The sequence below is a fragment of the Tenrec ecaudatus genome, chromosome 12 (genome assembly GCF_050624435.1).
Source record: "Tenrec ecaudatus isolate mTenEca1 chromosome 12, mTenEca1.hap1, whole genome shotgun sequence".
NCBI lineage: Eukaryota > Metazoa > Chordata > Mammalia > Afrosoricida > Tenrecidae > Tenrec > Tenrec ecaudatus.
Genome location: NC_134541.1, coordinates 24,487,402 through 24,630,127, shown reverse-complemented (window position 1 = coordinate 24,630,127; position 142,726 = coordinate 24,487,402). Strand labels below are relative to the sequence as shown.

The window sequence follows — 142,726 nt, the reverse complement described above, 5'->3', positions numbered from 1 at the left end:
GGTGGGTGCAGAGTTGTGTGCATCTGAGGTGTGTGGGAGCACGGCAGCTCTCAGGGTCAGTGCAGCAGAGTCCAGGCAGGCAGGAAGGCAGCAGGGCAGAGAGAGAGGGGAAGACTCCAGGCCCCTCGTTCTAAGGCCACACGCCCAAGGCGTTAGCATCAGGCTGAAACCTGGTTGACAGATCAGATTCCACCCCTCTGCTCTTACATCTCTTCAAGTGGACATAAAATCATCTAACTACTAACTACCACACATTCTTTCCGGCTATCGTCTGTGTGCATACGAGGGGTTACAAAAACAAAACAAAACGGAAAAAGCTCTGTGGGGTGGAGCTTTCATAGCACACATTTTTCCCACTAGGCGAGCACTGAGCGACTCTCTGAGTTCGCGCACCCACTGGAGACGCCTGGGAAAGTTCTCTCTTGTCACAGTGAATTTTTTCATAAAAGTTTCGCTCGAACCTCGTTTTGGCGATGGCTGATTTCAGAGAACAGCGTACAGCTGTAACATTTTGTTTCCTGCTTGAGAAAAATGCAGAAACTGTGTGAGGTTGAACACAGCTTCCAAGGACAGCACTATGGGAAAAACTCAAACGTTCAAGTGTTTTTCTCATTTCGAAAAGGGTGAAATGTCAATTAATGACAAACCTCATCCTGGACATCCATCAATCTCTTGAACGGATGAAAATGACAACAAAATGCATGCACTTGTGCTTGGAGACCGATGGCAGACCATTGAAGAGATGGGGATGTTATCTGGACCATCTTGGAGCTCAGTTCAGTGAATTTTAACAGAAGATTTAGGAATGAGAAGGGTTACTGCAAAATTTGGACCTCAGGTTCCGACTGACCAGGAGAAATGATGTTGGGTGGAAACATATCGTGCTTTGGAAAAACAGCTCTGAGGTAACCCAGGCTTTTTTCCCCAATATCATTAGTGGTGACAGGACATGGTGCTTCTCTTGCCCCACGCATCTTACTCACCTGACTTCACTCCGTGCATCGTCTTTTTTGTTTCCTCGAATGCAGAGGGACATGAAAGGACAGCAATTTGATGACGTAGAAGAGGTGAAGAAAAAAAACGAGGGAGGTGCTGTCAGCCATCCAAACAGATGAGTTTGAAAAATGTTTCCAAGAATGGAATCACCGATTTGACAAATGTATTAAGTGTAATGGAGAGTACTCTGAAGGTGATAAGATTGTTTTGTAAAAAAAATTAAAAACATAGCTTTTGGGGGAAATTCCTGGGTTTTTTTTCTTTTGAGGATACCCCCTTATATGTGTAAGTTAGCTAGTATGGGTCGCTCACAGATAGATAGTAGCATGTTACACGCATTGTTCTGCACCTTGCCTTTTCCATCTAACACTAAACTACTCACTTTCCAACTATCTTGTTATCAGACATTTTGAATTTGAGACAATAGTGAAAAATGACTTTCCAACTATTTTGTACATTATGACTTATGTCCGGCAGCAGTGAACATGGAAGTAGTAGGCGAGAGCAACACTGGCTGTGATGGTGAAGGCTATGTGTCAACTTGCTGGGCCATGAGTCTCAGTAGTTTAGCACTGATAGAATGATATAATTTGGGAATTATGCCATGATGTAATTTGGCTGTTATGTAAGGATGTAGTCTTCCTCCTTTTAAAAAATCTGATGCGACCATCTGCCATTTTTGCATGATGTGGATTGACGCAGCCTCTGGTGGCTAACCATGCCAAGGAGTAAGTGGTGCGTGTATCCCGTGGTGGTGAGAAGACGGTGTGTATCTTGGCTATGATTTCATGTTGGCTTTTCAGTACCTGTAGACCAGTGGTTATCAACCTGTGGGTCGCGACTCCTTTGGGGGTTGAATGCCCCTTTCACAGGGGTCGCCTGATTCATAACAGTAGCAGAATTACAGTGATGAAGTAGCAATGAAAATAATTTTATGGTTGAGGGGTCACCACAACATGAGGAACCGTATGAAAGGGTCACGGCATTAGAGAGGTTGAGAACCACTGCTGTAGACTATCCCATTCATTTAGTTTTTTTCTAATCTTGTGCTATTATAAACCACATTGCAGTAAATTTTCTCGATTTTAAATCGATACCAATCTGCTATAAATCATAGAAGCTTCATTCAACAAAAATATCGAAACACAAAACAATTGATTCTTGACACATCCTACACCTAGGTTTATACACTTCTGAAGGCGATGTTTCCCCTCTCTCTCTCTTCCCTGAAGAATTCCACACTCTGTTTTACAGCATGTCCTAAAGGTAGTGTTTGCATCCTTGAAGGGTTGAAATGATATTTCCTTTCCATGTTCTCTGCATTATGGAAGACAAAAGAAGTCTGAAGGGGCCGAGCAGGGCTGGAGGATGGGTGGTGTAAACTTTCCCAAGGAAATTCTCCTAAGACCGCCCTTGCCACCCTCAAGGAAGGAGCAGGTGCATTGCCAGGATGGGGAAAAAAAATACTCAGTGCAATTTTCCTGACCCTCTTTTTTTAACCAATGCAGTTTTCAATTTTCTTAAAATTCTTTCCTAATAACCATCCACGATCATCCTGTGTCCTTTGGGAAACTTCATCAAGATTCCCCCTTGGGAATTACCGAAATAGTTTCCATAACCTTTCGTCCTCCATGCCTTGATTTCATCATTGATTTTCCTGCCTGGGTTTTAACTGGCCCAGCAGATCCCCTTGGAAGAGCTGGGTTTGACTGGATCCTTTTGGAAAGTGCTCCACGGAGACAAAGACAAGCAGTTACTGGCTGTGCTTCCACAGAGACACGCTGAAACGCTTGGAAGTCACCAGGTGTGGAGGACCTGCCCGGGCCCCTAGCAGCCATCCTTTATCACACAGCCCTGTCAGGAGGCCAGTGTGCTGGGAGAAGAAGTGCTTAGAACTTAGAAAGGCTGGATCAAAGAGTCGCCCTTTTTAAATTTTGCCAAATCTCTCTCCACCGATGTTGGGCCAGTGTATGCTCCTATGCGTTGAGTGTGAGAGAGAGAAAGCCCGTCTCCCATTTCCTCCGTTCCCTCCAGAGCCCTTATCAAATGTTTTGAACTTGATCAAGCCACTGGTTAAAATGGGATCTTCTTGCGGTTCCATTTGCATTTTTCTGATGAGTGAGAGAGAGCATCTTTTGGCGAGCTTAGGAATCCTCTTGCCTCCTTTTCCTGCGAGATCTGGCGGCACAGGGGTTATGCGTTAGGCTGCTAACCGTAACAGCCATTGGAAACCACCAGCCACCCCATGGGAGAAAGACAAGACTTTCTACTCCTGTAAGCAGTTCGTCTTGGAAATTCAACAGGGGCAGCTCTACCCTGTCCTACGGGGTGAGTATGAGTCATCATTGACTCAATGGCAGTGAGTTGGGTTTTGGTGTTTGGTTTTTCTGTGACCTAACTTCATAATCATTTCCTGTTTTTCTATTGGCTTACTGGTTAACATGTTGATTTGTCAGAGACCTCTGTCAGAATAAGAGCCCTGGGAGCACAGTGGATTCTACACTGGGCTGCTAACAGGGAAGTCAGCGGTTCAAAACCACTGTGAGGCCTTCTATTCTACCCCGTCCTAAAGGGTCACTCTGAGACAGCATCCCCTCAAAGGCAGTGAGTTATGTTTTGTTTTTTGTAAGAATGCAAATACTTTTCTCAGTCTTGTGTGTGCCTTTGGACTTCGCTTTTTGCTGTTTGATGCCAAATGAAGCCATTATTGTTAAATATATATTTATATATTTACATAACTCAGAGTGACTAGTGTTTTATCTTACAATTTCTGTGTCATATTTCATTTCTGTGAATGGTTTATCCACTGAGATGAAATCTTTATATTCTCTCATGTTCTTTCCTACAACCTGTATAGTTTGGCCCTTTTCACATTTAAATGGTGACTCTGGAAGAACTTAAGTTGCTTTAAGCTCTGAAGTAGGAAAAAATAAATAAAAAGTTCTGGAGTAGGAGTACACTTTTTTCCTTCAATATCTATCTCTTGTCTTAATGTCATTTCTCCCTCTACCCGCCACTGATTTGATATGCCATTATTTTATTTTAAACCTCCACTTACATATGGAAAAGTTATCAACATCCCTTTCTATTCTGTGATTCCATTTATTGGCCCATACCACGCTGATTTAATTATTATAGCTTTACAATATATTTTATCAAATTCTGAGCCAGTTCTCCACTCCTCTCTCCTTTGACCTTTTGTTCCCACAACTTCCTTGAATCTTCTTTACTTTTTTGTATGAATTTTAGAATCACCTTGTCTAGTTTTCTAAAATTCCATTATTTTAGTTGAGATCACATTGAGCTCATAAATTACAATGGTAACAACGTATGTATTTGCGATGATGTCTTATTATCAGAGTTTGGTATACCTTTTAATTTAAGACTTCTTCAGAGTTGTTTTTGAGTGATATAGATGGAAATGGACAGTAGATGAAGCATAAATGAATAGGCAGTTATGGCGTCACTATTGTTAAAGAGTCTGACTCATGGCGCCCTTTGTGCAATGGAGTGAACTGGGTCCTTCTTGCAATCCCCAGGATGAAGGAGCCCATTGTCGCAGCTCTTGTGGCAATTCATCATACAGAGGCTCTTGCTTGGCCTGTGGGTCCTCTAGCTCCCGAAACACGATGCCTTCCTCCAGCAAGTGGCCCCTTCGGGTCACAGAGCCGAAGCCAGCGAGCTGGACGCTGGGCGGCTGCGATGTGTACGGTTTCCGTTGACTAATTTTCCAATGCAGATTATGAAGCTTTTCTTCCTAGTCTGTATGAGTCGGAAAGCTCTGCTGACATCTGTTTACCACAGGTGATCCTACTCGTGTAAAATATCGGTGATAAAGTTACCCCTAACAACACAAAGCTACCACAGTATGACAGACGGACAGATGGGGGGGGGGGCGTTAGATGTGAGGTATAACCGAATGTTGATGGTAGAATCCAGATGGTGAGCACTCTGCTGTTCTCTGTATAATTGTTTTAACTTTTATGTATGGTTTTCAACTTTTGTAATACTATGCTGAAGGAAATGAGAACACTGTAAAATGTTCTTGCATGTTTTTTATTGAATTGATTCCTAAACACTAACTTAGTGATTTTGGAGTTAATTATAAATGTTTTGTTGTTGTTGGTTTTTTTTGTTGCTGTTATATCTTTCAGTGAATGGCTTTTTATATAAATGTGAGATATTGGTTTTAGTATTTTAATTTTTGTATCTAGTCACCTTGTTGAATTCCTATTGCTTGTAATAATTGGGTTTCTTTCCAGGTAAATCATATCTATAAGAAGGATCATCTTCCTCATTTCTGTACAATGTATACTTCTTATATTTCATTCTTTTGTCTAATTGCATTGGCGAGTAGCTCTAGGACAACTGTAAGCAATGCTAGAGCCTCTAAGACCATGTTTGTCTTATTTTTAACTTTAAAATGAATGTATCCAGTGTTAGCAAAACTGACTTTTAAATATATGTCTGAGGCCCTCTGTGAAAGTTTCAGATATTCAAATATCATTATTATTTTGGTCAATTTTAAGATCTTGGCACGCACAGCCTTCAAAAATCCCACGGCGACATTCCACTATCTTTCAATTCCTCACTAACCACAAAGCCAGTGATCCAAACCCACCAGCAACTCCACAGAATTAAAACGAGGCTGTCAGCTCCGGAAGAGATTTACACCACCCAGCATGGAACTACTACACCACCAGGGCTCTAGGTGGTGAAAATGGTGTGTGCTCAACTATTCATCTAAAGGTGGGTGGTTCAAAGCCACCCAGTGGTGCCATGGAAGAAAGGCCTGGCAGTTTGCTTCTGTAAAGATTACATCCAAGAAAACCCTATGGCGCTCAGTTCTGCTCTGTAACCCAAGACATCAGCATGAGTCTGAATCCCCTCCACTACAAAGGGTTTGTTATTTCTTGGTTCAGTCACCCCCAGGTACAGCTCTAGAACCCCACAGGCACAGCCTTTAAAGCATAGGCTTTAGGGTCTGATGGGCATGAGTTCAAATCCCAACTCTGCTATTTTGGGGTAGGAGGTTTTAGGAACACATCCCCTGCTTGAACCTCCAGGCTTCCTCAGAGCGTGGAAGGGCCTCCTGGAGGCTAAGCCTTGGACCCATTCAGGCCCCCTCTCACGTACCAGCAGGGAGCGTGCAGGAGGGCAACCTGGCCTGGGGCTCTGTGTTGCTAACACGTTTTGGAGGGGGTTGTGCATATTGTTTGTGCACAGCAAATTGTCTGAAAAGAACTCCCATCTTCCATCCGGCTAAGAGCGGTGGGCACTCGTGAGGAGTGGGATAAGGAGGGCTATACCCAAATAGGCTGAATGTTTTATAAAGGGCAAGTACTACATATGTACTTAAAACAGATATAAATATTTAAAGAAAGCCAATCAGGAAACAAAAGTAAATAAGACGGGGGAGATGAAGGAGCGCCAAGGTTGGCAGGAGTCCCAGCGGTGCACCATCTGGTGTCTGCATCCCCTTGACAACGGCTCCGTTCGTCCTCCAGGGAGAAGCACCTCCGAAGGAAGCTCTCGGCTGGTCCTGCAGTCCCAGGAGCAGACGCTGCCACCATGCCCACCCCACGCCTCCTCCAGCCCTCGCCCACGTGTCCGCATCCCTTTAATTAAGGGCCCTGGCCTTAAGAACCGCCTTGTGGGCTCGCAGCTGGGCAAGTGAATCTTGATTAGTCTCAGCCAAGTCCAAGGCTCTTAACGCAAAGTCCACATGGCCCCCTGGCCCTTTCCCGTGGAGGCCACGGATGGAAGTCAGGGAATTCACAACCAGGAAGGAGAGGAGCGCCCGCCCATAGCTTTATTTGGAGGAAGCTCTAGTTGAAACGGAGCAGCCCCCGCTCTGAAAGCCGCAGTGGCGTCTCAGGGCTTCTGACTCGCTCCCGACACCTGAGAGCGCACAGATTTCCATCTCCTAAAACAGTCGCTGCTGAGATCTCAGAATGGCATCTCTGCTCATCGCAACCTTGAAATGCTGGTCGTTAGGCCGGCTCCTCGGTTGTGTCATGGAATGCCCCACTAAAGAAGCATCCATTCATCTTTAACACTTTAGAAAATATTTTGAAAACAGCATTTTAACATACTTTCGTTCTTCCTAATCCTACAATACAATCCAGTGTATTGTAGGCAATTAGAAGACCATTGGCTTCCCCAGACTCTCAGGGGGGTCCATGGCACAGATGAGGTTAATTAACCCTAATGTAAGCCAATCCTGGCGATTCCCTGATCTTTGTCAGATATTGGCTTAAGAAGTATCATGGGACCTGGTGGTGGCCAATGAGCTCTGAGAGGCGCTACCTGATGGCGGCAAAGGGCAGTGCCTGGGGAACAAGGTTTCTTACCCTTAAAGGAGACACAAGAAAGACATACACGTCTTCCTCTGCTTCTGGGTGCCTGAATATATAAGGCTTGGATTTTTTTTTTCTTCTTTTTCCCCACCACTGGGCAGCCATGAGGAAGACTGCTGACCCACAGGCCAGGGGAGAAAGGTCTAAGACAGTAAAAGCCAGGGCCTTCGAAGACTCGGTTGATGTGGCGAATTAACTGAACAGAGAATTTCCCTACTGTGGACTTTGGCTAGGAATCCAGAAATGCCTTACTGTTTGGGTGAGTTGAGCCAGTCGTCTGTTAATTGCAGCCAAGACAACCAAGCAGTTTTTAATTTACTCTGCTCACATAGTGAGCTACATGTTGGACTGCTAACCTTGAGGTCAGCAGTTGGAGACCACCTGGCACTCTGTGGCGAGAAAGATGAGGCTTTCTACTCCCACCCGCAGGGACAGGTGCAGAAACCCAGAGGGCAAGTTCTAGTCCATCTGTGGGGTTGCCGGGTGTCAGAACTGACGTGATGGCAGGGCGTTTGGTTTGGGTGACACTAATTTTGTTTCGCTGTGCTTTCTAGGCTTGTTCCTAGCTGTCCTTGGGGAGCCCCAAGGAAACAAACCCACCCCTTGGTCCTCCTGAACCCTCTGTGCGATTGGTCCAACCTTCACTTCTTAAAGGCCGATCACCTTAAGTCCCATAACGGGCCTCAGGAGGCATGGCTCTAAGTCCTTTACCTACCCTCTCGGATTAGTGCCTGGCGGTCGGTCGGTGGTCCTCAGATGTAGCAGGCATCAGAATCTTGCTGATGTTTCCTAGCACCCGCCTGTTAAAATGCAAATGGCTGGGCCTGGTTCAGTAGGACTGGAGCAAGGCCCAATAATTTGGATTTCTAATCAATTCCCAGCTGCTGTTGCTGCAGCTTGTCTTGAGAACCAGCTTGAGAAGCACTGATCTATGAAACGGAAGGCCTCCTCAGGTGGGATCTGACTAGTGCTAAGCGGAGCAGAACTATCTTCTCCTTCAGCAATGACACACGCTCATGCTTCAGTCCACATTGAATTCGACCTAAACCCGGAGATGGCTCCGAAGCGATCTCCCTGCCCTCTAGAATGGCAAGCTCCCCCTTCCTGGAGAGCTGTACTGTGTGCCTACTGCTTTGCATACATTATCTCATGTAATCCCCGCACCGATCCTTGAAACAGACAACTGTCATTTTCTGGGGAGGCAGTTTGAACACAAAACAAGGGCACCTGCCCAAGGTCACCCCGCTGGGAAGCAAAGGAGGGGCCCAGGCTTTGAGCCCGGTTCTAGGGCTTTACAATGAACAGCTCTGCTCCGGCCATTCATCAGCTGCCCTCTGAGGACCAAGACAAATCTACCTGATTGTACCTCATCCAAGCTCATTTCTCTTTCTTGACCAGCACAAGTGACTCTGTCAAGTGCCCCAAACTTCTCAGGCTTCCAAAGCTCCTGCACCTGGAACTCAGCCCCAAAGCAGGAGGAGGCTAGGTGTCTGGAGGTGCATCTGGAGTCCCCTTCCCCCCCCCCGGATCTGATATCTGAAAGTGTTAACTCTGGGCACATTTTTATAAAGGACATTTTCTAGGCTACATCTACATAAATGGTCTAATGTAATATGCAAATGTGCTGCAAATGATTTGGGGTGCGCCGGGCCTTTATTGTACTAGTTGCAGTTATGTTGATTTAGCATATAGCTTTATGGTTAATAATTTAGTAAGCAACCTTATTTTTTAATCTTCCTTTGTCCTCATGTCTCAGCGTTTTCCACATTAAGGGACTTGGGCCTATGGGAAGATTCGGGCTAATGAACAATCCATCCTTGAGTATGTAGCTGTGAAAGGATTTCATCCAAATGCGAGGGACCGCTTTAAGCCCCCGGGTTTTTGCCTTCGTAGAATTCTGGCTTCCGTCAGACGTAGAATAACCTGCTTTAACTCTCGCGGTTCTTGGGGCTGATATTCTGAATTGCCTGATAGTAACTTCTTTAGGCTAGTTTTCTCTCGGTTTCCATTTACCTGGAACCTCTTTTTAAATCTCTCCACATTTCTGTCATTATCTCATTTCATACATTGGATTCTTCAGAAAGCTCATCTGATAGCCATTGTTTTGAATAGATAACTTCAATCCATTCACATTCACTGTGATTACTGATTTATTTAGACTTATTTTACACCCTCCTTTTTGGTATATGTATTTTCTATTACCATGCCCTTTGGAGTGGGGAGAAGGCCTATGGGTTTCCTTTGAAAACTTTTTCTTCTTTTTTCTGACTTTTGACCTTATCACCCACTCCTCTCTTTATCATTGAATTGAAGGCCACAAATCACATTTAGCAGTTTCACTTTCATTTCTAAGGTACTGGACTATGTATTTTCTAGCAGTATAAAGTTATTCAGTACATGTTTCTATTTTCCTCTTGAACAAGACAACCCCTTTAGCATACGGTAGCCACCACTTGTCTGTCTGTCTGTCATCCTGCGGCAGTTTGTAAGTTGCTGTGATGCTGGAAGCTTCCAGGCTAAGCCCAGACTATGAAGAAGGAATTCACTGTCCACATCTGAAGAATTAGCTACTGAAAAGCATATGGATGGCATGAAAACATTTCCAGGTACCAAAAACCTACTGAATAGAGCAGAACATTGTCAGAGATACTGCGGGAAGGTGAGCCCTTCAGGACAGGAAGCACTCGAAATGTGACCAAGAAAGAGCTGCCTTTTCAAAGGTGAGTAAATGGCACGGATGGAGTCTTCGGGAGGCAAGCCTTTGGGACCTTCATTTGCTGAAGGGGCACGGCTCAAATCAAGAACAGCTGCAAACATCAATTAATAACTGGCACTGGGAATGGACAAAATGTTAATCTAGAAAAACTGAAGGTCGTTAGAAATGAAATGGCATGGATAAAGATTTCTCTTCCAGATCTTCGTGAGTTGAAACGGACTGGTATTGGTCACTTTGAACCATAAGAATCTGTGGTTTACTATGCTGGGAATGACATCATCAAGAGGAACAGTGCCGCATTCATGTCAAAAAGGGCATTTCCAGAGCTTTCGTGAAGTACCGGATAATGTCTAACAGCATACGAGGAAATCCAATCAATACAACTACCATTCTAATTTATGCCCCAACCACCAAGCTAGTGATGCAGAGCTTGAAAAATTCTACCAATGTTTCCAGTTTAAAACTGATCAAGCATGCAATCTAGACGCATGAATAACTATCGGCACCGTATATACTCGAGTATAAGCCAACCCGAATATCCACCGAGGCACCTAATTGTACCACAAAAGCTGCATTAAAAATGTGCTGAAAAGCTCGGCTTATGCTCGAGTATATACGGTAATTGGAATATAAAAGTTGGAACCCTAGTTGGAAAAAGTGGTCTTAGTGGTAGAAACGAAGCTGGCGATCACGTGATAGAATTTTGTAAGACCAACAACTTCACCAATTCCTTTTTCCGACAACACGAAAGGAAACTATACATGTGGACTTCTCCAGATGGAATAAACGGGAATCAAATTGACTGTATCTATGGAAAGAAAAGCAGCAGCAGCAGCAGCTAAAACCAGGCCAGGGGCTGCGACTGTGGAACAGACCATTAATTGCTCCTATGTAAATTCAGGTTGAAGTTGAAGTAAATTAAAACAAGTCCACGAGAGCCACAATATGACCTTGAGTCTATCCCAACCGAATTTTGAGAACCTCTCAAGAACAGATTCGCTGCATTAAACACTAATGACAGAAAGACCGAGGAGCTGTGAGATGATGTCAAGAGCATCAAACATGAAGGGGGAAAGGGTCATTAGGAGACAAGAGAGAAAGAAGAGAGCAGAGTGGATGTCAGAGAGACGAGAAATGATGAAGTAAAGGAGCTGAACAGAAAATTGCAAAGCTTGAGAAGACAAAGTAAAATATGATAATGAAATGTGCGAAGAACTAGAGTTTGTAAACCCAAAACGAAGAACACGCTCAGCATAACATGGACACAAAAAACTCAAGAAAATACTGAAACCTTGACTTGCAATATTGAACGTGTCTATGAGCAAAACACCGAATGATGCAGGAAGCTTCGAGAAAAGAAGGCAGTCACTGTACCAAAAGGACCAGCAGACATTCCGTCATGCTAAGAGGCAGTGTATGAGCAAGACCCAATGGTACTGAAGGAAGAAATGCAGGCAGCCAAAAACAAGGCTCCGGGAATTGATGAAATCCCAATCGGAATGTTTCAACAAGGTGATGAAACACTGGAAGCATTCACTCATCTATGCCAAGAAATTTGGAAGACAGCAACATGGCCAACGACAGGAAGAGATTCCTATTTGTCCCCATTGCAAAGAAGGAGACCCAGCAGACTGTGCAAATTATAGAACAAAATTTTTGATGTCACATTCAAGTAAGTTTTTTCGCTGAAGATCACCAACAATGGTTGCGGCAACACACTGATAGGGAGCTGCTAGAATTTCAGGCTGGATTCTAAAGAGGTCGTGGAACAAGGGATATCACTGCTGATGTCAAATGAATCTTGGCTGAAAGTAGAGCCTACAGAAAGCTGTCTACTTGGAGTTCATTGTGCAAAGGCGTAGTCAATGAAAAAGAAGTAAACGTCTGTTAGTCTCTACTCTCAGCCGAGATCCATCTGTGTGGATCAGAGTACACTATGGAGATCCTTAAGAAGAACGTGAATTTCAGAACATGTTGTTGTGCTCATAAGGAATCAGGACATGTGATCAAGAGACAGTTGTGTGAACAGAACAAGAGGATAGTGCATGGTTTAAAATCAGGACAGGTGTGTGTCAAGGGCTGAATCCTCTCATCATACTTATTCAATCTGTATGCTGAGCAAATCATCAGAGACTGGATTATACAAAGAACAACGGAGGAAGGCTTATTAACAACTTATGATATGCAGATGACACAACCTTGCTTGCTAAAATAGAGGAGGACTTGAAGCACTTGCTGATGAAGATCAAGGATCCCAGCCTTCAGTATGTCAATGAAACAGAAGTAATATATCTGTTATTGACCATGGGTCAATGTAAAGATGACCCAAATCCTCACAACTAGACCAGTAGGAAACGGCATGTTAAACAGAGAAAAGGTCGAAGGTGTCAAGGACTTCATCTTGCCTGGATCCACCATCAATACCCATGGAAGCAGCAGTCAAGAGATCAAACGTCACATTGAATTGGGTCAATCTGCTGCCCAAGAACACTCTCAGGTGTTGAGAAGCAAGGATGTGACGTTGAGGGCTAAGGTGCGCCATGCTATTTTCAACTGCCTCATGTGCATGTGAAAGTTGGACATAGAACAGGTAAGACCAACGGAGAACTGATGCATCTGAACTATGGAGTTGGCGAAGAATTTTGAAAACACCATGGACCGCCAAAAGGTCCAACAGATCTGTCTTGGAAGAAGTACAGCCAAAATGCTCATTTGAGGCAAGGATGGCAAGACCTCGTCTCACATAGTTTTTGGACGTGTTAACAGGAGAAACCAGTCTCCGGAGAAGGACATTGTGCTTGGTAAAGGGGAGGGACAGTGAAATAGAGGAAGAGCCCCAACGAGGTGGATTGGCATTAGTGGCTGCAACAATGGGCTCAAACATAGGACCATTGTTAGGACGGCGCAGGTCAGGACAGGGCTCTGTTCTGTTTTACATAAGGCTGCTATGAGTCGGGACCAACTAGATAGCCCCTAACAACAACAACCAACTAAAGTATCCTTTACCTTTTCTTATTGTCTAGGATTTTTATTCTGCATTTTCATCACCAAAAAATGCAATCTTTGGCTTATTTCTGTGCTGCAGGTTTTTCTTCAGGCTCCTTAAATGTTTCAGTGATAGCTGCGGTTGGGTGCCATCAAATTGGTCCCGACTCACAATGACCCTGTGTTCAACAGAGTGAAAGAAACCGTCGGTCAGGGGGCACCTGCGCTCGCTGAAGTGATGGTAGGTGTGGCGAACTCTCTTGGGCTCTGGAAATCGACAGTGGCTCCTCCTGGAATGGTCATCTGGCTGTGCATTGAAGTCCACCGATAGTATTCTTTGCTCGGCATGTTCAGGATCGAATTCCTCCATCTGAAAATCCATTGTGGCTGGAGGGAAGTTTGTGGTCTGTCCAACTGTAATTCTTTTGTTCCCAATTTGTGTTGATTCTCTTGTAACAGCTAAGAGTTTCCTCTTTATCTCCGATGTTCCGTAGTGTCTCTACTAAGCTTCTGATTGGGTCTCATTTCTAATTATCCTGTTTGGCGCTTGGCATGTGTTTTCCATCTGAGCACTACTTGATTCTAAAACAAATCTCAGCCATCATCTCTTAAATATCTAGTCTCTGTTATTTCATCTGTACTATTATAATGTACACATTTGTAAAGGATTTCCCCCATCCTTTTTCTTTCTCTGCTGGTCAGAAACCCTCCATCTTAGGGCCCCGGCTCACAGTGGCTCAGCTTTGGGCAATATCAGGATGTCAGGGACACAGTCTGGATGGCTTGGCTCAGATCCCAGTTTTCAGACCTGGCTCTGCTCCCTCCTCCTGTCTAAGATTCAAGTGCCGAGCCCTGCTTTCAGATCACAGGGCTCGATGGGCACTCCTTGTCCTCTTCAGGACTGGAATCCCGTTTCTAGACCCAGAGCTGGCCGGTCCCATGTTTCAGCCCCTGCTTTCCCTTGGTGTTTCTGTTTCAAGGAGAAGATCTTGCTAGCTAGTGAGTGCGGCTATGTGATTTCATTTCTTTAGGAAACATAATGCATCTATTATGACTGTGTATGCACAGAGGTTATTCCCCCCATGAATTCAGAGACACTGTTGTTTTCTGTTTTACAGCAGTTTTATTGAGGTGTGATTTACATGCCACACAACCACCCAGTGCATAATTTAATGTGTTTTGATCAATATATGCAGTCATGGAACCACATTAAAACCAAGAAGAGAATCTTTTCATCACCCTCCCGGATGAACCTGGCGCCCCCCTGCAGTCAGATGCCCTAGCTAGCAGACAACCTGCTCTCTGTGGACTCATCTCCCCCCCAAGCTTTCCTATCGATGGGCTCACACAGGCTGTAGCTGGTGCCCCGCCTCTTTCTCCGAAGAAGCGCCGTGATGCTGAGAGTCAGACAAGTGGCTGTGTAGACCCTGGGTCATTTGAGCAGTCTCCCTTGGGGTGCACACGCTACCTGTGGTTTATCCAGTCTCCTGGGGATAGGCATTTTGGGATGGTTTCCACTTTGAAGCCATTTGTAAAATCTGAGAATATTGGGCCTTTGTGTGTAGGGGGTGGGGTGGGGTGTTTTCATTTCTCTTGGATACACCCCTAAAAGTGGCAGATGGTGTGGAAAGTGTCCGTTCCATTGTACAAGAAGCTTCCAAACGGTCGCTCAGAGGCTGTGCTCATTTGCGTTCCTGTCTGCAATGTCTGGCTGAGCGTTCTGGCCGAGGGGCAGAAGTTGATTTGCATGCATGAATTCAATGTCATCTCAACTGGAGGTGACTGTTCAAAGACTTTAGACTGTGCACCGAGCTCTAAGAATGCCGGGAGTGCCAACGACGGCCCTGAGAGGGCCAGGCTCGCTTGAGGTGCCCTGCTCCTGGCTACATCCCAGTGCTCAGCGCAGGGCTTGGCTTGTGGCACTCACTCAGTAAGTCAATCAATGACGGAACGATTTGGCTGTGACAGACATTAACAGCCTTGAAGGGTTGGGTCAAAGTTTAGAACGCCTGCATCTTATTTAATCCCAGGAGTTGGGGTAGTGGCTTAGAGTTGGGCTGCTCCTGTGGGATCACAAGGTGTCGAAGGGGGCAGGTATCAGGCATCATCAGAACAAAAACACCTCACCACAGTGAATGAGGGGGAGTGCAGAGTGGAGACCCAAAGCCCATTTGTCAGCCACTGGAGATCCCCTTGCAGAGGGGTCTAGGGGAAGAGATGAGTCAGTCAGGGTACGATGTAGCACGATGCAGAATACAGCTTTCCTCCAGTTCCTAAATGCTTCATTCCCCTGCCCCCACTATCATGATCCAAATTCTGCCTTGCAAGTCTGGATAGAGCAGAGGTTGTACACTGGTGCAGACAGGAGCTGGAAGCACAGGGAATCCAGGGCAGATGATCCCTTCAGGACCAGGGGTGTGAGTGGCTATACTGGGAGGGTAGAGGGTGAGTGGGTTGGAAAGAGGGAACCGATTACAAGGATCTACATGTGACCTCCTCCCTGGGGGAGGGACAACAAAAAAGGGAGTGAAGGGAGACATCGGACAGGGAAAGATATGACAAAATAATAATTTATAAATTATCAAGAGCTCATGAGGGAGTGGAGAGCGGGGAGGGAGGAGGGAAAAAAAGAGGACCTGATGCAAAAGGCTTAAGTGGAGAGCAAATGCTTTGAAAATGATGAGGGCAATGAATGTACAAATGTGCTTTACACAATTGATGTATGTATGGATTGTGATAAGAGTTGTATGAGCCCCTAATAAAACATTTTAAAAAAAGAGTTGGGCTACTAACCACAAGGTCAACAGCTCAAAACCACCAGCTGCTTCTCGAAAGAAGGATGAGGCTTTCTACTATAAAGGAAATACAGACTTGAAAACCCACAGGGGGCAGTTCTACCCTGACCTCTAGGGCGTGCTATGAGTCAGCATCGACCCAATGGCAGGGAGTTTGCAGGTGGAGAATTTCTCCTTACCAGGGGGAGGAGTGGGTAACTACGGAGTGGGGCTGCTAACCACAAGGCCAGCAGTTGAAAAGGCCAGCTGGGGGGGGGGGATGAGGCTTCCTAGTTCTGTGAAGAGTTACCATCTCAGAAAAGCACAGTTCTCATACTGCCTGGAGGGTTGCTATAAGTCAGAATCCACTCAGTGGCGATGAGTTGAATTCTTGGAGTTGGAATTTCTCCTTCCCCAAATTTCACAAAGTCCTCTTGTTTGGAAATTGTTGTCATGGTTTTGCCCTGTTCCTAGAGCTGTTTTATCTTTCGTCCAGGATTCCACTTCACAAAGGATCCCTGGTGGGACAGTGGGTTAGGCATTAGGCTGCTGTCCCAAAGGTCCACAGTTCAAGCCCACCAGCCTCTCTTAATTCCCATCAAGAATTAGAGTCTAGAAAACCCCCCGGAGAACTGCTCTGACTTGCGAGGTAGAATCGGCTGGATGGCAGTAGATCTGCTTTGGCTTTGATCTCTACCTCCCAGCCCAAGAGGGCTGTGGAGCCTGCCTTGCAGCCAGCAGGGAAGAGCAAGTGGAAAGCGGAAGCAGACCTCGCCTCCCTCAGGACACTCGCCTGGGTGCAGGTCCTCATTGCTGCAGCGAAGCCACGCCGCGCTGCTCAGAGGCTGGAGTAAGGGGTCTTCATGCTGAGCAACTGTGGGCCACATGGGTGGGGGTCTCTCGTGTAGAAGAAGGGAGGGGACAGGAGAGATGAGGCCACTTCTCGCAAGCCTTCCTTAGAGCTTGACTTCGTTCTGAACTTTGAGAGCAGGGTGCTAGATTATTTGCAAAACATGTTTCTTCCTCATCTCCCAGGAAAACTCAGTTAATTCTCTGTGCAAGGGAGAGTCATGCTGATGGGTACAAGAGGTGCCTTACCCAGCACCTCCAGTCCCTTCACGCATCCACCCAGGCCAGATCCCCGACTCCTCCCTGAAGGTGGTCTGCCGAGGTGGGAAGACAGCCACCCAGTGTGTATCAAGTAGCCCCTGTAGGCTTACTGCTGGGGGCTTCTGGGAGGCAGGGTAGGGCAGGTGTCTGGGAATTATTAGCCTGTTAGAGAGGGATGGGGGTGCTGATTATTTACAGAAGATTTTATTCATTTTTTTGAAGGAGCCCTGAGATGTAGGTTAGAGCGCTGGGTGCTATCTGAAAGGTTGACAAGTTAAATCTACTAGCGGCTTCACAGGAGAAAAACGAGGAACATTTACAGCCTTGAAACCCTAGTGGGCAATTCTACTCAACTATGGAGTCACTATGAGGCAGGATTGACTTGACAGCAGTGGGGCAACTTGGGGGGCTGCTGAGGGTATGCATAACAGGAGACACATCAATTTAACCGCCCGCACATGTCCAACGTAGTGAGGTTGATAGCCTTCTTCAAGTTGTGCAGCCATTCTCACCCTAAGGGTCTTATCTAACCTTTTGAGTTTCCTTTGTCAATTAGTACCACAGACAGTCCTCAAAAGAGCTCACTGCTTAAGTCAGCCACTTTTTGAAAAAATAATTTTGGGGCTCGTACAATTCTTATCACAATCCATCCATGCACCCATTGTGTCAAGCACATTTGTTGCCATCATCATTCTCAAAACATTTGCTTTCTACTTGAGCCCTTGGTATCAGCTCCTCATTTTTCCCCTTCCTCCCCACTCCCCCCTCCCTCATGAACCCTTGATAATTTATAAATTATGATTATTTTGTCCTATCTTGCACTGTCCGACGTCTCCCTTCACCCACTTTCCTGTTGTCTACCCCACAGGGAGGAGATTATATGTAGATCCTTGTAGTCGGTTCCCACTTTCTACCCCACCTTCCCTCCACCCTCCCAGTATCGCCTCTCTCACTACTGGTCCTGAAGGGATCATCCGCCCTGGATTCCCTGTGTTTCCAGTTTCTATCTGTACCAATGTACAACCTCTGGTCTAGCCAGATTTGTAAGGTAGAATTGGGATCATGATAGTGGGGGGAGGAAGCATTTAAGAAGGAGAGGAAAGTTGTATGTTTCTTTGTTGCTACCCTGCAACAAGTCAGCCAGTTTTTACTAGTTAAGCTCAACTGTTGCTTGATTTAAAGATGTCAGGGGATGTTTTGGGGGGAAGATTAAAAGAGTATCAACGTGGCCTCATCTACCCTGAGACCAGAAAAAACTGGATGTTACTGGCTACCACTAGTGTTCAGAGGCATGGTAACAACTGATTGTGCAATGGTGGTGCAGTGGTTGCGAGTTGGGCTGCTAATGACAAGGTCAGCAGTTCAAAACTACCCGCTGCTCAAAGGGAGAAAGATGGAGCCTTGTACTCCTGTAAAGAGTTACCATCTCGGAAAAGCACAGGGGCAGTTCTACCCTGTCCTGGGGGGTCACTATGAGTTGGTTCGTCCACACTAGATGGAAACTGCTAGAATAGGAGGAGAACAGAGAAGGGAATCTCAGAGTCTTTTGAAAAATCCAGACTTACTGAACCAGCTGAGATCAGAAAACTCCCTGAGACTATTGCCCTAAGACACTCTTTAAGTAAGCCTTGACCCCAAACTATCCTGCGATCACCCTTTAGCTAAAGAGCAGGTTGGCTTACACAAGAATGAATATCAAACCTGATGACTGAACTAAAAAAACAAAAATCTACATGAGACCAAAAGGTCAGAAATTATCCCCAAACAAAGGTGAGACAGTCAAGGCACAAGGGCAGAGGACGGGCTGGAAAGGAACCAGCCAGGATGGCAGCCACGAGAGTGCTCACGCAGCATGAACAAGACCAATGCCACCGACGAGCCCAGTCAAGTCGGGTGGGAGGGGCCCTAACCTGCGATGCCAATTTTCACTACAATCACAGTCAGACACTGTTTTACAAACTATCTCAGGGCAATAGCTTCAGGGCTTTATCCAGGCTGGGTGGTTCCAGAAAGCTCTTTTCTGGAAAGTCTGGGAAATCTGCCTTACATTCCCCTCCGTTTGATCAGGATTCTCCTTTAGACACGTCGGCACAACATCCAGTACCAGCAGGCAGGTTGTGTTGGGCTCTTCTGGTCTCCTGGCTAAGGAAGCAGTTGTGCGTGGCGGTATTGGCCACGCCCTCCATTTCTCCTCTTAGCAAAGTTGCGGATTCTGCTCCAAATCTCTGACACTCCTTCCTTTCCCTTCTTCTCTCACCTAATCCACTCTTACTTATCCTGCAGCTCTTCTCAAAGGCCCTTCTTCTGAGGGGACTGTCCTGATGGGCACCCTCCGTTGTCCAAGGACAAGCTCAAGCCCTCCCGTTGCATACGGTCCTGGCTCCTGGTCCTTCGGATGTGGAACCATTGCCACTGAGTCGTTGGTGGCTCACAGGGACCCTGGGCAGGGTTTCTGGAGGCGGTGTCAATCTTGTGGGAGCAGACAGCCTTATCTTTGCCCTACAGAGTAGCTAATGGGCTTGAATCTTAGACTCTGTGGTGATACTTCCGAGGCGTATGTGACAGCACCCCTGGGCACCTTGTCTGGTTTCTCCGGCCCTCTAATGTGCCCGTATATGTGTGTGAGGTTAGCTGATCCACAGTCTCCCCATCAGATGACCAGGAAGGGATCCTGCTTGTCTTGTTCACGTCTACATGGGTACTGCACATAGTAGGTGCTCAAGATAGGTGTGCGGCACGGGAGCAGATGAAGGGGCAGGAGGAGAGAGTGGAGCACAGCCTGGTCCTGAGTAGAGCAGCCAGTCCACAGAGAGAACAACATGGCTGGCCCTACTATGAGACATGATGCCCCTCAGTGACTAAGGGCGATACAGGGGACAGCACCGGAGACACAGTGTGGGAATTGCACCTGACCTGATCCCACCACACCGAGGCAAATCACTGGGGGAGTGCAGCGGAACAGCAAGGGAATGGAGTGGCAAGGTCCCCAGGGAATGCTGAAAGTGGACTTTGGGGCCAGGGCGTGGTGCCCCAACAGACTGGACTGGAAAACACTCCTAAGGGACAGCAAACGATCCCTGAACTAACTACAAGCTTTTCTCTTGTGAACTGTTTTGTTCTGTTCTTTGTCGGTGGTTTGTTTTTGTTGTTTTGTTGTCTGGTTGTATACTGTTGCTTTGTTTTCCTCTGTCTAGTTTTCGTGCATGTTAGTGACTCTACAGGTCTGTCTGAATAGGACAGGCTGGATGAACTATCTGGAGGAAAAACAACGGAACCGACAGTTCCGGGGGGACTTGGGGTGGGGGGTAGGGGGGGTAAGGAAGTGGTGTTAACAAACCCAGGGACAAGGGAAAAACATGGGACCCCAAATGGTAGAGAAGGGGGAGTGGCAGGCCTGGTGGGAAATGATCAAGGGTAAGGTTGCTTAGAGAAGAGGTATACTCTAGCCCAGGTGGCGATGAAGCATGGTAGTAGGGCAGGAGGAAAGTCAAGGGAGATGGAGGAAAGAGCTAGGAGTCAAAGGGCATTCATGGAGGTCTAGACAAAGACATGTACATGCAAATATATATAGGAGGATGGGGAAATAGATCTATGTGTCTATATTTATAGGTCAAGTATTAAGGTGGCGGAAGGACCTTGGGCCTCTACTCAAACACTCCCTCAATGCATGAATACCTTCTTTTATTAAATTGGAACTCTATGATGCTTACTCTCCCGACACAACGGCTGGAGCCAAAGTGGGTGAACAAGTAAATGTGGTGAAGAAAGCTGATGGTGCCCGGCTATCAAAAGAGATAGTGACGGGGGTCTTAAAGGCTTGAAGATAAACAAGCGGCCATCTAGCTCAGAAGCAACAAAGTCCACATGGAAGAACACACCAGCCTGTGTGATCAAGTGGTCCCAAAGGGATCAGTTACCAGGCATCAAAGAACAAAAAATCATATCATTGACTGCACACATCCATGATAGGATCGCTGAAGACAAATGGGTGCATAAGCAAATGTGGTGAAGAAAGCTGATGGTGCCCGGCTATCAAAAGAGATAGTGTCTGGGGTCTTAAAGGTTTGAAGGTGAACAAGTGGCCATCTAGCTCAGAAGCAAAAAAGCCCACATGGAAGTAGCACACCGGCCAGTGCGATCACGAGGTGCCAAGGGACCAGGTATAAGGCATAATGCAAAAAAAAACAAAACAAAAAACCAACGATATGTGTGTGTGTATGTATGTGTATATATGTGTATATGTATATATATACCATATTAAATGAAGGGGGAAGTGCAGAGTGGAGACCCAAGGCCCAAGTGTCGGCCAATGGAGATCCCCTCATAGAGGCGTTTAGGAGAGGAGATGGGTTAATTAGGGTGCAAGGTAGTACCGATGAAGAACACAGCTTTCCCCCAGATCCTGGATGCTTCCTCCCCCCAACTACCATGATCCGAATTCTACCTTGCAGGCCTGGATAGGACAGAGGCTGTACACTGGTACATATGAGGGCTGGAGGTACAGGGAATCCAGGGTGGATGTTACCTTCAGGACCAAGGGTGTGAGGGATGATGCTGGGAGAGTGGAGGGTGAGTGGGTTGGAAAGGGGGAACTGATTACAAGGATCCACATGTGACCTCTTCCCTGGGAGAGGGACAGCAGAGAAGGGGGGAAGGGAGACTCCGGATAGGGCAAGATATGACAAAATAACGAGGTATAAATTACCAAGGGCACATGAGGGAGGGGGGAAAGGGGAGGGAGGGAAAAAAAAAAAGAGGACCTGATGCAAGGGGCTTAAGTGGAGAGCAAATGCCTTGAGAATGATTGGGGCAGGGAATGTATGGATGTGCTTTATACAATTGATGTATGTATATGTATGGATGGTGATAAGAGTTGTATGAGTCCCTAATAAAATGTAAAAAAAAAAAAAAGCAAGGAGGGTATTAAAATGGTACATATATGCTAAAAAAAAAAAAAGATAGGTGTGGGGAGCGAATGGAGGAATGAATTCTGGTTGTGTTAACAGAAGGCTCCCAGTAGCCAGGGAGGGACAATTTACCAGCTAGAGACCCCAGGAAGAGGAGGAGGCCAATTAGCAATTCATTAGGATCCATTTTCAAGGCTGTAGTCAATGCTAATCACTTGTTTGTTTAAAGCAGGAAGTTGTGCACTCATTAAATACATTAGTAAGTGGAAATGCTTCTGGGGAAGTCTGGCCTCCCACACAGGAATGCAAACTTGGGGGCCATCCCCTTTCTAAACAGGAGCCCCAGGGGACGTCCCAGAGGTCAGCAGGCAGGTGCTCACAGCTGGACATACCCTGAGTTAGAACCTTAGTCCTCTCAGAGCAGAGACCTCTATTCAAGCTCCTGGCTGAATGTGCGGGTTAGTGGAAGCTGCAGAGCAGAGTGTCAGCCCACGCCTTGGTCATTAACCTCTCTGACGTCCTATAGCAGGTCTCGTGAGAATGCAGTTGTCCCCGCCACCACCAGCGACTTGACCAAGGCCTCCTCTCTCTTGGCTAAGCAGCCAGCATTGAAAGGGTGCCCACAGGTCATGCGGCAGCCACCTGACTTTCCATTAGCTTACTTATCTCACAGACAGACCAACCTGTCCCCGGATGCCCTGCCCTTGCATACAGGGAATCTGAGGCTTAGAGAGGAGAGGTTTGTCCACTGGGGCTTCCTCCAGGAAGCCCTCTCTGACTCTCTGGGCAGAAATGCTGTGCTCTGTGTGCCCTCAGGTGTGTCTGCCTTCCTGAGATCGTGTGCATGCTCCCAGGGGCCCGGAGTGCTCACCAGGCCGGAGGCAGCCTCCCTGCTCAGCGTGTCACCTCGGTGGACTCAGTGCTACCTCATCCCATCTCACCCATCAAAGGTCCTGCGGCTGAAAGCTGTGGTTGACGGCAAAGTCAGGGCTCCAACCGGGTAGCCTGTCTTTGGAACCCATGCACTTCGCCTTTGAGAACTGTGGGAAGTGCTTGGCAAGGGAGGATGCCACCCCTCAACCTGAGCAGTGCTCCCTGGGCCACCCTACGCAAGTCTTCCCCGGGCATCCATTGAGTGCTTTGTGGGCCCTGAACTGCCTTTCTGAAGTCCGCTGTCCGCAGCTCCCACCTCCTGCTGAAAGAGCAAATCCTGACGGTGCTACCCAGAGGGCCCGTCCCTTCGTTATCATTAAAGAAACCAAATTGTTATTGTGAAGTAGACTATCAGTTCAGGGCTCCGCAGTTCAAATCACTCATCAACCCCCATCCCCTGTTGTCAAACCCACCCCGCCCCATCTTTCCTTTCACCCAACACCTGTCAACCTGCAAGCCCTTTGCTGCATCTGCCCTGCCTTGCCTTCTCTGCTAGGGAACTCCTGAAGTCTCTTCTCTTTGGTCGGCAAGCCGGTTTGTGTCTTGGTGTTTAGCCTTAGAGTAGTGGTGTTTCACAATATCTGTCCTTTTGTCATGAACTAACTTCACTCAGCACAATGTTCTCCAGGCCCCCCAGGGCCTGAAGGGCTTTGTGGTTTTGCCATTGCTTTGAGGATACAGGTGTACCTGGCCCAGGCCATGATATTTTTACTCATATTCATGCGAAAATGGGACAATTAATTAGGAAAACTGGAGAAAAATCGATGGCTTTGAATTGTGGAGCTGGTGAAGAATACTGAATACACCATGATCTATCGGAAGCACCAGCGAATCTTCCTCGGAAGAAGTAGTTGGAATGCTTCTTAGCAGTGAGGATGTTCAGATTTCAACCTCCATACTTTGGACATGTTATCAGGAGGGACCAGTCCCCAGAGAAGGACATCATGCCCAGTGAAAGCGATGGCTGGTGAAAATGAGGAAGACCCTTCATGAGACGGATGGACACTGTGGCTACAAGAATGGACTCAGACTGAGGGGCCGGCCCCAATCCCAACTATGTGGACAGCCCCCTCTACCCACAGAAGAATTCACTTCAGAGGACAGCACTGAAGCGACAGCTCAGGGAGAGGGAAATGTCTGAGCAGAGCACACAGGAGCAAACGAAGGGGGAGGAAGAGAGACTGGAGCACACCTAGCCCACCAAGACTTGAGGATGATATCCCTGCTCAGAGCAGCCAATCCACAGAGACCATATAGCTGGCCCCACTATGAAACACGATGTCCCTCACTGACCCATAACCCTACAGGGGATAACACTGGAAACACAGTGTGGAAATTGCACCTGATCTGACCCCACCACACCGAGGCAAAACACAAGGACGTGCAAGAGAACAAACAGCAAGGGTAGCAGAGCAAGGAAGCCCCCAGGGAAATACCAAAAGTAGACTATGGGGCCAGGGTGTGGCACCCCTAGAAAACACTCCTAAAGGTCAATAAACAGACCTTGGACTATTTACAGGTTTTTCTTTTTTTGTCATTGTTGTTTTGTTGCTTTGTTTTTCTCTGTTTTTTTTGTGCATATTATTATCTCTGCAGGCCTATCTAGATAAGTGGGATAAACAATCTGGAGGAGAAAACAATGGGACTGATGGTTCCAGGAGGATATTGGAGAGGGGGAGGTGGGGGAAAGGAAGTGAGTGTTAACAAACTCAGGGACAAGGGAACAACAAGTGATCCAAAATTGATGGCGAGGAGGGTGTGGGAGGCGAGGAGGGTGTGGGAGGCGAGGAGGGTGTGGGAGGTCTGGTGGGGCTTGATCATGGACAACATAACTGATAGGAATTACTGAAACCCAAATGAAGGCTGAGCATGATAGTGGGACAAGAGGAAAGTAAAAGGAAATAGAGGAAAGAACTAGGAAGCAAAGGGCATTTATAGAGGTCTAAATACAGGCATGGACATATGTAAATATATTTATATATGACAATGGAGAAATAGACCTATGTGCATATATTTATAGGGTTACTATTAAGGTAGCAGATAGACATTGGGCCTCCACTCAAGTACTCCATCAATGCAAGAACTTTTTGTTCTATTAAACTGTCATTCCATGATGCTCACCTTCCCAACAGTCACTGAAGACAAAGCGGGTGCATAAGCAAATTTGGTGAAGAAAGCTGATGGTGTCTGGCTATCAAAAGATATAGCATCTGGGGTCTTAAAGGCTTGAAGATAAACAAGTGACCATCTAGTTCAGAAGCAACAAAGCCCACATGGAAGAAGCACACCAGCCTGTGTGACCATGAGGTGTTGAAAGGATCAGGTACCAGGCATCATAGAACAAAAAATCATATTGTTGTGAATGAGGGGGCGTGCGGAGTGGGGAACCCAAAGCCTATCTGTAGGCTACTGGACATCCCCTTACAGAATGGTTGAGGGGAGGAGATGAGCCAGTCAGGGTGCAGTGAAGCAATGATGAAACATACAACTTTCCTCTAGTTCTTTAATGCTTCCCCTCCCCGCCCTACTATCATGATCCCAATTTTACCTTACAAATCCAGCTAGATCAGAGGATGGACACTGGTACAGATAAGAACTGGAAACACAGGGAATCCAGGGTGGATGAACCCTTCAGGACCAATAATGAAAGTAGCGATACCAGGAGGGGAAGGGGAAGGTGGGGTAGAAAGGGGGAACCGATCACATATAACCCCCTTCCTGGGGAATGGACAACAGAAAAGTGGTTGAAAGGAGATGTCAGACAGTGTAAGACATGATAAAATAATAATAATTTACAAATTATCAAGGGTTCGTGAGGGAGGGGCAGGGATGGAGGAGAAAAATGAGGAGCTGATATACAGGGCTCAAGTAAAAGAAAATGTTTCGAGAATGCTGACGGCAACAAATGTATACATGTGCTTGACATGATGGATGGATTGTAATAAGAGCTGTACGAGCCCCGATAGCATGATTAATAACATTAATAATTATAATGGCTCTGACCCATCCATGACTGTGCGGATGGTGTCGGGCTGGGCAGGTTCTCAGAAGCAGACCCACCTTGGCAGCCCTTGTCAGTAACAGCTCTGTCCTCAGCCCTGCCTCTCCTTGAGACATAGGAAGCACCGGCTCAGGGCGGGGGATCCAGACTGTGCGAATCCCTTACGCCAAAATGTGAATTGGCCAGAGAATTATCGAGACCCAAATGCTTAATTTTTTTTCAAAACAATAAACGACTCTACAACTTAACAAGAAAAAGATGAATGACCCAACCAAAAAAAAAAGGGCAAAGAACTTGAATAGATACTTCACCAGAGAAGACATACAAGTGTAAGTGCCCACCATGATTAGGCAAACCCGACTGGATTGGAACTCATCGGGATGTACGTCTTTAAGGGACCAGACAGCCTCGCCTTTCTCTGGCAGAACAACTGGTGCGTTTGCAGTGTCGGTCTTGTGATGAGCCGACAAATGCTACCTGACGGCCCCACCAGAGTCCCTTCATTAGAGGCCTTCCAAAAGCTCCACACTCGCTCCCATGAGAGGATTCTGACTCAGAGAGAGACTCTGTAGGGCGGGGAAGGACTGCCGCTGTGGGTTTCTGAGATTAAATCTTCAGGGGAGTAGAAAGCCTCATCTTTCTCCCTCAGAGCAGTTGGTGGTTTCGAACTGCTGACCTTGTTTTGAGCAGCTCACTTCACAACCCACTAGGGTACTGGGGCTCCTCATTAGGCATTAGGGAAATGCAACAACAATGAGCTAGAGTTACTATTCACCCCTACCTGGATAACTAAAATTAAATAAAACAACAAAAACTCAGAAAACAACAAATGTTGATAAGGAGGCAGAGAAACTAAAATCTTCATCCGTGGCTGGTGAGAAAGCAAAATGGCCCAGCCCTGTGGGAAGCAGTTTAGAGCATTCTCCAGAGGACACGTATGCAGGGGGAGAGGGGGACCAAAAAAAAAAAAAAAAGGAATTTTTTTCAAAGCTATGTATTTAATTTTTTTTACCAAACAACCTTATCACCTTCAAAGTAATCCCCATTATACTTAATATATTTGTCAAATCTGCGATTCTATTCTTGGAAACATATTTCAAACGCACCTGTTTGGATGGCTGACAGCACCTCCCTCTTTTTTTTCTTCACCTCTTCTAGGTCATGAAATCACTGTCCTTTCATGTCCCTCTTCATTCAAGGAAACCAAAAGAAGTTGCAGGGAGCGAGGTCAGGTGAGTAAGATTCGTGGGACAAGAGAGGCATGCTGTTTTTGCCCCAAACTGACCCACCAAGATAGATGGCTGCGTGAGCAGGTACATTGTCATGGCGGCAAAACTAGTCCCCCATCTGCCAAAAATCAGGCCTCTTTTGTCACACACTGTTATGAATCTTTTCAGAATTTCTAAATAGAAAGCTTGATTAACAGTCTGACCTGATAGAATGAACTTCAAATGCACTATCCCCATTCACATAAAAAAAAAAAAAGAGTATCTTTTTTTGGAGGGGAGGGTGTGCCCCCTCTTACAGAGTTTTCAAAGGATCCTGCTCTTAGGTATATACCTGAGACTTGCAAACAGACTTGTACAACAATGCTCATTCCAGCACCATTTACAATAGTCAAGAAGTGGAAATCACCTGAATGCCCATCAACTGAGGGATGCATCAGCAAAATCTGATACATCCTGGCAATGGAACAGTGCTTAACCACAGAGAGAAACGATGTATTCTGCCCCCATGCCCAACAGCTTGATTGGCATCTAATTCACATATCACACAATTCAGTGGTTCAGTCACATCAAGAAGAGTTGTACAATCACCACCACAGGCAGTTTTAGAGCATTTTCTTCATGTGGTACTCATCGCTATTAACTTCCCATTTCCCCCCAACCTCCTCTTCCATCTCCGCGAGGAACCTTAATGCGATTACTTTCTCAGTAGAGTTAGCTATCGAGAAACGATGTCTTGATACATGCCGGAACATGAGTGACTCTTGCTTGAAAATCCAGAATGACTGCAGGAAATCAGTCACGAAAGGACACATAGTACAGGATCCCACTTACATGAAATATGTAGATCAGTCAGATAGACAGAGACCGAAGTATTAGTGGTCCCTGTGGTAGGCAGGACGGGCAAAGCGCGGGTTATTGTGTAGGAAGCAGTGCGCGTCTCTATGGTGATGGGAAGTTGGCAATGAGCATGGACATGACTGCCCAGACAACACGGTTACTATAATTGGTGTAGCTGAAGGGTTCATGTAAAATAGATGGACTTGGAAGATAATGTGACATATATGTATATGTTTATACAGTTTGTTTTTTAGAAAGCTGCAAAAGAGAAATGGGGGGAGATGGAGGGTTTTTAAAGAAAGTTATCAGGGGTGGGAGCAGTGGGGAGGGGGCTCATTTCTGGGGTAGCTCTGATTTCCTGTGAGGGGCCGGGGAGCATAATTCACTGCACCGGATTGTACACATACAGACAGTGGTGGTGACAAATGTTTGGCTCTATGTATTTCACCAGCATTCCCCAAAACTTCATGGGAGTGAATAAGTTATACACGTGTGGATAAAGGGGGGTATTGAGGAAAGGCCCGGCCCTTCTGTTCCATTTCCCTCCTGGAAGTACCACGCGGGAAGGTGTCCTGCAAGACTGCGCACAGGAGTGAAGTGCGCCTTCCTGTCCCATCAGTAGCCTGTGTGCATCTTCTTTGTCCAGAAGAGACCTTGCAGGTACTCAGAGTGCACCTCATTCTCTTTCAAAGCTCCGTGGCACCTCACCTGTGGGTGAAGTGTGTGTTTAGTGAGTTCCCCCTTCGTCGTTTACCATCTTTTATGAATGTGATAAACAAGCTTCCACGAGCCCTGGGCTCAGCCTGTGTGCACACCTCGGAGAGCATCCCTCAGGGCAGCAGCGCTGAGTCAAGGGGGGTGTGCATTTCAAACTCGGGTGGCTCTCACTGTTTCAGTCTTTCAAAAGGATGCGGAGAGTTTTTGTTTTATGGATGCCCCAGCCTTCTTGTAAGCAGCACATCCCCTCCCTCCCTCCTCTGACCTTTCCCCTCACCTGTTTTCTTTGTGCCTTTGTTTTTTGGGGGTCAATACATAGGAAACAAACCACTTGCCATTGGAACGTTCTTCACAGGTACAGTTCGGTGACATGAAGTCCACTCATCGTGGTGTGCACATCGCCACCATTGTCCCTTCCCAAGTTCTCCCTCCACCTTTAACAGAAGCTATCTTCTTAGCAATACGCTTACTTTGAGGAGGTCAAGGTCAGGGACATCGCAGGACCACTGAGGCACTACTCCAGCAGAGTTCAGTAGTTTCCGTGTGTGTGTGTGTGTGTGTGTGTGTGTGTGTGTGTGTGTGTGTGTGTGAGAGAGAGAGAGAGAGAGAGAGAGAGAGAGAGAGAGAGAGAGAGAGAGAGAGAGAGAGAGAGACGCCTCCTGAAGGACCTTAAGTCCTACCATTAGGCTAGCCCCTTTCTGTTGTTTCCAGTCCTTTGGAGCACATGTGAGGCATCCCAGATGGGTGTGTTTGGGGGTATCACGTGCGGACACCACTGCAGTGAGTGGCCCACGCTTGTGTGTCTTTGTACATGGTGTGAGGATGAAAAATCCCTGGAGGCTGACTTGCCAGTCCAACAATGTGGACGTTTAAATGCGGTGGGCGCTGACTTCCGGAGGATGGAAGTACATACCCCTCTCCCCCAGACAAGGAGCCCTAGCGTGCTGGCTGTGGGATAAACACTGGGCTGCTAACCCTAAGGTGGGTGGTTCAAGCCCATCAGCGGCTCCCAGGGGACAGATAGAGCTGTGTGCCCTGGGAAAGAGGATCTTCTGTCTGGGAGGCCGACAGGATGGTCAGGGTGGGGGTATTCCCCCCTATATGTGGCCCCTCATATACCAGCAACCCTCTGAGGTTTTCGGAGACAGACTCCTTTCAGGAGGAGGCCCAGGGAGAGACCGGGAGTGTGCCGGGTCCCCTGTGAGCTGTGGCCCCGTGGGATCCCACCTGTCTGCCCTTCTCCTGGGAACTGGGGTGTGTCTGGGAGGGAGGGGGCTGTCAGTGGAGGAGGGGCGCGGAGATGGGGGTGAAGGGGAGGGGTGGGGGTTCACGGAAGTGGACTGGACTCTGCCTTGGGGATTGCAACGTTTCATTTCATGCGAAACTTCTGGCCCCTCACAGCGTCCCCCCCCTCCCCGCCCCCATCCTTTCCCTTGGAAACCGGCCTCACCTGACTGGGAGCCGCCTGTGTGGGAGGAAGCTGCAGACGTGAGGGTACTGATTGAGAGCGCTTGTGCAAAAAGAATGGTGAATTCTATCCGGAGGGGGAACAGAGCGGGGCGGGGAAAGCAGGCAGCCCCAGCCACGGGGATCTGGCGGGGCCAGCCTTGTTCCTAAGTGACTTGTTCAGAAAGGAGGAAGACGGGGCCCCTCCGCGTGCAGACCGGCTTTGGAGGCTGGGTGAAAACTGTCGGAAAAGGTAGAACAGCCCCTAATCGAGGCAATGATTCCTGTGGGAAATCAGGCCGCTTTTCAAGCGCAATTTGAAAAGCCGCTGCCTCCAAACTTCAGTGGCGGGGGTGGGGGGCGGGGGGCTGCGGGCAGAAAAATGCCATTTATCAAGCAATCAACACTTGGTCGGAGTGGGCCATCTCTCGCAATCAGTCCCCGAATAAATCGTGGTCTCCCTTCCCGACTCTGGGGGGCAGGCGGGCGCTGGGCGCCCCTCCAGCCGGAGGAGGGTGGGGAAGTGGGGGAGTCACACAAAGGGAGCTCCTGTCTAGGACGATGCCTCATCAGGGCCCCCATTCATCTCCCTTTTCACTCTTAAACTGTAAAGCACGTATTGATGTGTCTCCGGATGCCGTGAATCCCCTGCACGTCAAACAGTTTTGGGTTGATGCAAGAGGTGCATTCCTGTCCTGGCATGAGTACTCCCTAAAACACTGCTTTCGCGATCCCTCATCCTGGACATCCAGGATCCCAGATCAGCATTAAAGCCCCTCCATGGGGAGTGGGGAAAGGGGTGGGTCGCACACTTGCATGAGCCACAAGCCAGGGTGGTGCCGAAGACCTCCTTTCCTTTAAAACCACTCCACCCATATCTCTCTTTCAATATATTTTTTAAAGATTAAAAAAAAATCAAGAGGAGGGAGAAGGTGGGGGAGAGGGGTGAGAAAGGGGAACCAATGACAATGATCAACATACACCCCCACCCCCAGGGGAACCAACAACAGAAAGGTGAATGAAGGGAGACAGCGGATGGTGTAAGATATAAAAATAATTTATAAAATACCAAGGGGTCACAAGGATGGTAGGGTAGGGGAGGAAGGGGAAAAAAGAGGAACTGATGCCAAGGACTCAAGTAGAAAGAAAATGTTTTGGAAATGATGGCAACGTATGTACAGATGTGCTTGATACAATTGATGTATGGGTTGTTATAAGAGCTGTCAGAGACCCAATTAGATGATTTATTAAACATTTTTAAAAGATCAGAGATGTCATAGAAACTTTATGGCCTGTACAGTCTGATTTTTTTACTGCCTGGTCCTATACAATGTAGGCTGTGCACCTACATTACACCTACAGGAGCCTGGTAGTGTAGTGGTTACACATTTGGGCTGCTAACCAAAAGGTCAGCAGTTCAAAACCACCAACTGCTCCATGGGAGGAAGATGAGGCTGACTGCCCCTGAAGATTTACAGCCTCAGCACTGAGTGCGGTTTGTTTTCTGAGTCTGAGCAGCAGTTTGAAATCTCTGTCTGTGGGAGACCATGCAGGCTTTTTATTCCAGTCTCAGAACCCCCCAGCGGCAAGGGCCACTGTGGGTCAGAATTGACTCCATGACAGCAAGTTTTTTAGGGAGAGATTTACAGTCTTGGAAACCCACAGGGGCAGTTCCACCCTGTCCTTTAAGGTCGCTGTGGGTCCGCATCAACCCCATGGCAGTGCGTTTGGTTTTGGTTTTGCCCAGAATGAAGCTGACACGGGGAGGCAGAATCAAGACAGACGGGCTGTGGGCTCTGCTCATGTAAGACTATGCATTTCCTTCCGCTTAAGTCAGGCCAGCTGGCGTGGGGCTCCTGTCCTAGCAACAGAGGGCTACAGAAGGAACAGCGGAAGGTCGGAGTGTATGCCCGTGGTGGCGCTATTGTCACTGTCTGGAATGCCCGGACCCTTTCTGCTTACCCTGTGGGACCACACCTTCTCCTGGAAGCCTCTCCCTACTGTGGGCCCTTTAGCTCCTGGGTGGCTTCTTCTGAGATTGAACCACGTACTCACTCAGTTTCAACTCTGTGCTGGGTCCCTAACGAAGCCCGGAGCAGGCCAGGACCAAACCACAGAGCAGTGGTTCTCAACCTGTGGGTCGAGACCCCTTTGGGTATCAAATGACCCTTTCATTCATAACAGTAGCAAAATGACAGTTTTGATAGCAACGAAAATAATGTTATGGTTGGAGGATCACGACATGAGGAACTGTATGAAAGGGTCACAGCATTAGGAAGGTTGAGAAGCACTGTCACAGAGGCTTTATAGCACAGTCCCATCTGTCCCTCCTACCCCAACAGACAGAGGTGGGAAAATGAAGCTCTGAAATACAGTGACTTGCCCAAGGCCACACCATGACTAAGCAATAGAGCCAGGAACCAAGCCCGGCTCTCGTGATCTCAAAGCACAGTGAGCTCCAGACTTCCTATATCCTGGCCATGCCCTCCCCGGCACCTTCACTCACTCCCATTGAACCCATTCCCAAACAGAGGGACCTCATCGGACAGAGTAGAACTGCCCTTGTGGGTTTCCAAGACTGTAACTCTTTAGGAGAGTAGAAAGCCTCATCTTTGTCCTGAGGATCGGCTCGTGGTTTCAAACCGCTCATCTTGCGGTTAACAGTTCAACTCATAATGTACTATGCCACCAGGGCTGGGTGCCTCCATATCCAGCCCTACACTTTCCTGCATCCTCCCGGAGCTGTTGTCTGCTAGCAGATCCATTTCCAACCATCCACCTGATTCAAGTTCTTTTAGGAGCTGCCCTTGGATCCTTTACCTACCTCTACATCCATCGACACCAATAGCCCAGGCTCAGGTGCACCCTGAAGGAATGGAGGAGCGCTTGGCCACCAGTGGGCCCTCACAGGAGGAGAGTCACTCTGTGGGGCCTCCGCTAACAAGTGGATTGCGTCAGCTGGACAGGCTACCTGCATAGAATACCTGCAGAGGTGCCCTCATGGTTTTGTTTGTTTTAAACCAAGTGCAACCATCTGCCTTGAGGAATCAGAGCAAGTCTCCACTCTTTGAAGAAGAGGCTGGGTTTGGGGAACATCATACAGAGGCCAGGTCTTAACACAGGCCAGTGAGTGAGAGGTGTGTGTGTGTGTGTGTCCATGCCTGCGGAGCCAGGGCCCCCTGGGAAGGCAGGCCTCTTCAATCTTCCAGTGAGCAGCTATGTAATGCTTAGCAAGTCACACCACCTCTCTGACCTCCTTCCTCATTTGTCAGGACCTAGCGATGGGATTAGCCCATCACTTCATGTCTCCATTGGAATTAGGAGCAAGGCTGTGAATCCTTTTAGTCTTCCCCGGGAGAGGGAACTGGCTCTCCCGCCCCCTTCCCAAAGGGCCTTGGAAGCATCCCAGAATTTTAAGACTGAAAGTCCAGTGAGTATTTATATCGTCCAGGGGTTGTGTGTGTGTGTGTGTGTGTGAAGGTATACTCAGCAAAGGCCACACCAATCCAACAATTTCGATACCGTAATGTGCACTTCAGCCATTTTCCTCCACGCCCTTTTCTGACCTGTTTCACCATCAGAGACAGACACACAATCTACTTGTCAACGGCGTCTCTGGAGTTGCTGCTACCAATTTGGTTGCCTATAGATGATCCTCTAAGATAACACAAGGCTCAGGCAGATACTCTTTTGTAAAAAATCATTTTATTGGGAGCTCTTATGGTTCTCATAACATTCCATAGATAAATTGTATCAAGCATATTTATACATGTTGCCCTCATCATTTTAAAAACATTTTCTACCTGAGCCTTTGGTGTAAGCTCCTCTCCCACCCACCTCGTGAATCCTTGATCAATTATAGTGATTATTTCATATCGCACACTGTCCGTGGTCTCCCTTCATCCACATTTCTGTTATTCGTCCTGTGCAGATACTCTTTTCTAAGTAAGCTAAACTACTGTTTGATTTAAAGTTGGCTGTCAGGAGACATTTCAAGTTCTGGTTCAAGGTTTGAAGATTTCCGCAATCGTTTCTAGGGGATGCGGTCTTCCAGACCCAATGGCTCTCAAGAGTCTGGAACTGGAAGCTCTGTTTCACATCTCTCCCCACCTCTCCCTTTGGACCCTCTGATCAGGAACCTTCTCTGGATCCAGTGAGCCAGTGCTCAGTCATGGGACCTGGGCACCATCCACGTCTTCCTCTCTTGGCTGAGGCAGTTGTGCTTGAAGGCAATTGGCCACATGCCATTTCCGCCTCCAGTTCCAGGGGTTAACTTGGGGTCCCTACAGGGTCACAGGCGAAAGCTCTGGGGTTGTACCCAGAATTTTGTGACATCAGCCCCAGTAGGAAATGAGGTGAGCACCATCTTGGGAGAGATGGGGGGACACACTATACTTCTGGGGGGCGAGCGGAAGCGTAAGGGCCTGTTTCTAGCCAGTAGAGCCCAGACTTCATGGTCCTGAGCGAGGTCAGAACTCCCCCAGACTAAGCACTCTTCTTCTGGCCCAGGTCCACACTGAGGCCCTTGATGGCTAATTGACACAGATGGTCTGCTGTGCCACTCAGACCTGGCTGGACACCTGTCACTGCCCCTGCAGGTGAGAACCTGGAAGGAAAACCGGGGTCCTCTGCGAACTTGAGGTGGGCCCTACCTCCAGTATGCTCCACGCCAACTCCTTTGAGATGTTTACCACTGGGGCTTTCCAAGGTTACGGGAGGAGGCACCTCGGCACGCATCTGGTAGGAAGCATCCTTCATTCCGGGGACCAGTCAGCATGCGTATGCATGTGTGAGTGCATGTGTGCGCGTGTGTAGGGGAGCTGTGCACCTACATGTATATCTCCTGCGTCTGAAATCCTCCAGCGAGGAAAAGCACCAGTGTTTAGTCTGCCCTTCCTATCAGAATGGTAGCTCGAGCTGACCCTCTGGCCGCTGAAGAGCCTGCCTCTTGGAGGGCCTGTCAGCAGGCCGCCATCACACTAGCACTGCTTGGCCATGTCTGATGAGTGCAGGGGCCCCGGTCGGGAATGAGGTGACGAAAACACCCACAGAGCTTGGTGCCGCCCCCTCCCCTCTAAAAGCAAATCAGATCTGGCCATGTCTCCTGTTGGAGGATTCTGGACACAGGACACATGGGGGGTGGGGTGGGGGTGGGGCGGGAGGAGCCCATGAAATGACACCTCCACCCATCACAGGGGGTGCAACCAGTAAACCCAGGCCATGGGAAATATGTGTGTGTGTGAGAGAGAATATAAATGACCTCATTTTTTCCATACTAAAGGGAAAAAAAAGAGGTGGCAGGGGGAACCACAAATTTAAAAATGTATTAAGGGACACACATCTTATTGGACTGATTTGAACACACCGGGGAAATCTCAACACTGATTATTTGATGATATTAAAGGATCATTGCTAATTGTTTTAGGTGCACTAAAGGGATTGTGGTTGTATGTTAAAAAATTTTTTTTTTGCACTTAACATCTGCTCTAAAATCATGCAAGGGATGGGTGAGCGGGGCGTGAGGGGGTGCGTGGTGCCAGCCAGCCTGCGTGATAAAGGAACTCTCGCCCAGCAGGTGGCAGGGATGGGAGCCCAGAGGGCTTCTAGCCTGTTCTGCTCTTTGGACTTTTGCCTCACGGTTCTGTATTATCTATTTCAGAACTCATAAAAACACAATAAAGCCACCCATTTACACCACACACTCCGAGTAAGCTCTTGATGATTCTCCCATCCAAGAAATGCCTTTATTTAATTCCCACCCCCCAAAACAAACAACTAGGCAGTTACAATGAGCCCACTTCATTATTTGGGGAGCAGAGGTGTATGTGGGGGGGACCCACTGTGTGTTTGTAGTGACAGGGCAGTGTTCCTCACCTTCAGAGCTGTGATCCTCAGATGGGGTCCAAGGGAGCTGACAGCCACTGTCCTTAAGCTGGGAGGTGGGGCGTGGGTGAGCACTGGATGTGTGGGTGCCCGTGAGATGGTCAGCTCAGGAGCTGAGCTGCCTGACTGTGCAACTTGAAGACACAAGGTGTGAAATGGAAATAACAGGCCAGCACTTTCTTTCAACCCGATTTCTAAGCAGTTGTGTGATAGGTCAATTTAGAAATCAATGGCTGTCTGATCCCCCTTTGCAGTCGGCAGAGGTGGGGTCAGCCTGACCCCAGAGGAGTCCCTTGGGCAGAGGCATCATGGCAGCTCCTGGAGCAGGTGCAGCACATTGGCGGTGTATGGGCTCTGCTGGCCTGGCGCCCCCGGCAGCCGCACAGGGCAGAGGCTGGGGTGGGGAGGTGTGAGCAGCTCCGGGCAGTGATGCTCACTCAGTACCAGCCAGGTGGAGTCCGGGTCTACCTTCATCAGATGGAGGAACACGCTACAGAGAAACAAATGGAGAAGCGGAAAGGAGTGAGGGGGAGGAGGGCGTGAGGGAGGGCTAGCTTCCCCCAGAGAGGATGTCCTGGGCTGCTGGAAGACACGGCTCATCGTAACAAAGGGCTTCTGGGAGAACTGAGCCACTGAAGGGTCCAGGGCGGGGTGTTAGGCCTGTTCCGACACCAGGCAAAGAGAGAGGTAAACAGTTTCATATCCATTGACACAGAGAAGAAAAGTAATTAGTCTGAGCTTAGCGATATTGACATCAAACAAGCTCTTGGCAAAGAGACAGGCTGATTTCTGGGTGTGAGCCATTTTCGAAAAGAAGAAAATTGTCAAGGTCGGCTCTTCCTGACAGGCCCGGGCAGCGCAGGGTTGCACCCACCTGAGCACAGGTGCCGACCGGGCCTGCCTGGGACCAGGGGCAAGTCTCCCAGCGTCGGAACCTCTAGCCCCTGCCTCTGGGTCCTCTGGCCGCTGACCTCTAGTTCCCTCATTTAGTCTGGACATGTGGACACAGCCCTGCTCCAAGGGATCAGGTAGGGGTCAGATGTGAGGGAACTGGCAGCCCCTGGCAGCTGGGAGAAGACCGATTCCTGCCCCCGGGGCCTCTGGAAGGGCCACAGAGCTGATAGGGCCCCGGTCGCCACGTCTCCATCATGAGTGAGAGTCTTCACCTTTGCTTGAACGTTGGGGTCAACCTTGTTTTCTCCTCATATCCTGTGTCTGAATGATCAAGCCACATGCTCAAGGCCACTGTCTTGGGCAGCCCAGCTGCTAATGCCCTATACCTCCCTGAGAGGCCCACCACTTGGCATCCTCCCTGTGGGCTAGTCCCTCTCCGCACCCTGCATCCCACACATCTCCTCGGGGAGGCTGCCTTCTGACCACTACACTGAGGTCAACCCATGACCACAAGTCCGTGCTGACAGCGGCCCTATGGGGCCGAGTAGAACTGCCCCTGTGGGTTTCCAAGCTGTGAATCTTCATGGATGCAGACTGCCACCCCTTTCCACCCAGGAGAGCCCTATGGGCCTTTTGATGAGGGGCCGAGTGCTCTGCTCCTGAGTGCCTGGGGGAGCGGCCTGTGTCTCTCTCTCTCAGGGCACCGTTCCCAGCAGATCTAGCTAGATTCCTTGTCTACCGACGGCCCCTCCCCGGAGCATGAGCGCCTGGCGGGTGGAGCAGGTGAGTGATGGACCCAGAGAGGCGCAGTGCGTGGGAAGTACTCAGTCCGGGCTGGCTGCTTGTACAGCCTGTTTCCCATGAGGACGCAGTGACTTTGCTCCACGCTGATGGCGCCCCTCCCTGACATAAAAGGATCAGAGGGAGCCACCTGCACCCGCCCACTGGACTCATGTGAGCCCCGGCACTGCCTGATACGAGGCTGAAGGATAGGGCTCACCACCTCTGGCTTCCATTCCTGCGGCTAGACGTGGGTGCTACTCATCCCGGTGTGGCTGCGGGCTGAAATGTGTGATCCCTGCTCACTGATGGCCTTTAAAGTATCCAAGGGCGTGCAAGGCACCCTGCTGGTGTAGTGGCTACAGTCTGGCTGTGATCCACAAGGTCAAATCCAACTGCTGGGGGGCAGGGGGTGGGGGAGGAGAAAGATGGGGCTTTTACTCCTGTAAAGAGTTACTGTCTGGGGAACTCACAGGGCACATCTACCCTGCCCTACAGGGTCACTATGGGTCGGCATCGATACGATGGCCGTTTGTCTGGATGGACCATGCTTCATTCTTAACAGTTTTTCCTAGGGGCCTTGCCCACATTATTGGGCTGCAAGTACGGACTTAAATCCATGCTAAAAGGAAAAATACATTAAGCTCCCCCACCCCCCCCACCCCCCGTTAATCTGAAACACCTGTGCTCTCTGGGATGTGTGTGTGTCACACTTTACCTCTGTGAGCACACTTTCCGCTTTTCTCTGTGTGTTTAATAGGCATATGCTAAAGAGGCAGGCAGTGGGGCACGTTGAAAAATGTTCTGGCCTGTTTTTCGCCTAAACAATTTAAGTTTCCTTTGCTTGGGATAATCTAGTGTTTATAACCTCAGCGGTGGCTGCTGCAGAAGTGATTAGAATATTCTAATTCATCCTTTCCACTTCACCGCAGCAAGGAGATGCGGCCTGCGTGGGAGACGATTTTTGTTTAAAAACAAAAATATCTTTGATAATTAGAGTGGCAAGGGAAATTAGGGGAAAAACGCGCCCAACACGGGAAGCAGCTCTCTGTTTACACGTGACACCGCTGACAGTTTCCCTGGTGCCAAAGTCGGCTAGACCGCAAACGGTTTCATTCGATGCCCTCCAGAATGCCAACCATTTTTCACGCTATGGCACCGCGTACTCATGGCTTCCAGGCAATTCTGAATCTGGGTAACGCCCGGCTGGCTTGTGTCATGCACGGCCCAGTTCAGCTGGAGCTCTGCTCGGCTCCCAGCGCCGGCAGTGCTCCTTCAGAACCCCTTGTTAACTAGCTGGTGGGGTGAAGAGAAGCCCACTCTGCCCTTGGACTTCCCTTGGTAAGACGCTGCCACGGAGAAACAACGGTTAAGAACCTGCGTGCGAAGCTCGCCTCCTTTCAGCAAGGATTATCTGGGAGGCTCATTTCTTAGCCCAGAAATGGGTGGCTTCCTCCGGGGGCAGCGGCCAGTGCACACTATGTCTCCTGTCTGAGAGGCTTGGAGCAAATGACGGTGTCCCCCCTCCCTGGGCAGGCCTCCCCATTCTTTGGAGGAAGTCCAACAGTGTGCCAGCCTCCTCACAGGCTCTCCCCGAGGCTCTTGGGAGATGAGGTGCAGGAAATACACACACACCCCCTCCAGCTGTCTAATGGACACACCGTTCTTTTCAGGGTGTGTGTGCGCGTGTAAGGACTGATGATTACTACCAGCCCAGCAGCACTGCCACCGTGGAAAACCCTCAGACACTCCTGACAGGGGCACTGTGTTTGTCTTCCTCGCTCATTATTCCCTCCATACTGACTTGGCAGGGGTCCCGAGTCTCAGCCAATGGGGCTCTGATTCCACTCATTATTTACAGGAGGGGGCGCGTGCAATGTCCCTTGCCCTCCACATGCCTGAGGTGGGGAGCAAAGCAGTGCCATGCAACCAGATGGCTGGCAGGCGGGGCTGTGCGCCAGCTTGGGGAGCCTCCTGTGACCCGCTGAACTTCAAACGCCTGAAGATTCGGAACCTGGAGCCGTATTCGTTGGGCACCTAGGAGCTGGGCCTGAGGCCCGAGAGGGTTTGCCTGCTCAGTGGCCCTGTTTGCTCCAAAGCCAAAGGCCAGCTGGCTGTGTGGCCCATGCTCGAGAGAGAAGGGCCCAAGACGGGCAGGAAAATCCTGGCTGTTTTGCAGATTCGAAGGCCAAAGACAAAGGCAGGACCCCTACTTGGAAGAGACTGGGACAATGGTCTGGGAAGTGTTCCTGGACATCTTGACTTGAGACACGGCAGGGCCAGCTGTTGTACAGGCCCAAGAGGCAGCCCCATGGCTGGTGTTTTTGTTTTCTACAAAGGAAACACTGTAAACAAACCCATCTAGATGTCCGTCACTTAACTCCTAAACAAACAATGCACCCTGCTTCCCCAGGGCCCACCTCAGTGGCCCTTGGGAGCACAGTTATGGAGAGATGATCTGGTCCCCAGAGTGCGGGAGCCACTCAGCCGTGTCTCCTGCTTCCCAGTGTCCTGAGGCGAGTGATTATCTCTCAATAACCTGTAGGGCCGTGTAGCTTAAATGATAACTTGACTTTAAAAAATTTAGAACTCGCCGTTAGGCAGTTTCTAAGCAACCTCTGTTTCCATGGCAAAGAAGTCTGGTGTTTATACTGATTTTTCACTTAAAATGCCGTTTTATTGAATTTCACTTCATGCAGGCGGCCATTTCCCTGCACTGCAGCCCGATCTACAGTTGACGGGTATCAGTAAGGACCTAATAAACTCTAGCGCCAAACCAACAGAAGTGGTTCCTGTCTTTAGGATCAATATTGGGAGCTCTGAGTCACCGTTCTGGGTGGGAGGATGCCTGGGAGATGCAACAAGGGTCACTGGGATGGGCTTGGCCCTCTCTGGGTGGCTTCCCAAACAATTCCTTACACTCACTTCAGCCCATCCGAGCTCCTGTGTTGGTGGCTGGCCTGAGATGATGGATGGGCAGGTCTGGCCTGCAGGCTCCCAGGGCAGCCTGATCACAGAGGCCAAGGGGCAATACAGCAAGATCCGGGGGACTGGGGTGGGGGCTCTTTGTGTGGGGAGGAGCTTCCCAAGGTTGGTAGAGAAGGCAGATCCAACTTGTAGCAGCTGTCCAACACGGGGACTGGATCTTAAATAGCCCCGCCCCCCACAACCGCTGCGATGTGGCAAGCCAAGCCGGACCTTGTCCGTGGAGGACTGGCAGCGCTGTCTAGGGAAGAACTCCAGAAAAGTGCCCGCTGATCCGGGCAGGTGGGCACAGAATCAGGGGCTCCAGCTCTCCTGGGCCACAAGCCCTTTTTCCCTGTTAGTTACTTGCATGGGGGAGTCCATTGCTGCTGGGCTCTCTCTGGATTTATAAAATTCTCTCAGGAACTGTCAGGGCAAGTGCCAGTGGTGGAAAACTTGGGGCTTTGTGATCTGCTTTCGGACTGGTTTGTTTACCTGGGACTTTAAAGAAGTTATTCCGGGGTGGCTCCTTAGGCACAAGACACAGGCCGTCACCAGCTGGCCATGAGCAGGTACAACGTCCTTGGTCATTTTAGCTCCCTTGGTCACTAGTGGTTACACATTGGGCTGCCAGGTCAGCAGTTCAAAACCCCAGCTGCTCTGTCAGAGAAAGACGGAGCTTTTTACTCCTGTAGTGATAGTCTCAGAAACCCACAGAGGCAGGTCCATCCTGTCCTATAGGGTCACCCTGGGCTGGAATCAACTCTGTGGCAGCGAGTTTGGTTTGGTTTTGGTGTTCCGTCTAAGAAGTCCTGATGGCACTGAGGATAGGCACTGGACTGCTAAATACAAGGTTGGCGGTTCAAAGGCACCAGTAACTGTGGGGAAAGACAGACAGGCTTAGGAACCCTGGATAAGGTCGGGATGTGGGGTGGGGTGTGTGTGTGTGTATGTGCGTGTGTTGGTGTTCTGTCAAAGGAGTCTTGTGGTGCAGTAGTTAGAGCATCCAGAGGTCGGTGGTTTGGACGCACTAGCTGCTCCACAAAAGAACGATGAGGTAGTCTGCTTCCGTAGAGATGGACGGAAAGCTGAGGAAACCTGCAGGGCGTAAGCCCTGGGCAGCGGTGGGAGGCGGCAAGCTCGCTCTGGTGGAACAGCCTCCCGCTCTTCTCTCTCCCTGCCAGTGCTCCTCCCGGGACACCGCACATGCCGGTGCTACAAATGAGCCCGTGTTTCCGCTGAAACAAATGGATGCTCGGGGTGTCGGTGTGTCCTAGCCAGCAGGCAGTGGGGCGATGCTGCTCTATTCGGTAATTTACTCTAATGGGCCTCGGTTCATTGGTTAACCAGTATTTCAGGCCTGTCCTTTCTTGCTATTCAATTTAGCTATCTTCCCTTGCACGGAGGTCGTTTTTTTGTTTCTAAATGTTGGAAATGGAGGATTATGACTTGGAGCAACGATTTACTCTCCAAATAAATACTACCAATTACCTTTGCAGCGCTACAGACTCGTTACACTTGGCTCTGCTTACCGGTTCAGGGCCATCCATCTATCGATCTAACGCCGACTTGCATCCTCACCCATATTGAGGATATTTAAATGCAACGGGATTGAAAACCATAAACGCCAGTGGAGGCGGGTGATGTTAATGGTACCCCTAAAGTACTATGAGACAAAGCATTGTAAGTGCACTGCAGTGACTCCGTGGCTTTGGGCATCTTTAAAAAGATATGGCACTGAGAGGCCCAATCTGTTGCAGACGATTCAAAAATAAACTAGGACCTACCAGGATTTAAATCTTGACGGGGCGGGGTTTGCAAGCAGTCCCTTCCATCTGGCCAGATTCCTCTACCTCCAGGCAGGCCTGGATCTCAGGATGTTGTTGCCTGGAGGACTTCAAAGTGCCCCTCAGGGCAAGAGCACCCCAAGGGTCACCAGTGGCCTGGCTGGCTGCACTCCCAGGTCACCTGCAATGCCACCTGACCGTCCCTGGAAGGTATGTTCCCTGGAAGATATCCTCCTAGCAACTTACCCACCCCCCACTGCAGACCTGGTTTCCTGCACGCTGGGTTCTGGCATGCAGCCAGCAGCCTCCGCTCCAGGACGTCTATCTGCATTCACTGCAAGGAGCTGAGCTACGAGTCACAGCAAGACCCAGTGTCCCTTTAGGATGACCCACGGAGAGCTCACCGTAGGGTTCAGTAATCATGGAAAGCTGGGCTTCTCTCCCTCTCTGTCTTTAAAATCAGATTGCACTTCCGTCTTTGCTGTGCCATGAGGAGGAAGCCCAGGGCCGAGTGCCCGGCTCACCTCTCGCTCAGGTGCAGAGCACGAAGCCTGCCATTTATGCGTAACCTCAACCCGTTTCGTTTGGTTTTGCTCTTATTCTTTCTCCCTTGCTGTCTACTTGGCCGCACATACTTTATATGGTGCCCAAGTCTCTTTCTGGGAAATGAGAGGAAGTTTAAATAAGGCTGATGACTGCTATTTATTAGCTTAAATAAAAAAGCAAGGCCTGGTGGCGCCACGGTGCGGTGAGAGGCTGTTCTCCCTGCTGGTGGTCTCGAAAGCCTGGGGACGTGCTTCTGTATAGCTGACAGGGCACAACGCCCACTGGGGCAGCTTCGTGCAAGGATTGACTCAATGACACGCAGCAGCCTCTACTTTTGACGGTGGGCTGGTGCTCTGTGCCAGACACGACATACGTGACATCACAGAGCCCCTGCAGTAGTGTTCTTAGGTAGGCTGTTCCAGTCTAGATGAGAAAACCGAGGCGCTGAGAGGTTAATCAACCCGCCCACGGTTGCACTGCTATTGAGGGGGAACTTGGGGCCAAGTTTAACTTCACCTTCATCTTTGAAATCTTTCACCTCTGGCTCATAATAGATACTCGATAAAACTCTCTTAAAGACAGACATCAGTAATAGGACCACAGAAGATGTTTCCTTGGTTACTTTGCTGGGGACCGAGATCACGGTGTTCATTCCAGCCTGCTCGGTGTTTGGGACAGACCCGGACTCGGCAGAAGTAATGAGATGGCCCCCCTGGCGTCTGCCGAGCCTTTCACGAGCTCCAGCCCCTTCTGTGCAGACGGGAGCCACAGCTCGAGTGTCCCCGCACCCACGCTCTGGGGGTGAAACAGTCCCCTTTGGCAGGCGATCAGTCCTGTGACCAGACCGAGGAAGTTGGAAGCACATTGGGTGGCATCCATGTACGTGGCGCAGGGGTCCCCGCCCTCAGATCTGAAAGGCAGCGCAGCGCACGCTGTTTGTAAGCAGCAGGGCAGATGCCTCTTATCTGAACCATGAAGCCCTGCCTACACATGCATAGCAAATAGCTTCCAGCTGGAGCACATGGTTAGAACAATGGGCCTTGGAAAGAAAAGCGGCAAAGCCTGTGGAAAGATGGCTAAGAGGAGAGCTAACTACTTGGGTCTGGATTTGTCAACTATTAATCAAATATCAAGAGGAGCAAGGCTAGGCCTGCTCTCATTCCCTTGCCGGTGCTGTCCTTGGGGACAGAGCCCTGCAGCTCAGGGCCACACTGCCCAAGGAGATGAGGGTCCATTTCAAGCTCAGGGGAGCTATCCAGATCCACTCAGAGACAAGAGGCCCACGTGTATGTGTGAGAGAGGAGCTGGGCTGCCTACAGGGCTGAAACAGCGGCGCTGGGGCTGGTCTGTGTGCGGCTCGGTTTGAAGGCGCCACTGGCTCTTTGAGGGGCTTGGATCTCACTGCTCAGGCGGGCGCAGGGAAGTCAGTCAGTGCTGGAGCCTTCAAAGTTGGTTCCCATGACTCAGCTGACCGGGCTGGGGAGGCACAATTACGGTGAGAAAGGAAGAAAGAGCCTTTTGTGTGAAGAGCTGTTCAGTGCAGTAGAGCGGACAAAGCAGGCTGATGGTAGGAAATCGGATTCTATGTACACAGCAGCTGCGCAGTTCAAGTATACAGACAGCTGACCGGCGACCTGTCTTGGGGACTGGGGCACCAGCTTCCTGCTCTGTCGACAATCCGCCTATCATTTACAGTAGGCATGGGTTTGAACTGCCAGACCCTCTCACACTCGAAGGCTTTTTCCCTGCTGCTATTGTGGTGAGTGCAGATGTTGTGAGTATACAAAAGTGCACACCTACACACAGGTGTACACACACACACACACACACACACACACACACACACAATGGACCCTTGGAACACAGCGCCGTGCAGGCCAGGGCCTCCCGTCTTGTTCCCACTACAGTGGTACTCCTCTGATCCCAAGGATGAGTGGTGACCACGTGGGCTCCTACACCTCTAACTCGCCCCCTCCCACCACTGCCCCGTGAGGGCTTGTCACCACCAGCCCAGTTAACAGAGGGAAGAAATGAGGGGCAAAGGAGCCTTGATTTTTGCCCCTGGGTCACATAGCTAGTAAGTCCTGAACCCTGGTTTATCCAACTCCAGGACGGGCACCTCTTGCCCTCACACATAGGCAGAGGAAGCTACTCTGCCCCCCGTGTGTAGTCCTGCACGCAAAACAAGGACTACAGCAGTAACAGCATCGAGTACCTGGACAGCCAGAAGGTGTACCAGCTGGGCTCTGGGGTTGGCAGGTGCGGGGAGGCCTGGGCCGGGGTAGGGATCAACAGCCCACAAGCCTGGTTCCTCTACAGTGAGACTTGTTGGGCCTTGTCTTTCTAAAATAAGAATTACCTTGTTGTTTTGCTTCTCGTGCTGTGCTCAGGGTGGAAAGGCTGGCTGGAGATGTAAGACCTGACTGCCAGAGACGGAGAGCAAGGCCCTGTGAAGACACGGGCCTGGGGAGGTGGTTCTAGCCCGCGGAGTTTAACTAGGCTGGGTGTGCACTGGCGTGGAGGGAAAACACAGAGACGTGGTGGTGAGGTGGGTCCTCCTATCTAAAATGCCTCTCATGTTGGGGAGTTAGAGCCCCATGACCAGAGAGGTCCTGAGGGGCCCGAAGCATGCTGGGAGAGGCCTCCGAGGTTTCCAGGGCCACCTGGGAATGCCAGCCTGCTAAGCTGGTACTTGCAATGGGTTGAGACGGGGGCCTGACTGGTAGGGCCTGCTAGTCTGGAGCCCCATGTGTACCCTCAGGGGCAGGGCCCTTACCCATAGTGCTTCCACACCTCAAAGACAATTTTCTCCTTTGCTGTCTGTTAAGTTCTTTCACCGACAATGCTCTGGGGAGACCTGGTATCCTTGCATCACCAGTTCACAGTGACACCTGGTGGTAACTCATAGCAGCAAGGTTATACCCTGAACCCTTCCCTGCCCCCACCCCGCCCAAATTGCAAGATTTATGCTCCCCTCCTTACCAGGCGCATTCGATAGATAAAAGCATTAAACGGGAATGGCAGCTCCGTTCTTAGCATTTACAGCCTCGGTGATACCAACCGCCCCCTGATCAATTTCCATTTTCTGGAGTTTACAGCCTGGATGTAAAAGCCTGCCACAAAGGCTGTATTTAATATGACAAATTTAAAAAGCAAACACAGGCTGGGTTACTGCCTGGAGGCAGGACAAGCCAAGAGGAAGGAGGAGAAAACCCCATTAGGCCTGAAGCTGCCCAGATGCCCACCCCACACTGGGCAGGCCCACAGCTCAGTCCCCAGTCCCTGCAGAAGGCCTCTGGCAGATCACCTGCCTCACAGGTTTCCCTACCAGCCCACTGCCGGAGTGAGGGGTCAATTCAAAAACAAGCTGGCCCCACCAAGGGATCTCCTCAGAGGGCCGGTATCTCAGAGCCCAGAGCAGAGGCTTGATTGGCACACCTCTGACTACACACCCCACCCTCGCCCGGACCTGGCCCCTTTCTCTTCTCCCCAGAGTGCACAGTGGGTGTCGTGCTCTCAGGGGGCGTGGGCTGTCAGGAGTGCATACAGTGGACTCAGAAGGAGTGCCTGCAGGTGTCCAGGGAAGTGGCAAGGGTGGCGGGGCCTGGACTGGGGGCTTGGAGGTAAAGAGGTGTGGACACTGTTAGGAGAGATTCTAGAAGTAGGAAGACTTCACTTCAGGAATGGAAGTGGGAGGAGGAAGGAAGGGGAGCAACCAGGACCACCCACCAGCATCTACAACTACTTCCAGCCCACCTCGCTGCTGCTCCTTCTGCATGCCTCCAAGAGGCTCGCGGAGATACTGCTCCCAGCCCCCCCTCCCCCCCCTCCTTCTTCCATCTAGCCAGTGTAGTAATTCCTGCACCAAGATGCCCATCAGCTGCTGATCAAGGGCAGCACTGATGCATTTCCTGGAAATATGTCTGTGAACAACGTGGATATGAAGCCTGCCCCACACCCCCGGGCTCTGGGTGGGAGCCCACCTGACTCTACCCCAAAGGATGGCACAGGGGCACTGCCCAGTGCCCTGGAGGCCTCCCCTCCCCCAGAGGCACCGTGACCACCAACACCAGAAGGGTCAAGGAGCAATTCCATGTTGAATTGCTTTTGGCATTGATAGAATTAGAAATGAAAAGATAATGAATTGGGAATATTAGCCTGCTGGATAGGTCTGGACTTGCAGGGGACAGGGCAGAGCAGGATGGGGTGGGGACATTTGAATCTTTGCATTTGGGTTGTGTCAGGCTCATTCTTGTGCTGCATGTTAAAGCCCACTCTCCCAGGGCTCCCCTGGGGGAGGCCCCGATGGCATGAGACTATAGGCACAGGAAGCTTGCTGGGGTATGCCATGGTGCTTGAGAACCATGACTGATCCTGGGCTGCGAGGTCTGACTGAGAGGCACAGAAAGAAAAGGGAGCTGGGGAAATCAAGGATAAAAAACTGCAAAAGACAATAAATCCATCCTAAAAGAGATTCTTATCACTCCCTGGGCCAGTGGGAGTGCAGGGCTTACAAGGGAGTGGCAGGCTCCTCATTTTAGTCAGAGTCGCTCATCCCCTTAGAAGACGGGATGGAGCCACAGGAAGGAGCAGGGTGCAGGGTCAGGTCAGGCTGGCTACACATGGCCTCTGAAGAGGGCGGTGTGGAGCACAGGCTGCTCCCAGCAGAGCGGAGGGTTGGAGACAACAGGCCAGCAGGCACTCTGGGGCTTCTGTTGGGGCAAGCTGCGGTGCTCCGCCTATGCAGGGCAGATCCCCATAGGGGGCACGGAGCAAAGCATGCATCTTCCTTGAGATGTTGCACAAGTGCAGGTGTGACCAGGATCTTGGGAGTAAGAGGCGTATAGTTTGGGAGCCAGAAAAGCCCCTTTCTGGCATGAGTCCGGTGGTTCTTAGCTGTCTTTGGGTCCCAGACACATATGAGAATCAGGTTCTCTGTGTAATTTGTCTTGAAAAATGCATAGCTACGCCCATAGATACACCCCCCCCACACACACACACACCTTGCATCTAATTTGCAAGGGCTCCCAGTTGGTCCCTGCCTCCCATCCAGGAAGCTCCGAGGAGTGGAGGTATGCCTGAGCAGTAACTCAATGCTTCCTTTTGCTTTGTAGAGAGGGGCAGGGCCATCCGGCCACCCGCAGACCCAACCCTGCCTGGGCCTGCTCTGCCCCAGCACACCGGTAGGCTGTCGGCCCCTTTGGAATTGTTGCTGACATTGCAGTAGTGGAAAAGGTTACTTGCAAAGAGGAAAGCAGCCAGTCAAAATGCCACCTCTGGAGTTGGCATAGCTAAAGAAATCATCTTAACCTGGCCAAGAGAAGAGAGCACCGAGATGCCTCCACTCTGCTTGCCATTAGCAAATCATCTATAATTTAGAACAAATGCAAAGAGATGTGGGTGATGGAGCAGTCTTACCTCCTGGCAGCCTCTTGTAATTTCACGGGCTGTTTGGCGCTGAGGTAAATCAAGCAGGCACCCGCCACTTTGTTCAGGTCACCCTCACCTGCAGAGAGGAGAACAAAAGAGGCAATGCCTCAGGCACCATCCCAGGCAGGCCGGATGCACTCTGCAGGAGGTCCTGGGCTCTCCATACAGTCACCAGACCACAAAAGCCCAACTACAGACAAGGGCCAGGAGGGGAGGGGGGAGCCAGGCTGAGCAGGGCTGGGAGGGCAGGGGTGAGATTGGCAGGTGGTGTGGGCCCCAGGGGTCTGGTTGGCACCTACCTAGGTCCAGGCTCTGGCAGAGGGGACCCAGGCCCTGCAGGACGGCCAGCTGCAACTTGAAGGCTAGTGTGTGGGAGTAGACGGGGCCAGCTCTGGCACTGACGGGAGCCTGGGTGACTAGCGAGCCGGCTAGCTTTGGCAGAACATCTTTGCAGAACCTGCTCCTTAGAAAGTCACCACACTGACCTCCCAGGGTTCGCAAGACCTGCAAAGACAACCCCCCATCCTGGTGACTGAACATTGCCTGGGCAGCCAGGGAGCGAAAGAATCACTTGCTAATTCAATTTCATCTAGGGCTCTGCTTGGGAAAAAAAAAATAGAATTACTGCTGTTAATTCCTTGCCCATGGTTTGTGATTCTGACAGTTATGAATTTGGAGGTCTCTGCTCCCAAGGCATGGCTGCTTCTATCCATAAATACAGATTACACGGAGAATAATTCAAAAGAATCTTGGGCTGGATGAATATGATTAATACCTTGATCCCCCCCCCTTTGGTGGTGGTGGGGGAAGCTGAAAGCAGTTCACATAGATCATCTCTTGAATCTTCCTAACATCCCCTGAGAAAAGACTTGTGCCGTTACCTGTGGCGAGCTGAATAAACACACACACACTGAGGCAGGCAGCTGCCATACTCAGGCATCCGGGGCCAGGGCCGGGGCAGAGTTTGGACAGGGTCCCCGGGGTCGAGGCCTGCTAGCTTACTTCCTGTTCAACTGCGCAGTCTCTCCGCCACATCACCCTCATTCCATCTTTCCCAACAGGCAGTGTCTCTGCAGGTCTCGTTTTAAACTTCCTCTAGCAGGACATATTGAAATGCTGTGCCCGCTGCAGACTGCGCACACAGGTTCACAGGAATTTCTTTAAAAATTGGTAAGCACGGCATCACCAGTGACCAGAGCATTTGCACTTCTTCCAGCTCCCTCAGCTGGGTGGCGCCAGGCGGTACAGACCTCAGGTGTCAGCCACGCGACAGCACATCCATCTTTGTATCCTTCCATCTTCCTTGGCGGCTGCCAGTCCAGACTATTCATTCCCACGGCAGGGAACAGCTCATCTGACCACAAGGCCGCCGCCGTCTCCCTCCCTCTCCTCTGCTGCCCCCACCTGAGTGCACTCGGCCTGTGCCCTTAACATAGTCAGGGTGTTTCTAAGGGGGCGGGCGGGAAATGAACCTTTTGATGTGGGTTTTAAACGTAGGCTTAGATTGTGCGCCAGTGTATGCTGAAGATACTTAACAGAAAGCCAAAATGCTCTTGCCAAATCCCTTTGTCACCTCTCCAGGTTTGTTCTGTCCCTTTGCAGCCTCCGTCTTTGTCCCTGTGCTCGGGGCCTTCTTTATGTGAGCTCGCCGTGCTGAAGGCCATTTGCAAGCTGCCCTAAGTGCCCTCTGAACAAGGACGGAGATGCTAAGAATACGCTCAGAGACCTGAGCTGGTACGAGCCAGTCTAAGGCAGTGCGAGTACCTTTCCAAGCACTTCACCAACAGTCCAAATGGTTGTCGCCTTTGACAATACCACCCTGAGAAAGCCCGACCTAAAAATGGGCAGGGTTGGGCTTTGTGCGAAGTCACCTGGCTGGGCAGAGGAAGAGCACCGGGACCCTCCACTTGGACTTCGGGGCAGCCAAGTTCACAGCCCTGTGTTCGGTCACGTGCTAACCGCGTGATCTTGAAAATGTCCTTAACTTCTCTGAGCTTGTTCCCACCTGAGGTAGTTACATAATTTCCTGTCAACTCGAAGCTCTAAGAGTGTAGGGTGGCGTCTAGCCTGTCAATCAGGCCACAGTCTGATGGTGTCTCCTTGTGGGCATGACCTTTCTCATACGGAGGGTCCTGGGAACCTCCCCTATCTTTTTGCCTTCACCTTTCTGTTCATGAGCCACACTGGGACCTGCCAGAACTCGGTGATGCCTCCTTGCCACTGGACCCACGAGACTTTGCACCCACTGACCTGTGATCCTCCTGCATTCTGCATCATTGTATGTGGCTGTGTAAGTCTGAAGAGAGATTTATGGGCTTGAGTTGGGCTGGGCTGGGCTACTTTCCTGATATACAATTACTCCTTGATATAAAACTCTCTTACACATATGTAAGCACCACTGGATTTGCTTCTCTAGTCAACTCGGCCTAACACAGCACCTCAGCTCCAAATACAGGTCATGGAAGCCGCCTTGTGAGTGTGCACTGAGGAGATACGCTCCCTGGTACTGAGTATGTCTAGGAAGCACTGGTGCCCCTTCCCATCTAAGAGTTCGCTCTGCCCCAAAGCCAAAGGGGGCGGACAGACTGTGATGTTCTATGGGGTGCTTTCTGTATTGTCCCAGGCTTACTGCAGTCAGATGAACACGAGCCAGGCCCCTAAGAAGCTGTTGTGCTCCATGCCCACGACTCTCCTTGGTCATGCGCACTGCACCGGGTGATGAGGCCTCAGTTGGTACCTTGAAGGCTCTTAGCACGGCCAGGGGGTCATCCTTTGTGAGTCGGTGCACCAGCGAGGGCCAGGCCCGATGAGCCAAGGGGAGGAGCTGGTTCTTGTGGGACTGCAGAACCACCACGCACAAGTCCAGCACATCCAACACCTGGAGGACAAGGGGAGCAAAGGTCAGGAGACGGTTGAGGCCCTGAAACCATAGCACTCACCTGGCACTGTGAGTCCACGCTGGTGAACGGCAGCCACAGGGGTGGGAACAGAGCTGCTCCACCTTTGTGGAGGCAACGTGCCAGACTTTTCTTCCTCAGTGCCGCAGGGTGAGTTTCAACTGCCTGCCCTGAGGTTAGTAGTCCCATGCAAACTGTGGGCACCACTCACGGGCCTTGAAACCAGACACCTGGGAGCAAGTCGCCATTTGGAAGGAGCACAGGTTAGGCACCCTTGGCTCAAAGGCGCTGGGGGTACACACAGGCACAGTGTACGCCGTGGTCTACAGCCAACTGGGGAAGAAAGGCCTTATGCAGGGGCACCCAAGTCAGGGGGCTACCGGTTGTGATGGTGCTGGGAAAGGAGGAAGCAAGGTGAAGTGCAAAGAGGCTGATGGCCGATGTGAACCACATGGCCGCTGGGGCTTATCTGCAGGGGCAGTTTCACAAGGAGCCCTGTGAAGACTGAGCATGCGTCCCGGGTTGGATCTGGAAATAGAACTGACACAATGCAGAAGCGGGCACTTGAGGAACTACAGCCAGTAGCATGATGTGGCAGGGAGGTAAAGGGATGGAGGGGCGGGAGGGGTCCCTGGGGCTGGACCAGGTGGCTTCATTTTGGGGGCTTTTCTTTTTTAATAACCCAGTGGGAAGCGATCAAAGGGTCCTCATCAGAAAAGTGGCAAGGTAGCAGCAAGCGGAGGAGGGGCCACAGAATATGCCCACTGAGAGTGAGAGAGGGATGCAGGCAGAGGTGGGAGGGGAGCATCTGAGGTCTGCTTTGTGGGGATGGAAGGAGAAGCTACTCAGGCTCAGGCATGCGACTGGCAGAGGGGTGCCATTGACGGGGTGGGGGAGTAGCGATCCCAGAGGCTGGGTGAGGTCAAATTCTGCTACATGGAAAGGCCAAGTAGGTGGCTGAGATCCAGGCCAACCTCAGAAGGAAGGCTGGGGGGAAGACAGGTAAGATCAAAGCTGGATTTTTTTCACCTTCTTTGAGCAAAGATTTCCTGATCGTTCACATCTCACCGCTCACTGACCGTGGTCCAGCCCCCTTCAATGTCACAGGCAATGGTCTTCTGCACAGAGAGGCCAGACATCACACAGTAGGTGAAGGTGCACACGTGCATCAAAGACAGCCTGGAGGCCTCCGATGTTAAAGGGCAAGTCCTTATTGGATGACTACCCTGTGCTCTGGTGGCATAGTGGTTATGCGTGGGGTTGTGACCAACAAGGTTGGCAGTTCGAAAACACCAGCTGTTCCTTGAAAGAAAGATGAGGCTTTCTACTCCTGTAAAACAGTTGAGAGTCTCAGAAATGCATGGGCAGCTCTACCCTGACTAATAGTGTTGCTATGAGTTGACATCTACTTGATGGCAGTGAGAGAGGAGGGGAGGAGGGCGGTAGAAAGGGCTGTTTTCAGACTGGCTTTGAACTTGCAGTGTGTCACTCGCCGGGCACGTCAGCACACTTCAGTGGTTCTAAGGTGCAGATTCTGCCGGCATGGTGTTTCTTTTGACTTTGTTCAATGTCACCACCACCGAGAGGCCTTCCCTGATGACCCGGTCTAAGTCAGGGTACAAATTCTGTGTCTTATTCTACAGGGTTTGGTACAGAGCAGGCTCCCAGTACATGTTTGCTACATGGGCAAATTCCTGTTTTCTGTTATGTTGTTAGGTGCTGTCAAGCTGGTTCCGACTCATACGACCTTACACACAACAAAAGGAAACAAATGTGGCTAGTCCTGTGCCCTCTTCACAGCCATCGCTCCATCTCAGCCTGTTGTTGCAGCCAGTGTCACCTGCTCTGCTCACTCTGCTTCAGACAGGATGTCCTTCTCCAGACACTGGTGCCTCTACATGAGAAGGCACACCATCCTGAATTCTAGGGTGCATTGTGGCTGTACTTCCTCCGAGACAGAGGTTTGAATGATTTCTATCATAGAATCTGTCTATTGCCTTTATAGCACTTGTTCAACTTATGAAGTGGGGTTATGTGAGGCCTTTCTAGACAGGAAGTATCATGGAGGCAGGAGCCAGGCCAGCCTCATCCCCTCTTATCCAGCTGGAATGGAGTGCAAGTTCTGAACATGGCTCTTCTACCCAAGTTGCTGTCATCCCCATCAAATCATGGGGTAGGACTATGCACACAACATGCGTGTAACACTAACAGAGGGAACTGGTCCATGCACCACCAACCCCGTGCCCCACCGCACCTCACTATAAGGATGAGCCACCTTTAAAGCAGCAGCAGCAGAGAGAGAAATCCGAGGATCGAGGGAGAACACATTGAAGAGCTCTGTCTAAAGGGCAGAGGTGGCCGAGACCAGATGCATCAGAGGCTGTGGCTCGGACACACAGAGGATCAGCACCAAGACTACGGCTTCTCTCCATCGGGCCCCTGGCTACAGAACTGTGGGACAGAGTGATAGGCAGACTGACTTCCTGGCCCACAGAGGCAAAGGCCAAAGGACCATGTGGCTAAAAAATTGAGGACCAGAGCGAGACGTGGCTGCTGGCTGAGCAGACCAATGGCTATATCCTTATTGTTTGCTGAACCGGACTTGTGGTAACTTACTGATTCCCTAATAAGCTCCCTAATTTTGAGTATTGTCTTTGAGTTCTGTGACCATTGCAATGAATTGTGGAACCCAGCCTAGATGCAGAGTGGTGTCAGAGGGATGTTTGGTGTCGGGATAGGTAGTGAAGGATGGAATGTGGGGTTCCGTCTGACTCTTGTCTCGTGGCAACGGGGCAGCCAGAGCAGGTCAGCGATGTCCGCTCGCATTGCTGTTTATTACTGCAACGCGTTCTTCAGGAGCAGCTGCTGCTGGGGGCTGTCAAGTGCGCTTTAGCTCACAGCCACACCACGTGGCACAGAGAGCTACCCACAGGGCTCCCCGGCCTGTGGCTTCACAGGGGTTGGTGGTTACGGCCTTTCCCCTGTGGAGGCTACAACCATCCCCTTTCCAGTTAGCAGCTGAGTGCCTCACCAGCAGACGCCCCAGCAGGCCGTGAGTAGATGAGGGTAGAGGCCATATGCCATGCTAACAATCTCATAGTGACAATCTGTCACCGTGCGAGGTAGGTCCCTCTCTGCATTTTATGGATCAAAGACTGAGGTCCCCAAAGCTGGGTGACCTAACTCCAGGCCACATGGCTGGGGAGGAGGCAGAGCAGAATTTGAACTCGAGTATGCAGGTCTGGAAGGCTCTGGGTGGAAGAGAGAAATGGTGGATGAGCGCGGTTGCTAACTGGAAAGTTGGATACTGGAGACCACCTCAGAAGAAAGGCCAGGCAATCTGCTTCCCTATGGAGCCCAGAACCGCTCTGACACACCCAGAGTCACCCTGTGCTGGAGTTGACTTGGCAGCAACTCGCTTTCCCTGGTGGGCAGGCCTGACTCCAAAGCGGATGCTCCTGTTGACTATGGTAGGCAGCTAGCCGCTGTCACAGTGACATCAAGGGTAAGGCGCTTGTGCAGATTCTTAAAGGATACAAGGAGTTTGCTCAACACATAGAGCAGAGCAGAAGCCCGGGTGGCACTATCGGGTAAGCACTGGGCTGCTCACGAGGCTCCGTGGGGAAAGAGGAGGCTGCCTGCCCCCGTAGAGATGCGCAGCTTCAGACACCCTATGCAGGGTGCCGCCGAGTCAGAGCCGGGTCTGTGTCAACCACAGGCACTCACAGAGCCATGAACGCATGCCAAGCAGTGTCGCTGCGAGGCACAGATTCTACAAGACACAGCCTGGAGGAGGGAGAGAGATGGTGGAGCAGAGTACCGCAGCCCCTGCCATGAGCAAGGCGCTCAGCTCCCACCACTAACTAGGTTCCTGAGGTGACATGGGTCTGGCTCCTGCGTGGTGCTAGATTGTGCTGCTTCCTGTGGGCAGGAGAGCCTCTCTTAGGTGATTCTGAAAGCCCGCTCCCCACCCCCACCTCAGCCACATCCTGCTACTGGAGTAACTCCTGTGTATTTGAGGTCCTTGTTACCGGGGCCACTGCTCAGGAAACTACCAGGAAGTGTGGTGAGAGATCAGGGGAAGCGTTGGTGTTTTTCCTAGAATGAAAATGGCAACAGAGTGAGAGATAAGGCCCAGTGTCGGGCTTGGAAGAATGACTACTCCAAAGTATTAGGACTGCATTCTGCAGTGAGTCCGCTCAGAAAGCGATAGCCTTTCCCTCCCCTGGGGCTCCACGGGGTGGTGGGCGCTCTGGAGCTTTTCATTCAGGGACCCAGAGTCCTCTCTGGCATCTGAGCCGACCGAGAGAGATGCCAGACGGCCATCCCACAGATAAACCTCTTCTGTGCCCATCACCCAGGGCCCGGGAGATACAGGAAGCAGCTTGCTCATCTGTGTGCTTGCTGTCAGCAGAGCGAACCTCTTTGGTCCTGCTGCTCTGTCTGTGCCAAGAAAGGCCACCCACTAACCTGCAAGCGGATTTTCAGGTTTTTGTCCGACAGCAGGTGGATGCAGCGCTCCATCACATCCTTGGCTATCTGCGTCTGCGGCGGCAGTGGTGGTTCCACGTCCGGAAGCCTGTCACTCTCATGTGCTTCGGGAGGGACTGATGGCGCCTCTAGAATGAGCACAGGGACAGAGTTCTGGGAGAGATGTGCCCTGCGCCTTGGTCTCTGACTCTCGGATTCAGCACAGGACCCACCAGAGGACACTTTCTAGGGAGAGGTCCTCAGAAACCTGTCTGAAGGCCGGTGATGGGGTCCCAATGTTCCTGACAGCTCACACAGGGGGATGCTTAGGTAACCCCTTGTACCCCACCCATGGTGGGAGACGAACAAGGCCCTGTGGGACAAAACTGCACACACAGCAGGAGGCTAGCAATGATGCAAATTCTTTGCATGGGAGGAAGAACAACAAAACAGCAGTGACAGATCGTGAGCTACTGGTGGCTTTCTCTGCCCTTGACCCCTCTCTCTTCAGTGTGCTCTAGATTCCCATGAATAAATAGTGAAAATTGAAAGTGCAAAAGGCAGCGTTCTAGTTTGGCGTTCCGAGGCTGGGAAGCCTCATTCCCTCGCCTGCCTTTCCTCTTGGTTCATTCCTCCGTGTACCCACTGCCCCCAAGCAGGAGTGAGAACCACACGGGCCTTAGGGAACTCTGCCTAGCTGGGGTGGGGCTGGGATCCCTTGCTCCACAGACCGCCTCATGTCCCACTGCCCAGGAAGATCTCGGGATGGTCAGGATATGGCTGGGCTCATCCTTGCCCGATGGGCAATTCCAGGGCAGCACGGATGGTGCACAAGGCCTGGGGCGCAGTCAGGAGGCTAGCTTAAGTCCTGCCTCTACAATCAATGAGCCACTTCTCTTGTATTCTGATCTCTCGTCTGGAAAACAGGATTGAGTCTACATGCCTCACGTGCTGGCCCAGAGGGCTAAGGGTGACGGACATCACCAGCCATCATCTCTCTTGGATTGCCTAGGGCAGTCCACCACAGAGGTGCAAGTGTTTAACTGACAACAACATCAAAGATAAATAATGAATGAGCTGGTCACAGAAGTCAGATAGGCCTGTCTGTGCAATACGTTTTGATGATGCTTGTGTAATAAGCTTTCACAGTAAATCAACTTAATGTAAATCAACTTAATGTAAGATTGTTTATCTTCATGTAAAACACTGAGCAAGGAAAATACTTGTTAGTAAAACAAACAAAAGTACAGAGAAATGCACACACACACACGCCTATCTATCACACATAACCAAACAATCATTCATTTTCACTAGTAAAGTCCATCTACCTTGAACATTATGTTCTTTTAGGAACCATCTATGTGGGATAAACTGGCCCGACACTGGGAGATCAGAGAGGGGGCTGGGGAGGTGGGGAAGGAACCACACCGAGGAGGGGATGGGAAGAGGCAGCACCCGTGAAAGTAGTGTCACCGAATTGTTCCTGTGTACACTGTTGTCTGGGTGTCTGCTCTGCGCATTCTCAACAAGGATAACAAAAACATTACATACAGAGTGGTGTGAAAAGGCCTGTCGATTGCAGAAACCCAGGTCGCCGCCCCTCCCCTGGACACCCGGCCTCCAGCTGCACTCATTTCCATAGAGCTCTCAGCACTGCTCCCTGCCCTTTTTCCTACTTGGGTTTCTTCTGATAGGGAAAATGGAATCTCAGGGCAGCAGTGCACCTGTCTCTAACAGATGCTGCTGAGATCCATGGGAATGCATGTGTGGGATGCCTGGGTTTCTTCGCGAAGGGCCCCCAGCCACACAAGGTGCTTTCTGTGAAAACAAAAAATGTGTGTCAAACCAATATCCACCCAATTCTTTAAGAAGGCAAGCATGCCACATGGTCTCGCGGAACGAGGAGGGGGGGGGAGAGGGTGTGTGTGTGTGTGTTTGTGTGTGTGTCAAATCTCACACGAGGAGTGGCAGAGCCAGGTTAGGAGGAATCAGGCCTCCCCCCACTTCTTCAGGGTTGCTAGGTTTGGGTGAGTGGTGCCATTCCCAGTAAGGATTGGTTTGGCTCCAGGAGCATACCTGAGAAGAAAAAGCCACAGAGATTTCTGATCTGAAAGCTCTGTCTTTGCGAAAGGCAATGACTCAACGCAGCCTAAGTCATTCTTGGGGTCCTATGATGCTTCCTTGCTGGTTGGACGGAATGGGATGCACTTAGCTGCCTCGAGCTGCTCTTTCCTATGATCCTGGAAGTGCAGCTTCAGTTCCCCCAAGAGTTTCAGAGGAGAGAATGCAGAGAGAGAGAGAGAGAGAGAGAGAGAGAGAGAGAGAGAGAGAGAGAGAAATCTGTTCAATTCCAACCTAACAAACTAATTTGGGCCTCAGTTCGATTTAGGATAGTTCCGAGACCACCAAGCTCATTATGACTTGGCATTTTATATTTGCAGAGGAGAGTCTAATAATTTATTAATCCTTCCGTGACCTGAAGCTCCAGATTGAGCTTGTGAATAAAACAACAGGCCAGAGCTTCCACTAGTCTGAGCTTCCTTCACTTTATCATATAAATTGGTAAGGAAAACATGGAAATCTCTCCCCACCAACAAACAAAAGGTCAAAAACGGATGAACAGACAATGGGCATAACAAAGTTGTTTGGATAGCCATCAGAAGATCCCCCCCCAAAACAAACAAAAATCATATTATTGATAATAAGGGGGGCGTCAGAGAAAAAACCCCAAACCCATCTGTAGACAATGGACATCCCGAAGGGTCAGCAAATAAGGGGTGAGTCAACCAGGGTGAACTATAGCACCGATGAGAAACACAATGTTTCTCTGGTGCTTTGAGGCTTCCTCACCCCACAATATCATGACCCCAATCCTGCCTTTCACTGCGGGCTAGGTCAGAGCATGTACACAGGGCACACACAGAAATGGGAGTAGTGATACCAGGAGAGTAGGGGGAAGGTAGGGAGAGGAAGGGGGAGTGGGGTGGGAAGAAACCGTAGGGGAAGGGTGACAGCAGTCAGTGTATGAAAATAATAATAATTTAAGACTTATCAAGGGGTCACGAGGGTGAGGGTGGGTAAGGAGGATAAAAAGAACTGATACCAAGGGCTCAAATTGAATGTAAATGTTTACAAAATAAGGATGGCAACACATGTACAAATATGCTTGATAAAATTTATGTATGGGGACGGAGGGGAAAAAAAAAGAGGACCTGATGCGAGGGGCTTAAGTGGAAAGCAAATGCCTTGAGAATGATTGGGGCAGGGAATGTATGGATGTACTTTATACAATTGATGTATGTATATGTATGGATGGTGATAAGAGTTGTATGAGTCCCTAATAAAATGTAAAAAAAGAAAAGAGGAGAAAAAAATGATTAGGGCAAAGACTGTACAGATGTGCTTTATACAATTGATGTATGTATATGTATGAACTGTGATAAGAATTGTATGAGCCCCAATAAATTGTTAAAAAAAAAAAAAGAGAAAATGATTAGGGCAAAGAATGTACAGATGTGCTTTATACAATTGATGTATGTATATGTATGGATTGTGATAAGAGTTGTATGAGCCCCTAATAAAATGTTAAAAAAAATTTATGTATGGATTGTTATAAGAGCTCTCAATAGAAAGATCTTAGAACAAAAAGCAAGAAGAAAGCTGTCTGGAAAGGGCATGTGCAGAGGCTCACCCCTCTAGGCACCCAGGTAAAATAACAAGAAGGAGGTGAATAACAAGTTTCACCTCCTTATTTAGCAAGCAGAGGTGTGGCGGTAGCCAGTGACAGCAAGGCGGTGGGAGATGGAAGCAGCGTTAGTACTGCACTGCTGACAGGGAGGTATAACGTGAGACCACCTTTCTGAAGGCAATGTGGCAAGCCAAAAATAATGTTCATCTCTTTGACCCAGAAATCCCACTTCTGGGAATTTAAAAAGAAATGTGCCAAAAAAGGAGAAGGAGAAGGAGGAAAAGTACAAGCACAGAATCATTCAGTGCAGCACTGTTGGCTGAAGTGAAAGCTACAAGCAGCCTACACTCCCCATAGGGGACTGGGTAGGTAGCAGGAGCTATTAAAACATTATGAACACCTGATAGCAAGAGTATTACTAAGGGTAGAACAAAATGCAAAAAGGGCATCATATATTTAAATCCTGGCTACCAGCAGATGGCAATCAGGTGACAACAAGAGATTGGAAAAAGAGGGCACAGACCCAAAAAATGAGAGATGCCATGTGTGAGCATGGTGGGCATACCCGCCTCCCTGCCCCCACCTATTTCTTTGATCAACTTTCTCCAAGGATGCTTTCGTGTTGTTTTTTATAACCTACTTAGAAACCAGCGACATCAAAGTAAGTCAGTTACCTTCTTCATCATCAACGTCCGGCACGTTTCCTTCGGCCGCCTCCTTTTCTTTGAGGTAGTTGAGCACAAACTGTTCCAGCTCGTCGGCCGTGGTGGTGGCGTCGTCCAGTCCCTTCTCAAGAGTTGCTCTTCGGCTCCAATGGCTGTCCTCCTTCCCCATACTCTGTTCTTGGGGTTGTCCTGTGGTTGGGAACCACTGGGCTAGAAGCAAAGGGTCACACGATCGCCTGTGCCATCAGTAGCACGCACTGGAACTTCATGAGCACCATCGGCTACTTGCCGTCGCCTGCGGGAGGCCACCCCCCCACCCCCGACAGTCCAGTCCCTACCTGCCCTCCAGCCTCCACTTCCCTCACGCCCTGTAACTTCTAGTTCCTCCAAGGAGGCTTTGTGTATGCTGTTCTCCATTAAGAATACTTGCCTCCCAACATCCATACTTGGCTAATTCCAAGCCATGTTTCATGTTCCTGGAGGCCTGTTGGCCTAACGGCTGAGTGTTAGACCACTTCTCTCAAAGTCAGCAGTTTGGAAAGACCAGCCACTGCATGGGAGAGAGGTGAAGCTGTCTGTTCCGGTCAGGAGTCACAGTGCTGCCCTTTACTACAGGGTCACTAAGAGTCGGAATGAACTTGATGGCAGCGAGTTTGTTTTGTCATTTCTCAGTACAAATGACTGGATTAGTATAGCTTGCCATGACTCCACAATGGAATTGTGGTCCCAGTACACATGTAGCTCCATGTTTTCCCTCAGATCAAGGCGTCACCATGTGTCCACAAAGGCGGCTTTTGGCTACGCTGGACGTCCAGTATGCCCAACAAAGGAGTGGATGCTCACAATAGATTTAAAGGGAACAAATCTCCCAGAGTTGAGAATAAGTACTAAGGGCAGCGTTCTGAGTAGAGGAAAGGCTCTAAAGCAACCCCCGAGCACAGACGCCCTGCGGCGGGTGTTTCTAACAAGCAGGGCTCTGGAAGGCTGCTCATTTTCACTCCAATGCCTGCCCTCCTTGGGTGCCATTCCCTGGATCTGATGACGCCATTGCAGGAGAAACCCTCAGCAGCTGTGAGTCGGGGTTCCAAACTGTGCCGGGAGGAGCCTCCCAGAGGCCACAACGCAGTGGAGGGCACTGGGGACAGTCACCTGCAGGGTTTCTGCCTTCTGCATTAAAAGCAGTCTTGATTTCAACTCTCCTGTATATCCAGGTTCCCACAAAGGCTGCATTTCAAAAAAGCTCTTCCTGTTTATAGAATGGGAACCCTGGTGGCAGAATGGGTCACATGTTGGCCTGCTAACCACAAGGTCAACAGTTCGAAACCACCTGCCTCTCCACGGGAAAAAGATACAGCTTTCTACTCCCTTAGAATTACAGTCTCAGAAACCCACAGGGACAGTTCTAACTGTCCTATAGGGTAGCTAGGAACCAGAATTGATTCGATGGCAGTGAGTTTGGTTTTAGTATTTATGGAAGCAGTTAACAAGCAGCAGCTCGCAGCTTGGAGATCGCCGCTCTGTCCACGACCTCCTTTTGCAGACAGCAGGGAAAGCCTTTGTTACCTTCTAGCACCAGTTCGTCTCTTTTATCAAGGAGCATCGCACAGCGCCGCACAATGGGCAGTCAGAAGCAGAGGGCAAATGTCTGGGAGTCTTCAACTGTACTGGAAGGTCTGCCTGGAGGGATCCATTAGGCACATTTACTCAGTGACCCTCCCCAGATGCAAATCAGGGTCTGTGTGCTCAGGGTGGGGGGTGGGTGGGTTCCTGTTATCATAGTCTTCCAGCCCAGCCTGGCATGGACATAGCTAGAGGGGCTGGTAGGGATTATTTTTAGTCAACCCTAGTGCCAGTCATTAAAAACATCTTTGCTCAAAATGGCCTTTAAACATCTGAAAAGGAGATCAACCTTATGCTAAGTGCAAATTAAAACACTAATAAGCTGCTCTTCTTCTCCTATTGGACTAACAAAGATCAGAGAGCTTGATAATTGAGGGTGTGGGGGAAGGCATGGCAAAACTGGCACCCTCTTACCTTGTTGATGTGGGTTTAGAGGGGTCAAACCTCTTTGGGGAGCAATTTGATATTCTATTAAAAATGAAATGGAAAAGTTCCTACTTTTAGGAACATAAACTATTGATAGACATTTTTTAAAATGACCATACAAAGGGATTCACTGCCTTGTGTGTGTGTGTGTGTGTGTGTGTTGGCAAAAGATGGGAAACAACAAAAACGTTCACCAAGAACCAGAACTTAAAATTCAATGCCACTGAGTCGATTTCAACTCATAGCCCCCCATTGGAGTAGAACTGCCCCTGTGGGTTTCTGAGGCTGTACGTTTTCATAGTAGCAGAAAACCTCGTCCTTCTCGCAACATGCAGAAGGATTCGAACTGCTGACCTTGTGGTTACCAGCCCAACTCTTAATCCACTATTTCACCAGGGCTGTTCTTCCCCAAGAAAGGACTGGCTTCCATGAATTATGACGGGGCCATACAACAGAATACCATGTAGCCTTAAAAAAGAACACACAACAGCAACCTCTTATTTCCAAGGCATGTGAGTTCAAGGCACCATCTCAATTCCAAAGCTACCTTGTAGTTTTATTGTTAAGAATCATCAGTCAGTCAGTCAGTCTTTGGAAGACTTTACATCAGCGCACAGTGGCGGCTATGTCTGTGCTAATTCCATCCCCTAGGTTCTTTGGGAAGTCCTGTAAGACCATTCTCCACTTCCATTGGAAAAGGCACCATTAATCCCAGGGTAAATCCAAGGAGGATGAGTGGGCATGCCAGCATTAAGTGCTCTTTAGGTTCGAGTTTACATGGACCACCCCCCTCAGTACTGAGAAGGATTCAAAGTGCAAGGGGGCTCTGAGTCACTCTAAAACAGCAGTGGGTCACGACTCCTTTGGGGGTCGGATGACCCTTTCACAGGGGTCTCCTGATTCATAACAGTAGCAAAATGACAGTGATGATGTAGCATCAACGGTGATGATGACAGTGATGATTTCATGGTTGTGGGGTCACTGCCACGTGATGAACTGCATTCAAGGGTCTTGGCATTAGGAAGGTTGGGAGCTACTGCTGGAAAACCTTCAGAAAAGCTTTGCCCAGCTACACGGCTCTTCCTAGGATGCTCTCGTTAAATCTAACCATACTCGTGGTTCTCTCGGCAATGGAAACATCCCACCCACACAACTTTCCATCTTTAAAGGTGACCAAGGACATAGACAATTCAATATTCAATTCGTCTGCAACTCAGCTGTCAGTGCCCCCACTGAAGTTCCTCCCCAGAGGGTGTACTGAGGGAGCCCTGGTAGTAAGTGCTGAACTGCTAACTTTGAGGTCCAAACCCACCAACTGCTGCGATGGAGAAAGATCAGACTGTCCAATCCCGTGTAAAGATTTACAGTCTCAGAAACTCAATATAGGGCGAGGAGTCAGAATTGACTTGATGGCAGTGGGCTTGGCTTTTGATATCTATTTAAAATCTTTATAGTTAAATACGTACAGTTCTTCAAGGGAGCAAGTCTGAAGTGTATTTGGACCAGGGACGCTGGTCACAGTCTGAGATGTACAAGCAGCTAGCTGCCATCTTTAGGAGTGGCCCTGCAGACAGGGACCAGGTCCACCTGGTTCACTGTTGACTCCTAGTGACTCACTCAGAACCCAAGTTTCCCCTGCTCACTAGATAAGATCCAAACCCTTCCCTTGGTCTACATGCCCTACAGGATTTGCCATTCCAGCCTCACGGAAAACACTGGCCCTACCCCCTCTGTACATGTCCCGGGCTTCCTTTCTACTTCCAAAGATTACAGGCTTTCCTTTCCTGCAGGTCTTTGTGCCTGCTGTTCCCTCTGCCTGCATATTCTCCAAACAAAAACCTCACTGACATCAAGTCAGTAGAGACTCACAGTGACCCTATGGGACAGTGTATAACTGCCCCGTGTGTTTCCGAGACTGTAACTGTTTACGGGAGTAGAAAGCTCCGTCTTTCTCCCTGAGAGCAGCTGGTGGTTTTGGACTGTGGACCTTACTGTTTAGCAGCCCAATGAATAACCACCGTGCCACCACAGGAAAACAATCTGAAAGGCCTTCCTCAACCTTCGAGTCTCAGCTCCAATGCCACGTCCTCCAAGAGGCCCTCCCTGGCCCACCTGAAAGGAGTCTGCCCCTGTCTCTCTTCCATCAAGTCATCTCCTTTCTCTGCAGTGCTGATCGGAATGGGAAACGAGCCTTGTTCCTGCACCTATCACCTCTGCCTGAGTAGCAGGAAACCTCCTGGAGAGTTTGTCCGTCTTGTTCATTGCTGAATCTCATTACCTAGCACTCTTAATTTTATAGAATGAATCAAAGGACATTCAATACTGTATGTGAATGTTCACGGATTAATGAATGAATAATGGAAATGGTATCAGCTATCGAACAAAAACACCCCAGTCACCGGGGCATTATTTTGCATTCACAAGCTTCATTCATTCATTCATTCATTCATTCATTCAGTGGAGGGAGTCTTTGCCTTCTAGTTCCAATTCTTGTCATTTCTGGTAGCTAGCTCTTCCAACAGGACCAAAGGGAGGGACAGGGAAGACTCACCCAATGTATGCACTCAAAAAGATAAGGGGGGTGGGGGGACAAACAGAAACATGGCTGAAGGGAGACAGCAGATAGTGTAAGATATTAAAATAATAATAATTTATAATTTAACAAGGGTTCAAGAGGGTGGGAGGGAGGAAAAACCTGAGAAGCTGATACCAAGGGCTCAAGCTGGAAGAAAATGTTTTGAAAAGGATGATGGCAACCTATGTACAAATGTGCTTGATACGATGGATGTGTGGATTGTTACAAGAGCCGTACGAGCCCCCAATAAAATGATTTAAAAATAATCAAAAAGTTAAAAGGAAGTTCCCAGACCTGCTCAACCCAACAGCCATTCGTCACCTAAAGCTGGTAGCAACTGCATGCGCATGGCTCGAGGACACTTCCACGATCGCGGGAAGTTCTACTGGGTAGTACTGCTGCGAACGGCCCTAGTCTGAATAACTCATGCTGGTCCTTTCTTCATTAGCACTGCTAACTCGAAGTAATGCTAGAAACAGTTTGCGTGGAAAAGAACTGTAAAGTCTTTTCAAATTGTCATAAATCCTGACTTTACTCTTATTAACTGAGTGACCCTGGGTCGGTAGGATCTCACCGAGTACTATTTTTCTTATCAGTACAATAATAATAATGTTTAGATTTTGCCTGCCAGGCACGGAGCCAAATAAACAGGAGTTTGGCTGCCAGGTATGGAGCTCAATAAACAGGAGTTATCATCATGTGAAAAAAGAAGAAAAAAGGAACTCTACCATCACTTGTGGAACTAACAGGCAACTATCTAAAGAAAATCTCCCACACATTAAACACAAACAATGGAGAAAATAAGTGTAGGCAAGCCCTGTCCCCACAACCGGCACAAAAGAGGCCTCCTGGTGTACCTAAAGCAGCCAGCAGGGCGTGCAGAACCCCGACAAAGGAAGCAGCTCTTGTATCGTGAAACTGGTCCAGGGTGGCCAGGACATCTTGAACCACATCTGCTACCAGAGGAAGCAGGCTAGCATCCGAGTTCCGCAGCATGACTTCCAAGACCTTTGGGGTGTGAGGGTGCTGAGCCAGGTGGCGCAGGTTTAGAGAGATCCCATTCACCAAGTAGTCGGAGTTGTCATTGATCAGGTGCTGCAGGGACTCATAGCTGCAGGCTAGGCACATGTCCATCATGGTGCCCATCGCTGCCTGACTGATGAGCAGGGATTGGTCCCCGGCCTTTTCCAGGGTGGGATAGAGGGCTGACATGAGGAGCAAACGGAAGTCCTGTCCTAGTGCATAAGCAAAGTGGCCAATCCCTTCCAACTGGATACATATTTGCCATATGTTGCTGTTCATGGTGCAAATAGTGGGGCTTGGCTTTGATCCAGCCTGAAAAGAGGCAACTTGGCAGGTGTGGGCGCCAGATGTGATGGCGGGGAGGCCTGGTGGCTGCACTGTAAGATCCCCTCCCATCTCCTCAGCCTCGATACAGGTAACCAAGTACCAGTTTTCTTGGCTTGTGTATTCTTCCAGGACAGCAGTGATGGTGTCTCTCAGGTCCTCTGGGCTTGCTTGAGGAGAGTTTTCATAAAGACTCTCCACCACAACCTCCAGGCCAGCAGCTCCTATAACTAGCTCATTAAGGACCATGGCGGCTTGCTTTCGATAGACCACAGACTCACGGTACAGTTCCAGAAAGTGGTCCACCAGCAAGTAGAGGTTCCCGTAACACCCGAGGAGCTGGCAGATCTGCCGCAAGAGCAGGAAGACCCTCTCGTCAGTGAAGAAGCGGAAGTACCGCCTCTGGACATGGTTCCAGGGTCGGGCAGTGGCAGGGGCCTCTGGAGATGAACTCAGCTCATGGGTGTGCCACCGGCGCTCCTCCACGACTTTGACGTCCGTCACGTCTAGTTCGAGCACTTGGAGGAGGGCTTTGGAAAGGCGCTGCAGATGGGCCATAGAGTGGAGGACCAAGTTGACTTTGGGGCCCAAGAGCTTCAGATAACCAAGTAGCAAGGAGAGCGTGGAGAGTTTTCCTTGGTCATCTTGGGAGTTCATGAGGCGAGGAAGAGACGTAGCAAGGGAGTGTAGGTTCTCTGACAAGATGTCGGCGAAGGCCCTGCTGCCCACCACTACTTGCTGATCCGCCAAATGTCTCAGGGTTTTACTGCATCGGACCTGGACTTGCGGACTCTCGTCATTCACCAGACTCACCAAAGCCTTCAGGAGGGGGCTGGCGGACTCGACCAGAGACTGACCACACTTGACAAGAAGGGTCTCCACAAGTTCTACCAGTTCCAGCCTCACCTTCCAGTATGGGTGGACGGAAACACACTCAACGATCCTTTTAAGAAGGAGCGCCAACTTAGCCCCGGTGTTTTTAACCCAGTCTGCTTTCCTGTGAATCATCAGCTCAGCTACTCTCTGCTCAACTGCAGGCTTTGCCTGGGCCCCTGAGACTCTTCTGAGCTGTTCATCGGCCATAATGAAGCCCACTGTCTTGTGAAAGAGCCTGAGGGAAGATACCACCGTGCTGTGGCCTTGCTTGAAGTCTCCAGTGATTACCCTGGTCAGTGCAGTTGAGATTCCGGGCAAAAAGGAAGCAAACAAATCCCCCAGCTCCGTCTGCTCACTCTCATCCAAGGACCTCGGATGGTCCCCACACTCGCACTGCAAGAGCAGCACCTGTAAGCAACGCACGGCAGCAGTTTTGATTTCCTTTGACTTCTCCTGCTCCGTGAGGTCGAGCAGCAGAGAGACGGCAAACCCCAAGCGAGGCAGCAGGGCGGGCTGGTAAAAAGCCAGAATGATGTCCCCGTAAGCGGAGTGCATTAACGTGCTGAGTCCGCGGATGACGGCCAGTTTCAACTCCTCGGACAGAGCCGCGGGCTTCTGGGAGGCGGGTGAGTACAGGCAGGCTGAGAGTTCTGAGAAGAGCTCCTGGAGGAGTCCGGGGTCCTTCACGCATGTGGCGGAGAGGACGGACGTGAGGCATTCCACCACGCTCTGCAGCAAGCGCTCTCTCTTGGGGCCTGGGGTCTTCAGGGCAAACCGCAGAGGAAAGAGGACGTACTGCTGAAGCTCCTGAAGGGCAGAGGCGCCGACAGCTTGGAGTTGTGCCTGCAGGTGCTCCACATTCTCCACCGTCTGCGCTTTTGTGAGCTGAACACAGACGGGGCGTAAGAAGCCAAAGGCTTCCTGCGGGGTATCAAAAACCGCCATGGCCCAAAGGCCTTCCTCCCTGAGAGGACGCAGCCTGCGGGCCAGAGAAAGGAAATGTCAAAGTCCAACTCAAAGCAGGCACTGGCTTCCCGCCCCCCCGCCCCATGCTGAACACTGTATGAAGCACTGGGGGAATGACGGAACTGAATGGTCACAGTCCAGGGCTGGGGTGCCCCGGAAACAGCTGCAGCAGTTTGTTAGGGATCATGACAGACTCTGGGAGGGGGCAGGGAGGTGGGGACGACACACACTTGATTAACAGGCTCGTCTGAGATCAGAGGTAATGCAGATGCAGAAGCTCGGCCACAGGAGCGACTTCCCCAAAATCAGCCACTGCAAACCCCATGAAGCACAGTTCTGTTCTGGCACACATGGGTCGCCATGGAGCTGGAAGCAACCCGGTGACAACTTTTTTCAGTGAGTAGAAAGGCAACGGTGTCATAGCCCTGGGGTGGCAGCACGGGTTTTGCAGGGCCAGGAGGCTGGATTCAGGACTCCACAGGAAGGAATCCACAGGAAGCTGTGAGTTATCCTGAGGAGTGTGGATTTTAACCTGTGGAAACGAGGAGCCACTGAAGGTTGTGTTCTGTTTGCTTGTTTGAAACTGAGGTCTAAAATACGGAGAGTGAAATACACCCGTCTTAATGCCCAGCTCAGTCAGTGAATTCAGAGGTGTGTATACTCACATTAAGATACAGAATCTTCTAGCACCCTGCAAGGCTCCTGTATGCCCTTTCACAATCAATTCTGCCCACAGGTGACCACTTTTCTGATTCCTATTACTACAGATACCTTATTTGTTCGCCCTGCTCACCCCTTTAGTCATTTTAGGCAGCCCTGGAAGTACAGTGGTTAAAGTGCTCCACTACTAACTGCAGGTTAGTGGTTCAAACCCACCAGTGGCGCAGAGGGTGAAGAATGAGGCAGTCGTGGTCTGTACAGATGTGCAGCCTTGGAAACCTTATGGGAGCAGTTCTCCCCTGTCCTACCCAGTCACTGTGAGTCAGAATCGACCAGATGGCAGCGTGTCTGGTTTTAAAGTATACCACTCAGTGGCCTGAATTACATCTGCAATGCTGTACACAACCTTCACCGTGAACTACAGGGTAGTTTTGCTGCTGCTTGTCATTGGGGGGCTTTAAGGCTTCGTCTACCCATTAGCAAGATAGCCTGGTGACAGGAGGAGTATTGGCAATGGATCCCAGCTGGGTGAAACTGGAAGTGTGGGCCCAAGGAATGGGGGAAACTGGGAGCACCAACTAGGGCAGAAATCGGGCGGGGTGGGGAGAAAGGAGGGGACGGGGGTGTGCTGCCCAGCAGGCAGTGCAAGGAGGCAGCTTTCCAGGTAAGCAAGGGAGGCAGGCATACCGACACTTGGGATTCTCTCTTTTCTCTGGGAGGAGAAAGTCAATGCATCATAGGCTGACAGTGAATAAACAGGGGGCTTAAGGGCAGAAATAAGAGTCTCGCATATTCCCTTTGGGGAAGCAGAGCAGGCTGGGAAGACATAAAAGTGTGGCCTCGGGGTATGGAGCGAGGGGGGCTGACTGTAACTGTGTGCAGCTGTAAAATGCTGCACAGAGAGCACTCAGTCTAGCAGGCTTCTCTGTGCCTTTCTCTCCTCCCTTCCTTTGTGTTCTTTCTAAACTCCTTTTGGTTCTATGTGCTGGGAGCTTCTGATTCAGACAAACAAAAACTTGTGCCAGCTCCCTTCCCTGCCCTGGATCCAACACTCTCCTGAACCCAATGGCTAGACAGCTGGCAGGTGGGGGGTGGGGAAGGGGGCGGGGAGGGCACTGCATAATCCAGAGGGAGAGCTGGTGCTGGGCTTCCCCCCTAGTCAGGAGAGAGGACAATCAGGACTGAGTCCCCCGCCCCCTAGAGGATCCTATCCACTGAATGACAGTGACCCCTGGGAGGGCACTGCAGGCCTCTGTGAAGGTTCCTATAGGGCCCTCCTGGTCACAGTGGCTCCCAAGAATCCAGGAAACGGATGACAGGATGGAGTCGGAGCCATGGCTTTCCCAGGTCAAGGAAACAGCAGGGTGGGGCCTGGAGAGCTTACTCTCAGAGCATGGTCATGGACCAGTGACACAGTTGGCCCGCCTGGTCCAGGTGAGCCAGGGGTAGCTGGATCCAAGAGCAGGAAAGGAAAATACCCACAGCCTGGGGCAGTAGTCAGAGGGAGGAAAGACCCACGTAGCATCCTGAGTGGGTGCCGCTTAGAGGAACACAGCTACTCCATGAGACAGACAAAAAGCTGAACTGATGGGGAAAAAAGGCCCCCCCAAAAGTCCAATGACAATGCACAAGATTGTTCTTCAAGTTAAAAACATGATTTTCCACCTCTAAGAGAGCACTATTAATAAAACAAAAAGGTGATTCCTGAGAACCAGTCAGTGGCCTGGAAGGTCAAGTAGGGCGACCTTAGCGTTTAGCAGGAACTCAAAGGATGGAGACTGGAAAAGTTGGAGGACAGAGCTAACCAACGTGTAAAGAACTGGGAATTCTGGGAGGAGAGAAACAGACATGTGGAAGAGCTGGAACCAATAACCGTAAAACAATGCCCTGAGCTATAGGTGAGGTGCCCTGGTGGCATAGTAGGTGGGTTATACATTGGGCTACTAATTTCAAAGTTAGCAGTTCAAACCCACCAGTTGCTCTGCAAGGGAAAGATGAGGCTTTCTACTCCTGTAAAGATCGAGTGTCTTGGAAACCCACAAGGGCAGTTCAACCTTGCTCTATAGGGTTACTATGAGTCAACACTGACTGGATGGCAGTGAGTTTGAGCTGCAAGAAGGTTTATCTGGGAACTGAAAAGATTGAAGGATACACATATATTGATAAAATCCCTCAACTCTAAAAAGAAAAAGTCCTATATGGCTTTTCAGGAGAAACAGTGAATAAATGAACTGGACTTCTTGCTCGCAAAAATGGACCCTGGAAGACAATGGAATAGCATCTACTGACTCCCAATCCAGACCTGTAGCTCCCAAATCCTATATCCCTACCAAACTGAAAGGACAATATGCAAGGATCCGCAGCAGCATCCCCTGCACATGCTCCCAGAAGAAGACACTTGAGAAAGTACCGTCCAGACAAGTGACTCAAGACAGACACCCAAGAAAGAAAACATTGGCGAGGAACGCTTTCTTCTTTCAGCCATGGAAAACTTTCTTAAAGAAAGAATGAAGTGAAAACCCAATACAAGGGTGCTTCAACAGTTCAGGGGAAAATTCCATTTCCTCTTCCATTTCTCAAGCACGCTTTGAAAGAGGTAAGCTCAGAGTGCCTCTCGATCAAGCTGGGATCAAGATAAGAGTCTTTCTTAGCCACCTCAGGAGTTTCCAGCAGATGCCTTGGGGTCCCCTGGGTAGAGGTTCTCAAACTGCTCTCACGTTATATGATGGCGCTGTCACAGGGCTAGCAAAGGGGACTGCACAGGATGTCCCAAAGGGAACTCATCTGCTCTTTCAACTTGACTCCCTTGGTGCCTGTGGCACTGCTGTCCACCCAGTCCTCATGCAGGCCAGAAACCCTAGACTCCCGGCGCTTCTCCCTTCCCTCTTCATGCCACAGATTTCATCGGTTCTACGCCTTCACCGTCTTTCAAATCGGCTGACCATCATCGTCTATTTAATGCTGGGTAAAATGGATAGTTTCCTCCCTGGGCCCTTGGGTGGGAGCTTGCCAGTATTTCAAATGGACACAAATCTTTCTAAAACACAAATTTGATCACCCTTCTTCATTCTTGAAATTCTTCAGGTGCCCCCAGCAACCTGCCGGAAGTTCAAACACATTGTACCATGCCTATCATCTCTCATTGTTCTACCTCTTGAACACTAAACTGTAACCATGTAACATCACAAAACCTGCAGTTTTCTAAGTAGGTGCTGCTATTTCAGATTTGCCATCTTTGTCCTACCACCGCACAGACCTCCATATTTGGGGTGTCTGTTCCGCAGAGACCAGATATTTCGCGCACTGGACTACTGGTGCATGCCTTCCCTACTTTAGATGGGTCCTTGGCAAAGACAGTCCTGCACCAAGAACCTAAACAAGCAGCTGGCACATGGCAAGCATTCAAAAAAAATTTTTTTTCACACACAGGTTCTGCTTTCAAGCAGGATGTAGGAAGATGAATCGGGTCAATACTCCTGCTGACAACTAGAAAAAGCCGAGCAAATTACAAAAATCAAAGTCAATGAAAGGACGAAGGTTTTTACCAAAGAACTAGATTTAAATCTATTTTTAAAAATCAAAAGGACATCCTAAGACCGAAAAGTGCAACATGCATAATTAAGAAGTCAATGAAAGGCTGAGCACGAAGACGGACTTGGCCTACGCCATGCTCGTAACTGCTGTTATGATGGAGTCCATTGATGCAGCCACCGTGGCAAGCCGGCTCCTTGGAGCTGCCATCCTCATCTTCGCTGACTCTCTACCAAGCATGATGTCTTTTCCGGTGACCAGTTCCTCCTGGTAACATGTCACAAGTATGTGAGATGACGTCTCAGCATCCTTGCCTCTAAGAAGCGTTCTAGCTATACTTCTGCAGCGCCCAATTGGTTTGTTCTTCTGGAGTTGGTAGTAATTTCAATATTATTCTCAACACCATCGTTTAACGCACCAGTTCTTCCATGTTTCTCTTCTTTGCTGACCAGCTCTCACATGCACACGCAGTGATGGCAGCACTGTGGCTGGGGTCACGCGCGTCTTGTCCTCAAAGGGGCATCTTTGCAACTGATTTGCCCAACGCAGTGTCATTTAATTAAAAAAAAATTTTAAGATCCTTCTATTGGGGGCTCTTATAGTTATTATAACAATTCATACATCAATTGTATCAAGCATATTTGTACATGTTTCCATCATTATTTTCTAAACACTTTCTATTTGAGCCCTTGGTATTAGCTCCACCTCTGCCCTTGATAAATTATGAATTATTAATTTCATATCTAACACTGACCGCTGTCTCCCTTCCCCCATGGTTTCTGTTCGTCCCTTTAGGGGTGTGGGGTGTGGTTATGTATCTGTCATTGCGATTGGCTCCCCCTTCCTCTTCTCCACTTCCTCCCTTCCTCCTACCCTCCTGTTATGGCCAGTCCCATTCCAGTGCCTTGATTTCCTGTGTTGTAAGCGCTTATCTCTTATCTGTACCTGTGCACAGGCTCCAGTCCAGCTCTCAGTGAAAGGCAGGGCTGGGGTCATGATGGTGGGGGGTGAGGAAGCCTCAAGGAATCAGAGGAATATTATGTGTTTCATTGGCGCCATACTGCACCCTGGTTGACTCATCCCTTCCTTGTGACCCTTCTGTGAGGGGATATCCCGTTGTCTACAGATGGGTTTGGGGTTCATTTAATTTTTTGACTGCTTCTTCCATGAGCATTGATCTAGAATCCAAGTAAAATGAAATCCTTAACAACAATCCTTGACAACATCAATCTTTTCCCCATTTTTCACGATGTTGGGAGGATCTATATTTTCTTTACATTGAGTTGTAAGCCACACTGAATGCTGTAGTCTTTGATCTTCATCAGTAAGTGCTTCAAGTCTTCTTCACTTTTAGCTAGCAGAGTTGGGTCATCTGCATATTGCCTGTTGTTATGAGCTTTCCTCCAATCTTGATGCCACGTTCTTTTGCATATAGTCTAGCTTCTTGGATTATTTGCCCAGTTTACAGATTGAGTATGTATGGTGAAAGAAGATTACTATGATACACACCATTCCTGATTTTAAACAATACAGTATCATTTACTTGTTCTGCTCAAACAACTAACCTTTTGGTCAAAGTACAGGTTTCTGCCTAAGTGTTCGAGAATTCCTATTCTTCGCAATACTAACCATAGTTTGTTATGAGCCCAGTCTAATGCACAAGTGATGAAATGCACCCAGACATCTTTCTGGTATCCTCTGCTTTTAGCAAAGATCCCTCTGATGTCAGTAATGCTATCCCAAATTCCCAAGGGGCTTTCAAAAATATCACGGGAAAATCTGTCTTGTAATTCCACTTTTCTATGAGTTTTCTTTTAAAGGACGCAGACACATGTGAGGGCTTTACAAAGTTTGTGGATAATTGGAATTTAAAATAATGAAATCTTCCACGAGCTTCTGAAGCAGCCTCAACATGTCCATGTATTGTGGCATTAGTAGTCATTGAGTCAGTTCTGACTCCTGGCAAGCCTATGGGTGCAAAATCAAACCTTTCCAAGGACTTTTCAAGGTTGTGACCTGGAAAGCAGATTACCAGGCTTGTCGCTTGTGGGTTTGAACAGCCAACCATCCAGCTAATAGTCAAGGGCTTCAGTATTTGCATCACCCAGAGAATCTCTCTTTCTACCCATACAACACAGAGACACCCCTTGATTCTGTCTCATGCACACAAAAAATTTCCAAATGTACTGAAGATTTGAATGTGAAATGGAAAACAATAAAGTTTTCTGAAAAAGTAGAGAAGATCATCTTCATGATCCTGGAATAGTCAGACTTATTAAACAGGACACCAGAAAAGGCTAACCATAAAAGAAACAAAACCAACAAAACAGAACAACAAAAGAATGAACAATTTGTGCACATCAAAAGACACCATTTTGAGAGTGAGGGAAGACGGTATTTGCTGTACCCACAAAACACTCATATCCAGAATATAGAGTGGATTCTTAAAAATCACTAAGAAAAAGACAACAGAACCCAACTGAACATAACCCAACAGACACATGGAAGAGAACTTGAAAATATGGCACAAATACATACATACATACATACATACATATATAGACACTGAACATGAGGAAGTACGATATAAAGCCACAATGCAATACCATTACACAATCACCAGAAAGGTTAACTTGAAAGAAAATAGCAGGTGTTGGCAAGGAAATGAAACTGCCACAGCCCTCATTCAGGGCCTGTGGGAGTGTAAACCGGTACAGGCATGGTGGAAACTGTTGAGCAGCATGTAAAGGTTAACATATGTACGCTCGATGGCCTAGCAATTCTACTCCTTACATAGACCCCAAAGAGATGCACACACCAGTCTACTAAAACACATGTTCTAGAATGATCACAGCATACTATCTACAACTGTCCTCATACAGACTAGACACATTCCCTTCGAGGACTATTGTGCAGATGGAGATTTACCACAAACAGAGAAGAAAGAGAATGCGATACAGGCTCAGGGATATACAAGCCAGCTTTCTGTAGGGAAGACAATATAACACACTGCTCCTTTGGCATGACTATAAAAGGCAATCATAGAGCTTTATGGGATGGCCATGAAATCATACTTGTGTGACAATATGTCAATTATAGAATGAATTGTCTCAGAGAGATTTAGAGCCCTAAGTGTCTACAGTCTATTCCAATAAAATGCAACTCTGATTATTTAAATAGGTGCGGCAACATTTGCTGTTTCTACAAATGACAGCAGTAGGGGGCCTGTAACCCAGAAAGTCACTCTGGGATGAGGTGTTCTGAGCAAAGCTGTGAGGACAGCAAACCGCCCAGAGTTTATCTGTGGTGGATCATGACTGGCTGCACATGAACCAACCTAAGTATGAATAAGCAGTTCCTGACTGCTAGCCTCCAGTGTCCTGGTTCAGTGAACCCACTGTGGGCCTGGAAGTAGCCACTGGTAAGGAGGCCAGCAGGGGAGGGGAAGGGAGGTGGGCGGGTGAAGATGATGGGCAAGTAGAGAGCGGGCAGTCCCCCCAGCTGCCTCCCCATCTCTCCGCTTTGTCACATAGAAGATCTCTGGGCTAGGCCTTCCAGGTGGTAAAGACAAATGGGTCAACCTATATAGGCCTAAGTGTCAGAGTTTACATGTTAGTTATTATACTGCACAATCAAGAAGGGAAGGAAGGAAAAGAGAAAAAGAGGTGCCAAAGGGATTTGGAAAAAAGAAGGAACACTACAGAAGAGTGTTCATGAAAGGAGTGGAAGTGTTGGGGTGTGGACTTGACACACTTGAGGTTGGTCAGGAAGTTTGCTCAAGATCAAAGCCTGACTATAAGCAGAGGCCAGATGGGGAAAAGTGAGAAACGTCCTCACAGCATGCGAGTCAGCTACCCTGGCCGGGGCGACATTTGGAGAAACCCTGTACCCTGGGTCTGTACTTGCTGTTCTCTGGCACACCCACCTGGCAGGCTCCCTTTCCACTTTCAGACTCTGCTCAATGCCAATAATCAGCAAGTCTTCTCTGATCACCCCCCTCCAAATTACAACCATCCTTACTCCCTCCCTCCATCCTTTCCCCAGTACTTCCTCCCACCCCCATGTGTCCTGGCCTCCTGGTCATTCTTCCCGCTGCCTAGGTGTTACCCTGGCATATCCTTGGTATGTAAACTGTACTAAGCACTTGAAGAGGGAGGGGGATAAAAGCATGAATCAGAGGGTCTTGCTCTGCAGGGGGAGGGTGCTGCCAAGCAGTGAGTGTACATAAAAGAATGTGGGTGAGGGGTATCAGAAGTCCCATAAAGTTGTCTGGTCCTCTGGCCCCTCCTGTCTCATGAGAATTCAATTTCTCTAGGTCACTTAGTACTCTGTTCTCTTCAGTCGAATACCTGTGCCACTGCCAGGCATGCCACTCCTACAGGGGTCCTTGACCAAAGGTGTACATCCAAGTACAGGTGAGCCCTCCTTCCCCTCCTCTGCCATTGTGGTGGTGAGTGTGACCATCTTCCGGAGTCTCCTCATAAGACTTTCAGGACCAAGGGATCCCTGGCCAAGACGTGAACGAGAGCTGGTCATCAAACCAGGCACCACCGCCCAGGAGACACTGCGGAAGAACTGAGTCCCTGTAAGGATCACTCCTGTGAGGGCATGCTTACTTATGCTCTATCCAGTTCACTACCGTGCCCTGATGGTGCGGTGGGGAGGCGTTGGGCTGCTAACCACAGGGCAGCAGTTTGAACCCAGCAGCCGCTCCCAGGGAGAGTCGGCCCCGTACAAAGTTACCCTCTAGGAAATGCGGTTTAGGGTTCTTATGAGTCGGCATCCACTCAATGGCAGTGGGTGTGGTTTGCGAGACATCAAATTCACTAGGAACTTAACAACGAAAGCTGACAATTTCACCACTCTGAACAAATGAACTTGCTGCTCTGGGAAAATCCTGGCTTCTTCCTCTGACTTCTTCCTCTTCCACATTAGTAGTTTGATTCTGTTGTAAATGTGTAAAACCTTTTGTTTGGGAAAAACATGTGGGTGGTTCCCCCTCTGCCAATGATGAAATTATCCCATCACTGGGAATGGAGCTAAACTCTCCAGGGGGGAAAGAGAGAGAGAGAGAGAGAGAGAGAGAGAGAGAGAGAGAGAGAGAGAGAGAGAGAGAGAGAGAGAGACAGACACACACACACACACACACACACACACACTTTCCCCTGACAAGAGTACATGTATATTTCCTATTGCAACTAAGTATAACTAACAACCTGGATAGTATAGAGAAAACACAGAAGCCAATGCTAAAAGGACTTCAGGTCTCAGGGGTGGCTGGCAGGGAGCTCCTGGGTTTTATCTCTGCCTGCATCTTGCAGACTTGACTTGAACAAGCAGGCAACTGGGGATGACCAACAGGTGCAGGCAAACAAGGGCCCCACCAAAGTCTGCTCCCTCTAGCTAACCCAGCAGGAAAGCACAGCCCAGCAAGACAGGCAACTCTGGGACAAGAACTGCTTCCACTTCAGCCAAACACCAAAGAAACCAATGGCGGCCCATCCCAGCTGGAGCTGAAAAAGGCCAGAGCAGCAGAAGCTAGAGTTTCACCTGCATGCCCAGTCGTGAGGTGCCCCAATGCCCTCACTGAGGTGATGCCATAGAAGGCCACTTAGGGCATAAAGACCTTCGTTCCCAGCAGGTGGTAGTGACAGCCCCGCTCTATCCCCATCAAAGTACCAGTGAAGACATATGTAGAGCAAGAACTCACTCCTGTGCCCAGCAGAAGCACGAACTCACTCCCCCACTCCCCTTCACCTTGGTGAGGGGGAGACCCGGCAATAGGAGTCCCACCCTTTTCCCCTACAGAATAGTGTCTAAGAATGCCAGCTAAAACAGAGGACTTAAGATACAGAATCTCAACATGACACAAATGTGCAGGTTTCAGTTGAAAATCACCCACCGTACCAAGAATCAGAAAGATCCTAAATGGGATGGGGAAAAAAAAGGACAATCAATAGATGTCAACACCAAGATGACAGAGTGCTGGAATTATCTGACAAAGATACTAAAGTGGCTACGATTAAAATGCTTCAGGAAACAGTCACGCACACACGTGTAACAAACAAGGAATACTAAGCCTCCGCAGGCTGAGAACTGGAAGACAGAGCAAAGTCCCTGAAGCAGTTTAGGGCTGAAGGGTGCAGTCTCCTGTGATGGGCTCCAAAGGAGAATAGAAGGGACAGAGCAAAGGTGCTGTGACCCAAAAGATGGGACAGTAGAGGTGACTCAATCTGTAGGCACATTCCAGAGAATCTAAGCTGAGAAACAGAAAAGCTAAGTCTCAAAGGCCTGTGAACCTAAAACAAGGATCTAAGCGTTCCAAGGAAAGAAGAGGAGGAATAAGGCATGGCTGAAAAGAGCACTTGAAGAAAAAATGGTCAACGATCCCCCAAATTTGGACGAAGACCTAAACTTATGGATTCATCAAGCTCAGTGAACCCCCAACCACGGTGAACTTAGAGCAAGCAACATCAATACAACACATAATTAAATTTCTGACAATGAACAACAAAGAGAAAATTTTAAAGCAGCCAGAGAAAAATGACATCTTGTCTAGATAGGGGTCAAAGAATTCAAATGACAGTGGATTTATTATTAGAAACCATTTCAGGTACTTAGAAAAAGGAACTGTCGACCCAGAATCCTATACCAAGAACCTCAGAAATAAAAGGGGTATCAAGACTTTGTCAGATGCCTGAAGGCTGAGGGAATGCGAGAACTACATACACATAAATCTGGCTACTTAGAGACAAGGAAAATGGGCAAAGTCTTTGAATATGCAATACGAAACAGATTATTTGAACACCCATGTAACGACTGCCAGTACCAGGTGCTGCAGGCCCTTCTGGACTCACGGTGACGCACATGTCACTGTGCTCCACAGTGCTTTCCACGGTGGACCTTCTAGAGGGAGACACACAGGCCTTTCTTCTGAGGCTCCTCTGGGTGGACTCAAATCACTAACTTTCAAGTTAGCAGCGAAGGCTATTTACTGTTTACATCACCCAGAAACTTCCCTCAGGAGGCTGGGTCTACCGTTCAGAGATTCCAAACAAGACAACCAGAAATATTAGAAATGTCATGGTACAGACGATTTCAAAGGAAAGTTTTTTCAAACATTTTAAGAATTAAAGCCAATTCTCAATCTCGTCCAGAAAACAGAAGAAAATGTTATACTTTGCACTCACTTTATGAAGCTACTATGACGCTGATGTCAAAGCTAGACGTGGCCCAGAACAAAACCAAATAAAAACCCCCACACCAAAAGCTGAGCCCTGGCAGCGCAGTGGTCAGATATTTCGCCCTGGTGAAAGCGACTGGTGACTGGATGGATGTGCAGGAGGGAAGACCTAGTGATCAACTCTCATACAAGATTAGACCCCAGGGGAACTTGAATAGCAACACAATCAATGGCACCCAACAATATAGACCAATATCTCTATTGAATATGGACACAAAAAACTCTACATGAAGTATCAGAAAACAATTCAGCAAAAGAAAATTGTTAAGGCATACAACATGACAAAGGAATGCATATAAGGACTGGCTTAATATTTGGGGGGAACAAGAATCAATGGAATTCATATTAAAGAGCCCTGGTGGTGTCCTGGTGCCGTAGTGGCTATGAGCTGGGCTGCTAACGGTAAGGTCAGCAGTTTGAAACCACCAGCTGCTCTGTGGGGGACAGACAGGGATTTCTACTCCTGTGAAGACTTAGTCTCGGGAACCCCTAAGAGCAGTTCTACCCTGTGCTAAAGGGTCCCTGTGAATTGGAATCGACGCAATGGCAGTAGTACATATGGTTTGTGCTCAACTGCTAACCTAAGGGCTGGTTGTGTGAACCTGCCCCTGGTACCACAGAAGAAAGGGTCTGGCAACCTGCTTCCTTGAGGATTGCAGCCAAGGACATCCTATGGCGCAGTCCGACTCTGTAACACACAGGTCTCCGAAAGTCAGAATCAACTCAAGGCAACCAGCAACAACAAAATGAGTATCGACAGGTTGAAGGAGATAAATCATCTTTCAGATGGTTCTTCTGAAGTGTCCTAAGACTGGGCCACTCATGCGTTCTATATAGTAAAAGCTACAAAAGCTGGAACCTGTGGAAGATGGAAACTGGTCAGCAAGGGGAAAACGCAAATATTCCCACTAACACAAGCGAAAGCAAAATAATAAGACTACCCTGTCAAAGGCGGAAACCTGATGAGAGTTGTACAAACAAGACCATCCTGTGGAGTTCTAAGGAGTCTCTCAAAATGCTCCTCTCCCTCGGACCCCCACCTACATTTACAGCTCTAGGCCAGACCTTTCTCTTGTGCCCCACCCCGAAGAGCAACTGGCTTGTAGACATGGATACCTGTTGTCCCTGGCTTTAGGACACATTCCTCCAGCGAGGTGAGGAGCACACTGTTTTGAGCCTATGGTGTTGCGGGTGCGCTGCATACAATGTTGCAGTTCAGATGGTCACTTGCTACCACGTCTATCATCGTCATTTGACTACAGCTTTCACAATCCACACATCTATCCACGGCGTCAAGCACATGTGTACATTTGTTGCCCTCACCATTTCTAAAACACTTTTTCTACTTGAGCCCTTGGTATCAGTTTTTCCCTCCCTCCCTCCTGAACCCTTGACAATTTATGTCTTATTATTTTTCACGTCTTACACCGACCACTGTCTCCCTTCACCCACTTTTCTGTTGTCCATCCCCCTAGGAAGGGGTTATATGTAGATCATTGCGATCTGTTTCCCGTTACTCCCCCCTACCTTCCCCTCCTGGTATCGCTACTCTCATTATTGGTCCTTAGGGGTTTATCTGTCCTGGATTCCCTTTGTTTCAGCTCTTAACTGTAGCCGTGTACACGCTCAGGTCTAGCCGGACGTTACTGTTCACTTTCATGCTATTATGATCTGCTACCCACAACATCAGACGAGCGCTGAAAAAGAGGAAGAGCCTCAACAAGGTGGGTGGACACTGGCTGCACCAAAGGGCTCAAACATAACCACCATTGAGAGAATGGCACAGCACCAGGTAGTGTTTTGCTGAGTCGGAACCTGCTCTATGACACCTAACAGCAGCAACAATTCATAACACTGCCATACAGTTTTCTCAACTACATCAGAGGCTTCGGATGCTTGAAAACACAGACCCAAATGCAGGCCGCTTTGCTAAAGCTGATAGGTAGATTTGGGAAGTCATTGAGATGTTGCTGTGAAATACGTGATACAAGAAAAGGCTCACATGGACGATGCACACTCATCTTCTGCCTAGAAATGCCATCCCTATCCCCAGGGATAATCCAGAGGATCCAGAACCTTCTACAAGTAGAACTACTACTGTACTGACAGAATGCCAAGGTTCACCAACTCTTCTTCACTATCAAGTTGAATGTATGTATGTATTAAAATCTATCTGTAAGTTCATACATTGTACTTCTAACTCCAAAGACAAAATGTTTGATTTATAAAGATAGCTAACAATAAAAGACAGTAATAATGAAAACAGAAACAAAAAACAGGTATTCAATCTCCAATAGACTGATTTATGTCAGGAAAAAACAGGCAAACAACCCACTGTCATCAAGTTTATTTTGACTCTGTGACCCTAGAGCAGTGGTTCTCAACCTTCCTAAAGCCGCGACCCTTTAATACAGTTCCTAGGTTGTGATGACCCCCAACCATAAAATTATTTTCATTGCTACTTCATAACTGTAATTTTGCTAGTTGTGAATCATAATGCAAATATCTGATAGGCAGGATGTATTGTCACTGTTACAAACAACATAATTAAAGCATAGTGATCAATCACAAAAACAATATGTAATTATATATTGTGAAATATTGATTTCTAATTACAAATCAATGAAATTTTGTCTTGTAGCATGATATAACATGGGTCACAGTCTTCACGCTGGGTATTCGTATGTGGGCGTATCTGCATGTGAGCAGACCCGCCTGGAGATGGATAGAGGAGTGGTGACTCGGTTTCTAACCATCAGAAATATGTGCTCTGTGATGATTTTAGGTGACCCCTGTGAAAGGGTCATTCAACTCCAAAGGGGTTGCGTGACCCACAGGTTGAGAACCACCGCCCTAGAGCAGGGGTGTCAAACTGGTGGCCCCTTGGGGCGCATGCGGCCCTTGAGGTAATTTTTTTGTGGTCCACGATGCTCTGAAATAAAATGAAAATAGAAAAAAATTGTTATGAAGAAAATAGCCCTTACGAGAGATCAAGGCAATACCGTACACATAATTCCCTCCTTACATTTTATTTCAGAGTATCGTGGACCACAAAAAACTACCTCGGGGCCTCATGCAGCCCATGGGCCACCAGTTTGACACCCCTGCCCTAGAGGATAGAGCAAAACTACCCCTGTGGGCTTCCAGGTCTGTAAATCTTTATGGAGCAAAAAGCCTCATCTTTCTCCCGAAGAACAGACTTGGTGGAGTCGACCTGCTGACCTTCTAAATACCAGCCCTCTCGGAACCCACCCAAACTCCCATGTTCCTGGGTAGACCGTTTCCAATGCACATCAGCAAATCCAAACTCCACCTCTTAACTTTGCAAACTGGCTCTCTTCAATTCAGCTAATGGAAACTCCATTCTTACTGTTGCTTATGCTGAAATCCTTCAGGCCAACTTAACTTGCTTTTCGTTCAACCCTTATATACAACCAGCAAATCTTTTGACTTCTTTCTCCAAAAGCCAGTGAAACCTGCAAATGCTGGAACCTGTGTAAGAAAGAAACCTCAAATATGTCCCACTAAACAGAGACAGGACATCTCAGAGTTCCCACTAAACAGCGCAAAAGGAAAGAAGCTATACCTGCCAAAGGCAGAGTGCTTTTCAGACTGGAATAAGGCAAGGCTGTGCCATCCAGGTCGGGCTCTCAGGGGTTTCGCCGTTAGCTCCAGAATCTCATGCCTTCTCACCACCTCCACTGGGGCCATTCTGACCCAACATACTCTCAGCAGGGTTAGCACAGCTGGTGCCTCGCTGGCCTTATGTCTACCTTTGCTCCCTTACTGCCTCCCACTCCTACCCCCCACTGAGCAGCCACAAGCATCCGCCATTGCTCAAACTTCCCACTGGACTCTCATCTCATGCAGAGTAACCTCACAAAGGACCACGATGGCCTATCGGTCCCTATGTGATCAGTTTCTCACTTCCAGCCACTCTGGTTCGTGTTACTCCAGCCTTACTGTCCTGAAAAAATGCCAACAGTGGCCTAACCTACAGGGGTTTGCACTTGGTTTTCCCTCTGCCTGGAAGAATATTCTGCCCTACAGTATAAGCCTTCTTCTCTCATTTCTCTTTGGGCTCTGATCAAATGTTACCTTATCAGTATGCTGTCTCTATGATAGTCTCCTACCCACCCACACCTCTACAGTTCTCATTCCCCTTAGCTTCTTTTTTATTTAAGTCACTTATCACTTCCTAACATTATAGTCTCATGTTTATCTTCCCCAGAAGAATATGCACTTCTGAAGACATGGATTTTGTCTGCTTCCTGGCCTAGAGTGGTGAGTCACAAAGACGACAACCAGCTGCCACCTCCCGGCGAATCCACTTTTGTCAGAGTAGGGCAGTGTTCCGTAGGGTTCTAAACAGCTGATTTTCCAGAAGTGGACGAGACCGTTCCCCTGAATGTCTCTGGGTAAACCGCAGCCTCCAACCTCTCAGATGGCGGCCAGAGTGCTTGCTCCATCCAAGGACCCTGGTTCAGATACGTTGTGGTTAGGTGCCGTCGTTAGGTGCAGTTCCAATTCATAGAGACCTGATGTGCAACAGGACAAAACACCGCCCGATCCTGAGTCATCTCACAATCATGTTGTTTAAGTGTATTATTGCAGCCACTGGGCTTATCCATCTCATTGAGGATCCTAATGTTTTTGGCTGACCCTTTACCAAGCAGGATTCAGATTTGTTGTGGTGGTGGTGGTTAGGTGCTGTCAAGTCAGTTCCACCCAGTCCTGTGCCTTCCTCACAATTGTTCCGATGTTTGAGCCCATTATCGTCGCCACTTGTGTCACACTATCTTGTCTGTTGAGGGCCTTCCTCTTTTTTCACTGCCCCTCCATGTTAGCAAACGTGATCTCCCTCTCCAGTGATTGGTCTCTCCTGATAACATGGCCAAAGTACGTGAGACAATGTCTCACCATGCTTGGTGCTAAGGAGCGTTCTGGCCGAACTTCCAAGATAGATCTGTTTGTGATTTTGGCAGTCCAGGGTACTTTCAACATTCTTTGCCAACACCATTGATTCTACCTTTGTCTTCTTTATTCAGTGTCCAACTTTCACATGCAGGGGAGGAAATTGAAAACACCATGGCTTGGGTCAGGTCTCCCATAGTCCTCAAAGTAACATCCTTTCTTTTCAACACTTTGAAGAATTGTGCAGCAGTTTTACCCAACGCAATGTGTCCTTTGATCTCTTCACTGCCGCTTCCATAATATTGATTGTGAATCCAAGCAAGGCAAAATCCTGGGCAACTTCAATCTTTTCTACATTTATGATGATGTTACCTTTTGGTCCAGTACGAGGATTTTTGTTTTCTTTAAACTGAGTTAATTGACACTGAAGACTGCAATCCTTGATCTTCATAAGTAAGTGCTTCAAGTTCTCTTCAAAGAAGGTTATACCATTTGCATATCACAGGTTGTTAATAAGCACACCTCCCATTGTATATCATAGGTAAATAAGAATTCCTCCAATCCTGATGCCCCATTCTTCTTCATATAATCCAGCCTCTCTGATGCACAGGTTCTGCATGAGCACAATTACATGTTCTGGAATTTCCACTCTTTTCACAAGTATCCACTTTCTGATGATCCACCTAGTCAAAAGCCTTTGCATAGTCAATGAAACACAAGCAAACATCTTTCTAGTATTCTCTTTCAGCCAAGACCCATCGATATAAGAAATAACATCCCTTATTACACATTCTCTTCTGGATCTGTCCTGAACCTCTGGCAGCTCCCTGTCAGTGCACTGCTGATTCAGATATAGCTACTCAAAATTTATTTGCTGAATGAATAAATGAACCAGTGGCGCAGCAACAATTTTGGGCCACACATCAGAAAACTTTAACTTGAACCTGGCTCTCCCATGTCCTACCTGAGTACGCTTATGGATGGTCTTTAACCATGCCCTATGCTTGGTTACCAAATTGAAATAATAATCCTACCCTAAAAGATTGTGAGGATTAAATGAAATATATAATGCACTTAATACACAGTGACTTGGCATAAAAGTGCTCAATTTGTAACTTTTACTTAATGTAGATTTGGTCTTAAAATTCCTAGCTTAAATAACCAGTTACCGGTTTTAGGCTACCCACTTCTGTATTAATTCACTTGATCAGCAATGATTCAAGTGCTGAGAACCAAGAGATAAAATTGTATTCCTTTCTCTGAAGTCTTACGTGATCTCGAGTACCAGAAAATTCACTGCCATCAAGATGATTCTGACTCACAGCGACCTGTAAGAGCAGATAGTGCTCTTTGAAGTGCTGACCATATCCTACTAGGCCACCAGGGGTCTTGTGATCTTGGGAAGGTCATTTAAAAAGAGGCTGAGGTAAATGAGGGAAAAGTGTGTCAGCTGGGATCATGCTGAGTCTAATGAGAAGGAGCCCTGAAGGCACAGTGGTTAAAGCTCAGCTGCTAGCCCAAGGGTTGGCAGTTCAAACACACCAGCTTCTCTTGCAGTCAGCTTCCATGAAATGACAGGCTTGGACTCCTAAGGAGCAGTGGTACTCCAGCCTATAGAGCATAAGTTCCCAAATGGATTTGGCCTAGCAGCCCCATTAGGAAAATCCTGACAAAAACAAACAAAAAAACACAGCAGCTCCCGGCTGGCCATTAAAAACTTTTGTACGATAGTCCGTAATCCAGAATCAGATGTAGTTATCTGTTTTTGCAGTTCCCCTGGATTGTTCCAGGGTCCCCCGGGGGATAGTATCGCCCATTTTAGGAAGTGTTACTATAGTCATTCTTAGTGAAGAAGAGTCAGCAACTCGAAGACTACCTCCTAAACCGGAGTCTACCTGGAACTGGAACTGGGAAGTACGTACTACACTGTCGGTTGTGCCTATGACAACCTAGCTTTCTACCACTTCTCTCCCTGGTAAAGGAGAAAGTATCGCCCTGCTTTCGCCGAAATCTTTGAGTAAGGCTTCTGATTCTTAATGGGTGGTTCTAAATAGTGGTCCAGAGCCGCACCAGGAGGGTAAGATAATTTCCTTCTTCCCAAAAAAAAAAAAAAAAGGAAATGTAGTACTTAAATTTAAGAAACGTCAACTGGATGGTTTTCATGTCACTGACTTAATGCAGCGTCCAGATGTCAAAGGAGTGTTTCACGGCAGTGCTGATGCACTTTATCAAGGGCAGAAGTGCACATGACAGAGTGGGTCCAAGTGAGAAAGGGGGGCGTCACCTCGGGGGGGGGGGGGGAAACCAGCACTCAAGGCGCCGAGGCGTGAAGCGCACTCGTGCGTGACTCGGAGGAGCCCAAAGCGGCGTTGGGGGCGGGGGCGCGGCGGCCACCGTGCGGTCACGGACGGAAAAGTGCGGCGTGGGGTTTACGGGCTGAAGGGAGAAGCCCTGCCTCCACACCCAGGCCGCGACCCCTCAGCCTCGGGATCCCCGCGGAACCCGTGCTCGGGGTTCCATCCGCTGGGCTCCCACTGGCCCTCGCCACTCTTCCCTTACCTCGTCTTCTAGTCTTTCCCTCACTCTCCCGCCTCGGCCCCGCCGGAAGTGACGTCGTCAACCGTGGCCGCCCGGCGCCGGAAAGGCTCCGCGGGCGCGGGAGAAAGAGTTCCGGCGAAACTCCGGGCGCCGGCGTACGGGCGCGAGCGCTCCTTGCGCCTTCCGGGGGCGAGGAAGTGAGCGCCGGCCCCGGGTCCATTGCCTTCCAAGTGTCCCGGACAAGGTTCGCAGAGACCGCCGCGGCTGGAAGGGCGTTCTTCTGCAGCGCCGGCCACCCCGGCTGTCCAGTTACGCCGGTGCTCGGCCCTTGACCCTGCTCTCGCGGCGGGGTGGAGGTGGGGTGGCCATCTTGGGGCCGCGGCGCGGGCGGCTGTTACTGAGGAGACCCGTCCCCTCCCCCCAGCCCCGCCATCCAGGCCGTCTGTCAGTCTTGCAAAGAGTCCAGCGGTCTGTTAGGCGAGGCCTCGGCCTCGTGCCGTCACTCCCCCGCCGCACTGGGCGGCCCAGGCCGCTGCCTGCTGGCCGCCGCCACCATGTCCTCCTTCTCCGAGTCGGCGCTGGAGAAGAAGCTCTCGGAGCTGAGCAACTCGCAGCAGAGCGTGCAGACCCTGTCCCTGTGGCTCATCCACCACCGCAAGCACGCGGGGCCCATCGTCTCCGTCTGGCACCGCGAACTCCGCAAAGGTAAACAGCCCCCCACCCGCCCCTTGGGCCCGGGGCCTGCGTGCGCCCTCGGCCCCCACCCGCAACCTGGCTCCTCGACTGCCGAGTGGAGCCGTGCCTTCCACACGCGGGCGTTTCAGGTTGGAGGCAGGGTTATACCCCCATTTCTCGGAGGAGGAAACAGACGCTGGGGATTCGGGTGCCCACTGACCAGGGAGGGTCCAGGGACCCAGATTGTTGTCTGAGCTGTCCCCTCCCTCGGTCTCTTCCGCACACTTGTCACAGGTATTTTCCCGGCTGCATTCAGCGCCCGGTGCAGGGTCCAGGCGCTGGCCCCGGGCGTTGGGCGTAGTGGTCAGCGAGCAGGCTCGGGAGGCGAGCAGTCTGCATGGAGTCCCGGGACAAGCCGAGCGATGCTGGCCTCTCCCTGCCTCTGTTTGCTCCTCTGCCTGCCCTTTGGCTCCGATCTTGATGTCCCTGCACTCAATCCTCCAAAGCTCCGTCGAGAGAGTTTAAAGGCGCTCCTCCCCGAGCCTGCCCCGCTCAGCACCTTGCTCACATTCCCTGAGCTCAGCCCCATACCAAGATGGGCACTCGATGGCTTGCTAGCGCTAGTGGCCAATAGCCTAGAATCTAAGCCTGGCTTTGCTACTATCTAATACCAACAGCTTAACCTCCTCACCTCTCCATTTCCTTCGTCCTCATTGCTCCACGGCTCCTTGTGGTGAGTAAGTCCAAGGATCCAGATGGGCATATATGGCTTTATACCATGGTGCCCAACTGGTGGTGACTTGGGACTATTGCTTCCTCAGTGTGAGGCACAGGCCTTGCCTCAAACATACTGGTTTTGTGTGTGTGTGTGTGTGTGTGTGTGTGTGTGTGTGTGTGTGTGTGTGTGTGTAAGAACGAGGCCTTGGGTGTGCTGGGCAGCACCTTGGTGGCAGGCCCTTTTGTGAATGCCTGAAGTGTGAGGCCAGGGGGCTATCCCAGATGAGGAAACTGAAGCCCAAGGGGCAGACTCCAAACTCCAGTTTTGTTGTGTTTTTTTCCCCCAGCAGACCCAGTTCTAGCCTTGGTGGTGCTGTGGGTTAGGTGTTGCAAGGTGTGTCGTTCAAACCCATTAGTTGCTCTGCAGGAAAAAGCTAAGGCTATCTGCTCTTGTCAAGCTCTGTGGTCCTGGAAACCCTGTAGTTGGTTGCTATGCGTTTGAATCAATGCAATGCTAGTGGGTTTAGTTTTGTTTTTATGACACTGAAACAGGGATCCTCTCTGCCCCCTGGGCACTTGGGTAGAGCCTGGGGCTGCCAGAGCCACCTTCAAGTACCCCAGCGTGTCATTTAAATATTATTATTTGTAGTGTGTGCTGGGATGGGGGCCGGGGGGGATGTGAACTGCCTATTAGGATTTTGGTCCATCTCAAAGCCAGTTTGGTTCCCTCTACCCGCTTCCAAGTTACAGAAAGCAAGTTCAAGAGTACGTTCATTTATGTAATGCCCTTCACCCCAATCTCTTTGATAGAGCCTTATGCTATAAGTAGGCCGACATTATTAGCCTAATTTTCTAGGTGAGAAGACAGACATAGAGATTGTTATAACCATTTTCTAGACAAGAGAACAGACAAGAGAGTAATAAGTGCCTTCTTTAGGGGCCTACCACTAGGACAGGAGCCAAAGCTGAAGCTCTGTGCCCCTAATAAATGAAAGCAGTTGTCTTTGACGCCAACCAAATTACAGTGTTTTCATTTGCTAGAATCAAATCACTACCTCCCACCGCTTTACATCAGCTAAGCATGTATTTCATTCTGACTTACTGTCTTTTTTTTAAAAGAAGCATATTGTGTTTTCAGGGAGTGAGTTTCTTGTTTTTCTGTAGGCTCTGTGGCATCTGGTATTCTGCCTGGCGGATACCTAGTTTACAAGTTAAATTGTGGTCCAGATCTGACACCGTCTCCATGGTAAAGGAGTCCAGCGGCACTTCCTGGGAATATGGGACTGTCCCCTACCCGCCTGTCCAGTAATGTTGCCACAAGCCACATGCAGCTGTTCAGCACTAGGAAATGTGCACCTGAGGAACTGGGTTTTTAAGTAGATCCAATTAAAATTCACTTCTCCAGTTGCACTAACCACAGTTGGCCATGGGTGACTTGGGGCTCCCATCTTGGACAGTGCAGAGCGAGGAGAAGCTACGTTCAAACATCAAGATGCAACTTCCTATTACCCAGGCATCCTTTGTGAGGTAAAAAGGATCTGGTGCTACTAATGTACACGCTGGCCTTTCAGGTTCAAGTCAGCCTGAGCCCTGAAGTAGACATTTTTAAAGTCAAGTCATTTTATTCCCGTGTCAATTATTGACCAACTGTGTCCGAATTGCCTTCAGTATATTTACCAGACTTCAAAACATTACTATTTCTCACTTAAATAAACCTTCTATTCCTGATAGGTTATTTTTTTTGGTACATGTTTCGTAGGGTGAATTTTTAACTTACTCCTTTGGGCTCTGTTCTTAGTAGAACTTCTTACTTCATAGAGTAGTTTGCTGTAAAGATGAACTTTTTTTTTCCAATAAAAAAAATCCTAGCCTGAATGCAGACACATTGACTCTTCCCCCAAATTACTTTCAGACCTGCCTTAGCTATCAGAACCAACCCACCGAGTGAAAGGTTTTGGTCAGTTGTTATTTTGCTCAACAACCAGTTCAACCAGTTTGAAATAGGCATAAATAGGAGGATGAAAACACCTATTTTGTTTACATTGAAAAGACACTTGGACAAGTGAGTTGCTATCCAGGGCTGGAGGGGAGTGGTGGTGGTGGTGCGCGCGTGTGCTGAACAAGTGTGTTCAGATGCACTAGCGCTGTCATACCACCTTTGCACGCATGGTGCTTATGTTGATGGCTCCATGCTAGATATGGAGGGATCAGGTTTTGTGGGGTTTTTATAGACCATATTTGGTTTTTAATTTTAAAAATAGATCGTAAATTCACCTTGTGAAGAGATCAAAGCGACACAGCTGTACATTGAAAATTTCCCTCCCTGCCTCTCATGGCCCAATCCACCCCATTCCACTCCAAACACCTCCCGTTGCCCCTTGTATTTCTCTATGCTGGCAGTGGTGGTTTACATTGGGGTACAGAGTCCTACGAGGGACTTCATGCTGTTCATGGAAAAGTGGAATAAAACAGTAACGGGATTGTTCCGTGAACTTTTCGTTGTTCCTTTGTACAGATAGAACCTTTGCCACTTGAGCGTTTTGTTGTACAACCAACATTTGTTGTTGATGAAAGAAAATGCCCTTGGTTAAGTTTGGGGATGATGGAAATAAACTGACGTTTTAGATGGTGGAAATCTGGGCCCTGGCCTCTGAGATACTGTATTTGTTCAGCTGTATAAATGTATCAGGACTTGAAGAGGCCAAATTGACTTTTTACAGTATGGATCCTTGTCTGCTTGTTTTTAACATAAAGTAGATGAAATTTTGTAATCCTTGACATAATCTAATTTACTTGGTTGGAGTTCTTTTTTTATATTTGAAGCAACCAGCTTTGGTGGTTTTATGGGCTGGCCTTTGGACTTAACCAAACCTTTGTAACAGACAGGTTTCTGCTTCGGAGTAATACTTTAAAAAGTTCAAGATGGCACCAGGTTTCCAGTAGTCTCATCATTTGGCCGTTTAAACTAGGTTATTGCCAGACAGTTCATACAATTCAGGGTGACCGTATTTAATTTTATGAGTACTCTAAGACACCAGCTTGAACTGTGATGCACTGCTAGCTACATTTTAAAGTGCCAGATCTTACCCCTGCTGTGTCAGAAATTTAGAGCTGCTGTGTGCATTTCAAAAGAATAACTGGTGTGAGAGAAATGGAGCAGGGGCTGTGAATTTCCCCCCCACAGACAACCTGCCCCTGTCAGTAACACTCACGCATTGCTTGGTTTGCTGGAAAATTGTACAACCTACACATGTAAAATAAACGTAAAAATAAATGTGTTAATTTCCATATTTACTGTCAAGGTTGACAGTGGTTACGTGAGCTTTACAGGTTTTTGCATGGGAGCAAACAGCAATTTGAAATATCTTATGTTCTTATTTATTTCTTTTAAATGAAAACTAGGGCCAAAAATGGTAGTGATGTAGCTTTATGGTTGAGAAACTGTGTGCATAGAAGCCAAGAAATTCTGTGACGTTCCCCCAAGCAACTGTAACTCAGGCATACTGCATGAGGTCTTTACGATTTAATATATGGTCCCATATAGAGTGATAGTAAATGCTACATCTAGTGTGTATAAGAGAGAAAAATGATGCGTTTTGTGGGAGTCATAATTTTGAATATCTAGATTTCAGCCGTGTGTAAATTTTCAATAACAATGTCACCTTAATGTGTACTTGTATTTGAAATGAATATCCAAGGATTCAGCTGGAGATTGCCTTGACTGGAGAGTTGGTGCCGCTGGTTGGTTACTGACACCTTCAAGGGGCTTTCTCCACCCAAGGAGCTCCTGAAATGGGCCCAAACTCAAATCTTTTATTCTAGAATATATCATAATGAACAATGAGAAATGTTCAAATTTGCAGTAGAATAAATCAAAGCTTCGGTTTTAATGTGTCTTCTTGAAAATACTGAATTTTATCCTTTAGGAACGTCTGGTAGTTTGCCTTCATTTTTACTAGTTAACTATCATGGTTAAAGTAATGTAAAAGGAAGGTGGCCCATCCCCCCCACGTTTGTTAATGATTGTCATGAGTCCCTTAAATTGTTGTTTTTAACAGTAGTAGCAGCTTTGAGCTTTAGTGCAGTATGTCTTAATGTTCTCTAAGAGTAGTGTAGAGCAAAGAACTGTGTATGGAGAGTTTTCGTGATGTAAGTTAAAATACATTCTTTCCTTCCCCCCCAGCCAAATCAAATAGGAAGCTGACTTTCCTATACTTAGCAAATGACGTCATCCAAAACAGTAAAAGGAAAGGACCGGAGTTCACTAGAGAATTTGAATCTGTTCTTGTGGATGCTTTCTCTCACGTCGCCAGGTATGTATGTCGTCTGCTACTTTAATGGAATGCCTTTCCGCCTTTTCATTCGTTCTGTGGCTGTGGCAGCCTCTGTGAAGGAAGACATCACACTTTGAAAAACAGTGTTGCAGAGGTCACGTGGGGTTTACCCTTACCCGTGAGCTCAGTGGTATAAACGTTTTGTTGCACTAAAGGGACTCAGCTCGAATGGCATATTTTCCTCCAGATGTGTTCACTTAAGATCTGCCTTTTTTTGCATATGACATTCTTTTTGGTTGAGTTGTCTCATTTGCTTATGATTTTAAAAAAAGAAAATCACGGCTCAATGCTTAAGTAGTACAAGTAAACCTTTCGGTAACAAAACCTTAAGTGCAAGAAAATGTGTTGCTAATGCCTTTGTTTTACTTAGCTCCCCTCTGGATGTCTAGCTATGCAGTATACTGAAAACAGTAGTCCTGATATGTCTGCAGGGTACCGTTATTACGGCTCTGCTGCTATTGTGTCACAGAGGACTGGAGCATAGTGCTTACCTATAGCATATATAGGGACAGCAGACATTTGATTCGTTTTATAAATCATTGTTAGTAATTTAACAAACTGATTTCTGTAGATACAAGTCAGACACTCGGGAGGAGCAGAGAAAGCCTGGCTGTGTTTCAGTACATCATGACTAAATAAATGATAAAAAATCAATACCGTAGGTCTGATTTTCACCTCCCCAAAAGGAAAAGGGAGGTGAAAGGGAGACTTCTTGAATGAAGGTCTGAAGTGCAAGAGAGAGGACTGAAATAGGAAACCCGATCCAGCATGCCACGACACAAGTGGAAAGTTTGAAGGTTTGAAGCCAGAGATGCCATGTAACTTTCTAGAGGTGGGAACAAGATTTTTAATTTGACTGTCGTCTACCTAACTGGCTTGCTCCTTGAATGAGCATGGACACTGAAGAGGGCAGAATGTATCATTAACTTGTGAAAAAAAACACTGACTCTTAACAGGAAACTTAAAACAGGCTGCTGGACTTGCTGTTTGAAATTACACAGAGAGAGACATTTCCTTATTTTGATGATAACCAGTTGATACTTCTTAGACATTGACTGTAGCTCAGCCTCACAAGCTCTCTGAGCCCAGGTTTCTTATTGATTCAAAGGAGAATGACCACACCTATCTCAGCGCTGTTGTGAAGCAAAAGAAAGGTAGTATGTTTGGAATAAAACGAAAGCTGCCGTGGAGTTGATTCTGACTCATGGCAATCCTGTATGGCAGTAGAACCACCCCGAGGGCTTGCAAGGCTTCTTGGCAGAAGTGGTGATAGCCTATAGCCTAACCAAGAGGCACTGTCAAAATGCCTTGGCTTAGTCAGTGGGCTGTGGCGGGAATAAGCTGGTCTTTCTGAGTCAAAAACGAGCCCCACCTCTTTTACTTGAATTTCTTTAGTTCTTTTAAAGGAACCTTATTAGTACAGTGGGGAAGTGCTTAGCAGCTCACCAGAAGAGGAGTGGTTGGAACCTGCCATCCGCTCCATGGGAAAAAAGACCTGCAGATTTGGTCCTGTACAGATTGTGGTTCAGTGTTGGGTGCCATCGAGTCCGTTTCAGCCGTACTGTACATGCAGCGGAACGAGACACTGCCGGGTTCTGCCCCATCCTTACAATTGTTGCTGTGCTGAGCACCTTGCTGTAGCTGCTGTGTCCTCCGTCTTGAGGGTCTTACTCTTCTTCGCTGCCTCTCTAACAAGTATGATAGATAGCCTTCTCCAAGGACTGATCGCTCCTGATAGCATGTCCAAAGAACATGAGATGAAGTCTCCCCATCCTTGCATCTAAGGAGCATTCTGGCCGTACATCTTCCAACACCGATCTGTCAGTTCTTCAGGCAGCCAATGGCACAGCCAAGGAAACCCTATGAGGGGTTCAGCTCTGTCAGTTTGGGCCACTGTGAGTCAGAATCCATTCAGAGCACTCAACAGGTTCGTTAAGGATTTGTTTGGTATTATGTTGAGGATCATGAATGTTTTCAAGCCCCTTCCTGAACAGTCCAGCTGTTTAACTTCACTGTTTGGTATAACTTGTACCCTATGAGCAATAACATAGCTTACTGCATGCTTTTCTATGTGGTCGTCTTTGGGCAATTGATGGTCCCAAACAGATGAACCTGTTCATACTGACTTAGATTGATTAAGTAAATATTTATGATAAACTACAAACTACAAATATTTATGATAAACAACAAAAGAAAACTCTTCCAAAACAAGCAACCTCTCAAATCCAAGAAAGTGACCAAACTCATTGCTTTGACTAACATTTAATTAACCAAACTGCAAGCTTAGTTTCCATCCGAGTGCTGCCTGTGTTCATCTCAGTTTGGAAGTAATCGTGCATTTTATTTTTCTCTCAGCATATTTTAAGTGGCTTCTCTGAGCCTGACCCTAGGGGGGCAGAAGAGAACAAGGCAGGCAAAGGCAAATGTGGTCATTATGAACACAATAAAAGAGAGTGATGCTCTGGAGTGGGCGGGGATCTTTTCTGGGTCATGTGATCAAAGAAGGCACCAGTAAGGAAGTGAGGTAACCATATGAAGCAGGATTGACTATTAGAGCCACCCAAGGTAGAAATAAAGGAGAGAGTCTTTGTGAGGCTTTGTAAGGAAGAAAGATGTAAAAAAAAAAAAATTAGTTTTGAAAAGCCATAGGGGCAGTTTTGCCCTGTCCTATAGGGTTGCTATGAGTCAGGATTGCCTCAACGCAGCCAGCCAAGTGGTGCGGTGGGCTAAGTGTTGGCCTGGTAACTGCAAGATCAACAGTTCAAACCCACCAGCAACTCCATGGGGAAAAGATGAGGCTCTCTGGTCCCCTCAAGATTTAGAGCCTTGACAGTATCTAGGGTTGCTATGAGTCCGATTCAACTTTCTGGGAGTGGGTACAGTGGAAATAGCCTGGCATGTTCTGAGGAACAGAATGAAGACTGGAGTAGCCTTCTATGTGATCCAATGGTAGCTAGCTGCCATTCACATCGATTTTTTGAAAGCCTGATGGGTATCATTATGATGGGGTATCAGAAAAGAGTTTCAAACAAGGAAATGATGTATTCCAACATGTATAAAAGGTCCCACTGACTTGTAGGAAATGGGTTGTAAAGGCCGAGAGAGGGGGCAAGCAGGTGAGTGCAGAGGGTGGTGTAGTACAGCTAGAGAGAGACCAGAACTCTAAAGCAGTGAGATGATAGTGTTCATTTGTTGAATGCTTCCTCTCTGGATGAATCACGTGTACACACACACACACACACACACACACGAACATAAAGTGGGAGCCCCTGGGTGGTAGAGGAGCACCAACCCAGAGGGTGGCCGCTCAGACCCACTGAGAAAGGTCTGCCAGTCTGCTTCCGAAAGGTCACAGCCTTGGAAACGAGTACAGTTCTGCTCGGCCCACGTGGGCTTTGCCATGAGTTAGACTGCTTCTGCCGCCAACTGGGTTGGGTGTAATCTTTGTCCCCTGCCCCTTTTTTCCCCCCTTTTAAATTAGATAGTCCCAACGGAGAACGATGCCAGCTAGGCAGACTGGTCTAAAGCTGGAGAGAATTGATTTATGGAGCTGTAAATACGGCGTTCATGCCATAACCATGGTGTGTTTATTGTGTCGGGATTCTCAAGGCTGCCCCGAGTCTGAGGCTCACTAGGAGCACGTTAGGAGCCATGGCTGTGCCAGCTCACAGGGCAAGGCACTGGGTGAAGTCCAGAGGAATCCAAGCATACGCTGCCAGCCGAGCCACAGAAAATGCACTGAATCCTCCCTGCATCGCATCGGGGTCTCCACGAGTAGGAAAGCGCGTTAGAGACCCGGTGCCTCGGCTTTTATTAGGGTTGGTCACTTGGACACTCGCTGCCTGGCACCTTGTAAAAGTCCCGCCTCCCAGAAGGAAAGCAAGTGTTCAGCCTAAATCACATTATTTGACAAGCAGCTCAGCCATCCATGTCGGTTAAGAAATGACAAGGACACTCGAAATCCAAGTTCCCAGGTCCCGGCCAGTAACGCGTTTTCAGACGGGCTGCATTCACTCTGCTCAGTTGTCAGGCTTTGTATGAGGGACTTAGCAAACGAAGCCCTGTCCTTAACAAGCCTATCTGTGGCAGGTCTGTGTGGGCTCAGCCAGAGACAGCACTTTCAGTAGGTGTGCCAAGGAAGTTTTGTAGAGCCACAGAGCAAGGCCAGGTCCTTCAAGGCTCATGTTACACACACACACACACACACACACACACACACACACACAAACACACAGTTTTTCTGTTAGGTATTTTGTCACCTCAGAAAAAGTAAGCAGTGATTGAATTAATAGAGTGAATCAGGATTAAAATACAGACTTGTGAAACATTCAGTTATGGCTGCATTTCCTGATCTTCCTTCAGTTTTCAGTCTGCCTCCAGTTACTCTCCATGGGCTGTGAGCAGAGATTGGGGGTTTCCTCCACAAGGATTTCTCCGTCAGTGTGGAGTAGAGCAGCTCGGCGATGGAAGGGTTCTGACTGTAGCCCTGTTGCGCTTTGAGGGCTTCAGTTAGGTGGCTCCCAGTTAACTGGAGCTACTAAATTCAAAACCTGCGGTGGAGGGGAGGTTTCTTGAATGTTTCATCTGTAACTTTGACAATTATCCAGTAAAACTTTGATTTACTCTCATCTTTCCTGATGAATGACATTCCCTCATTAGAGTCCCTTCCCCCATGTGGTAAGCCTTTTGAAATGTTTTCTGGTTATAACCGGTTTGGACACCAGTTTTCTATAGTAACTGGAGTTGTACTCGAAGTCAGTCGCAGTTGTAATTGAGCTCCAAATATCTCCAGGAACAAACTCTTTGATTAGCATATGTTCTCATAATTGCTCCTCTTTCTTTTAAGTGACCATAAAGTCTGCAGGTAGCAAATTTTCTGCTAAAGAGATCACACAGTTAATTAAATTCTGATATGTTGTTGTTTGGTTATCCTAGTTGGGATGACTATCTTTCTAAATCGCAGTTTTGACCATGTCAGGGCCTGCCTGTTCATAGGATACAGGCCCTGCTCAGGACTCTATAAGTGGAACTCCACTGTGCTCCTCCAGATTCACCTCCTACTTTCTCAGGTCCCACCTATACTTCAGTGACCCCAGTTACTCACACTCTCATTGCCCTTAGCCTCTTTCAGGGCTGTAGACATTTAAAGGCGAGGGACTAGCATGGACAAAGGCACATGGATGAGAGGCGGGAGCAGGTTCTGAGTAGATCAGTGATGGCTCAGTGCTGCTTAAATGTGAAGCCTCAGGGCAAATGTGGAAAGGAGCCGAGGCTATAGATCTGGCCCTAGGTCTTAATGCCCGGTATGCCAAGTGCACTAAGCCATAAATCCCTTCATTGAGGGAGCAGGTGTGTGTTCAGTATGTGCTGGACATAAAGCTCTTCCTTGATGTCATGAGATGGTTGTTGAACTGTAACCTATGTAAAAATGTCCAGATGGGATTATTGACCATTATTTATTGGGCTTAACCTAAGACATCTACATGCCCGAGGGAGGTGGGGAGGGAGCAGGGATTCTAATTTTGAAGCGAGAATGGGAAAGGATTCTCCCAATAAGCAGGTGCTGTTTGAGCACATATAGGTGACTAGAAGTCAAAAACCTGCTCGAGGGCTTCTGGCGACAGCAGACCTGACGGAGGAGGAAGTGTAAAGGCCCCGGGTCGGTTGGGCAGTACTGCTGCTGAGAGAGGCAGGGAGAGTGGGTGGGAGGTGAGGCCAGAGAACTAGTGGCCTTTATGCGTCCTTCCACCTCTGCCCTCTGGGACAACGGGCGTGAGCAGTGGAGGTTTCTGACTAGAATTGTATTGTTCAAGTTTGAGAAGCACTTGTAGGAGGCAAAAGTGGAAGCAGGGAGAGCAATGATAGACTATTCCAGCCCACCAGGCAAGGGTGATAGTGTTCAGACAGAGGAGGAGCATTCTGAAGGTGGAGTGGAAGTGTTACCACAAATATTAAATAATTAGATCCTATCTTTTAGCTATATAAGCTATCACTGGAAAGCCCCTGTCCCCTTTTACCCCTACCTCTGACTGGGAAAAAAGTTCAAGAAAAAAAGATTTTGTGTGTATCTTGATTTAGTCCTTTATTCCCAAATCTGCCACTAATAATTCATTAGTAACAGGACCAGGCTAGGCCCAAACCTTTTCTTCCCTGGGAGTGTTAACATAGGTGAGTAATCGACCCAGCACAGTTGAATTTGCAAGGTTTCTTCTTGAAATTCACATGAGAAATATTTGACTTACTCTACAAGGGTGTAGGGGCATGTTGTTTATAGTCACTGAATAAGATCACCGACGCTTAATTTAAACTGCCACCAAACAGCCTCAGAAAACAACCGCTTGATAGAGGTGGGGTTTTTCCATTCAGAAAGTCCTCCCCCAAATTGCCTGCCTGCTGTCTGAAGTTTAACGGTAGGTTTACACTGAATGCTAGTTACAGTCATCTCACTGAAAAAAAGTGTGTAATAGGTCCATTAAAAACCTTTCAAATATAAATCGAAAAGCACTGTCTTAGTTTTATTAAAAAATGAATACAGAGGTGGCCCAGAATTAAGATAATTATGAAGTAGTTATTGAGAGTTGAGATCAGTCAGAGTTAGTATGTGTGCAATTGTATTTACACATGTAGAGGTGTTAATATGTTGGCATTGATGAATTATTGTGAATTTCTTCCCCATTTTAAACATTTGGATTCATTGCGAGCCTTTTTTCTATCCTTGAGACGTTTTTGCTCACTTTCATTTCCAGCAGAATGCTTCCGTAAAAAGCAAGCTATCACAATGGACAGGATCAGTTATTGACAATTCCCTGCTGGCTCTTTGCTGTTTCAGAAAAGATGAGGGTGGAGGAGACAGACCCTCCCGTCATACCGTCTCTCTCTTCCCCACCCGGCCCAGAAAGAAAGTTTCTGGTCAAGCTGGGTATCCAAGTGTCACAATATGTACCTGCCCCATCCTTCTGTTTTTACATGTGTAAATCCTTTAGTGGGTTGTTTTTGAACGTAGGTCTGTCCTGATTACAAACAAACAAAACCTGAAGCTTATCTGTATCTTTTCGTCTTTTCTGGGCAGAGAGGCAGATGAAGGCTGTAAAAAGCCTTTAGAAAGATTGCTGAACATCTGGCAAGAACGAAGTGTGTATGGCGGCGAGTTCATACAGCAGCTGAAGCTGTCTATGGAGGACTCCAAGAGCCCTCCCCCCAAAGGTAGAAACATCACCACATGTTTACAGCTCTTGGTCTTTGCCTACTTTCGAATCAAATATGAAAAGCTGCAGTGGGGGTTGCTGTGACTCTCCAGAGAGATGATCATGACGATGGTGAGAATTTATGTAGTGCTTGCGGTGCACAAGGCTGGGTCTAGTGCTCATGCTACCCATCATCTCCCACCCTAATGTTTGCTCTTTAGTCCCTGTCTCCCTCCTGCTGCGGTTCAGAGACTCCTCTAGCCCAAGGGAAGGGAATTGCAAAATGGTTTCCAATGTGGTGAACTGGGATGTGCCCCGGGCCGAGATTTTGGCCTGTCCCCAGCATTAATTATTATTACGGTTTAAGATGAGTCCCACAGCCTTTGTAGAGCTTCACTTCATGAAATATCGGTACAGTTTTTGGAATGTACTTTTATGATTGCTCACTGCCTAAAACTGGTTCAGTCTTTATGGAACTCAGAACTTCCTTGGAAAAGGTATGCATGCATACATGTGAATTTTTACCAAGAGCTTGTTACTTTTTCTTTAAAGAAGAGTAAGAAAGTCAAATATTCTTTGGTTTGACTCTGGACTAGCTGGGCTGTACTCTAGTTGGCATGACCTGCTTTCTAAACTCTGATCTGATCTTCCTTGCCTAGAAAGTCCAAGCACTAACGATATTTTTTAAACCCTCTAATCTGAACAAGTTTGTTTTTCCAGATTCTCTGCCCTTTCCTTGTGCACCCTGTATTTGGCCATATTGACTCTCCAGCTGCTTCCCCTAGGGGTGCTCTATCAGTACCCCTTTCTCTCCATCTGCTGTCATCCTGCTTGGAGTGCCCCTGCCCCTTCCCCTGTGGCGAACTAAATTGTCAAGGACGTCGCTATCATTCTGACTCTTCCCCTAACTCACCTGGACTGCATAACCTTCCCTCCTTGTTCCTCTGGTGCTCCATGTCTGTCTCTGGTGCAGAACTGAACTGTGATTGGCACTCCTGATTGTATCGTTCGTCCAGCAACCCTTTCTTGGCCGCCTCTGGCGCTGTTTCGGATCTGAGGTGGGTTGCAGTCCAAGATGGGGTCGTTTCCCATTAAATTGAAGAGCTGAGATTTTCTCAAGGTGACAAGGGCATGTAGATTGTAGATGATGGTTTTACTTAGAATCGACGGAAAACCATTGTGGGGTCATTCTGGCTGTAGCATGTGAAAAGCAGGATGCTTTCTGCTTTGGATGCTGGTCATGTCTGCCCTGTCCTGTCCTGCCCTGCGGAGCTCTTCAGTGGAGCACTGGAGCGTTAGCCTGCGCTCTTTGTTCTGCATCTGGTTCTCTCCTCCCTCCACCCACTCACCTACCTTTGGACAGAGTCAGAAAGCTCTTTGAAGAGGGTGCTAAAAGCTCCCTGTTGAGTTGCAGTTCAGTGAGCATTTGCTCTACCTGCGCTGGAGTAAGTAGTTACACTAGGAGGAGCTCTGGTGGCATGGGTGCTGGGCTCCTAACTGCAAGGTCAACAGTTGAAAAAGATGAGATCTTCTACTCTTGTAAAGATACATGATCTCAGAAACCCACAGGGACAGTTCTGCTCTGTCCTAGAGGGTCGCGATGAATTGGAACGGACTTGATGGTAGTGAGTTTGGCATGTTTGAGAGGTACAAAAAGGAAAGGGAGGGAGGTGCATGAGACAGTTTTACACTGAGGGTACAGTGTGTGTGTGTGTGTGTGTTGGGGGGGGGGGGAATCTGTGGGCATGGTAGATTCAAAAATAGCTCCACTGGGTTTCTGAATTTTCTAAGTCTAGACATATAATGTAGGCAGTATTTCTCTGGTGGCAGGTAAACTTATGTCAAGATCATTTCTCTTTCTCTGCGCTGTAAAGATGGAAACCAGCCTCAGAAAATTCCATGTGAATGTGGATAGGCCCAGCTAACTGTTCTCTTTCCTCATTGTCTTCTTTAGACTTGAATTACCAGGATATTTTATACTATTCTTTCAAAATCTTGATCTTCCCCAGAAGTTTATTTCCAAATTTGGATAGTTCTTCTATGTCCCAAGGTTGATATGTGGGTAATTTCTTTGTGTTCAGGCAACTTCGGAGTTTACCATTGAAATAAAGCGTTTCCTGCAGAACTTTGGTAACTCTTGTAATGCCGGAGCTGTTTCCACATTAAGAGCCCCTGGGGGGTCCACCCTCAGCTGCTACCTGAAGGCCGGGGGCTTGCCTCTACGCACAGGGCTCTTGGAAGAAAGAGCTGGTGAACTGCTTCCCCCAAATCAGTCCCTTCGAGCCCCATAGAGCACACGGGTCTACTTGGATCCACTTAAAATTTACCAGGAATTGAATCTACTTGATGACATCTGGCTTTCATTTCTCAAAGGAGCTATACTTGTCTCCCCAGGTGTCAGGCTCCAGGTGTTTTTAACAGCGTTTCTCTGTTCTTGGGAACAGTGGCTCTTGCTTGATTCAGTGGAGCTTTAATATTTGTTCCAGTCACAAGGGGATGGTGTGTATCATGGAGCTGTAGGCAGACTTAGAAAGTGATGGGACGTAGGAAGTAGCATTTATGGCGTACCTGCTACCTGTCAGCCTTCCTGCTGAGTGCTTTTCATCTTAACTGTTTGTAGAACCTTCCAATTTCTCTCCCATTTGGCATTATTTTCATATTGCAGTTGAGGATACTAAGGCCCAAAGGCATAGTCATTTTGTCCAACGAGATCTCTCTGCTAAGTGGAGAATTCACACCCAGGTCTGTCTGACTCTTAAACCTATGTTCTTCACAGTGTACTTGGACCTAGCTGTTTAATCCAGTGCGATGACAGTGTGGGTGCCTTAAGCGCTGCCCCTCAACGGTTAGCCCCTCGTTTTCTTTATGGTCCAGGGAAGCCCTAACGAGTGTGTGTGTGGGGGGGGGGGGAAGGGTGCTGTCACAAACAACATTTGCTGATTATTTTCTCAGTATAAGGCTCTAGGAGGCATGTCACTGGCCCTGCGGTAGTCTGGGGACAAAGGGACAAGCTGGATAGAAAGGAGATGTGTGTTGTAAGACTAGAGGGACAGTACTGCCTGTAGCAGTGGCCTGCAAGCAAGGTGGTTCAGTGAGTGACAGAAGGTGTGTCAAGATACCATTATCCAAGCTGATAGTGGAAGGGTGCCTTATCTTACACTCACAGCCAGACTGCTGGCTTCTCTAAGTTATTTTCATGGCTGTCTGACTAGATTGAGAGTGTTTAGGCCCCTAACTACTAAATGTGTGCAGATCCGTCCAGGCAGAATTAACAGGAGGTTCTGCCCGCGGTGGGGGTGGGGGGAGGGTAGTCGTTTCTGGCTCAGCACTGACGCACCTTGTCTGCCTTTGAGAGTCTACTTTAGGGATGGAAAAGAACAGGGCAGTGTTTCTGTAGAGAGGAAAGGCCTGTGTCTGCCAGCAGCCGGGCGGAGTAGCACATGCCAAGTACATAAAAGAGAGTCCCAAGTTGGACCCTGAAAAAGGGAGACGAAAGAAGAATCTATGCATTTGAATTATGGTGTTGGCAACGAATACTGACTGTCAAAGAGCAAACACGTCAGTCTTGTGCCGTTGGAGAGGGAGAGGATGGGACCGAGAGGAAGATGACATTTTCATGCCGGTAGGCTTTCCATTTAGGAGGAGGTTGTCATAGCATTCTAGGTTTTTGAATAAAGATGACAGAGTAAGGACTCCAATTTAGAAAGATTCATCATCGAGTGCCACCTAGGTGGGGAAAGGAGCAGTGTGTTAGTCTGGGTGGACGGGAGAGCGAGAGAGAGAGAGAGCGAGCGAGCTTTATATCAAAGAGAAATTGTATATTGAGAAAACATCCCAGCCCATATCAAGTTCATAAATCCGATATTAGCTCACATATACTAGTCCATAAATTCCCCTTCCAACTCACGCAGCACATACAATGATGCCGAATGCAGGAAGATCACAGGCCAGTGGGTGAAAAGTTTTGTGCATCATCAGGCTGTGCCCTGATTGACAGGCTAGACTCCACCCCTACACTTATTTATCAAGGTGACATAAAATTGTGTAACTCCCACAAGTATCTGGAACATAGGTCTGAAGCTTGCTTGACCGAACACCTTTTTGGAGAAACAGTTGCCTAGAGCCCTCCTGGCAGCCACCAGCATTTGTACCCCCGCCATAATCCAGGGCAAAGTGTAGGCGCTTGTGTTTGCTTTTTCCCCCAAAGCGGGTGAGCCCACTGAGCTGGAGGCAGGGACACCAATGAGGACAGTGCTCTGGACAAGGTATAAAGGGCAGAACCTTGATCCAAGACTTTTCTGGGTGAGCAAGAGCAGAAAGGGGCTCTCTAAGAGCTCCCTCAGCTGTGGAATCGGCTAGAAGTTGCAATTTCGGGAGAGATGCTAGCCATCTCCACGGCCATGTGTAGAATATGGGACAAGTGGGAGTGTTGATAACTAAGATAGGTAGCTTAGGGAGGGCGGGGTAAGTAATTTCATTCCCAGTAGGTCCCCCAAGTGGAGCAAGCAGAGAACTAGGAAAGTCTTATGGTAATGGTTGGGCTCTGTCAATCCGCCTCTTCCAGCAGAATGGAAAGGACAGAATGACCCTGCAGTGGTCTCCACCCGTGGTTCCAGTCTTGAGTAGCAGCAGCAGATGGTGAAAGGAATTGTGCATTGGGCGGCAGATGACACTGCTTGTAGGACTCAGACTTGGGACTAAAGAGTTGTGTGACCGTGGACAAATTGCAGCCTGTGGGCCTGGATGTTTCTGTGGGAAAACAGGTGGGAAAGTCAAGATGAGTTGCTCTAGACCATCCAGTGCCCAAATTCAGGAATTCCCAGTGATCTGAGGTCTTAAGTGATGTGTGGTTTTTGTCTCTAATAATTTCTTTTGGGGACTTTGAAAATGTAAGTATTTCAAGTCTTGACTCTTCCCCTTTCTTTAGCATATGCAACAAATATTGAGCACTCTGCTAAGTGCTTAGAAGCAAAACAATCGAAACAATGTAATTTTTTGGTGTTGGAGTACTTAATACTCTAGTAGTTCCTTTGCTGTTGCCTTGGCTAAATGTCAACATTTGTCACATTGCATACCACACTACTGTGTGCAAAGTACTATTAGATATTCTGTATATCAATTAGATCTTAGTTTTCCAATGGAAAAATGTAATATAGCAGCCTTTCTTGGTCCATAGTGTGGGGTTGTCAAAGTGACCATGAGAGCTGAAGCCATGCAAAATGATCTAATGGGAAATAATTAGAATTGTCCTGTGACTCTTTTAAACAATCTTCTGTCACAGTATTAAAAGCTGTCTTACTGTTGATTACTAGACTGTGTACGCCCGTACAGAGCACTGTCTAGGAAACCAACAGGGCCAGTTATACCCTGACCTACAGGGTGTCAGGGAGGTGTCGGCTCGAAGCCAGGAGTGAGTGAGTTGATTATAAATGCATAAGGAAACAAAAGGGATAATAAAACTAATGTTTACTGTGCTGTAATTTGAAATACAAAGATTGAAGATAAAACTATGTTTAATTACTTTGATTCAGAACAATAGCAGTTCCGATTGCGTGGGCCCTCGTCCTCAGTAGCGTGTGATGTGGAGCTAGCAAATCGTTATCGTGTTCTTTTCCACGTGTGACTCCACTTTCACTGGCTCATCCTCTCCCCTCGTGATGTCATGAAGCAGCTCTGAGAGTTCCTTTACTCGGGAAGTTTTGCAGCCGTCATTCACCTGTGTTGTTAACCACACTTCACTAAGGCCTCTCCGGCTCACGGCTGCTGAAGCCCTTCATCGGGCTGTGCAGTTTGTAGAGTGAGGGCGCTGCCCCCATATCCACAGCCTCTTGCAAGTCAGTGTCCATTCCGTTCCAGTTTCCCTTCCAGCATTCATGTGCTTTTTGTTTCTTTGCCGCACTTTTACCCTTGCTGGCCAGCGATTCATCTTTGTGATGTGCATGTGACTTTTATCTTTGGGAGACAAGGAGGCCATCCGGCAGAACCCTTGTCTGTGGGTCCATAAGTGCATGACAAATGTGCTGCCATCAGTCACGGACAGACTTTGAAAGCAGCAGCATGATTGGTCATTGATCATGGTGCACAGCCATTCTTGATGAGCTCACTTGTGAGCTGAAGCGTTAGCAGTGGGATTTGTACTGTGTGCCATTGCTCAGTCAGTATGCTGTGTGGACTAAGATTTCAACATAATGTCGGGGAGGGGGGCTGATGTCATGTAACAAAACTACACCAGGGTGACAGAAATCCACGCAGTGCAGAATCAAGCCAAGTAAGGACTGCCTGCATTGCTATGTGGAACAAAAAGATGAAGCCTACGATCCTGATGTGACTTCCCTTCAATCATGGCGTAGTCACTTAATGTTGAAGGGAGAGAACAGGAACTATGAGCTTGGATCCAGAAGGAAATATAGAAACAAAAAGTGTACATTCTTCTCATATCTCCTGGTGTTTGTGGAGGCAGGTGCCCTATTCTCCCCCCCCTCCCCCCCCCCCCCGGCAGATGAGAGGGTGATGGTGCTGTGATAGATCCCTAGCGGGCAGTGCAAAGAGCACCGGCTTTAGCCTCATACTTGTACTTCCTCACCCACGCAGTGGGGATGATACATCTTAGAACTGCTGGAGGTTTAAATTAAAAGGAACGATTGCCTTGCTGGGCACATGCTAGGTGCCCAATAGTTTCTTTACTTTCCAAACCAGAATTTATCATTTAGGTTTATTCCCCACAGCTCACAGTTGTCTGGCATTTATTTTATATTGTCCAATTTGATGCAGAAGGAATGATGTGGGAATTAGCACATCTATCATGATAAGCAAGCAGATGATAAAAAATGTAACATGTCAGCCCCAAAGTGGTTAATTTTAAAGTGCTAGTTTAAGTAATTTCTGTCAACAATATCAATCATATTTCTCAGTAATGATTATTTTTAATTTTAAGGTAAAATGAAGTTTGTGTTGTTTACAAAGGGATTAGTTTTTAAAGATGTTTGTGTTTAGCATTGTTGACATACTTCTATTGATGGGTTCTTCTCTCCCATTTATTTTCTTAAAATCCTTGGGAAGTTCATTGTTTTATATGCAGTGTGTTCTCTGCCCTCATACACATTGGCTTGCTTCATTATATTGTCTGACGGATTTTTTTAAAGAACTGTTTTACTTCTGTTAACCTTTGCCTTTAAAATACGGATTTTCCAATTAGATGCGATCATTTTGGGAGGTTTCGCTTTTAGAAGCTTGTTTCCCTCGCGGTGTTCTAGCGAGCCCCACATGGCAGACCAAGGCGTAAGGCGTTGGCTGTTCTCAGTAGTATGGGAGCCACACCAACTTAACCTTCAGGTCACTGGCAGAAAGGCTCAGGTTACACCATCTGATAACATTGTACTTATGAGTCAACTCTTGGCAGGATTCGTGGTCCTAATTTGTCCCCCTTTTCTCCTAGTATCAGAAGAGAAGAAGTCTCTAAAGCGGACTTTCCAGCAGATCCAAGAGGAGGAGGACGATGACTACCCTGGAAGTTACTCCCCACAAGATCCATCCGCAGGACCCCTCTTGGTATGCCTTTACCATCCCCAGAGAGTTGGACCCAGTGACTTAGTGAAGCAACTTCTGACCTGATCGCAAGGGGATGGCCACAAGGTGGCGCCAGTAGCCAGCAGTAGGGAATCACCTTGGGCTGCGCTTGGGGTACTGGGTTCAAGATCCAGATGTGAAATAGCAGGTGGCAGCCTGCCTTTGTCTGTGGGTGCCCAGACTCTGGGTGGAGTCTGTTTATAACACCACTGGACGCTCCACCCCCACCCCATGCTCACTCCTCAGGAACAAAAAGTGACTTTTAAATTTGTCACTGGGGTGGGGGTGGGGGTTTAGACAAGGTTTCAGAGACATTTAAAAAGTGTACTTGCTTGGCCTGCCCCCAGGAGCATGATGGTTTGATAAGTTAGCAGCAGGGTCCTTTCTCAGGACAGGAAGGGTAGCATGCGCAGACTTGCTACACTGTAACCTATTAAAAATTAACACCAAGAAGCGAGCATTTACTGAGTTTGGTTTTTTTGTTTTTGTTTTTAATGAAAACTTTACTGTGACTTGGGTGAAGATTTACAGAGCGGATCATCAGTTTTACATCCAACAAGTTATGCACCTTTCGTTTCAACTCATTCATTGCAATCCATTTAATGTAACATCACACATCCCACTTACTCCCTGTGTTCCCTGTTTCCTCTTTCTCTCCAAGCCCTCTCAACTTCTGAGCGTTGTCCGTGGGTCAGTGCTGACCGTTTGATCTCAAATGGTTGATTATTCTAAGCTGTGCTGACCTCATTAATGTTTTCATTCCCGTAAAGACCTCTCTATGGCTTGGCTGAAAATTGAGCTCTGGGGCGAATTCAGTTCCAGGCAGAACGGTGACCCAGGGGTTCAACCAGTCTCTGGTCAATGAAGAAGCCTGCTCCCCTTCATGATGTTGAATTCTGTTCCACAGTTTGCTCCCACACTATCCACGGTTTACAGAGTTTTTAACTGGCTTTGGGGCGTGGCAGCCCTTCTCAGCCATTAACTCATGAATTCTGCGCAGTTGCTTTATTCATCTTTCTAAACCAAGTGCTGCTCGATGAGACAGTGAGTAACTTGCCTGGTGTCTTTGTTTGAGTCTAAGTCTCTCTGACTTCCGAGGCGTTCCTCCTCCTTGGCTCACACGGTTTCCTCACTCTGTCACTCAGAACATCGTTACTTTATTGCATCGTGGTGTGCTTTGTGCTGTATCAAAGAAAGGTTCACTTAGGCTGGGAAATCAAATGATAGCACTTAGCTTACCCACTGCCGTGGAGGCGTTTGAGTCAGAGCTACCCTGTAGGACCGAGTAGAGCTGTCCTGCAGGGTTTCCCAGGCACAGGCTGCCGCAGCTTGGGCTCACCTGGTGGGTTCACACCACTGAGCCTTCCGTTAGCAGGCGGTTCATAGTCACTCACTAGACCACCAGGGCTTTGTCTCAGAGCATTGTTAGGGCACGCGGCTGAGTGGTGAAAGACTACAATGTGAAGGGCCGGAATTCTCATTCCCAGATAATCGTATCAGTTACAGAATCATTCACTCCCAGTCACTACGGACTGGCTGACATGCCAGTGTTCTGTGTGCTCTGACAATCTAATCACTTTTTCTATGTACACGGAATATATTCTTTGTTTGCTTCTCAGTTTTGTTACCCCTTTGTAATTAATGAGTTTGACACAGGTACTTTTGAAAGTGGTGGCCCACTTGGAAAAATGTCATTTCTTCAAGCAAATCTAAGAAAGCATTGAAGTAGGTGTTGGAGTTTCATTTAATGAGCCCAACCACTGGGCAGACTTCCATGCCCTCCTGCAGAGCATTCTGCACCGACTACATTCCATCTGAAACGAAGCAGTACAAACCAGACTCTAGTCTTCATAGTTGCCAGAGACTTTTTTAAGGCACTCTATAGAATTTCATTTTTATCCTGGAAAATGTGAACTTAGAAAAATTAATTCTGTATGTTCTCTTAGAATTCTTATCATTCACTTTACCCTAAGCTATGGGACTAAAAACTATTTTTTAAATGTCAGGGAAGACAGGTTTGGGAATTTGTCTCCGCCTCATTTAAGTTCAGCTGATTGTCCTCACCCCTCCCCCCCCCCACTCAGTTCCGCTTACTGGACAGTGTCTGTTGCTTGTGTCGCCCCTGTGCAGACGGAGGAACTAATCAAAGCTCTGCAGGACCTGGAAAACGCCGCCTCTGGGGATGCCACCGTCCGACAGAAAATTGCTTCTTTGCCCCAGGAAGTGCAGGATGTTTCGCTACTAGAAAAAATAACAGGTGAGGAGGCCAAGTCTCGTTGAAATGGGAGGAAAGAGGGACGTGCCTCTGTTGCATCTTCTATGCGTCCATGCTGGGGTCTGCGGCCCAAGCTCTCAGGTTGTGTGCTCTGCTGTTGTGGGAGTTAGAGGCATAACTCGGTGGTGATTCTAGGAATTATTGCAGAAAGGCTGGCAGGCCACAACCTGTGGCGCTCTGAACAAGGCCTGTTGAAAACATGTGCACATTAGGGGGGAGTAGGAAGTTTTGGTGGAGGCATTAATTCATGACCTTCTTATTAAAAGAACTATTTATGAGTCAGTGCTTTGTTACGAATACAGGTGGCACCTGGATTATGAACTTCAGACTCAGATAGTGTTTACTCGCCCTTTGACATTAGGTAAATTTGGCCTCACTTTGAAATGATGAAGGAGCCCTGATAATACCGTGGGTCAAGTAAGCACTCTGCTAACCACAGAGTCAGCAGTTCAAACCGGACAGCAGCTCTAAGGGAGAAAGATACTGCTGTCTGCTCTGGTAAAGACTTCCAGTTGCAGCAACGCCCAGGAGCGTCACCACGGTCAGACACGATCAGCTCAGTGGCAATGGTGAACGGGCCGCAACAAAGCAGCCCGTCTGTGAAAGCAGCCGTACGTGAGAGCAGTTCTTCATCACAGAATGCTCCCCTTGCTGCACTTGCAGCTTTAAATCGCTGAGAAGACGCTGAGCCTTTTCTTGTGCTCGCGAACTAAGAATCCATGCGCCTGTTCCGACTTACCTACAAATTGGTAAAGAAGCAGGGACGGCTCCCATTCATAACCCCGCTTCCGCAGGTCGCGCGTGCTGCCAAACCCACAGACTATGGGGCCTTCGCTGCCAAGAACTCCAGGTGTGTGTTGTTAGTCATGTTGTTTTGCACTGATGGTGATTAAACAAGGAGGGGCAGTTGCCGTTCTTCCCACTTGATGTCCAGGCAATTGAAAGGTTACATGTGGGGCCAGGTCCAGCCACTCTTCATGAATGTTTCCTGACATCTCTGTTGTGTGTCCCACATCGCTTAAGAAGACATTACGACTTTGAGCAGTTAGGTGTGTTAGGCAAGGTCCCACGAGTGATGGAACTTTGGATTCAAACCTAGGCTGTAAAACTGTTCTTTCCAATATGAGAATCCAGATCTCTCTTTGCATTCTCATCTGAGGCCCACCATATTTCCCCCTGCACACCCTTGATCTGGCCACATCTTGACCTCCTTCCATATTGCTGAAGGCGCTCAAGGTCGGTCACTGCACAGACTCCCGGCCTACAGTGTAGCGTAGCAGGTGCTGTTGACATCCTACTCAGACCTCTTGGCCAACCCCAGTGCTCAGGAGTTAGTACCAAGAAGAAGGATAGACAGAAATATGGGGGCACAGAGTGCTCAGGGAAGATAGCATTTACATTTGATTGGGAAGGACTTTATTGAGATTCAGTGGTGGGGAGGAGCATCGACAGTTCCCAGGAAGTTTCCATTATTCCATTTGTCCACCTGGTTTTTAAGTCCTCTTATTCTGGTGGAGATCCTCCGAAAAAAGAGGAAGCAAGCTGTGCAAAGGAGCTGTGGGGTTTCTGAGGGAAGAAAGTTCAAGGCCTGCCGGCAGCCCGGCCAGCAGCAGCCCGGCCAGCAACCCCGCCGGCCGAGGGAGCAGTCCTTGTCAAGACCCCTGGCCAGCGTGTGCCTAGTTGGGGAAACGCCATGGAAGAAGCCTTCTAAGTGGTACAAGAAGCATTTCCACAAAACTCCTCTGCTTCCTCGCCTGCAGCAGCTTACTCTGACCGGACCCCACAGAGAGGTCTCTTAGACCTTGACTCCCCCGAGACTCTGATATTCCCTTCCCTCCAAGCCCATGATTGATATTCATCATCACCCCCTCCCATACACCTTCAACCTCCCTGTACTGTATATGCCTGGAAAAGTCTTCAGACTGGTTAAAAGTCAACATTTTACCTAGTACTGCCTTGTGGCTGCACAGCTGAACGTGGCTGAAAAAACAGGCCAGACATCTGATTTTGTGAGTGCTAAACCAGCCCCCGATTCAGCAGTTCTCAACCCGTGGTGGGCTGCAACAGTAGCAAAATGACAGTTACGAAGTAGCAATGAAAGTAGTGTTATGGTTGGGGGGGGGGGGTCACCACCACACAAGGATCTGTATGAAAGGGTTGTGGCATTAGGAAGGTTGAGAACCACTGCCCCAACTGGTTCTTCTTACTTACCCAAGGGCATTTTTTCAGTCTTCAGGGTTCCACCCCCTCCTTTTAAAAGATTTCCCCCTCCCTTTTTCCTTCTACTGGATCATTCTCAATATCATAAAGCATGTATTTTTTTCCCATGTGGTAAAAATGATTTTGACCTCATTGCCTTCTTAATACGACAACATCGTAAGTCTGTACTCATCTGTTTCTGCCTGCTCCCTCTAGCTAACCCAGCAGAGGGATACCCTTCTCTTACGAGACTTAAATCTTAGGGTGCCTTCCCCAAAAGGGAGCCACACCAAACAGTGGCTTCTGAGGGGATCCGCTGTGTCTGTAAAGGTCAGGTCAGAGAGGTCAACTCAGTAGGTGAGAAGAAAGTGGAGAACGTTGTACCTGCTCATCTTTGAGGTTAGCAAGGGCTGTCCCAAGAGCATTTCCTTGGGAACTGTACACTTGCCTACCCTACCGCCGTGGTTATGCTCGCCCAGACTTCTGAAGAGGGGACATGATTTGTCCAAAGTTTGGGCAAAGTTCCACACTGCCCTTTGATGGAGGCGTACGGAAGTCTTCAGGGAGGGGGGCAGAGGGGTGCAAGCACTGCCTTCAGAAGTGCCTGGACCTCAGACCTGGATGGAGGGTGTGTGCAGAAACAATAGCTTCACGTTTCTTTCTTTTTAAAAAAAAACAAAACTAAACTAAAACTGCCTGTGATTTTGTATCAGTACTTGTTAACCTACTCTTGCTGTAAGTGGAAGTGTGATTTGTCTTTGGGTCATGTTCAGAAGTGCTTGGAAGCAGCTGTCTTTATCAGCCCCTGTATTTCAAGGCGTGCAGGGAGTGAGCTCATCCGACCCAGGCTTTTGGGGCTCATAGTGAGAGCTGGAGGCCCATTGTAGAGACCTGCTTTTGAGTTCCACCTTCTCAGCTAACCACATGATAGGGACCCATCCGTTTTCTTCGTCCTTGTCTTCACCCACGTGAGATGAGCGCTGCTGCTTCTCCTTCAGAGGGACATGCAAAAACCACTTATGGGCCAAAAGCCAATGAAGGCACCTTTGAAATCTGCAAGGCAGGAACACGCATTTAAGCATGCTTCCGCGTCCTCTGCACTTGTCTTATTCACGGCACTGTTGGAGAATAGCCGTGTGAGGTTCTTTGCCAGGTCCCACTCCCTGGACAATGGCCTCACTTGAGCCATTCAGAAATGTTCTGCCTTTTTGACAGGAGTGAATGCCTTTGGATTTTTCAGTCTGCCAGTCCATTGTTTGTTCCAAGGTTCCGACTTGTGCTAGGACTCTGGACTTTGGGAGAGAAACTGTTAACCAGCCCTGGAAACATTTGCCATTGTGCCTTTGTGATTTGTATATTGTCTCTCTTTATTTTGGTCCATTTTTCCTTAGACAAAGAGGCAGCTGAACGTCTTTCAAAAACAGTGGATGAAGCGTGTCTCTTACTAGCAGAGTATAACGGGCGCCTGGCAGCGGAGCTGGAAGACCGGCGCCAGCTGGCTCGGATGCTGGTGGAGTATACCCAGAACCAGAAAGACGTACTCTCAGAAAAGGAGAAAAAACTAGAAGTGAGTAAGAACCAGATCACCTGCTTTCCCTCCCAGCAGCCTCCTCCAGGAGGTTTTTAGTATGCCTTCATTACTCCATTTTTGTCTTGTGGAAAATTCATGAAATAGGAACACCTTGCAGAGTCCATCATTGTTTGCACCTAGTTGAAAGTTGAAGTCACATTTTTATGTGTCCAGAAGAGAATAGCTCAAGTAGCAGGCACAGACAATGACCTCTTAATGGTACCATTTAGGATCTTCGTGGTGGCTTCAGTTTAACCTTACATTTTTTAAAATTTACAAATTGAGGCACAGAAAGAACAGAGGTGGTGAGTGAAACCAGAGTGTTTATTTGGGAATGTTTGATACCTGCTTATAAATTTCTTTTGGGAGTCATATTGAGATTTACTTGTATCCATACTGAGTTCAGTACGTAGGCAACTCTCTGGCCAGTTGTAAAATTTCACAGTAACGTGTGGGCAGCCCTGTTCTCCAACACTCTTTCACCCCCAGTAAAGACTGAGTCTTCTTGGAAAGGGCTCCCCAGAGTTCTCGTGATGTGCTTGTTTGTACATGGTCTCCCCTCGCGCTGCATCCCTCGGGCAACTGGGAAACCTTGCTCACCCCGAGCTTCTCAGCCTGCCTTTTCAGGGTCCCTTCTGATGGAACCAGCCTGGGAATGAGTTGGCAGCCAGAGGCTTTTTGAAGGAAGGGTGGCTGTGGGTTGGGGAGGTGCTTACAAGAAAACCTCTGCAGTTCTAGGTGAAGGAAATGTCATGTGGGTCATTGTGCCTACACACATACACACACTCACTCACTCACTCACTCAACTCACCTGAGAAGCCCATGCTCTTTGGCACCGAGAGGGGAGATTGCACCTCCAGCCTGGTGACTGAGATGAGTGTGTTTGCCTTCCACACGGCGGCCATCTGACTTGAGAAGGGAGGTGAGTGATTGGCCCTTTCCCTATCCCCTCACCTGCGGTGTTTGTGAGAACCATGATGGATGGTGGTGGTGGGAACGCCACGTTGCTCACAATCTCAAGGAAGATGGGAAACGGCTATAAAAATAGTATGTCTCAGATTTCTAAATCGGCACTGACCAGCAATCCTGAGGGGACTTTCACCAGCAGTACCAGACGGTCATTTATCTGAAGTGTTCATCTTTCACTGCGGAAGCATTTTCAGCACTGTGCCCCGGGACTAATAAGAGAGTGTAATTAATGATTCTGGTTGTAAGTCACCATGCCATCTGTTGAACTGCCCCTTGGCGACACATTAAGGGCTTTCTCTGATCTGTCAGACATTGATTATCATGAGCAGCTGTTGTTGGGTGGAACCTGGCAAGCTACCGTCGAGGACAGTCTTTGAGAAGGAGATGGGTTTGTTAGAGCAGGTTAACTCTTTGCTCTGTGTCTCCTCCCCACAGTTACACTTTGCTCCGTACATTTCTTGAGGAAGCATCTGGCTTCTGGGGAGCCTGCTGTCTGTTGATGCCACGGACGTCATAGCAGAGAAAGGAATCTTATTTGGGGCTGTCATCTAGCTCCCCCCTCTGCCCCCCCTCCCCCCATTCCTGTTAGAATTCTGTTGCTCCAAAGCAAAACAGGAAGCTCCCACCACCAGAAAACACAGATTGTGAATCAAAGGTGTTCTGGCCCTGTTCACTTCTCTCAGCCACAGGGACAAATAAATCCCTTCGTTGTAAGAATGGAGCTAATTGTGCAGGGTCTGCAGAAGCAAGCGACTGGATGACAACGCCGGTGGAGAAAGGTAGCTTTCTCCCTGCTTGCTGACAGCATGAATAGTCTAAAGGCTTCCCTTCACATTCTGCAAGCGACTGGTCGTTGGACCTACCTCTATTACGTGATGAAGGCAAAACGTGCCACGGATGTCCCCTGTGAAGGACACTAACACTGTCAACTCCTAGCCACACACCGTTCCTTGCTTGTCCTGCCCCCATCCCCATTTCTGTAGCAAGAGAGACATTTTCCATAGAGCTGCTTTTTCTTTCTTTCTGCTTAACAGGTCAAAGAATCGAGCTGACAAAATGCAAGCATCATTTTAGATTGCATTATTTTTTGCTAAAGCCTGTTATTGATGGGGCCGTACTAAAGGTATAACAAACCATCTTTTAAAAATGCAGCTGGTCCTGATTTTAAAGCTGCCACATTTAAATCCTGATCACGCCTTTTCTTTCTTTAAACCTTTTCATCGTCTTCAGTGGATTAATATATGGAATCCTTTGGAAATGTATGCATTTGCTTGGTAGTTTTCTCTTCCCAATGTTCTAATAGTAATTTAACTCGTTAATGCCAACTTTGGGGGTTTTAATCTTTATATCTTCCTTGAAGCATGCATATCTATTCTTTCTGGGGCCCCCTGCCCCTTTCCTTGAAGGTGTTCTGAGAGAGTTCTTGGTGGCTCTGCCCCAGCGGGGAGCATGACTCAGGGAGCAGGGGATGGTTCGCAGAAGCTGGCTCTGCCCTCAGGGTGTCATTCTCTGGCATAAACAGGAGAACACTAGTCAGACCAAAGAATTGTATGCCGTGTGGATTTAAGAAAAATACCACACGTTTCCTGGTGAGCAGAAAAGGCTTCAGTACAAGGAAATCGTAATTGGAGAAGAGAAATAGGTGTCTAAGTGGGGATCAGCCGGGTGGTAGCAGACAACCAGACCAAGGGTGTGCACAGAAGGGGCTGGTGAGCCCCAGTGGAGAATGAGGTGGGGTCCTCGCTGCGGAGCTGCCTGTTTGCCCTGCTGGGAGTGTGCAGGGCGGGGCAGATGCCAGCACACGAGCAGTGCAGGGGGGGCGGGGATGGACCACACCAAAAAGCTCGAGGCGAAGGGAATGGAATTGCTGCCCAAACTTTTTAACACTTCCTCATCCAACGTGAGAAGTGTTGTAAGGGAAATTATCAGAATCATTGTGTCTAAATTGAAATAGACCGAGAATAAAAGGCTAATAATAGCAGTCATTCTATCAACTTTTGTATTAAAATTACAATTCCCAAATGCCCAAACAGTTTCTGAGCACCATGGCATCCCTGTGGTGCACTGGCGTGGCGCTCAGGGCTCCCAGGGTGTCTGCAGCCTGTCCCTTGTAACCTTTTAGCTACAAAGAAATCGGGGTGTTTACGGTTCTGTTAGAAGAGCTCAGCTATGTGACTGAGTTCTGCTTGTAGAGAAGAGAGGTGGCAGGGACGTTTGCTAGAAACGTCTGTGTACTTTCTCCTGCTTTGTGACTTAGCGTGGTTAGGTGGAATCTCAACTCGTTTTGAGACAATGTTATTTTTTACCTTTAACCGTCTACTTCCCTTCTGGGCGTTGTGTTTCACTCTGACCTACCTCCTTTCCTTGAGCTCCTGCAAGCTAGAAGGAAGTCTGTCTGTCTGTAACCTTGTTGCCGCAACCTGGAGAATGGCCAGCGGTGGGAAAGCAGGTCCCGCAGAAGGAATTGGGAAGGAATCGGGACTAGCTCACCGGTGAGGCTGAAAAGCCACACTCCAGGCTCAGTTCTTAGCGTCAGACAACAGGGAAGGCTGGTCCCCACTTTACAGAAGGGACCATTTTTAGAAGTGACCGCTAGATGCCGTGATCTAAAATGGAGTCAGTCTTGTGTGTGGTGCTCCTGTGGCTGGTCGCCCACAGGGACAAACTTGGGAGAAGTGTGTTGCTAGCTGCAGGTTTGGGGGTGGTGGGGGTGTATGCGTGTGTGTGTTGAGGCGATAGTCATCCTTTATGAAAGCATGCATTTAGTGGCAGTTAGTTCATCCACTCCACACGCAGCCCCTAGTTGCTCTCTGCTTCTGTGGATTTGCCAGGCCTAGACAGTTCATCTACATGGGATCATGTGCCATGTGACCTGTGTCTGGCTTCTCTCGCTTAGAGTAACGCATCAAGGTTCCCCCACGTTGTGGCATAGATCAACACTTCATTGTCATTTACTGGATGGCCCTTTGGGCTGTGTTCACCTTTTTAGCTGTTGTGAGTATATGTTTTCAGTTCGGGCCTTTTCTTTTGTACAGCTAAGATTGGAATTTCCGGGTCAATGTCAGTGGCATAGTGGGTTATGACTTGGGTTGCTCGCTGCAAGATCAGCAACTCAAAACCACCAGCCCCTACTCAGCAGAAAGATGAGGAGGCTTTCTACTCCTGTAAAGAGTTACTGTCTTGAAAATCCACAAGGACAGTTCTACCCTGTCCTGTCCTATCAGTGAATTTGGAGTTTTGGTCCTTAATATACAAGAACCCAATGGATTTTTGTCTGTTGAGCTTATAGCCTGCGGTGTTGCTAAATTTTTAGATTCATTGCAGCAACTTTTTAATTGAATCTTTGGGGTTTTAAAAAAATCATGACTTCTAGAGGTTTGCTGCTGTTTTGCTAATTTGGATGCCTTTAACGTTAATTTCTTTTTGCTGTCTTACGGCCGTGGTTAAGACTTCCAAGACTAGATGAAATAAGAAGGATGCTTAAGGACAGCCTTGTCTGATTCCTTTTCAGACGGGCATGCTTTCAATAGCTCTCTATTGAGTGAGAACTGGGGGTTTGTTTTGCATTTGTAGCTTTTATTATGTTGAGGAAATTTCCTTCTGTTCCTATTTTGCTGTGTTTTGTTATCAAAAATGGTTGTTGAATTTTACAGAATGCTTTTTCTGCATCTATATAATCACGATTCTTTTGTTTATATAGTGGATTACCTTGTTTTTCTAATAATGCTTGTATACCTGGTATGAATCCCACCATATCATGATGGCTTCTTGTTTTGGGTTATTTTAAAAATATTTTGTTAGCTTGAAATTTCGAGAATTAGTGTGAACTTCTCTAAATTCCCCAGTAAAACCATTTGGTCTTTCTGATGTTGCAAGTTTTTAAATGACCAGATCTATTTCTTGTCTTATAGGCCTGTTAAGGTCCCTACATCGATCTGTGTTAATTTAGGTAGGTAATGTGTTTCTAGAAGTCGTCTGTTTCTTCTAGCTCTTCAAATGTGTTAGAATACATTTCTTTACAATATTGTGTAATTCTTTTTTTCCTCCTTTGGTTCCATTGTGATGTCAGCTGTTTCATTTCTTACTCATATTATTTGCTTTTTCTCTGTTGTTTGGTTTGCCAAGTGGCTTGTTGATTTTGTTAACCCTCTTGAAGAGCTAACGTCTTGTCAATTAAAAACGTTTTTTTTCTGATTTATTTTTGCTTCTGTCATTATTAGTTTCTTGGGGTAGAGGGTCTGTTTGCTGGTCTCGCTGTCATTGTTGGCGTTGTGTTCAGGCGGTTGTCGTAGCTCTCCCGTTGTGAGTTCTTACTGCTTTAGGCTATGCTCTGAGAACTGCTTTCACTGTGCCCCACAAGGCGTGCGTCGGCTTTTGTTCTTCCTTGAAGGAAATTTTAATTTCACTCTGTTTCTTCAATTATCCACTGGTTTTAAAGTAGAATTGTTCAGTTTCCACATCATCAATTTTTTTTTGCTTGATCTTCCTGTTGATTTTTAATTTTACAGCATTGTGTTCTGAAAAGAAGCTTCTAGTATTTGGATGTTTTTAAATGTGTTGATGCTTGCTTTGTTGCACATGTTTTAAGTGGCATATAAAAGAGTACATTGCCAAATCAAGTCATAAAGAATTCCTTTTTCTGGGATTTATGTGTGTAGAATTTGGATTGAGGTCATTGATTTATTTTGAGTTTTTTGGTGTGTTTTAGTATAAGAAAGGGGTCCAACTTCATTCTTTTATATGTGAATATCTTGTCATTCCTGCACCATTTACTGAAGAGACTGTTCTTGGCATCCTTATCGGTCCATAAATGTATATATTGGGTTTTAGATGGACACTCACCCCCCCACCTCGCCCCCCACAGGCCCCCTCTATGTCATTGGTCTGAGTGTCGCCCCTGTGCCACTAAAGCCCTGTTACATAGCTTCGTAGGAAGCTTTGATATTGGAAAGTATCAGTCTGCCACCCTTGCTCATTTCCAAGATGGTTTGACTGTGCTGGGCCCTTTACAATTCTAGATGAATTTGAGGAGCAACTTTTCCATTTTTGTAAATACATACTGTTGAAATTTTAATAGCGTTTTCATTGATTCTGTTTATTGTTTTGGAGTATTGCCACTTTAACAATATTAAAGCTTTCAATCCATACTCACGCAGCATCTTTCTGTTTATTTCGGTCTTTGATTTCTGTTACAGATTGTTTGAAAGCACCCTAGGGGGCTGCTTGCTGGCATATGTGGCATTCCTGAGGCTGTGGGCCTGAGCTGTGCATCACAAGGCCCGCAGATGAAGGGAGGGTGGCAGTGTGCAGTGGCTGCCGATCCTCGAGAGGGCACGTGCGTGTGTGTGTGTGTGTGTGTGTGTGGTGGGGGGGCGTGTGCGCGCATGAACAACAGGTCTCCAGGGCACTGCTGTGATGGGCGGATTCACTCAACAATGTAAAGGGACAGAGAGGCCTGGCTATCTAGATAACACTGTTAACAGGATTATTGGACTGACATAACCTTTGAGGTCGTGTCATCTGACTTCTGAGTTGCTGGAAAAACTCAGATTCTGGCAAAGAGGTTGGCCACACACCAAGAATAGAACTCACGACAGAGGTCTGGTCACTTCCCACCGGGTGGTACTTGAGTTTTTTTAAAAATGATTTATAAAGTCAACATCAGGGAAACAAGAGTAGGCCGAGTTCAGTGGTTTGCACAATCTCTAGGAATCGTGTTTTTAAGAAATGACCATCCTTTTCAGGGGATTAAAATGCTCCCATGACAGCATTTCAGAAGGAACCCCGATGAAAGCCTAAGTTGGAGGTGACTTCCCTGTCCCCATAATTCTAAGCCTCTCCTCACAGACCCACAGGCTGGCTGCAGGTTCCCCCTAGCTGAGCAGCACCCCCTTGGCTGCCCTGAACACTCAGGAGGAGCCTACCTTTTTCAGAAGACACAGCTGGGCAGGGAGAAGTGGCCCAGAATCTAGCAGTGCTTTGTGACTTTTTATTTCTGTTTGCAACTTGGTCATAACAATGTGAGAAATTCCCCAGAAGGACACTAAACAAACTGATGGTCGGCTGTGGTTTGAGCAGCATCCCCACCTCCGTGCAAGGGAGCAGATGGTTAGAAACTTGCAACAGGGATAGCAGCACCAGGTGGAGATGGCGAACTCCTTTCTGCGAACTTTGCAGTGAACTTTACCCCTTCCCCACAATGGTCTGTCTGCGTAAGGGCAGGCAGTAACAGGCGAGTGCATCCTTGCTGTAGTTAAGAAAGAAAGCCATGTTAGAGGAAGTTAGTGGGGACTAGACCAGTGATCCATCCACTGAGTTCTCTTGGGAGCTGAACTGTCCCCTGAGGCCTGTGTCGCCTTCCTCCCTGGATAAGGGGAGCCACTAAGCAGCTGTTGAAGCAGTTGAGGGGTTCCTGTGGGCACTGAGAGCTTGCACTCGCATTGCTCCTGCACGTGGAGAATTCCCGGCGTTTACAGCCCTGTTTTCCTGGGAGAGCCCCCATCCTCAGGTTTCCCCCAGAACTTCTCTTGAAAGCATGTATCATTCTCTGAGTGATTGGGAGTCTAGAGGCTGTAGGTCAGTCTTTAGATTCCGTGCACCCCTCTCAGCCACCACTGCCTCTGAGGCTGCAGGACCCCATGGGGTACACCTTTCAAGACAGCATCACCTTCATGTTCAGGCCAGATATGCAGCCTGAGTGTGTGCGCATGTTTGTGTGTTTAAAAAAATGCCACTTGGTGACCAATGAGCCTGATTTGCCAACATTCGAGGCTTCACTTGGAAAAAGTGGCACCACCCCACACTCGACTTCTCCCCCTGACCTGGCGCTCCATGTTCAGCCGCCGAATTATGTTTGTATTTCTTGACCGGCTTCCACTGGTCCTCGTGCTGTCTGGAACAGCACCGCGAGCCTCAGCTGGATGCAGAGCACGTGCGTAGAATTGCATGTACATCGGACCGCCTGTCACTGCTTGCCAGCCAGGATACCTACTCTTGTTCGTTCTTTCTTCAGAATGCTGGTTCTTGGTCCATTACTACTCGGTTGCTCTGCCCTGCCCCTCATCCCATATTTTCAAAGTAACATAGGATGCGTGTGCACATTAAGTATAGTGCACATTAATCATAATCTCATTACCCAGAGAATTACTGCTTTTAATTTTGTTATAATAGAATAACTTTTTTTTCTTCCAGTTAAAAAATTGAAAAAGTCAGTCATCGTGTGTTTTCACGCATTTTTTACATACCGTGGTCGTTTTGCCTCAATTAACCACATCATACACATTTTGAATGGCTGTCGAAATACCTGTTGTTGACTATTCAATGATTCTTTTATTGGCTGTTTGTTTCTCTTTCTCCATCGTACTTTTGGGAAATCTTGAACTTCGGTTACAAAGATTTCATTCCAGCCCTCTTAATTTTAACTATAGAATGCCTATGATCAACTGCGAAGACCGGTGCTAAAATCACAGCAAAAGGCCGTCTGACCTTCCTTCCAGTCCTGCACTTTATAGAGAAAAGAACAAAGTCAGCAAGGTACCTCCCAAGATTGTAAATTAAGTCATTGCTGTTGCTATAGGTCCCCTCCAGGCTGCTCCGACTCCTCCAGACCCTGAGGTGCAACAGAACCAAACACTGATCCTGCGCCTTCCTCATAACTGTCCTCGGGCTTGACCTCCTCGGTGACCCATCTTGCCGGAGGTCTTCCTCTTGTTCACTCCCCTGCTACTCCACCAAGTATGATGTCCTTCTCCAGGGACTAGTCTCTCCTGACAAAATGTCCAAAGTATGTGAGACAAAGTCTCGCCATCCTTGCCTCCAAGGAACATCCTGTCTGTACGTCTTCAAAGATGGATTTGTTGGTTCTTTTGGCATTCCATGGTAGTTTCAACATTCTTTTCCAGCATCATAATTTAAATGTCCTTGATTCTTGTTCAGCGCTCCCTATGCATTGTCCAAGTTACACATGCCTATGAGGCAGTTGAAAGCACCGTGGCTTGGGTCAGGTGTGCCTTACTCCTCAAAGTGACATCCTTGCCTTTCAGTACTTTGAACAAGTCTTGTGCAGCAGATTTCCCCAGTGCATTGTGTTGCTTGGTCTCTTAACTGCTGCTTCCAGGAGCATTGTTTGTGGATCCAAGCAAGACAAAATCCTCGACAACTTCAACCTTTTTCTCCATTTATCATGATGTTACCTATTGGACCATTTGTGAGGATTTTGGTCTTCTCTGCCTTAAGCTGTAATTCATACTGAAGGTTGCTATCTTTGACCTTCATCATCAAGTGCTTCATGTCCCCATTTTCAGCAAGCAAGATTATGTCATCTGTATAGCAGCTTCTTCCAATCCCCGATATATTCTTCATGTAAGTCAGCTTCTCTGATTATTTGCTCAACTTACATATTGAATAAGTTGACGAGAGGCTGCAACTCGTACACACACCGTTCCTGGTTTTATACCCTGCAGTATTCCCTTTGAAGCAATGCATGAGGTTTTCATTTTGCATCTGAGTTGTGCTGGAGAAGGAGACGGACTGCTAAAGGACAAGCCAGTCTGTATTGACCACGTGGGGCCAGAGTGCTCCTCAGATGCAACATGGCCAGGCTTTATTTCACGTGCTTTGCACCTGTCAGAAGAGGCCACTCGCTGGAGTAGAACATAGGGCTTGGGTGAAGTGGAGGAAGGCTCTCGGTGAGATGGGTTGACACGGTGTCGGCATCGATGGGCTCAGGCATAGGAACAATTGTGAGGATGGCGCAGGACCAGGCAGTGCGTCATCCTGGGTCGGAGCTGACCCGATGGCACCTAACAGCAGCAATAGTATTCCCTTGTTCTGTTCACGCAACTGCACCTTAGTCCATTTCTGGGCTCTACATGAGCACAATGTAGTGTTTTGGGATTTCCCAGTCTTTTCAAGGCTATACATAATTAGTTTTGGTTCACACAGTGGAATGCCTGAGCATAGTCGGTAGCACAAGTAAACAGGTTTCTGGCATTCTCTGCTCTGAGTGAAGACCCATCTGACATCAACCGTGATATCCCTTGTTCCGTGTCCTCTTCTGAGTCCAGCCTGAACCTCTGCCCGCTAGCTCCCTGTGAATGTACTGCTATAACCATTGTTAGATGATCTTAAGGGAAATGTTACCTGCGTGTCATATTAACGATAATGTTCTACACTTGGAGCATTCTGTTGGGTCATCTTTCTTTGGAATGGGTACAATCATGGATCTCTTCCAACTGACCAAATTGCTGTCCTCGGGGTTTCCTGGCATCGACAAGTGAGTGTTTCCAGCACTTCATCAGCTTGTTAAAACATTTCAATGAATATTCCTTCATTTCCTGGAGGTGTGATTTTGGCTAATGCTTCAGTGCAGCTTGATCTGCCTGCTTCGGTACCATTGGTTCTTGCTCGTATTCAGGCTGCCTCTTGAAATGGTGTAACACCCACTCATTCTTTTTGGTACGGTGACTGGATTATCACTGTGGATGCTTACTGCATCATTCAATATTTTGCACATAGAATCTTTCAATATTGCAACTCTGGCTTGAATTTGTTTTTTCTTGAGTTCTTTCATTTTAAGATAATGCTGGACACATTCTTCCCCCTTTTTCAACTCTAGGTCATTATAATATTATTTCACTTTGTCTTCTCCAGTTTCCCTTTGGAATTTTCTGATCAGCTCCTTTTCTCCATCATATCTTCCATGGGCCTTCATTACTCTAATTAAGGGCAAATCTCAGAGTCTCTTCTGACATCCCCCTGATCTTCCCTGTCTTTGCTGTCTTTTCTAGTGACCTTTCTGCTTCCTCCATGTACAATATTCTTGATGACACCTTACAGCTCATTAGTGTTCAACGTGTCAAATCTGGTCTTGACATGGTCTCAACATTCAGGTGGGATTGACTTAAGGTCAAATTTTGGCTCTCCTGGGCTTATTTTAATGTTCTTTAGCCACAAATAAGCCACAACCCAATTCTGCTTTTTTCAGGATCCAACTTTTGAAGCAGGAGTAGTAGGCCTCCCATCACAGTAGTGTGAACACCCGACAAGATGAAACTGAATTAGTCTCTACTGAGTCAGACCCTGGACACCCAGGGGCACATTTCTGTAAGGTCCCTCCTCCCTCGTCAAACAAAGCCCGATCCCTCAGTTTATGGGGAGTTTATCTAGAGTACACAGTATGCTTTGAACAACGCAGAGAGTCCTAGGTCAGGAATGCAGTCTCTTGGCACCTCGTTGCTGTCGACTCGGTTATGGTGCATAGTGACCCCGTAGAACAGAGGAGAGCTGCTCAGAGGGCCTCCAGGGCTCGGAATCTGTGGGAACACACTGCCACTCTAACTCCGGTGAGGGCTCGGCGCTCGTCTGTCACCCTTCTGATTGGAGGCCTGGAGATGTGTATACCCTGCAGTGCACTTTAAGATACGTGAACGTCGGAGTCCACACCTGTAGAAATGTACAGGAAGGAAAGGTAGAGAGAGACACGCAAATGGCATTAAAATGATCCACTGGTGGTGATCTGCAGTGCCCTTTCTGGCATTTTCCATTGTGGCCAGTGGTCTTGGCAGCTTTATTTTTATTTCATTTAAAAAAAATTTTATTGGGAGCTCATACAACTCATCACAAACCATATGTATATCCATTGTGTCAAGCACATTTGTATATTTGTTGCCATCATCATTCTCAAAACATTTTCTTTTTTTTTTTTACCTTTCCAATTTATTTTATTTTATTAAAATCATTTTATTAGGGGCTCATACAACTCATCACAATCCATACATACATCAATTATGTAAAGCACATTTGTACACTAATTAGCCTCATCATTCTCAAAACATTTGCTCTCCACTTAAGCCCCTGGCATCAGCTCCTCATTCCCCCCCGCTCTCCATTCCCCCCTCCCTCATGAACCCTTGATAATTTATAAATTATTATTTTGTCACATTTAGACTGTCCGACTGTTTTAATTTCTAAAATGTCCATTTCACGCTTACCTGGGACAAAGGACTCAACGCTATTTAGCCTTTCCTTGTCACAGAAGGCCGGGCTAAAGATGGGCTCTTCCTTCAGTGCAGCGGTTCTCAACCTGTGGGTCACGACCCCCTTTCACGGGGGTCGCCCAATTCTTAACAGTAGCAAAATGACAGTTATGAAATAGCAACAAAAATAATGTTATGGTGGGTTCCCCACCACATGAGGAGCTGTCTGAAAGGTTCATGGCATGAGGAAGGTGGAGAACCACTGCTGAAACGTGTGTTGGTTCTCTTCCAGCCCTCACGAGAAGGTAAAGCATCTGCACATGCGCAGCTCCACCTCACCCCCCACTGTCCATCTTCAGCCACTGCAGGGCCTGACCTTCCCCTGCCCTACCTCGTCTGGGCAGCTTGCGTCCGTCTGCCATTCCAGAACCCAAGTGGCTGCCCTCAGAATCCCGGCAGTCGTCCCGTTTGAAAGCCCAACAATACTTTTCAGTCTCCTGCCTCTCTCTGGCCTTCACTGGAGCTTTTGATAGTCTTTATAATTACCACCTAACATACCTTCCTCCTTTGCTTCGGTGTCCCGTTACCTGCTGGGTGATCACCTGCCTCTGCTTTTCTTGCCATCTAGTTTTTCCTCCATCCGTGTCCTGTGAATGTTGCTGTTCTTTGTTCCTTTCCCTTATTCTGAGCCTTTGCCTCTTCCTTACGGCTGCAGCCGCGCCTGCGTGCTGGTGGCTTCAGGCTGATCACCAGCCCAGACCTTCCTTCTACTTCAGACTCATAGGCCCATCTTCACAGCGTGACTTTCAAATGGCCCGACACATGGCCTTCTTCCGTCAGCATGCATTCAAGCCAGAGACCAGTCCTCAGCTGATGTAGTTCTATCCTCCACGCCTGCTGTCCCAATGTCCCCTCCACACTGCACCTCTGCCAGACTCACCTCCCACATCTCTGACTTCGACACCAGAGTCTCGGTCAAACCATTGTGCTCTGGGCACCTCAACATTTCTTGAATGTGTACCCTTTCTCTCTGTCTGTGCCGCCACTTCTGCCACCTGCGTTCGTCCTGCCCTGTTCACAAAATACACCTCTGAGCACATCTTTCCCCTGTGTAGATATTTAAGTGGCTTCTCGTTGCTCGTAGAATCTAGGCCCAGATCCGGCATGCTGTGCCCGCTGGTCCCTGTGGTGGTGTGTCTGCCGACCACTCTTGCCCGCGCCCTGCCCTTCTTTCACCTGGGCTTTGCTTTTGCAGATTCCGCTGCCCGGAACGCCCCTCCGTTCACTCCCACCTCCCCTCAGCTCTTACCTTACACCCGTCGTGTATGTCCTAAGACAAACTGGATTCCCTCAGGGAAACCTGAGGCCCCGTCTGTCGCCACCCACCCTCGCAACCCAGGTCCTGCCGCTCCCTTAGCTCCTCACAGCACCCACCTTCCTTTCCCTTCAGAGCGCTCGGTATCGTTGGGACTTTGGGCTGCTTGTTTGGTTGTTCTACCATCTTACCTAAGGGTTGCATGCTTGGCATAGGACGCCCCAGTCTCAGGGTGGCAGGTACATGCTACATTGATCTCTGGGTTGCAAAGTATGTCTTTGATGGGGGCTCCATCCAGTTTGGGAGCGTTTACCAGGAGCTGCAGGCCTGACTTTAATGACCTACGGACATTTGTTTGGGGCATTTTTACCTTAAACCCACTGAGGTGAGGTCATTTGTCAACTGTTAGCAGGCGATCCAATCGGATCGGACCTTGGGTTTCTGACCTGGGCACCTTTTTCACTGCACCACAGCCGGCTCTCCCAGTGGGACAGTGAAGCCTTCATTGCTTGCCCCAAACTCCCTGCTGTGGAATCCATAGGACAGAATAGAACTGCCCCTGTGGGTCTGGGAGTCTTAGACTCTGTACCAAAGCAGAGAGCCTCGTCTAGCCCCCAGGAACGACTGGTGGGCTCGCACCCTGCCACCAGGGCTCCTTCCCGATGCTGGGCAGTGGCCTGCAGGCTGCCTGGCCTCGGACAGACCTTCTGGCACTTGCTATTACCATAAGCATGGGGCTGAGATCTTTGGCTGCCCTCCAGGAATGCTTGGCTCAGCCTATATTTGACTCTGAGAGGGGAATCCGTGACACCCCTGGTCTTGGCACACGGATGTTAACCTGGCTGCCCACTGCAGTGGCTCCGAAGGAAGCTGGCCTATTGGGTCTTTACCGCTTGTATGAAACTTAAACATTTGACATTTAATTTCAATGAAAGAGACCTACTTATAAATAGTTCTTGTACTTAGATATTTAGGGTTTCCTTGGTTTTATTTAGGATGTGACTACATGGGTGTAAGAATTTTTAAAGGTCCCAGGTGGATTTTTTAATAAGTTGTGTGTTTTTTTCTATTAATATTTTCTTGTGGCAAATCTTTCAGTAACTCAACCTTTGCCATGTCAGCTACTTTCACATGGACTGTTCAGGACATCACATATGTTCATTGTGTTTTTCACCCTTATCAGAAACACCAGAAAAAACAAAGCCCCCCCATCAATTTGATTCCGACTCTCAGCAGCCCTCTCGGATTTCTGGGCCTGCATCTTTGGGGGAGCAGACAACCTTGTCTTTTTCCTTCATGACTACCGAGGCCCCTTTTTATAACAGGAGCGTGGTGTCCCCTAAATGAAGTATTTTTGAAACAGTTTAAAAACACCTCTCTGATCAGAAATAGATAAGCTTTAAAACTCACAGTGAAGCTGGGGGCCTCCTCCCTGTTCTAAAACTGCTTTGGGTTGGTTTCCTTGTTACTGCCTCAGTTACCAAGTTTGTTCTTCCCTGGCACCTCCGAACCCCATTATGACATTTGAAAAGATGCTCCCTTGTCACTTTTTGTGTTGAGGGCCCTTGGGGGTGAAGGGAAAAAACAAAACCAAAAATTCACAGCCCTTGGGTCGATTCTGACACACAGCCACCCTATAGGATAGGGTAGAACTGCCCCTGTGTATTTTCAAGACCGAAACTCGAATTTCAATAGGAGTAGAAAGCCTCACATTTCTCCTGTGGGCCTGGCTGGTGGTTTTGAACTGCTGGCCCTGTGGTGAGCAGGCTAGAGCATGACCAAGGGAGCCCTTTACAAGTGGCTGGGGTGGAGTTTGGAGCCCCTGAGCCCGTTGCTCTGGGAGCAGTCTACTTTGTCATGTTCTCTGTGGGTACCGGTGTTAGCGGGTTTGGTGGTGGAGTGAGAGGCTGCGAGCACTGGAATTAGAGACACAATCTCTTCTTTTCCTTGTATCTTCCCCAGCGTCTTACTCAGCAGCTCCAGCCCAGCTGTGACACCCCAGAATGTATCATTTTGAAATGTCGCAGCTGCCACTAAGTCCTACGGGAGCGTGGAGCTGGCTGGGCAAGAGGTGCAGGTCAGTGATGGTTTTTGTTTCCACGTGGCTATCTGAGGAAACATTCAAAGTGATATTTTATCTGCAATTCAAAGAGTGTGGGGTTACATTTCCCTGTGTCGGGAAGAGTGAGTGGGCAAATCAATGAATGGATACCTTAGTGGTTTCCAGTAGAGGTGGGTTTCCACACGCAGGGCTCAGTGGGCCCCTGTGGAGAAGAGTAAGTGGGCGTGGGCTGAAGCTTAACTGGGGAAGTGGTTGTATGTGTGTGTTGGGGGGGCGGGAGGAGGCTGTGGGTCTATCTTCCCCCGTCTACTTGCACCGTTAGCCAGTCTGCAGCTGAGCAGTTCTGTGGCTTACGTTGAGGTCACCTTTAGCACAGGGTCTTTGATAAGAGTACTCATGCAGAACACTAGCCCCGCAGGGCTCTTCTTTGGGGGTGGTAGAGCAGCAGGCGGCCTGTGTCTGCCGTGTCGTATAGCACAGCAGCACACAGTGAAGGGGTGGACTGGCTCCTGGGCCCCACGTCTCATCAAGCCAAGCTCTTGCCTGTCAGGCTCTTTTTTTTTTTTTTTTTTTAAACATCATTTTCCTTGTACATGCTCCCTAGCCGGGAAGAAAGCAAGTTTGACAATGTGTATGTATATTTTGTCCAGTATTGCTTATAATTCTGTTTGGGCTGAAAATGGAATTCTTGTAGAAAGGTCATTGCCATGTCAGCCCCTGTCACTTCCAGCCCTGTTAGCCTGGATCTCGTCCACAGCATGACAGGACTGGCTCACCGCACTCACCAAAAAAGGCAAAGAATGTGTCAGCTGGCTGTGCAGTGTGAGGAGGGGAGGCCGACACGGTTTCCCGCATAGGCCTGAGGGGAGGCCCAGAACTGTGCTAGCAGCAGACATCCGAAAGGCATGTCAACCTGGCACCCCGAGCCTCCCTCCGTGGCCCCTCTGCAGGAGACAGGGTTAAGGTGCCTGCCAGCAAAGCCCTGACATCTTGGCCACCCCAGCTAGGTCGGCAGCCCAGGGAGAGAGGAGGAGAGGCGGTTGCTGGGTGGGTGCGCAGGGCAGGGCAGGGCAGCCGCTGCTCTCCCAGCCCTGTGAGAGAGATGAAAGGCTCAGCCGGGATTGCACACAGTGTAAGGTGTTTTCAACATGAAGCATGCAGCCACCTTGCCACGTCATTTCCTGTGTGGTCTCGAGGCCGACAACTGGAATGCCTCTTATCACGCTGAAGTTGCTTTAAGTGGGATCTTACAAAGAGGCCTGGATTTCTTGTGAGGGCATGATTTTGAACCTGTCACGGCCCCGCACTTTGGCCTGAAGGCAGGCTGATAGGGGAGGTGAGAGAGTCTTGTTTTTCCGCAAGCCTTCTCCTTTACCTGTCCAGAAGCACATGGGGAGGGCCCACTGGGACACCCCAACTCCCCCCCCCCCGGGAGGGCTGAGGTAGACGACTAGTGAAGGCTGCAGTCAGACCTGAGGAGAGCGACATCTGGATTCACTCTTCATGGTTGTGTTGGTTTAAAAGAACATTTATAGGTGACTTTGTTTGAAAGGCCTGAATCTTTTTAAAAATTTATTTAAGGAGTGGGGGAGGCATTGAGTCAGTCCTTTGGAGCCTATGTAGGAGTCTGAAAGCATTGTAGCTTCTGTTGTTTACAATGAACTCCAGGCTGCTCATCCTTCCCTGGGGCTTAGTTAAGCTAGGTTATTTGACCATCCCAGTTCAGACTGTTTACGGTTTAGCTGTTTTAAATGGCAGTTTTTAATCTGTGTTTGGAGGCTCAAAGGATGCAGCCACCCCCCTTAAATGATGATGCTCAATCAATGCTCAATCAAACCTTTCCATTTCTGGGCCTTTTGTTGTCATTGTGGTTGTTTAGCGCCTGTTCTGCTCTTACTTTCTCTTCAGCACTGCCTCCAGGTTGGCCTCCGTCTGCATATTGTAGCCTGGTGGTGGCCTGAGGCACTGTGAGCAGACCCCTGCAGTGTCCAGGTGGCCAAGGAGCAGAGAAGCCTCCCTGGCAATGTCTAGAACTCCCAAAGCAGCACGGACGAGGCTTAGAAAATTGTCTGTTAAAATTTTTTTTAACAAAAGGTGGCGTCTAATCAGATCCACTGCCTTCCCCTTTAACTAAGCTGCTTGATTTGTCTGAATACCAAACCGGGAGTAGGGGCGCTACCCACAGGAGGTGGGGTTTCAGGCTGCCGGGGCAGCAGGGGTAGCTGCTGGGTAGCTTTTATCCTGGGTTCAGAAGTTTATGAAGTGGAGTCATGTCCAGCAATGGCGAATCCATGTTAATGCTTTAAGTTTGTGTCACCAAAGCAGAAGACTTTGTTTCAGGGAACAGAGCAGGCATCCTCACACCCTTGAACCTGAAAACTACCAGAGTGAAAGGTGCCTGGTGGCCAGTGCCCAGGTTTCAGGGGCAGGACATACTGGGGTTGCCAGGTGCAGGGGGGGGGGCGGGTCCCAGAGCGCAGGTTGGCCGGGGTCTTCTCCGAGCATCTGGTGCTCCTTTGTTTATCTGAAGCGTCCTGCTTTTCTTTACTAATGGATTCATTCCACTATAGACACAGCTTTCTGGAAACCGCCCGTCTGGGCCACGCATTCGGCTTCAGCACCGCAAGCGCAGCGCTAGAGTGGCTTTCTGAGCTGCCAGTCCGAACGGAGCCTTCAGAGCACCGGGGAAGCGGCGAGAGCTGCATTCTGTAGTGACGCACAGAATGCAGACATTAACTGTCACTGCTTTTTGCCTCCAAATACCACGTGCTAAGCGTGCCGCTCGCTGTTGGCAGTGTTCCTGAGCAAGCGGACCTGGGGGAGCCCTGGTGCTGTGGTGTGGGCGGCCGGTGAGAAGGGGGCAGGGAGGAGCAGTGCAGACCTTCCAGCACCCGCAGTGACAGCCTTGTCTTCTCTTTGTCTCCCTAGGAATATAAACAGAAGCTGGCCCGGGTCACCCAGGTCCGAAAGGAGCTCAAGTCTCACATTCAGAGCTTGCCAGACCTTTCCCTGCTGCCCAACGTCACAGGGGGCTTGGCCCCTCTGCCCTCTGCAGGTGACCTGTTTTCAACTGACTAGGACGGACACCTTGTGCCCCAGATTCCCATCTGTACCAGCAGCAAGAAGGGGCTTTCGACTTGGTTGGAGATCCCCTGTAGCTCCTGATTCTGCCCCTTCCTCCACCCGGCCCCGGCCCCGGCCCCGGGGAAGCGCAGAGCTCTGGCTCTCCTCGACAACCTCGTGCGGAGCGCCCACGGAAGAGTGCCGCGTGGGCCCGGCCCACTTCACATTGGAAACGAATACAGACTTTCTCCCACTTCATGTTCTCATGTCCCTGTTGGTTTCCCATTTGGAGCTCTCTTTGCACCCACAAAGCTACAGAAATCATGTGTCCCTCTGGCGCTCTGAAGAACGGTGTGTCTGCAGGAAAGCAGCTGCGCCTCCCTGCGCAGGAGGAAAAGGCTTCCACAGAGGGGCTCTCCTGGCCCGCCACCAGCTGCCCCCAGAGGCCGGAGGTCCCCTGTCCAGCAGCTTTGACATAGAGTTTGCCAAATCTCCCATCCTCCCTTACAATTACTTCTTAGAGTGCTGCCTAATTCTGTAGGCAGACCAGGGAACCCCACACCAAGATTCAGAGCTGCTCTGGGATGTGTCTGCACAGTTCAGGGATGGAGTAGCAGGGATAGAACACCAAGCCTGAGTGAAAAAGATGTTATTTGCTTCAAATTCTTACATCCGGCCTTCCCAGGCTGTACTTGGCAAGGGTCTAAACCACCGAGTCATAGAGCTTGCTCCTAAAAACACTGTCCTCAAACCCCAACTGGTTGCACAGGCTCTGCACTGGTGGCCCCCAAAAGAGAAAGCCTCCACATCCCAGCATGCCGCGGGGCTGGGCTTGAAGCACACACTAACTTAACCCATGGGGTCGGCACGTGCCAGAGCCTGCCACTCTGTGTGCTCGTCGCCAGCACCTACCTGCTACTCCCCGTTGTGACTCTGAGGAGGACCTGGCGTCAGATGTCACTGGGGCAGCAGGGCAGACACTAATCTGGGAGTTTTAATTCCATTATCATGCCAGCTGACGTTATAGCCCTATATTGTGGCTAGGAATTTTATCTTTCTTTTAGTAAAGGTTAGGCCAGCCACATCACCCTAATTGGGCGGACGTGTTTTTGAAATTGGGAAGGGTGAAACAAAACAATGTGCCCAAGGAGGGGATCGGAGGGAACGCTGAAGGGCATTCAGCAGAGAGGAGCTTGAGGTGCCGCTTGGGGGGGTTAAGTGGCCACTACAGCCACCGTGGCCCAAAGCCATTGGTGATGTGTAATTCCGCACATTAAACATGCCTGTTTGTAAAAGACGCTCTGCCGGCCAGGAGCACGTGTCGCTGTAGCCGTGCAGAGCCTCACTGGGAGCCGTGGGGGTGCTGCTGAGGCTGGAGTTGGGACTCAGTGTTGGCTTGTCGACAGCCTGCCCTGCCTCTGTTCAACGAGGAATCTAAAAGTTCACTCTCAGAGTCCGCAGGGCAGCGGGTGGGTGGTTTTACTAAAGCTGCCAGGGAGAGCTTCCTCTGTGCGCCACCACTCAGTCCCACTTCTGGACAGACCCGTCTCAAATATTCTCTGCTCTCAGCCACGGAGGCAACGGGCCCCCAACCGCATACCACCGGAAGGGTGCAGTGAGTGAGTGCTCAGCTCAGCTGGGTGAAGATCACCTTAACACGATGGGCTCCTCCTGCGCTAGCTTTCACCTGAGTCTTTTACCAGCAGTTGGTGCATAGTTATTGCAGCCAGAGAAAGAAATGAAGTTATAGCAATTATGTAAATGAGTGTCGGCCTCTTGACACCTGTTAACTAGTGCACTTCCTGTGAGGAAGTTAGTTTTTCCCATCCCCTCCTTTAATGAAATGTTTTTGTTTGAAAAAATCTTTAATTCTGCTCCCCACATGCTCCCCAAAGGGTGCTTGCTTCAGTTGACTCTTTTCCTTGGCCTTGTGAGGTGACTTGAGGAGGGCAGCGTTTGTGTTCTGTGGTTGGTTCTTGGGGCAGCCAGAGATCTCGAAGGATCTCTCTCCTGTAGGTCATTTTCCTCAGAAAGTCTCCAGTCTTCTTTTGTTTTTGTTTTCTTAAAGAATATTTTTAAAGCTGAAATTTGTATATTAATTTAGGACTTTATTTAGAAGTATAGGCTGTCGTGGCAGCAGTATATTCTGAAATGCCTCATAGATATATATTTTTGAATAAAGATGGTGTTGTTGAAAACATCAAGTGGCCGGTCTCTTCATTCCCCGTCGCAGGGAAATGCAAGACCTTCCTTGGAAGCAGTGAGCGATTCTGGTCACCAAGAGAGAGTGCTGTCTGCACGGGATCCTGTCCCTCGGGAGTTTCCGCGCCTCGTAGAGCCTCGTGGATACTTAGCACTTGCATCTATCCTGTGGTTCTTCTCAAGGGCTGAACTAGCCATTCCACCCCGTGCCCAGGAGCGGTACCTCCATAGTTTATTCCCAGCAAGCACATCTAACTGACGGGTTAGATGACTGGGTCCCCGGAACCACACAGCCAGGCTGAGAGATGAAAACCGGGACATTCTTGGATGGCAGTGCCTTTACTCTCACCCCGAAGCCTCCCCTGAATGGTTGGTCTGGGGCAACCCATGGAAAGCCACCCTCGAAGAGTTAAGACAAATGCAAGAGCGTTGCAACCCCAAGCAGCATGTCTCAGCAGCATTTTGACAGACTGCCTGTTCCTTGCTCATTTAGACTGCACAAAAGTATCGTGGGCTTGGCTGTGATGTTTAAAATAATGGAAAACCACAGGTTTGCAATCAGTCCTTTGGAAGCAATGGGCAAGATGAAAAGATCGTTTTAACCTTTCCACTGGATGAGCACATCACTGCCACAAACAGGATTAGACATTTATCGTGTGATGCCCATCAAAACTCAACCAACGCACCGTCCAGGGTTAGGGAAACAGGATCACATTACCCAAACTGGGTCTTAAAATATGAAGGTTGAATGTAGCCAGGTGAGTCTTCGGAGGACAAGGTCGCCTTCTGCATGTCCCCAGGTTTCCCGGGCCTAGTTAATGTCTTCACACCTACCTATAAACAGTCGGTAATTCCTCTAGTTTAATTGGCACTTCAGGCTGCACAGTGTGATTCTGAGGTCCTCCGCTGATGATGGAGTGACCCAAGAGTCCATGAATCTGTCACAATGCCCAGCTTTGTGATTAGAGCCATTAACTCTGTGGCCTTCCCAGGGGGACCCTCTCTCTCTCAGATGTGGTGTCGGGCAAAGTTCTTTCTAGGTGCCCTGTCGTGTTGCAAAGAGGTGGTACATCCTCAGTGCCCCCTGATGGCTGTCCTGTGGTGTGGAGCACCACCACTGTGCTGTGTGGTGGGTGTGGCCACCCAGCCAGCTCTGCACCATCTTCATGGTTTTCTCTGTTGCGGCCCTTTGTTGAAGTGGGGTGTCAGTCCTCTCGTTGAAGGTCGCCCCTCTGTCAAGCACGGGGTCTTTTCTAGGCATTGAGCTTTCCTGATGACTGTCCCAAGGAAACAGGACAGTCTCACTGTCCTCACTCCTAAGGAACATTTGGTTGGATTCTAAGGCTAATTTGTTCTTTTATTAGCCCTTTGCCTGTTCAATATTGTTTGCCGATGCCACAATTCCAGTTGTATTCTTCTGCCTGAATCATTTTATTGGGGGCTCTTACAGCGCATCACAATCCACCCATTATGTCGAGCACATTTGTACATATGTTGCCATCATCCTTTTCAAAACATTTTCTTTCTACTTGAGCCCTTGGCGTTAGCTCATTTTTTTCTCCCTGTCCCACCCTCCTTCCATGAACCCTTGATAATTTATAAATGTTTGTTTTCATATCTTACACCAACCACTGCCTCCACCCACGTTTCTGTTGTTCGTGCCCACCCCCCACCTTCTGGGGTGGCTGTTATGTCAGTCATGTGACCGGTTCCCCTCCCCCCCATGGTATCGCTACTCCTATTATTGTAACTTAGGGGTTTATCTCTCCTGGATTCCATGTGTTGGGAGCGCTTATCTGTATTTGTAAGGTAGAATTAAGGTTATAGTGGCAGGGGCGGAAGCATTAAAGTAGAGGAATGTTGTATGTTTCATCGGTGCTATATTGCACCCTGTCATCCCTTCCCTGTGACCCTTCTGTGAGGCCATGTCCAAGTGTCTACAGAGGGGCTTTGGGTCTCCATTCCACCCCACCCTCCTCATTCACATTGATATGATTGTTTGTTATGGGTCTTCTGAGACCTGATCCCATCCATACCTCGTGATCACACAGGCTGCTGTGCTTCTTCCATGTGGGCTTGTTGCTTCTCAGCTAGATGGCCCCATTTTTATCTTCAAGCTTTTAAGGCCCCAGATGCTGAATCTTGATAGTCAGGCACCATCAGCTTTTTTCACCACACTTGCTTATGCACCCATTTTGTCATCAGCGATCGTGTCAGGAAGGTGAGCCTCACTGAATGCCAGGTTATTAGAACAAAGTGTTCTTGCGTTGAGGGAGTATTCGAGTAGAGGCCCAATGTCCGCTGCGTACACCTTAAAGCATATATGAAATCCTGAAGATCATTATCGTCTGTAAAGGTCAGAACATAAGAGAGGCAGTGTCAGTGGCCTATGGGAACCACAGTGGCCTCTAACCTGAGGTCAGAGGAACCATATGGTGCCAGCTACCACTACCAACCACTCAGAGCAGGTCCCATTTAGACTGAGTAAAAACCAAAAGCAAAAAATTCAAATGAACAAAAGATCACAGTGGTTCAAATGACTAGAGCAGCCCCCAAAGGAATTGCCCTAAAACAACCATCTGACTTGAAACTGAAGACTTCGTGACGGTCACCTTTCAGCCAATGAATAGATGGGTCCTCTAATTACCCCGGGACAGCATTTGCGTTCCTTGGGACAATTAATTGAACAAGACCAAAGGGGTAGCAATTGCCCAAAACCAAAGAAGAGAAGGCCAGGACAAGAAAGGCGGTGAGAGGACATGGGGAAGCTGTCAGGACAATGTGTGTGGATTAGAAAATTACTCGGTTATGTAAACTTTCACCTTAAAACACCGTAAAATAGGTGTTTTTAAGTGTCAAGACTAGGAACTTAGAGGTAAATCTGGCCACACACAATCTGCATTTGGCTTATCGAGGATCCTGTTGAAAAAGCCGTTTTCTAGCCTGGCGATGCTGTCTCCCTTTGCCCTCAAATAATTCGTCTGGGTAAGTCATTCCTCTTCACCATCTCTGTGGGATCTTCCATTTAAAAATCATTCTTCCACTCAGGCACAGATTCAATTAAGAGTCCATTATTCTCCCGAACAGTAGATTGCAATTCATACAGCTTTATGTAGTGTTGAAAGCCCGGTGTGATCAATTTTTTAGAACCTGAAATAGTTATTTTGCATTAAAAATTCATCTCTACCACTGGTGTGATAAATATTTAAATTAGCAGTATGAGTTAGAATTTATCTCTTTTTTTTTAAATGACTAAGGCATCGGTGGCCAGTAATAACCCACATCTTTTTAGTAATTTTTGGGGGGCTCTTTCAAATCTTATGACAACCCATCATTCAGTTGTATTGAGCACACTTGTACATATGCTGCCATCAACATTTCCAAAACACTTTCTTTCTACTTGAGCCCTTGGTATCAGCTCCTCTTTTTTCCCCTCCCACCTTTGTGAATCCTTGATCAATTATATATTAGTATTGTTACTTCAACTCACATCTGATCTCACTGTTGGCCACCGCTGGCAAGTCACTGAGCCTGGTAGGGACTCAGCTGCTGCCTGAAGGACATGAATGGGGTGGACCAAGTCACCTTGGTCCAAAAGCCCTCTCCAGCCTGGAGGTTCCAGGTCTGGACTCTCCGATGATTTCTTCCTCCTGGGCCTGCATGCACAGTGCACGCCACACATCTTTAAATGCCAACTATCTGCACGAACTCTTGGTGCTGACGTGGACTCATTAAACAAGCGCCAGCCATGCCTATTAACAGTGTTTCCCGAGATATTTGCAGAGAGGGCCCACCTGTGTCTGGGACGAATGAGCTCAATAGTAGCTGTTACAGTAAATAATGAGTAGATTAAAAATATACTACTGCATTTTTTGGTGAATTTGGGCCCCTTTTGGCAATTTCTGCACAAATGACTCAGCAGCATTAGGTACATTTTCCCCAACAAGTCAACTTTCTCTTTGCTTTATGGTTGTTCTGCTTCCAGTGCTCTAGTGTCCCTAATCCCTTCTCCTGACTTTAGTGAGAGCCATTGTTGACCTTTTGTTCTCATATAGATGTCTTGTGTGTTCACTGGCACACCATACAACTGAGTGATAGGCTTTATTCTGTGTCCCCATCTGTTATTTTGTTAAAAGGTGTCCTCTGAGGATACTTTTGTTCTAAGGCTTAAGTAGTCTCATAGTAATTGTCTCCACTGGTCCAGGGAGTCTGGACTTCCTGAGAATTTGACTTCTGACCCACGTTCTGCTCCCGTGCTGTCAGAGCCCACCTATGGAGAGCCTAATTTGGACAGTCGTCATGAGTGGATATATTTAAGTGCTCATGTGAAAAGAGACTGGAATAGATGGGTTTTACTTTTTTGGGGAGTGGATGGGCACCAAGAGATACTACATAGTTATACCACATGCGCGATTTATAAAGGAGGTATTCAGAAGTCTAGCCCACATAATTCCCCTTGTCACCTCTCACCCAAACTGAGGTAGGAAGGTCAGGAGTTAGGAGTTTTGCTGCGGATTTCTCTAAAAGAAACCATCAAGTGGATTCTGACTCGTAGCAACCTTATTCTGGTCCTAGGACGGAATAGAACTTGCCTCAGAAAACCTCTCTCTCCCAAGGAGTGGCTGGTGGGTTTGAACTGCTGACCTCATGGTCAGCACATAATCTTACACATAGCCCACTATGCCTTCAGGGTGCATGAAAGGGACAGTTAGAGACCAAGTTTTGTGGTTGTGATCTCATAAGCTTGTTTATTATTATGATTGTGTATATGTGATTAATTTGAGGACCTTTAATTCTCAGCTCACTTTTATTTTTGTAACGTAAACACAATTAATTTCTACACTTCAGTTGTTTTGTTTTTTGCTAATTAGTGAATTTGTGAATCTGAGTATACTTAAAGCACTTAGGGCAAATTTAAAAGTTCATTTAAATAATCTATTATGCATTGATCATTTAGGATTAGCCTTGAAGATCTCTTTCCAGATCAACATTTATACAAATACTGGCCGAGCCTGGCTCCCTGGTAGAGATGCAAAACTCAAGCCTACCCCTGAAGCAACTCCAAATATGGTTGGTTGTCTGCCGTAAACGTCTACCAGCTTTTAATGAAGATCGCTGCTGGAATATTGCCACTGACTAGTCAGACGATATTTTGAAGCATAAACCAGTAATGGAAATACCTTGGGAGCAGCAACTTGCATTTCCACCCATGGATGGATTAAACTACTATGGGAATTGCCCTCCCATCAGACCAACTGGAAAGCACATAGTTTAATAAAACAACTGTTTCCACCTATTAAACAATCGGTAGCAGAGGGCTGTGCAGCCCTAAGAGAAGGGAAACCAACAGGAAGCACCTTATGATGGCTCTGCCAGTTATTTAGGGAGTTGCCACGGAGAGCACAGAAGTGGGGAGCCAAGCAGTGGCTTGTGGTGTCCCTGAGCCGAGGACACAGAGCTCAGAGTTCAGGAAGGTTGGGGTGACGAGAAAGCAGGATGGAGCGGCAGAGGAGGTACCTGCACAGAGAGCTCGGGAGACCGGCAGAGGCCCCTTGGTCCTCCCTTGACTTCTGATCAGTGCAAGAGATGATGCTCTACGAGACCAGAGAAAAGACAGACAAAGCAATGGGCCACAGCTCTTCCAGCGTGCACGCAGGTCTGAGAGTGCTTGTGGTTTCCCCAGTTAGCCAAAAGGGAAAGACCTAGCCATACACACAGCGTTGGCTAGACTTCCAAATGGTCACGGCATTGTTGTTGATGCTAAGTCCCCTCCAGTCAACTCCTATCCGTAACAACCCTATCTATGCACAACAGAAAGAAACACTGCGAGGTCCTGCGTGCGAGCCCAGTGTTGCAGCCAGGGTGTCAGTCCATCGCCTTGAGGGCCTTCCTCTTTCCCACCGTCCCTCCACTTTGAAGGCACGCTGTCCTTTCCCAGGGACTGGCCTCTCCTGACAGTATGTCAAAGTATGTAAAACGAAGTCTTGGCATCCCTGCCTCTAGGGGGCACTCTGGCCATAGTGGGATTAAATTAACTCTAGGACAGTGGTTCCCAACCTTCCTGATGCCAGGATGCTTTCATACACTTCCGTTGCTACTTCATAACTGTCATTTTGCTACTGTTATGAATTGTCATGCAAATATCTGATAGGCAGGATGTATTTTTATTATTACAAATTGAACATCATTAAAGCATAGTGATTAATCACAAAAATAATAAGTAATTATATATAGTTAAATCTTTATTTCTAGTGACAAACAAATACATTTTTTTTACACACAAATGAAATTTTGTCTTGAAGCATGGTGTAGCATGGGTAACCGTCTTCACACCGGGTACTCGTATGAGGACATGTCTGTATGTGGGCGGAACCACCTGGAAACAGAAAGAGGATCAGTGTTTTCCGATGGTTTTAGGTGACCCCTGCAAAAGAGTCGTTCGACCCCCAAAGGGGTCTCGACCTACACGTCACTACATATTCCAGTTGCCTGAAATACTACCAGACAACATTAAAGAACAATGACTCTTCAAAACACCTCATAACATGACATGAATTTAGTCAATCACAAAAGGACAGATATTGTATGAGACCACTAGTGTACAAAGTCAAGAGAAGGTGTGGCAGTTACATAATCTGTCAACTTGAAGCAGTGGAGTCTGGCCTGTCAATCAGGTTGTGGCTTGATGACCTCATTTGGAGGTGCCACAGCTCACTGGAGGCAGAACACACTCACTCCCTGTGAGACATTCCTGTTGACAAGACACACAGTAGAACCCTGGAGCTGGAGGAGCCACATGGGGACCCCTGCCAATGCTGAGAAGTCTCCACCGCCACTGGATCCACAAGACTTTCCACCCACTGGCCTATGATCTTCCCGCATTTAGCGTCCTTGCATGGGTTGCACGAGCCTGAAGAGGACTTTAGAGATTGGTGTCAGACATATGGGCTAATATCAGACTTATGGACTTGATCTGGGCTGGAATGTTTTCTCAGTATTCAGTTGCTTTTGTATATAAAGCTCTTTTTTAGACATATATGAGTCTCCCTGGATTTGTGCCTCTAGTCTACCCAGACTAACACAGAAGGTTTTCAGGGAAAAGAAATAACCTTGGGTGTGACCAGGGGCAAGTCAGGGAGGGGAGTCGCTGGCTAAAGAACCGACCTGCATTAACCTGAGTGGAGGGGAAACCAATCCACAGAGGGAAGTTGACAAAAATGATGGAGGCGGAGGGAGAACAATGGAAGGAGTTGAAGAGTGAGAGAGGTGAGTGGTATTGTATACACAATTCTCAAAGAACCGTGCTCCACGAGAGACTGGACAGGTGTGGGCGGGAGGGGAGGAGTATGCCCACAAACCTATCCTATGAATATGGTGGAGCCTACAGGGAGCCGGGCAAAGTCAAGAAAACTTGGAAAAAGCCAAACACCTGGAAGGAATGGGTCACTTGACCTGGGGCCCCAGGCAGGATTATGCTCTTAGCGGATACCAAGGTCAATGGGCAAAACACAGCCTACAAAGACAATATTCTACATCTTACTTTGTGAGTAGTTACTGGGGTCTGAGAAGCTCGTGAATGGCCATCTAAGGGGAAACCTGTGGTCTCTCCCTGTCCACAGGAAAGAAGAGTGACGGAACGCCAAGACACATGGAAGCAATTAGTGCAATGGGCTTAATGGACTAGGGGAACATCAGTCCTCACGACCCTGAGACCAGAACTAGATGGCGCCAGGCTGTCAACACCCAGTGTTCTGAAAGGGATCGAGGTGTTTTGCCAACACCGCAATTCAAATCCGTTGATTCCCTGGCCTGCCTCTTGCCTCACCCAGCTTCTGAAGGAAGATGAAGATGAGGTGATGGGAAACAACGTGGATTCAGTCATGGGCACCTCGGTCCTCAAAGGGACATCTTTGCTTTTCAACACACAAGAGAGGTTGTTTGCAGTAGATTTGTCCGATATAATGCGCCGTGTGAGGTCTTAACTGCTGCTTCCACGGGCATTGATTGTTTAGCAAGGAGAATGAAATCCTTGACAACTTGGATTTCCTCGGAATCTACCGCACTGCTGTTTCTTTGTCCCGCTGGGAGGATTTTTGTTTTTTGTCTTATGTTCAGGTGTAACTCCGAAGGCTGCAGCCTTGGCAAGCAAGGCTGTGGCCTCCATGTATCTCAGATCATTAATGAGCCTTCTTCCAATTCTGATGCAGGCCCAATATAAACAAAATGCGGGATTTTATCCAAAAGATACAAACTCACTTTTAAAGCACACCAACCCCATTAAAATGCAAATTGAAAATTAAAACAATAATGAGCTATCGGTGCATGCGTATTAAAATGACTAAACTCCACATAAGAACAGTAAATGCTGGCGGAATGGTCCAGCGACTTTGCAAGGTGGCCTAGCAGTTCCTTGCAAAAGCTAAATGTGGACTTACCAGAGGATCCAGCATTTGCACCCCATCGGAAATTATCCAAATGAGTTCATACGAAAAAAATTATACATAAATGCTTATAACAATTAAAAAAAATTTTTTGTTTATAACGATTTTACTCGTAGCGGCCCCAAATTGGGAGCAACCAAGATGCCTTTCAATAAGTGAATGGATCAACAAACGGGTGTTTCCATACAACCGTGTATAGTTCCATGATGAAAACGAGCAATCACACGGCAAAAAGAAATGGAGGGGGCTCAAATGTATATTGCTAAGAAAAAGAAGCCAGTCTGGGAGAGTTGCATACTTGTGATACAATTATATCGTCCTCCGGGAAAGGCAAAGCTACAGACACGGTGCTTCATGGAGGAGTGGGAGACATGACGAAGGGCATGGGAAGGGCAGGACTCCATTGTATGATACCATAATGGCGGATGCACGACATTCTACATTTCTCAGAACCCGTGGATCTATAAG

The 142,726-nt window shown here is 48.2% G+C and overlaps 2 protein-coding genes and 1 long non-coding RNA gene across 4 annotated transcripts in view; 1 reads left to right on the top strand and 2 right to left on the bottom strand.

The window, feature by feature from the left end:
* Window positions 1–33,777: 33,777 nt before the first annotated feature.
* On the bottom strand, window positions 33,778–86,791 carry TTI1 (TELO2 interacting protein 1). The gene is made up of 8 exons (XM_075528765.1): window positions 86,732–86,791; window positions 65,493–67,837; window positions 60,024–60,224; window positions 55,662–55,810; window positions 51,032–51,172; window positions 48,594–48,798; window positions 48,283–48,370; window positions 33,778–36,383 (listed from the first exon to the last, which is right to left on the bottom strand). Exons 2-8 carry the CDS (start codon window positions 67,801–67,803, stop codon window positions 36,200–36,202), a joined length of 3,279 nt encoding a protein of 1,092 aa, XP_075384880.1. The 5' UTR covers window positions 67,804–67,837; window positions 86,732–86,791; the 3' UTR covers window positions 33,778–36,199.
* A 40-nt stretch (window positions 86,792–86,831) lies between these two features.
* Window positions 86,832–133,813, top strand: RPRD1B (regulation of nuclear pre-mRNA domain containing 1B). 2 transcript variants are annotated; one of them, XM_075528767.1, is made up of 8 exons: window positions 86,832–87,415; window positions 92,286–92,415; window positions 99,506–99,639; window positions 107,056–107,168; window positions 109,317–109,443; window positions 113,052–113,227; window positions 128,453–128,567; window positions 131,481–131,619. In XM_075528767.1, exons 1-7 carry the CDS (start codon window positions 87,265–87,267, stop codon window positions 128,525–128,527), a joined length of 906 nt encoding a protein of 301 aa, XP_075384882.1. In that variant the 5' UTR covers window positions 86,832–87,264; the 3' UTR covers window positions 128,528–128,567; window positions 131,481–131,619. The 2 variants fall into 2 exon arrangements, with proteins under 2 accessions (XP_075384882.1, XP_075384881.1); XM_075528766.1 differs by lacking the exon at window positions 128,453–128,567 and having other exon boundaries at window positions 86,833–87,415; window positions 131,481–133,813.
* Window positions 133,814–139,979: 6,166 nt separating this feature from the next.
* Window positions 139,980–142,726, bottom strand: part of LOC142422381 (uncharacterized) — a 10,151-nt gene continuing 7,404 nt past the window's right edge. The window contains exon 4 of the long non-coding RNA XR_012779084.1: window positions 139,980–140,193. This is a non-coding gene — a long non-coding RNA (uncharacterized LOC142422381). The remainder of the gene's footprint in view (window positions 140,194–142,726) is intronic.

What these genes read in the sequence shown, in the direction of transcription:
- RPRD1B (XM_075528766.1), top strand. Translation starts at nt 87,265, where the DNA reads ATGTCCTCCTTCTCCGAGTCGGCGCTGGAGAAGAAGCTCTCGGAGCTG. An exon ending in GCTTTCTCTCACGTCGCCAG is followed by an intron (nt 92,416 to 99,505) that starts GTATGTATGTCG and finishes TTTTCTGGGCAG; the next exon opens with AGAGGCAGATGAAGGCTGTA. An exon ending in AAAAGGAGAAAAAACTAGAA is followed by an intron (nt 113,228 to 131,480) that starts GTGAGTAAGAAC and finishes TTGTCTCCCTAG; the next exon opens with GAATATAAACAGAAGCTGGC.
- TTI1 (XM_075528765.1), bottom strand. Translation starts at nt 67,803, where the DNA reads ATGGCGGTTTTTGATACCCCGCAGGAAGCCTTTGGCTTCTTACGCCCC. An exon ending in ACCTGAAAATCCGCTTGCAG is followed by an intron (nt 51,173 to 55,661) that starts GTTAGTGGGTGG and finishes CTTGTCCTCCAG; the next exon opens with GTGTTGGATGTGCTGGACTT. An exon ending in TTACAAGAGGCTGCCAGGAG is followed by an intron (nt 36,384 to 48,282) that starts GTAAGACTGCTC and finishes GTTTCTCTGTAG; the next exon opens with CGTGTTCCTCCATCTGATGA.